The sequence below is a fragment of the Erinaceus europaeus genome, chromosome 7, assembly GCF_950295315.1.
Source record: "Erinaceus europaeus chromosome 7, mEriEur2.1, whole genome shotgun sequence".
In the NCBI taxonomy this organism is placed as follows: Eukaryota; Metazoa; Chordata; class Mammalia; order Eulipotyphla; family Erinaceidae; genus Erinaceus; species Erinaceus europaeus.
In genome coordinates, this window is record NC_080168.1 from 107,063,656 (window position 1) to 107,205,475 (window position 141,820).

At 45.1% G+C, this 141,820-nt stretch overlaps 5 protein-coding genes and 1 pseudogene across 14 annotated transcripts; 5 read left to right on the plus strand and 1 right to left on the minus strand.

Moving 5' to 3' along the window:
* The first annotated feature begins 7,181 nt into the window (after positions 1-7,181).
* MYO1A (myosin IA) lies at positions 7,182-43,999 on the plus strand. Of its 2 annotated transcripts, XM_007534971.2 has the most exons (28): positions 7,182-7,361; positions 8,536-8,669; positions 8,772-8,887; positions 9,121-9,215; positions 9,396-9,500; positions 9,818-9,864; positions 9,995-10,058; positions 10,378-10,476; positions 13,602-13,705; positions 13,826-13,973; positions 14,434-14,552; positions 14,824-14,910; positions 18,322-18,387; positions 18,527-18,631; positions 21,920-21,982; positions 22,174-22,374; positions 22,500-22,726; positions 26,041-26,241; positions 26,489-26,582; positions 26,981-27,130; positions 27,233-27,301; positions 27,858-27,932; positions 33,157-33,291; positions 42,163-42,269; positions 42,610-42,742; positions 42,910-43,062; positions 43,219-43,346; positions 43,710-43,999. In XM_007534971.2, exons 2-28 carry the CDS (start codon positions 8,556-8,558, stop codon positions 43,831-43,833), a joined length of 3,129 nt encoding a protein of 1,042 aa, XP_007535033.1. In that variant the 5' UTR covers positions 7,182-7,361; positions 8,536-8,555; the 3' UTR covers positions 43,834-43,999. The 2 variants fall into 2 exon arrangements, with proteins under 2 accessions (XP_007535033.1, XP_060051100.1); XM_060195117.1 differs by lacking the exons at positions 9,818-9,864; positions 9,995-10,058.
* Positions 44,000-48,832: 4,833 nt separating this feature from the next.
* TAC3 (tachykinin precursor 3) lies at positions 48,833-56,897 on the plus strand. 2 transcript variants are annotated; one of them, XM_007534972.2, is made up of 7 exons: positions 48,833-48,958; positions 49,397-49,515; positions 52,603-52,711; positions 52,895-52,924; positions 53,717-53,770; positions 54,129-54,203; positions 56,618-56,897. In XM_007534972.2, exons 2-6 carry the CDS (start codon positions 49,402-49,404, stop codon positions 54,200-54,202), a joined length of 381 nt encoding a protein of 126 aa, XP_007535034.1. In that variant the 5' UTR covers positions 48,833-48,958; positions 49,397-49,401; the 3' UTR covers position 54,203; positions 56,618-56,897. The 2 variants fall into 2 exon arrangements, with proteins under 2 accessions (XP_007535034.1, XP_016048841.1); XM_016193355.2 differs by having other exon boundaries at positions 52,606-52,711.
* A 4,396-nt stretch (positions 56,898-61,293) lies between these two features.
* On the plus strand, positions 61,294-69,027 carry ZBTB39 (zinc finger and BTB domain containing 39). Its single transcript, XM_060195120.1, has 2 exons — positions 61,294-61,456; positions 62,890-69,027. Exon 2 carries the CDS (start codon positions 62,934-62,936, stop codon positions 65,067-65,069), a length of 2,136 nt encoding a protein of 711 aa, XP_060051103.1. The 5' UTR covers positions 61,294-61,456; positions 62,890-62,933; the 3' UTR covers positions 65,070-69,027.
* GPR182 (G protein-coupled receptor 182) lies at positions 68,978-74,510 on the minus strand. 2 transcript variants are annotated; one of them, XM_060195121.1, is made up of 3 exons: positions 74,400-74,497; positions 72,301-73,618; positions 68,978-69,367 (listed from the first exon to the last, which is right to left on the minus strand). In XM_060195121.1, exon 2 carries the CDS (start codon positions 73,526-73,528, stop codon positions 72,329-72,331), a length of 1,200 nt encoding a protein of 399 aa, XP_060051104.1. In that variant the 5' UTR covers positions 73,529-73,618; positions 74,400-74,497; the 3' UTR covers positions 68,978-69,367; positions 72,301-72,328. The 2 variants fall into 2 exon arrangements, with proteins under 2 accessions (XP_060051104.1, XP_016048839.2); XM_016193353.2 differs by lacking the exon at positions 68,978-69,367 and having other exon boundaries at positions 71,927-73,618; positions 74,400-74,510.
* Positions 74,511-91,824: 17,314 nt separating this feature from the next.
* LOC103124264 (retinol dehydrogenase 16-like) lies at positions 91,825-98,710 on the plus strand (annotated as a pseudogene).
* A 19,605-nt stretch (positions 98,711-118,315) lies between these two features.
* LOC103124258 (retinol dehydrogenase 16-like) lies at positions 118,316-136,593 on the plus strand. Of its 7 annotated transcripts, none has more exons than XM_060195124.1 (5): positions 118,316-119,762; positions 129,388-129,723; positions 132,676-132,934; positions 134,558-134,721; positions 135,753-135,992. In XM_060195124.1, the coding sequence occupies exons 2-5, from the start codon at positions 129,408-129,410 to the stop codon at positions 135,968-135,970; spliced, it is 957 nt and encodes a 318-aa protein (XP_060051107.1). In that variant the 5' UTR covers positions 118,316-119,762; positions 129,388-129,407; the 3' UTR covers positions 135,971-135,992. The 7 variants fall into 7 exon arrangements, with proteins under 7 accessions (XP_060051107.1, XP_016048861.1, XP_016048862.1 ...); XM_016193375.2 differs by lacking the exon at positions 118,316-119,762 and adding an exon at positions 127,726-127,867; XM_016193376.2 differs by lacking the exon at positions 118,316-119,762 and adding an exon at positions 136,110-136,244 and having other exon boundaries at positions 129,037-129,723; positions 135,753-135,981.
* Positions 136,594-141,820: the final 5,227 nt, after the last annotated feature.

The following is a 141,820-nucleotide window of genomic DNA, read 5'->3' on the forward strand; positions in this document are numbered from 1 at the left end:
TTTGGGCTGGGGAGACAGTTATATGGTTATGCAAAAGACTCATGCCTGAGGCTTCTGGTTAACAACAAACATTAACAAAGAATATTTGGTGCCTTATGTGATAGGAGCCAGAACCTGATGAAATTTGACAAAGTAGACTTCACACCACACTTTAGTGGCGATGGGAATGGTTATACTGCCTCCCAAAATGTGGGACTTTGGGGTCCCTTCACCCTCACTCATGGGTCATCTGTCTCCTAACATGCATGACAATAGCTTTTAAATGGCGAAGTGACCTCTGAACTTTCCAATTACAGAGGCAGGCAAAATTCTCATATTAACATAATAGCTTATAATGTGAATAAATAGTATATCAAAGTTTGCCTTAATTTCCTGTTTTTAGGATTGATGACTAATGAGAATAAGGAATACTAGATCACTTTTAGCCTGAAAGTAATGCCTCAGTGTTATTTTAAAAGACCTGTTATATATATTTATAATGAATGTTCATGGATGGTTTTGAAAGGAACAAAATAATCAGGGATGGCTCTGCCATGGGTCTCATTTTCACTCTTTCCTGTATGAAAAAAAACAATGTTTTATATATTTTCTCATTTTTATTGTAGCACTTTGTAAGTATTTCCCATTTTAATAAAGTTTTATAGACTATGGTGGTTTCTCTTAATGAACATGTACTTTTCTAATTTGAATCTCTTATTGCCAGGTAGTCAGCAATTAGCTTTTTGGTTTCATCTTTCTAACATGATATGGTTTCACTCAATGCATACTATCTATTTCCTTAATCACTGTTTCCCATCCCGGGTCTGGCATGGTCTACTTGTATTCCTGGATTGGATGGTTTCCCAGGAAGCTATGGGGTATTCTTACAGGAATAATAGGTTCTAACACTGATATCTTAGGAAGACAATGTATAGATAGGTTCCTGGTCTAGAGAAACTATGCTGGTGGTACTTTTTTAAAATGGCTTAAGCTCTTGTTTACCCATTGAGGTAAGAGGAAGACCTGTGAATCCAGCTTTGAGATGTCCATCAGGAGCTCTGTGTACTGTGGGAGAGGCAGCAGCGGGTTGGGGTGAGCATTGGGGTCCATGGAATAAAAACCCCAGTTTTTTTTATAATTATTCCCTTTTTGTTGCCCTTGTTTTTTTAATTATTGTAGTTATTATTGTTGTTATTGATATCATCGTTCCATAGGACAGAGAAATGGAGAGAGGGGTGGGGAGAGAAAGATAGACACACCTGCAGACCTGCTTCACCGCTTGTGAAGCGACTCCCATGCAGGTGGAGAGCTGGGGCTCCAACAAGGATCCTTACGCGGGTCCTTGCATTTTGTACCACCTGCGCTTAGACCACTGCGCTACTGCCTGACTCTCCAAAACCCCCAGTTTGATCTAGGCCCACCCAGCTTCTATAGTTAGGAGTCTGGTATTTTTCATTTCTTACGTTTTAACTGTTTTCTTTGTTCTAGAATCACAGCACCTGTGCTAACTCTGTACCTCTTTTCTCAGCGTTTTAGACTTCGTGGAAATCCATTGTTCGTTTTTCAAAGATGGTAAAATAGGAGAAACAGAATATAGACCATATGTAAATTTGATCCACATAAGATTTTTTATTTATATTTTTGATATTTATTTACTTATTTTCCCTTTTGTTGCTCCTGTTTTCATTGTTGTTATAGTTATTATTTCTGTTGTTGTTGGATAGGACAGAGAGAAATGAAGAGAGGAAGGGAAGACAGAGAGGGGGAGAGAAAGATAGACGCCTGCAAACCTGCTCCACCGCCTGTGAAGGGACTCTCCTGTAGGTGGGGAGCCAGGGCTGGAACCGGGGTCTTTAAGCGGGTCCTTGCGCTTTGCTGCGCCATGTGCGCTTAACCCACTGTGCTACCGCCAGATTCCTGATTTACATAAGATTAAGGCACTCTAGAGACGTCTTTTGTTGTTACTTTTCCAATAACATACTAGGTATGGAGCATTGATGGTCATCAGTGGCTGAATTAAAAAAGCATAGCTGCTGTATGTGCTATGTCACAAGTTTTTAAGTTTATTTTTATTAGTGATTTAATATTGACTTACAAAATTAAGAGATGATGGTTATCATGCTGCACTGTTCCCACCACCAGAGTTCTGTATCCCCATTCCCTCCATTGGAAACTGCAGTAGTTCTCCCAAGGTCACTACATCATAAGTTTTAATGGGGATGAGAAAAGGTAAAGTATGTAAAGCAATTATTTTCAAACTTCAACATTCATAGGAATCACCAAGGGTGCTTGTTAAAGTGCAGACTTCTGATTCAGTAAATCTGGGTTGGGGCCCAAGAGTCTACATTTCTAAAAAAACAAATTTCCAAGTGATTCAGATGCTACTGGTCTGTGGACCTCACTTTTTTTTTTTAAATCTAATTTACTTATTTTTTAATGTTTATTTTTGTTTTCACCACTCCCATCACCATTGGTCTGTGTCCCCACCCCCACCCCCACCCCCACAGATAACCACTAGAGTTCTCCCACAGTTGTGAAAATAGGTTATTTTGGTTTTATCCCTCACTTATATATTCATTTGTCTATACTGTGTATATGAGTGAAACCATTCTATAGTTGTTCTTCACCTTACTTGCTTCACTGAGCATCATCTCCAGTTCCATCCACTTTATCCCAAAGAACACTATGTTTTTTTATTGCTGCATAATACACTTGAGTATATATCCCATAACTTTTTTATCCAGTCATCTGTCAAAAGGCATTTAGGTTGTTTCCAGGTTTTTGCTGTTGTGAATAAAAAGGAAAAAGAAGAAAATGGGGGTGTCACAATTCCTGACTTCAGCTTATATTACAAAGCAATAGTTAAAACAGTGTGTTATTGGAACAAAAAAGGGACATATGGACTACTGGAATAGGATAGAGGGCCCAGAACTAAACCCACACATATACAGGCACATTTTTTATGATACAGGAGCCAAAACTGCCCAGTATGGAAAAGTTTCTTTAACAAATGGTGTTGGGTGAATAGGACAACCATATGCAGAAAAATGAAACTAGGCAACCATCTAACACAGTGCACCAAAATTAACCCAAAAATGCATCAAAGATAGAGATATTAGACCAGAAACTATAAAATGCATAGATGTATATATTGGTGAAATGCTACAGGACCTCAACGTTAAAGACATATTTGGAGACTCCACCCCATGGGCAAGAGAAAAAAATGAATAAATGAGACTATATCAGTTAAAAGGCTTTTATATATCAAAAGAAAATCCCATAAGGCTAAACAGGAAACCTAGTAAATGGGAGAAGATATTTGCACACTACTTTTCAGACAAGCAGTTTATATCAGACATCTACAAAGAACGAATACAGCTCAAAAAGAAAGAGTGCAATTCAATAAAGTGGGCAAAAAATAGGACTAGATCTCTAAAGAAAAGATATGACTCACAGACATGCAGAAATGTTCTAATTCGCTCATCAGAGAAATACAGATTAAAACCACATAGAAATCCCACGTCACAGCTGTGAAAATGGGCTCCATTAATAAAACAAGGACAAATAAATGCTGGAGAGGGTGTGTAGAGAGAGGAACTCCACTGCATTGCTGGTGGGAATGTAAACTGGCACAACCATCAGCACAGTATAGAGAATCTTTAGACAAATGCAAATGGAAATGCCATATGACCCAGCAATTCTATTGCTAGGCATATACTCAAAAGATTTAATAACACTGATCTGAAGGGATGTATGTACCCCCATGTTTATAGTGGCTTTATTCACAACGCACTTCACTTGGAATAGCAAAGTATATTGATGTACTATGTGTGTTTAACCCGGTGCACTACGGCCTGGCCTCGAAAGTATATTGATGTAAAGTACTTTGCTTGTTGTCTTGTTTAGTAAGTTACTTGGTCAGTGTTATTGCTGGGTGACACCACACAATTTGTGGAAGTAAAGTACTCCCTTAACTATCAAACATCTTACCTACTATATCTGAAAAATGTCTGGTTTTATTCTATGTCTTTTTTTTTTCCTGCCAGTTATCGCTGGAGCTCTCACCTGCATGATTTTACTGCTCCTGGCAGACGCTCCTCCCCCACCACCTCACCCCTCAGATGGAGTGAGAAGGAGACACAGAGGAGAGATACCACATTCTCACTTGTGAAGTTTCCCATATAGTGACTTGCACTTAGTATTATACGTGCTTAACAGGGGTGTGCAACTGCCCAGCCCCCTGGATATGTATTTTGTACCTTGTTGATTTGGGGATTGCCCACTCACCCTAGTTTTCCAGAACTTTCCTAATTTTAGCACTCACAATGTCATGTCCAGACAAACCAGAATGGATGGCCACCTTAACTGGGATGTTCACACCGTTGTTTCTAAGCTTGCAGGTGTCACCTCATGTTATTGTTGCCCCAGTGCCTTGCACATTCTTCATCCCACTGTTCTTTGGCTGACTTTTTTCATTCATTCTATTGCAGAGAAAGAGCTGTGGTACTCTTATCTTTGGCTTCACACATGGCAAAAAGGCATGCAGTCTACTGAGCCCTGCCATCTACTTTTAGGGTACACTTCCAATAAGTGTGTGCCTGGATAGATGTGGAATAACCCAGTTGTAGGTGATGGCAGGTTTCTGCCCCGGAGAGAATCCATCTGTTAGGTCTGTTGTGGTGAGATCCTGGGCAGTAGCTTCTCTAGGCTTGTTTCCTCCACTGTAAAATATGGCTCGTTAGTTACTTTTGCCTTTGACACAGACACTGCTCCACCTATTCATGGGGTTATATTCTGATGTCACTTTCACTCCGTGTTCTAGTTCTTCCATGCCTCCCCCCCTCAAATATATATAGTAGATCAATAAATTATGTAAGGACAGGTTGATCATGGAACTGCTGATAGGCTTGGTTTATGCAGAGTGCTGCTCTGAGAGCAATAGCCTGGACCTTGAACCAAGAAGCTGTGGCAGGGAGTCAGAGGATGAGGTCTCTGTCTTCAACTAAGTGTCTGTAACTACCTGATTTGCTCTTTGTGCATGCCTGTGAAAGAGGGCGGCAGGGAGGGAAATTCTATTGCTAAGGAATTTTCCTGGCTGAATTGGGGGAGGCATGGGGTCTCTGGAAAATAGGATTTAATAAACTTTCTTTTAAAAAAATGTACCTGAGGGTGGTCCGGGAGGTGGTGCGATGGATAAAGCACTGGACTCTCAAGCATGAGGTCTTAACTTCGATCCCTGGCAGCACATGTACCAAAGTGATGTCTGGTTCTTTCTCTCTCTCCTCCTATCTTTCTCATAAATAAATAAAATCTTTAAGAAATATATATCTGAGGTAGCTACTTCCAGTTGAACTGTGTCTAGTAAACAGTCTCAGAGTCCTATTCAGAAACCTAGTACAGAAGTAGAACCTAAAATGGAATTGGCGTATCTCACCAAAGTAAAAGACTCTGGGGTGGGTGGGAGGGGAGAATACAGGTCCAAGAAGGATTCAGAGGACCTAGTGGGGGTTGTGTTGCTATATGGGAATCTGGGGAATGTTATGCATGTACAAACTATTGTACTTAGTGTTGAATGTAAAGCATTAATTCCCAATTAAAAAAATAGTACTTAAAAAAAAAAAAAAACGGGAGTCGGGCTGTAGTGCAGCGGGTTAAGCGCAGGTGGCGCAAAGCACAAGGACAGGCATAAGGATCCCGGTTCGAACCCCGACTCCCCACCTGCTGGGGAGTCGCTTCACAGGCGGTGAAGCAGGTCTACAGGTGTCTATCTTTCTCTCCTCCTCTCTGTCTTCCCCTCCTCTCTCCATTTCTCTCTGTCCTATCCAACAATGACAACAACAATAATAACTACAACAATAAAACAAGAAGGGCAACAAAAGGGAATAAAAAAAAAAAAAAAACCTAGTACCAAAGAAAGATTAAAATTAGAAATAGTCAGGATTTGGGTTGGAACCTAGGACTGGCTTAGGGTTAGAAAACTGTTTCTGTTTCCGTGTCTTCCACACACTGTCTGGGTCTGTGAGCACATTCTACAACCAATGTCTCTGAGCCTAGGTGCTTACCTCTAATTTTCCTTTTTCAGTAGAGTGAGCATTTGTGCTACCTACCTTGCAGTGATTCCGTGAAAGGATACTGGTGAGAGTTAAATGAAACTGATGTCTTAAGACCAGGGAGACAGCACAGCCTGCTAGAGCACCAACTTGCATGCCTAAGGCCCCGGAGGCTGCAGGTTCAGTCCTGGCACTAACTCAGCTGAAGCTGAGTACTGCTCCGGTGCTCTCTCATGCTCCTCTCTCAGTGTCTCTCATCACAAAATTAAATTAATTACAATTAATGAAAACATTGAGAAATATTATGCATGTACAAACTATTGCATTTACTGTTGACTGTAAAACATTAATCCCTCAATAAAGAAATTAAAAATAAATAAATAAATAAGTAAAAAAGATGATAGAGGACCTAGTGGGGGTTGTATTGTTATATGGAAAACTGAGAAATGTTATGCATGTACAAACTATTGTATTTACTGTCAACTGTCAAACATTAATCCCTCAATAAAGAAATTAAAAATAAATAAATAAATAAATTAAAAAACCTGGATGCCTTTACAAATGTCAGGTGTTACTACTAACTGTAGACCTTGAGTCTATATGGTGATTTCTGATTCATGGAGTAGGAAAGCGAAGTGGACTTTGGGGGATTCTGTTCCTCAGTTCTCCAAGTAATACCATTAGTACCTTCTAACTCCAAAAAAATAGGAGAGGCAGGGTGGGGGTATGGTTATGCAAACAGCTTTCACGCCTGAGGCTCCAAAGTCCCAGGTTTAATCCCCTGCACCACCAGTGGTGCTCTGGTAAGAAAAAATAAATACATATATATATATCAAAGCTTCCCTTGCCAAAAAGACAATCCCGTCTATTTTCCTCTTCGAAAAAATTCCCAAGTTTCTGGAAAAAAGCGTTCACTTGGCTATCAATTCCTTCCCTGCTCCGATTTTGGTAGAAGTGGAATAAGAACTCTACTTGAGCCCTCCCGCTAAGCCTCAGTAGATGCCTTTCCTACCTGGAGGAGGATTGCTGATGTGCCAGCATCTCCCTCCAGGCTGTGAAGGGTTAAGGGAGCCACACCCTCAGCAGGAACAGCCTCGGACTTTGTGCTGAGCAGCTATCTCTGGCCTTCCTTGCTTGACTGGCACAGGGAGCCCGGCTAGAGGAGGCAGCACAGTAGGAGGTTAGAAGAGAGGACACTGGCAAGAGAGCAGCCTCCCCCGACACCATGGACAGCTCCCATTAACTCTGGCATCTCTTCACCCTTGTGTACTGGGGCTTCAAACTGTGATTTCAGCAGCCATTCTCCAAGGGATACTGAACTTTCAGTGTTGGGTGAGTCTTGTCTTGACCTGTGACTGCCCCTCTTTCTAAATCTATGGGGCTGCCTCCTTTCTCCTCTCTCCATCTCCAGTTACATCCCCACCCCCCTCAAATCTAACTCTAAAGATGTTTCCTGCCACTGTCCCCCACCCCCCACTCTCTCCATTTCTGTTTCTCACCCTTCCCTGCCAAATAACTTTAAAAATCTGAGAGCTGGGGAGATAACACAATGGTTATGCAAAAAAGCTTCTGTGACTGAGGCTCAAAGCTCCCAGGTTCGACAGAGCTGAGCGGGGCTCTGATTTAAAGGACAAAAAAAGTATAACAGCAACAAAACTCTGAGTAGTTTGAGATAATTATGGTACCTATTTCATGGTGTGATTGCAAGCATCTGGGAATTAGCATATGTAAAGTGCTTAGAGCCCTGCCTGGGCCTCTGCTTGCTAGAGGAGGTGATTCTCAGAACTCTTCTTTCTCAGTTGTGTGCTTGTAGGAAGTGGCAAAGACTGTTTTCCCAGAGCATGGGGATAAAGAGGAGAGGTGCCTGTGTCCCCTTCCTGCCCTTTCTTTCATTCCTGCTCCCCCCTGCCCCCACTCAGGCTCAACAGCACAGGAGGGTAGGCGGTGGTTCTTTTCTTTCTAGCAGGGAGTGGCCTTGACCATTGTACTAATAATTCTGTTCCACCCACTCAGCCTCACTGGAGACTGAGGAGGGCTGGGCTTGCTCAGCTGTACCTGACATGCCCCTACTGTGTGGGGCTGAGCCCCATGCTGCTCCCTGTCCCTTCAACCCTCCTTGCCCTTTCCCACCAGCCCTAAAAAGCTGGGTGTGTCCCTCAGGGGCAAAGTCCATGCCCAGAGCTTATAGGAAGGGGTGTGAAAACTGGAGCTAGAAAATGGGCCAGCCAGGGGTCCTGACAGCTACCTGACAGTCTGTTGGGGGAAATAAACTTCACTTTGATTTTTCTAGGGGGCTATTGTAGTCTTTGAGGGAGTAATTCCCACCTTTGTCCTCTAAGCTTCACCTCACCTGACTCCTGTTTAGAAAAAAAAAAAAAAAAGGATTTCACTGTCATAATGAAAGGGGAGGAGAAATCTTTAGAAGACCTTTTGAAATGGTGTAGATGGCTAGGTGGCTGAGACAGGGACAACGCAGAAATCAGTAAATTGCCAGGCTCCTTCTCAGGATCAGCAGCCCCTCTGAACATGACACTTCTGGAACGGTCTGTGGGAGTGGAGGACCTAGTCCTCCTGGAACCCCTGGAGGAAAAGTCTCTGCTCCAGAACCTCCAGCTGCGCTATCAAAACAAGGAGATCTACGTGAGTGTGGGGGTGTTGCTCCCAGATATGCATGTGAGGTGAGAGTTCACATGTGCGCCCCCAGCTTCTCACTGACCACCTTCACCTTCTTCCCTGCTCCAGACCTACATTGGGAATGTGCTGATCTCAGTGAATCCCTACCAACAGCTGCCTATCTATGGCCCAGAGTTCATTGCCACATACCGGGACTACACGTTCTATGAGCAGAAGCCCCACATGTGAGTGGAGGGATCGAAGGCAAGCTGATGATGGGACCATATCAGTTCCTCTACCTTTTCCCCTGAGGGTGGCCCTCCAGCTTCTCCTTCCTCCTCTGACCCTCTGGAGGCCCTTCCAAGACCTCAATCTCAGTCAACTTGGAAGGGTGGAAGAGTCTAGGGCCTGGGAATTGAGTGAAAGTGGCATTTTGGACTGGCTTGGCTTTGACTCCAACCTGCTTCCTCTCTGCCAGCTATGCATTGGCGAATATGGCGTATCAGTCACTGAGGGACCTGGACCGGGATCAGTGTCTCCTCATTACTGGCGAGAGTGGAGCTGGGAAGACAGGTGAGGCAGGTGGCTGGGAAACTCTACAACTAGCTCTGGCCTCTCTCCAGGCCAGGTTGAGTCATGCCCTCACCCCCAGAAAGGCCCTCTTGGTCTGCCCCCAGTGGGTGTGAAATGCTGGTGTGCGGAGCACTGAGGAAGGTGAAGGGGACTCCTGTGAGGGTTTCTTTTCTGGTGCAGAGGCCAGTAAGCTGGTGATGTCGTATGTGGCGGCTGTCTGCGAGAAAGGAGAGCAGGTAAACTCTGTGAAGGAGCAGCTGCTGCAGTCCAACCCAGTGCTGGAAGGTGAGAATACCTACGTCTACCTTCTCTGGACCCCACCTTATCCCTCAGCCTCCTGATGGCACCAACAGTTCTCCAAACCATATCCTCACTGGACCTGACAATCCTGCACTTGGGCCAGTGAAATAGCTCACTTGAGACAGTGCATTGCTTTGCCATGTGGCTTCTACTACACTGAAGGAAGTTTCAGTGCTGTGATTTCTCGCTCTCTCTCTTAAAAAAAAAAAAAGCAACAAAAACACCTTCATTTGTTGCTAGGACAGGAAGACTTTCCTCCTCTCCATCCTCTCAGCCCCTGACCCCCCCCCTCATCTCTGCAGCTTTTGGCAATGCTAAGACCATTCGAAACAACAACTCCTCTCGATTTGTGAGTGAGCATCTCCTCAGCCCAGGTTTGGGGTGCAGGGGCTTGAGAGGGTTGTGGGGAGCTATATGGCATAGGCCCCTTCCCTCAAAGAGGAGAAAACCAAGACTCTCTTTTTCTCTGGTCTCTGAAGGGAAAATACATGGATGTTGAGTTTGACTTCAAAGGCTCCCCCCTCGGTGGTGTCATCACAAACTGTACGTTTTCCCCATCCTGCTCCCCTCTCCTCCCTTCGCCTGCCCCACTTCACCCCTTTCTGCTAATCTGCTACCTCAGAAAAGGGGATATTACACTATCCGGGAGACTTCCCAGCTGGAGGGAACACGAGGATTGAGGGCAGTGTTAGAGGGAAGCCTCAGTAGCTTCACACCTTCATGACTTTCTTCTTTTATTTTGAGGGTGGTGTTAGTGTGCTGGGGGTCAAACCCAGGACCTCATACATGTGAAGCATATATTACTCTACCATGGAGCTATAGCTTCAATTTCTAAAGACGTTATTTTCTAATTCTTTGCTAGACCTGCTTGAGAAATCCCGAGTTGTGAAGCAGCTAGAAGGAGAGAGGAACTTCCACATCTTCTATCAGCTGCTGGCTGGAGCAGATGCCCAGCTGATGAGTATGTACCTGTCCCGTCACCCCGTTCAGCCCCCAGTACCCCCGGGCCCCACTTTGTCCCACCGCCCCTTTGCCCTAAGCCCTTCTGTCTTCCCTTTCCTCAATTGCATCTATCTATGAAGTGCCCTGACCTTGATTTTTTTCTTTTCTAGAGTTTCATTGCTAGGAATAAGTTTTGTTGTCTCTCCACCACTTTTATTGCCCTGTCTTGCCTGCATGCCTCTGTTCCTGAGTGGGCTTAAAAGCAGAACACTCATTTATATCTACACTATTTTTTTTTTTTTTAGAAAAAAATCATTTGATTGATGGAGGGGTTGATAGTTCTCAGTAAAGTTGTTGACCTGTGGACAGCTTCTCTTCTCCCCATAATAGCTGCCTGCAAAACACTCTTACCCCCAGTGTGGGTCCTTTCCCATCACCTGTAGCAGGACCCAATATCCCCTCTACCCACTCCTTTTCTGTCCTTCCCCAGAGTCCTTTGCTTTGGTGCGACCACACTTCTTTCTTATCTTTACTGTAAGAGGCAGAATTAGAAAGGGTGCTGCAGGGGTTGAGGAAACAGCATAATGGTTATACAAGAAGATTCTCATTCCTCTGAGGTCATTGAGCAGTGCTCTGGTTAAAAAGAAAGGAAGAAAAAAAAAAGGTAGAAAGAAAGAAAGAAAAAAAGGTGCAGCAAGTGCTTACGAATTTTAAATGTTCTCAGTACAGTTGTGAATCTGCCTTCCCTTCTTCCTCCTAGGTAGCCTCTGGCCCAGAGCACTGTGGTGGTCTGCTCCCCCAAGGGCTGGTTCCTTGGGTTTTTGGTTATTGTCTACTCAACTTGTGCCTATCTCATTTTTCCCCCTTTGGGGAGCTCTATCATTCAAGAGGCCACCCTGCAAGTTACATTGTTCCTCTTGGCTTAATAATCCTGGTTGTGCTCAATTTGTCTGAGTCACAGGCACCAGTGTCTTATTCTGGCTGATTCTATTACCCATCAGTTTGAGCTGAGTCTGAGCAGGGCTCCCCTGTTGGTATTATCCCAGGGCCTTCTGACTCACTCTCTGCTCAGACACCCATCTTTCATGCCTGCTTCAAAATGTGTGTCTCAGGGGAAGCTGCCATTAAAGCCTGACTGGAGGGACTCTGTGGTTCTTGGAGCACTTGAGTAACAGATCACGGGTAACCCTCATACTCCGTGATAAGCTCATGCCTGCTCAACTCCGTGGACAGCTGTGATTATCCCCTTGAATCACCTGCCTAAGACGTTTAAAGGTTGAGCCGGGCCCTCACCACAGTGGGAAAAGCTTTGGTGCCCTGTGTCTTTCCCTATCTAAAAAAAGTCAACTCAGAGTGGTGAAACCCTGGCAAAGATAAAAGAGAGAGAGAGAGAGAAAAAAAAGAAAAAGAAAAAAATCTGCATGCCAGCCAGGCACAGAAACTATGAAGATTAAGAAAGAAAAGTCAGGGAGTCGGGCTGTAGCGCAGCGTTAAGCGCAGGTGGCGCAAAGCACAAGGACCGGCCTAAGGATCCCGGTTCAAGCCCTGACTCCCCACCTGCAGGGGAGTCGCTTCACAGGTGGTGAAGCGGGTCTGCAGGTGTCTGTGTTTCTTTTCCCCTCTCTGTCTTCCTCTCCCCTCTCCATTTCTCTCTGTCCTATCCAACAATGAAGACATCAATAACAATAACAAGTACAACAATAAAAAACAACAACAAGGGCAACAAAAAGGGAAAATGAATAAATAAATATTTTTTAAAAATTTTAAAAAAAGAAAGAAAAATCAGGGACCGGGTGGTGGCACACCTGGTTGAGCGCACATGTGACAATGCACAAGGACACAGTTTCAAGCCCCCAGCCCCCACCTTCAGGAAGAAAGCTTTGTAAGCGGTGAAGCAATGCTGCAGGTGTCTCTCTGTCTCTCCCTCTCTATTACCCCCTTCCCTCTAGATTTCTGGCTATCTCTATCCAATAAATAAAATAAAGATAGCAAAAATAAAATTTAAAAAAAGAAAGAAAAATCAGTCTCAGGGGTTGGGTGGCAGGTAGCTCACTGAGTTAAGCACACAGAGTATGAAGCATAAGGACCTGCGCAAGCATCCCAGTTTGATCCCCTAGCTCCCTGCCTGTAGGGGGGGTCACTTCACAAGTGGTGAAGCAGGTCTTCAGATGTCTATCTTTTTCTCTCCCTCCTCCCTCTCTATATTCCTCTCCCTTCTCAATTTCTCTCTGTTCTATCCAAAAAAAAAAAAAAAAAAAAGGCCACAGGAGCAGTGGATTTGTAGTGCAGACATTGAGCCTCAGTGATAACCCTGGAGGAAAACCAAAATCAAACAACAATAACAACAGAAAAACAGTCTCCAGATTCAAGTTTATTTGTGAGAGAGATATAAAAAGTTAGACTCATGACTTGGGCTGGGCTGGTTGAACCTGAGACAGTCACTCAACTCAGTCCCTCATCAGAGTGAACCTTCTAAAGGTGCAAGGGGTGGGGGGTGGCTGGGGAGCACAGGAGTTGCCACTTTGTTGGTGCTTAGTAAACAAATAATGAATGGGGTCAGCCCAGTCTGAAGGTGAGGTGCTGAGGCTGCATGGGTGGGACATGATGCTACCTTCACCTTTGCCCTCCTAGAGGCCCAGAAGCCCAAGCAGACTGAAAGGCTTGCTTGTTTGTAATGTTTAGAATCCCAAGGATGGGGAGAATGAAGCTTTGCTTTTGGAAAATTGGAGAAAACAATCATTATGAATACAAACACCCTTAAGACCATTTGAAAATTGTATTCTAGCAGAGGTCAGAGAAGTAGCTCACTGGATAGGATGCATGCCTTGCTGTATACCTGATCTAGATTCAACTCTAGCATTATGTGGGAGGGCCATGACACTAGGGGAAGCTCCAGTACTGTGGTATCTTTATGTATCTCTGTAGCTGAATGAAAAAAACTGATCCAAGAGTGGTGAAATCATGCTGGCTCTGGGGGAAAAAAGGTTATCATTGTGGGAACTAAGGGTCCCAAAACAGAGAAGGCAGGGAAAGAAAACAATAGTAGAGGTTCTCCTATGTACAAGGACTGTGAAGGTCTAGGCTGGAGGGCTCCCTCCATGGAGGCCCGTAACAACCCTCCACCTCTCCCACTGGCTCTTCCAGAGGCTCTGAAGCTCGAGCCAGATGTGAGCAGCTATGCCTATCTGAACCCCAAAGTGTCCCGAGTGGATGGTATGGATGATGCTTCCAACTTCAAGGCTGTCCAGGTGGGTGCCCAGGTGACATTGGCTTAGCCCTTCAGGGACTCCTCAACCCAGGCTCTGGACTGGAGAGGGAGGCCTTAGACTGGCCCCATGGTCTGGCTTCTGACTCCCTCTCCCTCTCAGAATGCAATGGCTGTGATTGGGTTCTCAGAGGAAGAGATTCGCAGGGTGCTAGAGGTGACGGCCCTGGTGTTGAAGCTGGGGAATGTGAAGCTGAGGGACGAGTTTCAGGCCAGTGGGGTCTCAGCAAGTGGCATCCTCGATGGGAAAGGTCTGTAGTACTCTGATGGAGCCCCCAGCCAGCTCCCTGCATGCTCCTGTAATTCTGTCTCTTCTACCATCTGAGGTGTAATAAATTTCACTCTCAGGCCATCCAGCCCACTCCGGAGCTGTGCCTCAGATGTACTCACTGAGCCTCTTATCCATGAAGTGCCTTGCATTGGTGCTTTGCATGCTGATAGATCCGAACTTTTTTGAGTCTCTGTGGCTCCTGTATGAAATGGGACACTGAGACCTATTTCAGGAGACTCTCTGATTAAAGTGGATAATGCATGTCAAGTTCCCAGAGTTCTCTTTCTTGCCACTAGAGCTTCTTCCATATTCTGAAAAGGCTGTGAGGACATCCCCACCCAGATGTGGACACCCTCCTGATCCAACCCTGCCAGATCTCTCTCAGGTCAGGCCATATTGTATATATATATATATTTTTTTTTTTCTTTTAATCACTCCAGCTCTCCAGGAGATTGGGGAAATGGTGGGCTTGAATTCAAATGATATAGAGAAAGCTCTGTGCTCAAGGACCATGGAAACAGCCAAAGAAAAAGTGGTGACTGCACTGAATGTCATCCAGGTAAGTGTCCCTGGGGGAGGGCTGAGTTTGAACCAACTTTTCTTTTTTTCATCACTGATGCTTCACTGCTCTGGATCAACTTTTTCAGATAGAGATAAAGATGGAGAGACACCACAGCACCAAAGCTTCTTCTAGTGCTGTAGGGGGTAGAGCTTGAGCCTGGGTGGAAGATATGGCAAGGCAGGCAGGCACCCTCTCAGGTGAACGATCTCACCAGCCCTTTGAGTCTCCTCTCCAGCTGCCACACTCATCAACTTGACTCTGCCTGTAGGCTCACTATGCACGGGATGCTCTGGCTAAGAACATCTATAGTCGCCTTTTCAACTGGATAGTGAACCGAATCAATGATAGCATCAAGGTGAGAGTTGCCCTTCTTCAACACTCACTTCCCTGCCTGGGGGAGCTGGGGAGGTGGCTCAATGGGTAGAGCACATGCCTTCCAGATAGGAAGTCCTGGGTTCACTCCCTGGCACCACATGAGAGCACCATGGACAGAGACATATGGAGCTTCATGGATGATGGCGTGGTGTATGGCTTCCCTCCCTTTCTTTCTCCTGCCTTCACACACCTGTCTCTGCTCTCTCATCAAAGCAGAAATAATCAGCTGGGTCATGGATCAGTGGCACAGTGCATGTGTGGAGCCCTTGATTTGATCTCTGACACTACATAAAAAACAAACAAACAAAACCCCCAAACCCTACATTTTCCTGCCTGCCTCATACCGTGGGTCCTGAGATGAACAGTCAGGAGGATGCAGAACAGGGCTTAGTTCCTCCCAGCAATGCATGCTTGTGTAGACATCACTGGGTTTTTAGTTTGACTATCTGAACCCCATGTTTTCTAGCCCAGTAGTCTTGAAAGTTCACAAACATTCCAAACTTCAGTTGGAAAATGGGTCATAGATGCTGACTTGCTTCACAGGGTATAGGGAGAAGATAAAATTATGTACAAAGTCACCATATTATCTGGCAATTCCATGTCTAGGTCTATGCCCAAGAGAACCAAAAACAGATATTCACAAAAACATGCATGTTCAGAGGCATTGTTTGCCATCGTTAAAAAACAGGAGCCACCTGAATGCCATCAACTGGTGAATGCATATGGTGAATCTACACAATGAAATATTAACTTGCCATAAAATAATTGAAGTAGGATGGGGTGGTGGTGCAATGTTAGAGCACATATGCCACCATGTGGGAGGACCTGGGTTTAATCCCCCAGCCTCCATTTGTAAGGAGGAAATTTTAGGAGCATTGCTGTAGTACTGCCTCTTTCTCCTTGTTTATCACCTTTAAGAAGAGAGAGAGAAAGAGAGAAGGGGTAAGAAAGGGAAAAAAATAAAGAAATGACTCCCAGGAACAATGGAGTAATCATACAGGCACCAAAACTCAGAGAACACTCTGGTAGGGAAAAAAAAAAAAAGAATAAATGCTGATACATATTCAGCATATTAACTTTGAATGAAAGAAGGCAGGCATAAAATGTCATATTCTAAAGAATTCCATTTACATGAAATTTCCAGGACAGGAAAATCTATGGAGGGAGATGGGAAGCGATAACTGAGTACAGAGATACAATTTCTCTTTGGGATGATAAAAATGTTCTGGATCTAGGTAATGGTGATGACTGTACACCCTTTGGATATACTAAAAAAATAAAGCCACTGAAAACCTTTAAAGGGCAAATTTTATGATATGTGAATTAGATCAAAATAGAGCTATCATTTTAGAGGTATGTATGTGAAAATGCCACCAATTTAGAACCTATTACTGGAAGACAGCAGGACAAAATGGGATTTGAATCTAGCTTTGGGGAGCCAGGCAGTGATGTATCTGGCTAAGCACTCATATTACAATGTGCAAGGTGTCGGGTTCAAGCCCTTGGTACCCACCCGCAGGGAGAAAACTTCAGAAGTGGTGAAGCAGGGCTTCAGGTCTCTCTCTCTCTCTCCCCTCCTCCTCCTCCTCCTCCTCCTCCTCCTCCTCTTCCTCCCCTCTCAATTTCTCTGTCTCTATCCAATAAACAAACAAACGAATATTTATAAAAACAATCTAGGTTCAGATAAATGCTTGCTCCTTTTCAAATTTGACTTTTTTCCTCCTCTGTAAACTGTGAATAATTGCACCTTATAGATTATTTTAAGGAGTAATGAAATGAGGATATTAAATTCCTGGACTGGGAGACTGCTCAGTGGGTAAAGCATATCCCTTACCTGTGCGAGGCCTTGTGTTCACCCCATGGCACCACACTAGCAGAGAACGTCACATTTCTTGTGAAATGTTCTGTGGCTATTTAAAAAATGTTTATTTATTTATTCCCTTTTGTTGCCCTTGTTGTTTTATTGTTGTAGCTATTATTGTTCTTGATGTCATCGTTGTTGGATAGGACAGAGAGAAATGAAGAGAGGAGGGGAGACAGAGAAGGGAAGAGAAAGACAGACACCTGCACACCTTCTTCACCGCTGTGAAGCAACTCCCCTGCAGTTGGGGAGCTGGTCCTTGTGCTTTGCAACACCTGCGCTTAACCTGCTGCACTACCGCCCTGCTCCCAGAATGGCTATTTTTTTTTCTTCTGGGAAGATCTGAATGCCTTTCTGCCTTATAGCATGGAAGATCCAAAAATAAATAAGTTAATAAATAAAACAGGGAAAAATCCTCTTGGAATCTACTTGCATCCTTCCCTCCCTCTTTGCCTGCCCTCCGGCACTTAGAAGAAGGATGAACATGAAATTTGATGCCACTATAGTGCATGAGAACCTGCCTGGGTTCATGTTCGAGCCCCTGGTCCCCAGCTGCAGGGGGAAAGTTTTACGAGTGGTGAAGCAGGGCAGCAGGTGTTTTTCTGTCTCTCCCCCCTTCCCTCTCAGTTTCTCTGATTTAAATAATAAATAAATAAAATAAATAAAACTTTAAATATATATATATATATATATATATATATATATGAAACATCATGATACATACATTCTTTCCATCGGCGTCAATTTTCCCATAGTTCTGCTTGCCCCCTGATCCCAAATGGCCTCTCCTGTCTGCACTTACCTTATTATTTTTTTATAATTTTTTTATTTATTCCGTTTTGTTGCCCTTGTTGTTTTATTGTTGTAGAGAGAGATGGGGAAGACAGAGAGCGGGAGAGAAAGATAGACACCTGCAGACTTGCTTCACTGCCTGTGAAGCGACTCCCCTGCAGGTGGGGAGCCGGGGGCTCGAACTGGAATCCTTATGCCTGTCCTTGCATGTTGCGTCACATGCACTTAACCCACTGCGCTACCACCCGACTCCCACTTACCTTATATATTTTTTATATTTATTTTCCCTTTTGTTGCCCTTGTTGTTTTTCATTGTTGTTGTAGTTGTTATTTGTTGTTGTTGATGTCGTCGTTGCTAGATAGGACAAAGAGAAATGGAGAGAGGAAGGGAAGACAGAGAGGGGGAGAGAAAGCCAGACACCTGCACACCTGCTTCACCACCTGTGAAGCGACTCCCCTGAAGGTGGGGAGCCGGGGGTTGGAACCAGAATCCTTATGCAGGTCCTTGTGCTTTGCGCCACGCCACGTGCGCTTAACCTGCTGTGCTACCACCCGACTCCCCACTTACCTTATTTTTAAAAATTCATTTATTAGTGAGAGATAGTGGAGAAAACTAAAGGATCAGTCTGGCACAGGCAGTGCCAGGGATCGAACTAAGGACCCCATTCCTGTAAGTCCAGTGTTCCAATCACTACACAACTTCCCAGCCACCCTCCTTTATTTCCTCCCCTTCTTCAGGTCAACACTAAGGAAGAGAAGAAGGTGATGGGAGTCCTGGATATCTATGGCTTTGAGATATTGGAGGTGAGGAAATGTCACACAAACTCTACACCCTGCTTCCCTAGGCTCTGAGGGCCAGTGGGAGAGAGGAAAGGAAGGGTTGAGGGAGGGAGAGGAAGGGCCTTGGGAGGAACTGGTTTCTTTAATATTTGCCCTCCCTCAGGACAACAGCTTTGAGCAATTTGTGATCAACTACTGTAACGAGAAGCTGCAGCAAGTGTTCATAGAAATGACACTGAAGGAAGAACAGGAAGAGTACAAAAGAGAGGTGAGCTCAACCCTGCCAGACTTTCTTGCTTAGTGGCTTCCAGGCTCGTGCTAGATCTTTTCTTCTTCCTGTCACAACATCCTCTTGGTTTTCCCTAGGTGGGAATTCAAAGGGGAAGCACAAAAAGCAGAACTTGGACTGGGTTTGGTGTATTGCACCAAAATAAAGGACTTGGGATAGGGCTTTTAGGTCTTGACACATGATGGAGGAGGAGGACCTAGGCTGGGGGTGAATGTTTTGCAGAAAACTGAGAAATTTTTTACACTCATGTCAAAAACTGTATTTACTTGAAACCATTACCCCCCTCATTAAAAAGAGGGGCAGGTGGTGGTGTACCTGGCTGAGTGCCTGTGTTACAATGTGCAAGGGCCCGGGTTTAAGCCCCCAGTTCCCACTTGCAGGGGAAAAGCTTTGCTAGTGGTGAAGCTAGGCTGCAGGTGTCTTCTGTCTCTCTTCCTGTCTGTCTCTCGCTGCCTTAACAGTTTTTGTCTGCCTCTATCCAATAAATAAAGATAACAAAAATAAAAAATAAAGAAAGTTTCCTTCACATGGCTGAACATTCCAGCTTCCCAAGAAGCCCTAGTTTTTTCCTCTCTATCCTCCAGCTCCCACTCCAGGGTGACGGGAGGGTGACGCACAGAGAGTCCTGACAAGGCTGAAGTGACAGCTGTGTTTGGCCTAGAGCAGACTGCGAGCCAGATTTAGAAGGGACATTTCTCCTGGGCCTGCTAGTATCCTACCATTTCCCTCCCTGTGCCCTTCCTCACACCTCCCCCGGGTTCTGACTGATGTCTCCCCGACCCCTCTTGTAGCACCTGCCTTCCTCGGAAGTGCCCTATGGCTCAGAATTTTCACAGTCCTTCCCTTAGTCAGTGAAAACCCCTGTCTGTGGCTCTGTGCTAGCAAAGCTCTGATGGAGCTAACCCGCCCCAAAGTGTGAACTGCTAAGTCTCACTTGTCACAGCCCGAGGTGGGTCTCTGTTGTGGCAGAATCTCCCAGTGTGCTCACAATGTATGGGGATGTTTTTCCAATAGTTTTTTTTTTAATCTTTTGACTTTAAAAAGTTAAGTGAGCCAATAGATAATACATTCCTATGCTTCAGAATTCAAAAGCTTTAAAAGGTTTTGATAGATCTCTTGGGATGGCTAGAGCACACTGGCATGCCCCAAGCCTGAAGCCCTCGAGGCCACAGGATGCTAGAACTAAGTTGTTCTCTGCTGTTCTCCTCTCTCCTAAGTAAATAAATAATTTTTCCCCACTATGACTCCATTTGTTTAGTTCTTTTCCTCCCATCTAGAAGTTATCAAATTGAATCGCCTTCCAGAAGCCTTCTATGCATAATCAAGAAATTTTGTAAATGTAGTTTTCCACAAAAATGTATTCAAATGGCAGTGAATACATTCTGTCCTACACTTGGCTTTCATCAGCTAGTAAGAGACCATTTTTATATCAGTATGTAAAGGTGACTTTTTACAGCTCTGTGGAATTATAAAGATGTAATTTTTTACCCAGTAGGGGAGGACATTTTGGGAATGAAATGGTGGAGACTACTTTACTCAGTTCCACTTTACCTTCCTTAAAAATGTGAGGGGGGTGGCCTGGGAGGTGGTGCAGTGGATAAAGAATTGGACTATCAAGCATGAGGTCCTGAGTTCGATTCTCAGCAGCACATGTACCAGAGTGATGTCTGGTTCTTTCTCTTTCTCCTCCTATCCCTCTCAATAATAAATAAATATTTTTAAAATGTGAGGGAGAAGGGGAAAAATGCTTGCATCCCTCAGTCACTACTGGGAGTGACATGAATCTGACTGGTCTGGCCCTGGGGTGGAAGCCATCCTATCTGTAGATGTGACGGCCAGAACTCTCTGCCATGTCATTCTTTTTCTTGCTTTTAATTAAAACATTTAACACACTTACTTATTGGTTAGAGATATAAACTGAAAAAGAAGGAGAGGTAGAGGAGGCGAGAGAAAGAGACACCTGTAGCACTGCTTCACTCTCATGAAGCTTCCCCCTGAAGGTGGAGAACATAAAATGTTTTTATTAAATTTATTTATTTAAAATAGTTTTTATTAAATTTATTTATTTATTTGGATAGAGACAGCTAGAAATCTAGAGGGAAGAGGGTGATAGAGAGGAAGAGAGACTTGCAAAGCTTTCCCCTGCAGGTGGGGACCAGGGGCTCAAGTCCAGGTCCTTGCACATTGTAAGATGCGTGCTAAACCAGGTGCACCACCAACCAACCCCGCTGGACCCAGGTTCTTGCTCGTGGTAACATGTGTGCTCACCCATATGTGGCCCTGCGAAGCCCCTGCCATGCTTCTAAAAAGATTTTATTTATTTGTGAGCATAAAGTAGAATGGGGGAGAGAGAGAGATAGAGAGAAAGAGTGAGAGAATGAGTTAGCATGTCACTCTGGATTATGTGATGCTGGAGACTGAACGTGGGGCCTTAGGCATGAAAGTCCAGAATCCTATGAATCAGACTATGGCTACGAGACCCAGCAATCTGTGTTGTAACAAGACTTCCTGTAACTGTGATGTACACTCAAGGTGAGTCAATGACATAGGTCTTTGAAGGTATATTAGATTAGCTTTGCTCTTTGCAGACACACATACGCTGGTTCTGTGTGCATTGCCAGAGCAATGTGGCCATTGCTCTTCTATATACTCAAGGGTCCTTCCCCACTCCAACAGTGGGGTGATCGCAGTGTCAGTCTTTACATATTATACCAATCTTCATCCCACCCAGAGCGCCCATAGGGCTCTCTGTAACAGCTGCTCTGGATTCTCCTGGTTGCCTGTCACCCATCCCATAAATTTCCTACAACTTTGGGAGAACAGAGACATAGGCAGAAACCCCACCAATGACTCCTCTAAATGGTACAACTTCCTGATGGCCCTTTGCAGGGTGGGTGAAAGAGGACTTTATCAGGAGTCCGGCAGTAGCGCAGCAGGTTAAGTGCAGGTGGCGCAAAGTGCAAGGACAGGTAAGGATCCTTGTTCGAGCCCCCGGCTCCCCACCTGCAGGGAAGTCACTTCACAGGTGGTGAAGCAGGTCTGTAGGTCTCTATCTTTTTCTCCCCCTCTTTGTCTTCCCCATCTCTCTCCATTTCTTTGTCCTGTCCAACAACAATGACACCAATAACGACAACAATAAAACAACGAGCACAACAAAAGGGAATAAATATTTAAAATAAATAAATAAAAGAGGACTTTATCCAGTGAGGTCTTAAGACACTTGTCTTACACCAGCTCCCCATAATTGGTCCTCTCTCCCTCTTCCAGGGTATTCCGTGGACCAAGGTGGACTACTTTGATAATGGCATCATCTGTAATCTCATTGAACATGTAAGTCCTCTTTCTCTTTTCTTTGGGACATCCCCCCTCTAAACTACCCAGAAGTATAGACCTTACCTCTTTCCTCACTTGCTAAGAGTGGTAAAAATAGCTGTGGAGGAGGGGACAGAGGGGCAGCAGTAAGGTGGTACACAGATTGAAAGGCTAGCTAGGTCTAGGTTCTGACCCTGTCTCCCTGTCAGAATCAGCGAGGCATTCTGGCCATGCTGGACGAGGAGTGCCTGCGGCCTGGAGTGGTCAGTGACTCCACCTTTCTGGCGAAGCTCAACCAGCTCTTCTCCAAGCACAGCCATTATGAGAGTAAGGTCACCCAGAATGCCCAGCGCCAGTATGACCACACCATGGGACTCAGCTGCTTCCGCATCTGCCACTACGCAGGCAAGGTGATGTGGCTATGAAAAGGATCTGAGGGGAGAAGAGAGGCAGGAATGTTTCACCATGAAAATGGGAGGTCCAGTACTCTGACTAGGTGGTGGGTCCCCCCAAACCAGCAATTGTTCCTCTATAGGTGACATATAGTGTGACCAGCTTCATTGACAAAAACAATGACCTACTCTTCCGGGACTTGTCTCAAGTCATGTGGAAGGCGCAGCACCCCCTCCTTCGGTCCTTGTTCCCTGAGGGGGATCCCAAACAGGCATCTCTCAAGCGTCCACCCACTGCTGGTACCCAGTTCAAGAATTCTGTGTCCATCCTTATGAAGAACCTGTATGCCAAGAACCCCAACTACATCAGGTGAACACACAGGGACCATGCCACATGTCTGATGGCAGTGTGTCCATGGCTGGGTGTCTCTGTAATAAAGAGATCAGAGGCTTTTTCCTTATAGAAAATGGAACCAGATAAAGCACTAGAATTCTGGGGAGTCAGGCGGTGGCACAGCGGGTTAAGTGCACATGGCGCAAAGTGCAAGGACTGCGTAAGGATCCCGGTTCGAGCCCCCAGCTCCCTACCTGCAGGGGAGTCGCTACACAGGCAGTGAAGCAGGTCTGCAGGTGTCTATCTTTCTCTCCCCCTCTCTGTCTTCCCTTTCTCTCTCCATTTCTGTCTGTCCTATCCGACAACAACGACATTAATAACAACAGTAATAACTACAACAATAAAACAAGGGCAACAAAAAGGAATAAATAAATAAATATTTAAATAATAAAAGCACTAGAATTCTGGAGTGGGGGAAAGTACAGGATTTTGATAGAGACTGTGTTGCAGTGAAACTGGAAAAACTAGTGTGTCTACTTCCTCTAAAGAATTTTTCTTTTTTAACCAGAGCACTGCTCAGCTCTGGCTGGTGGTGGTGTGGGGGATTGAACCTGGGACTTCAGAGACTCAGGCTTGAGAATTTCTCTGCATAACCATTATGCTATCTACCTACAGCCCCTCTAAAGATTTTTTTCTCCTCCCTTTACCCCTCCTCTTCTTTTTCCTCTTTTCTTCCCCTCACCCTCTTCTTTCCCCCTCTTCCTATTGGCACCAATGTTATTGCTGGGACTTGATGTCTGCACTACAAACCCACTATTCCTGGTACCCCCTCCATTTTATTGATGAGGACAGAGAAAAACTGAGAGGGCAGGGGAGACAGAGAGGAAGAGAGAATGATACCTGCAGACCTACTTCACTGCTCATGAAGTCCCCCCCCCCCGACTACAGGTAGGTAGCAGGGGCTCAAACCCAGGTCCTTGCACATGAAATTGTGTGTGTTCAGCCAGGTGCACTGCCCAGCTCCACAGTTTTTCTTTTTAAGATTTATTTAGGGCTGGAGAGATATCTCACTGGTAGGGCACATGTTATGCCATATGGCAGCCCAGGTTTGAACCCTGGCACCACATGGAAGGTGTTATGATGTAAGAGGAGACTACTGCTGTGGTCTCTCTCTCTCTCTCCCTATCTCCACTCTGTGTGTGTCTCTCTACTGAATGAAAAAGCAACCGGCAGCAGTAAAAATCACAGATGTATGAAGCCTCTGCTGTAAGCAACAAAAATGTATTTGTTTATTTTTATTTTTAGTAATTTTTTTCCTTTATTAGGGTATTAATGTTTTACATTCAACAATAAATACAATAGTTTTACATGCATAACAGTTCTCAGTTTTCCACATAACAATACAACCCCACTAGGTCCTCTGCCATCCTTTTCTAGGACCTGTATGCTCTTATTTTTTGTAATTAATAGTTGTCTACTAGATTATAAGATTATGGGGTCATAGTTCTGCACTCTGTCCCACCACCAAAGTTCTGTTCCTCACCTCCACCACTCCACCAGTACCCACATAACCTCTACAGTCCTCACAGAATCTTAGGAGGCAGTTTGGTGGTCCTTTTTTTCTTTTTCTTTTTACACATTTGTGTGCAGCAGCTATCCATAGTCTACAAAAGACTGAATCTATACAGTCGTTGCCTTTCATCTCCTTCCTTCCTCCAGTTAGCATTATCACTTCAAGTTCTATCCATTTTGACCATAAGGATACAGTATTGTCTTTCTCAATTGTGTTGACTCATATTCCTACTTGTTTATTTTGCTTGCTTATGTATTTTAATTATTTTACTTTATTTTAAGGAGAGAGGGGGAGGGAGGGAGAAAGAGAGAAACCAGAGCACTACTTAACTAGGTTTATGGGGGTGCTGAGGATTGAACATGGGGTATCAGAGCCTCAGGCATGAAGATCTTTTGCATAACCATTATGCTGTCTCCCCATTCCCATTTGTTTAATTTTTTTTAAAAAAACATATTTATTTATAAAATGGAAGCATTGACAAGACCATAGGATCAGAGGGGTACAATTCCCATGACTAGAGTTCCGTATCCCCTCCCCTCCCCTGATAGCTTTCCTATTCTTTAACCCTCTGGGAGTATGGAGCCAGGGTTATTATGGGGTACAGAAGGTGGGAGGTCTGGCTTCTGTAATTGCTTCCCCGCTGAATGTGGGCATTGGCAGGTTGACTCATACTCCCAGCCTGTCTCTCTCCCTAATGGGGCAGGGTTCTGAGGAAGCAGAGCTCCAGGACACATTAGTGGGGTCATCTGCTTGGCATCATGGTAGCAGCTGGAACCTGGTGGCTGAAAAAGAGTTAACATATAAAACCATACAAACTGTTGATTAATCATGAACTTAAAGGCTAGAATATTGCAGATGAAGATTTGGAGGTCTCCATTTTGGAAATAGGTAGTAGGTCTATTTTAGTTATATTCCAAAGGGCCTACTGACTTTATTAGTTTTTGCCTGAGCCTGACATCTGATATGCAGGTGGATCCAAGTTATTGTCTGGGAAGATGATGTCATGGCTGGAAAAAGGGCTGGAAAGTTGGATAGGGGAAGAGAGTAGCTCCCAAATATGGGAAAAGTGTATAAATATTGTTGACTGTAAATCCCATCGATTTGATCTTATCTGGGGCCCATATTTAGCTTAGGAGCCTATGTAATGTCTGTATCCCTGTAGTAAGAGCTTGCATTCTGTGGTCATGAGTAGGAACATTCCAAGTTGCACCAATTTCAGGACCCATCTTCTTTAGGTGATAGATAGAGTATGTTATCCAACCCCCCTTCAGAGTATGGAACATTCTCTACCATTGTTGTTCCACATTGAAGGCAAGGTCATAGCCCCCCCCCCCCAAGGGGTCCATTATGTTGTTCCTGATGGAGATATTTGTTTAATTTTTATGAGATATAATTTTTTTGTGAGGGAATGAGAGAGAGAAACCAGGCCACTCCTTTGTTCTGATATATGGTGGTGCCACGGATTCAACCTGGAGCCTCTGGGGTCTGAGGTATGCAAGCTGTATGCTCTAATGTTGAATTTTCCCCCATCCCACTAAAACGTGTGTGTGTGTGTGTGTGTGTGTGTGTGTGTGTGTGTGTGTGTTGACCAGAGCACCACTTAGCTCTGGCTGGTGCTGGTGCTAGGGACTGAATGTGGGAACTTTCTCACATACGTGTCCTGTGAGCTGCCACTCCATATCTCTCCTGCTGTGTGGTGGTGGGGTTGTAGACACCTGGAATGGACTAGACTGCAAAGGCTCAGGCCTGAAGCCCGTGCTTGCCTTCCCTCTGACAGGTGTATAAAACCCAATGAGCAGCAGCAGCGAGGCCTGTTCTCATCAGAGCTGGTTGCAGTCCAGGCTCGGTACCTGGGCTTGCTGGAGAACGTGAGGGTGCGGCGGGCAGGCTACGCTTTCCGCCAGGGCTATGGGCCATTTCTGGAAAGGTACCGGCTGCTGAGCAAGAGCACGTGGCCTCACTGGAATGGGGGAGACCGGTAAGACTCAGTGGGGTGACTGGGGAGCAGGGAATGGCAGTGGGAGGAACATCGGTTGGGGGAACTGTACACACCTCTTGAAGCTCAGTGAGTGGGTGCTTGAGGACCCGGCTTAACTGGTCACTTTGCAGAGGTCCCACAGGCTGTTAGAACTCTTCCTTGGGGTAAGGGAGAAGTAGGTGTAGGGGGATGGAGTAGGAGCCTCCCCTGGGGTGCCTGTCAGCAACTTTCCCCACTGTTCCTGTAGGGAGGGAGTGGAGAAGCTCCTGGGGGAGCTGAGCTTGTCCCCAGAGGAGATGACCTACGGGAAGACGAAGATCTTCATCCGAAGCCCCAAGACCGTGAGTCTCATCTCATGGGGTGGCAAGTGGAAGAGTTGGAGAGCCCACCCGAGTGGGAGGTTGGAGGGCTGTGGAGGAGCAGCTATGACCCAGAATGGACAGCGGAGAAGGAGGTTTCCCCCTCACGTCTTTATCCCAAGCGGCTGAATCCTTGGGTCCCCGGTACTGATCCGGGTTTTGGGTGTTTGCCTGACCTGCACTGATTCTAAGGTCAGGGGCACATATAGTGTGTCAGCTGCAGAATTAGCACTCCGTGGCTGCTTGCATGGGTGAGTACACTAAGAAGACAAAAGGATGATCAAATCAGACTCAGGCTGGGAAACTTCTGGTATTGAGGGTGACCCAGAGACAGCACTTTCTCCTGGGCATGACCTGCCCATGTGTTTACCCCCCTGCAGCTTTTCTTCTTGGAGGAGCAGAGACGCTTGCGGCTTCAGCAGCTGGCTACACTCATACAGAAGATCTACCGGGGCTGGCGCTGCCGCACCCACTACCAGCAGATGCGCAAGAGCCAGATCCTCATTTCCTCTTGGTTTCGGGGCAACATGGTACTGGTCGCCCCTCACAGCCCACAACCCCCTTCCCCCACCTCTGCAATGGTACAGTGGGATGTGGGAGAGGTGCCTCAAGAAGTGTGTTATTTCCTGCAGCAAAAGAAGCGCTATGGGAAGATGAAGGCGTCAGCATTGCTGATCCAGGCATTTGTGAGAGGGTGGAAGGTAATGATGGAGAAACGAGAGGGGTTATCCCCCAAGTGAGGTTCCCTCTGGATCATATCAGATACCAGTGGGAAGGAGTAGAGAGAGCAAGAGCTGCAGGGTCCCAGCATGCCTCTATATGAAGATACATAGGCGTCTGGTATGTCTCTAGGCCTCCCTGTGTGTGTGGGTATGTGTGTGAGTGCCCCTGGGGGAGAGCTGTGTGTACTTCTGGATGGGTCTGTGTGTGCTCCTTCTAGCTATATACTTGGCAGCAGAGCTCTGCCTTCTGCCTTGAGTATCTGTTTCATTCTAACTCCTCTGATTTTACTTCTTTTCACCAGTTATAGTCTTAGCTCTTTATCTCACTCTGTTATTCATGTGGTTGAATCTTTTCTATCTATAGATAGCAGCAATTGATTTATTTTTATGAGATAGACTATGGTGCTGCTCACACTATCACTGATGATGTTCTGTGTGAATTTTGTCTCTCACTCATGCAAGGCATGCATTCTATTGCTGAGCCATCTCTCTGGCCCTAACTTTCTGTCTTAACTTTGTTGTATATCTTTGCCAGGCCCGCAAGGATTATCGTAAATACTTCCGGTCAGGGGCTGCCCTCACCTTGGCAAATTTCATCTACAAGAGCATTGTAAGTGGTGGTGGTGAAGGGGTAAATTGGGGGAATGAAGGAAGGAGGGACATGTTTGGGAGAAGAAGCTGTGGGGTGAAGAGGAGGGGACTCAAAGCTTTTCCCCTCAAGTTCCTTCTAACTATATACTCAAGTCCTTGGGGAAGGAGAAATGGGGGAGCAGATTTCAGTGCCTGGAACCCAAAGGCAGAGCCAGAGAAGATTTTCACCTGAGTGGAAACTAAACTGCAGACTGCCTCATGGCAGGAAGGGGTCCAGCACCTCTAAGTGACTAGGCCTGAAGAGAGATGAGCTGCAGGGGAAATAGCTGAACAGCTGAGCCTCAGTGAAAAGCAGCATGAGGACACATATAATGTTAGCCTCCTCTTCCAAGTGTCATTGCAGGGCTGGTGTAAAGGTGAGGGAGTCATATCTTCCTTCTATCTCTTTTAAAGTTTTAGCGGGAAAGCCAGAAATTAAATTTCAGGAAGGACTTATCTGAATTCTGGAGAACTTAGGTCCGAGTGAGCAGGACCAAGCCTGGACATTCTAAGCAGAGGCAGTTTCCAATAAGAGAAAAGCAAAGACAGGTGGGGGTAGATAGTATAATGGTTATGCAAAGAGAGTCTCGTGTCTGAGGCTCCATACTCCTAAATTCAATCCCCCACACCACCATAAGCCAGAACTGAGCAGTGCTTTGGTAAACAAAAAATATTTAAAAAAGTAAAACAATAATACAAATTAAAAAAAGAGAAAAACAAGGACAAAGAAGGTTAATTTCAGAGACATCCATCTGATACTTCTAAAGGAAAGAAACCAAACAGGGAGAGAGCAGCACTTCCACTGGGCCCCCTGGGGAGATCAGTGGGAGGGAGAGACCTTGGACAGAGGGCTGGGTAAATTAGAACAGGTCAGCACTGAGTTGATTTTTGAGTTAGAATTCTTACTGACTGTGCACATTCAGACACAAAGTACATTCCCTTGGAGCTCCTCTTGATCACTGGGGAGGCAGGGTCTCTCTGCCGAGTCAGGGAATGGGCCTCTTCATGGATTCCCTGAAGCCCTGTCCTCTTCCTTGCTCCCTCCATCTTCCATCAGGTGTTCCTTCTCCCCCCAGGGAAAGTCCATCTTCTTAGGCCTCTTCCTCACCTGCTGTCTCCTGGTGCTGGCTCCAGGCTGTCTGCCTCTGCGCACAGTACGTGCTTTCTTGCATACCTGAGACCTGTAATCTGGTCTTGCTGTCACTTCTTGACTGACCCTCTTTCACCTTTGCCTTCACCTGCATTTTCAGGCATCTGCTCAATCTCAACCCAGTGTCTGTTGGGTTTACACTACTATTTTAATAAATCACACCCCCCATCCTCCAGAAGCATTCAAGCAGGAATCTTTGGCCATTAATTCTCCCCAGTGTTTTTCACTAGTTTATATTTTGTTATTGCCTTGGCTATGGCTAATGCTGATGTTTACTATTTTTTTATTTTAAAATAAATTTTATGATTAATAAAGGGTTACAAAATTGGAAGGTTACAGGGTATATAGTTCCACAACTGCACTCACCTCCAAGGTTCTGTGTCCCCACCTTCCCACTTCTCAAAGATAACAATAACCACCCTAAATTCTCACAGAGTCTTAGAAACAGTTTCTATTTTTTTGCATGTTCCTGTGTTTCAGTTCACCATTTGATAGTTGTCTTTCATCTCTTTACTTATTCGCTTAGCATATCCACCAACAGTTCCATCCATTTTGTCCTAAAGGCCACAATGTCATCTTTTGGATTGCAGAGTAGTATCCATGGAGTATATATACCATAACTTCTTCAGCTAGTCATCGGATGATGGGCATGTTGGCTGCTTTCACTCTCTGGTTATTGTGAATAATGCAGCTGTGAACATCGGGATGCATATGTCCCTACATATTAGTGATTGCATATCTTTTGGATAAAAGCCTAAGAGTGATATTGCTGGGTTATAAGGTAATTCTGTTTTTATTTAAGGATTCTTCATACAGTCTTCCAAAGAGGCTGCACCAGTTTGCATTCCCACCAGAAGTGTCTTTTAAAAAAAACAAAACAAAAACCAGAGGACTGCTTAACTCTGGCTTATGGTGGTGTGGGGCATTGAACCTGAGACCTTGAAACCTCAGGCATGAGAATCTGTTTGTTTGCACAACCACTATGCCTTCTCCTCTGTCCTCTACTATTTTTTTTTTTTTTACACTTGCTATGTACAAAGCCATTTATATAGATTCGTTCTCATGCTTTCGGCAATCCTATAAGGTCAGGCTATTTATTTTCCCCATTTTATAAGTAAAAAAAAAAAAAAAATCCAAGACTCAGGGAAGTTGAGTAGCTTTCTGGAATCCCACAGATGGTAAGTGGTGGAGCTGAGACAAACTCTTTCCCTACAAAGGTTTAACCAATGTCTGAGATGATTTCTCACCCCAGCTTCCTCATGCAACCTGCACATGGCATATCTGGTGGATCTGGGATAAGAAGACTGACTAGCAAAAGGCAGAACTTTCTAGATCTAGAAAATCTAGCAACTAAAAAAACAAACAAAAAACAAACAAACAAACAAAAACTAAGGCTTTCAGAAGGCCCACATTAACTGGGACATGGAGGATTATTAGAAATGCTTAGGAATACTTATTGAATTAAAGAAAACCAAACCAAGATGCTGTAGACCAAGACCACTCAGTATGTAGAAGCTATAAAGAGCTTGGTTAGTTTCTGGAGAGTAATAGCAATGTACAGAGTATAATGCCTTCTTTTTTTTTTTTTTTTTTAATTTACCAGAGCACTGCTCAGCTCTGGTTTATGTAGGGGAATTGAATCTGGGACTTTGGAGCCTCAGGCATGAGAGTTTCTTTGCTTAACCATTATACTATCTACCCTTCCCACCTTAATGTCTTAATAAAAACATTTTCATAAAAATTTAGGAGTGCTCAAGATTAAGTCATTTTCTATACCTACGATGATTCTATCCCATAAACAAGAAAGGTGCTAGGTGTTCCCTGGAGGTATAAGACTGAAGAGACCTTGTTCTAGTTTGGGGGAGATTAAAAAGTTAGATGTCACAAGTGAAACTTGATTAGATTCCTGTAACAGGAGAAATAAAAACAAAACTGAAAAGGATACTAAAAGGTTAAAGGGCAAGTGGAGAAATTTGTTTTATGTTTTGTCAACAGGTGAATGTGTCTACTTAATGTTGATTTTCTTAGGTGTGGTGATAGAATTATGATTGTGGAGGAGACTGCCCCAGTTCTTTGGAAATACATGCTTAAATTTTAGGGGGAAATGCCATGATAGTTTCTTTAGGAGGATGTGTCAGCAGACTTTGTGTGTATTTATACATTTTCACACTATGTGTGTATAGGTGGTACATTAGAGGGGGTTTGCAAATAGGATACATTGTTGACATCATCTGACATGAGTTCAGGTGAGGGGTATACAGTCTATAAATGTCCATTACTATGTTTTCAACTTTTATGCAAGTTAAAAAAAATTTTTTTCTGCCACCAGGGCTTGGTACCAGCACTATGAAACCTCTGCTCCCAGTGGCCATTTCCTTCCTTCTTCCTTCCTTCCTTCCTTCCTTCCTTCCTTCCTTCCTTCCTTCCTTTTTTCTTTCTCTCTCTTTCTATTTTATTTGATTGGACAAAAAGAAATTGAGAGAGGTGGAATAAATAGAAAGGGAGAGAGACAGAGTGACACCTACAAACTTGCTTCACCACTTACGAAGCAGCCCTCTATGCCCTCCTCGCCACCCCTGCAGGTGGGGAGTGAGGGCTCAAACCCAGGTCCTTGGACCGGTAACACTTGTGCTCAACCAGGTGCACCACCACCCACCCGGCCCCCTAGGAAATTTTAAATGAGAAAATAAACAATGTTAAATTATAAAAGTCAGACGATGTTCTTTGCTTTAAAACCTCTTCATTGTGATCATTTTACTCATAATAAGAACCTATGCCTTTCTCACAGGCTCCAAGAGGCCCTAATGGTCTGTCCTTGACCAAACCACTTTCCAGTCTCTCTTCTCTGTTCAGTTCACCCCAGTAATACTAATTTCCCCCATTTCTGGAATATATCACCCCCTTGCTACTGTCTCAGGACCTGTTTTTTTGAGTCATAGTGAATATAGTTATCTGACATTACAGTCTGTTTATTTGCTTGTCGGCTTCCTTGCTCCACACTCCTAGAAGAATGTAAACTCATATGTTTCATATGTTCCATTCACTATTGCCCATACTTACACAGAACCATGCACAGAGCAGACACTCAACAAGTTCTTGAATGGTGAGACTCTAAAGACTTGGGTTCCTGACTCCCAAGGACTCCCTGTCTAGATGAGGGAGCAGATTCCATGAAATGATAGTTTGAAAACAGAGGGTTAGACAAAACATTTTGTGGTTCCAAAGAAAGGAAAGGCAGTCCCTGAGCCAGAATACTAGAGGGCTTTGAGTGACTCTCAAGGTTGGGGAGCACTTGAGTTGGCAGAGTAGAGTGGAGAACAATATGAGTGAAGAAGGCTGAGTGACTGGGCAGAGGGTATGACGAGGAGTCCTGTCTGGCTGGTGTGACAGGGATATGCAGGGATTCTGTGACAAGGACTCTCAGTCTGAAGCACTGGGTTGACAGACCTGTCAGCCTGACTACCTGGCTAGTTAGTAACACAGACAGTGGTGTGAGTTGAGAGTATGAGAAGCCATAGAAACACAAATTAGAGACTAGTGTTCATATCATTTACTTCCATCTCCCTGGGCAGCAGGTCTTTGTTTGGAACTAATTCTTTCTCTCTCTTTTTTTTCTTCTTTTAAAATTTTTTTATTATCTTTATTTATTTATTGAATAGAGATAGCCAGACATTGAGAGAGGAAGGGGGAGATGCAGAGGGAGAAAGACAGACCCTTGCATCCCTGCTTTACCACTCACAAATCTTCCCCCTGCAGGTGGGGGCTGGAGGCTTGAACCCAGGTCCTTGTGAATTGTAACCTGTGTGCTCAACCAGGTGTGCCACTACCCAGCCTCGGAACTAATTCTCTCTTCCTTTACTTTCCTAGTCATGCTTTTACTGTTGAACCTGAAACTAGCCTTCATACTGATAGAGATCCCAGGAGGTAGCTCAGTTAAACGCCTCACTATGGAAGGCCTCTCCCTCCATTTTTCCCCCCCTTTTAAGTGACAGGATCTGGGTGTGAATTTTCATGCTGGGCTATGTTTCTTCTCATCCTTCCTTTCCTAATCCAGGCACAGAAATTTCTACTGGGGTTGAAGAACAATTTGCCACCCCACAATGTTTTGGACAAAACATGGCCAGCTGCCCCTTACAAGTACTTCAACACAGCTAATCGGGAGCTACGAAAGCTCTTCCACCAATGGAAGGTGAGTGGGGTCATGTATTCTTTGTCTTTTGACTTCTTCTCTTCCAGTCTGTATCCTTTTACTTCCTTGCTCCTGCCTGATTGCTATGGCAAGAACTTCCAACACTATGCTGAATAGTAATGGTGATAGTGGGCAGCCCTGTCTAGTACCTGATCTAATACCTGATCTGAGAGGAAATGCTTCCAGTTTTTCACCATTGAGTATGATGTTGGCTGTAGGTTTGCTATATATAGACTCCACTATCTTGAGGAATTTTCCATCTATTTCCATTTTTGTAGTGTTTTTTTATCATAAAGGGATGTTGTATTTTGTCAAAGGCTTTCTCTGTATCTATTGATATGACCATGTGGTTTTTGGTCTTGCTTTTGTTGATGTGGTGGATCATGTTAATTGATTTATGCATATTAAACCAACCTTGCATGCCTGGGATAAACCCCACGAGGTCAATCTTTTCAATATACTGCTGTATCCGGTTGGCTAGAATTCTGTTCAGTATTTTCGCATCTATGTTCATCAGAGATATTGGTCTGTAGTTTTCTTTTTTGGTTGTGTCCCTGTCTGCTTTTGGTATCAGAGTGATGTTGGCTTCATAGAAGTTGAAAGGGAGTATTCTGGTGTCTTCAGTCTTCTGGAAGACTTTTAAAAGTAGAGGTATTAGTTCTTCTTTGAAAGTTTTGTAGAATTTATTTGTAAAACCATCTGGTCCAGGACTTTTATTCTTGGGAAGGTTTTTGATAACTCAAGCTTTTCTTCTCAAGTCCACATGGGTCATTCTCAAGGACAGACCATATGTCAGGTGCAAAGACAGCATCAGCAAATTCAAGAGCATTGAAATCATCCCAAGCATCTTTTCAGACCACAGTGGAATTGAAAATTCTTTGTCTTTTTTTCCTTCTTTCCCCATCACTTTCCTCTCATCATTCTGGCTCATGCAATGCTGGGGATTGAACCTGGTACCTCATTCTCTTAGGTCCATAACTCTAGCCACTGTGCCATCTCCCCTCCTTTAAAACATCTTTTTTTTTTTTTTTTTGGTGGTAAAGCATACATAGCAAACTTCACAAGGCCAGAGAATGAGGTCAAGCTGGTAGAGCACAAAACTTGCTTACCTCAAGCTCCCAGTTGTATCTCTGGACCTTCATATACAGGAATGGTACTCTGACTCCTCTCTCTCTTTCAGTCAAACAAAAGCTTAAAAACTTATCATTTTAATATTTATGTTTTTCAAGTTCTAATTTTTTATTGAGGTAGTTAGTGTTGATTTATAAGGTTGCATGTTTTAGGCTAAAATCTTATTCGCCTTCCTGATGTGTACTCCCATGCCCTACCTACTGCCATACTGTACCTAGCACCAAAATTATCAGTCACCCCCCCACCAATGTTTAGTGGGCCACCTTCCCTTCCACACCCCCTTAATCCTCCCCTTTTTGTGACCTCAGCTCTGCCCACAGGGTTGTAAGACCTGTTTTCCTTGGACTCTGTTTGGTTCCTTGCTTCATTTCTGTATATCCCACATATAAGTGAAAGCATCCAGTATTCGCCTTTCTATTTTTTGACTTATTTCACTTAGAATAATCATCTCGAGTTCCATCCATGTTGTAGCAAATGATGAGGTTTCATCTTTTATCATAACTGAGCAGTATTGCATAGTGTGTGTGAACTGCAGCATCTTCATCTGCTCACCTATCTCTGGGGACTTGGTTTGGTTTTTCATGTTGGCTCTTGTAAATGAACATAGGTGTGTCTATATCTTTTTCATTTAAGATTGTGTTCTTCAGATAGATGCTGAGGAGTGGAAAGTCTGGCTCATATGGTAGTTCTATTTTTATTTTTATCCATACTCTTCTCCATAGGGGTTGAACCAATTTACTTCCCTACTAATAGTGTACAAGTTTTCTTTTTTTTTTTTTTTTTTTCATATCCACCAGCAATGTTGTTTCTGGCCTTTTAGATATATAGGATATTCTCATGGGTATAAGATGATACCCCATTCTTGTTATGATTTGCATTTCCCTGGTAATAAGTGATGATGAGTCCCCACCAACGGGGAAGCTTCATGAGTGAGGAAGCAGTGCTGCAGGTGTCTCCCTTTCTCCCTCCCTCTCTCTCTCCCTCTTTATTTTTTCCTTCCCTCCCAGTTTCTCTCCATCTCTACCCAATAAATGGGAAAAATATTTTTTAAAAAATTGATGATGGGAGTTGGGTGATAGCACAGAGGGTTAAGTACAGGTGGCGCAAAGAGCAAGGATCAACTTAACGGTCCTGGTTTGAGGCCCCAGCTCCCCACCTGCAGGGGAGTCGCTTCACAGGTGGTGAAGCAGGTCTGCAGGTGTCTATCTTTCTCTCCCCTTCTCTGTCTTCCCCTCCTCTCTCTATTTCTCTCTGTCCTATCCAACAATGATGACAACAACAACAACAATAATAACTATAATAAAACAACAAGGGCAACAAAAGGGAATAAATAAATAAATAAATAAATATTTTTTAAAATTGAGGATGAGCATTTTTTCATGTGCCTGTCACCCACCTGTATGTCTTTTTGGTGGAGTGTTTCTTCTTTTTTAACAATATTTTATATGTTTTTAATATTCATTTTATTTATTTATTCCCTTTTGTTGCCTTTATTGTTTTTTATTGTTGTAGTTATTATTGTTGTCATTGTTGTTGGATAGGACAGAGAGAAATGGAGAGAGGAAGGGAAGACAGAGGGGGAGAGAAAGATAGACACCTGCAGACCTGCTTCACCGCTTGTGAAGTAACTCCCCTGCAGGTGGGAGCCAGGGCTCGAACCAGGATCCTTACGCCGGTCCTTGCGATTTGCGCCACTTGCGCTTAACCCACTGCGCTACAGTCCGACTCCTGGTGGAGTGTTTCTTTAGTTGTTCTCTTCGTATCTCTCTCTCTCTCCGTCTCTTTGAGATCTGCATACATGAGAGAGTTTCTTTTTTTTTTTTTTTTTACTTTGCTTATTTATTTTTTACTGCTGGACAAATTCACAGAATACTTATATTATTTCCAATTACAATCAGTGTTAAAGATTATGATATAAATTAAATTTTTTCTGATTTGTTTTCTTAGAGTGTACACTTTCAAGACAGAAAAAGAGCATCATTCATTATTTTAACATTAAAAATAATACCATCAGATTTATTTCCAGAGAGATAAAATAATTTATCTTTTTTTTTTTTTTTATGGATGTGTAGTTTCTTTTTGTTGTTGTTGTTGCATCTTTGTCAGCTTTTGGCATTAGGATGATGTGAATTCCATTAAAAAAGTGTTGAGTATTCCTCTATCATCAGTTTTTTAGAAGAGTATTAAAAAGATTAGTAAAAGGTCTTCCATGGGGGATCAGGCTGTAGCACAGCAGGTTAAGCGCACCTGGCACAAAACTCAAGGACCAGCGTTAGGATCCCCACCTGCAGGGGAGGTCGCTTCACAAGCAATGAAGCAGGTCTGCAGGTGTCTATCTTTCTCTCCCCTTCTCTGTCTTCCCCTCCTTTCTCCATTTCTCTCTGTCCTATCTGACAACAACAATAACAACAATAATAATAACCACAACAATGATAAAAACAACAAGGGCAACAAAAAGGGACAATAAATAAATAAAATATTTTTTAAAAAGATCTTCAATAAAAGTTTTATAATACTCATTATTAGAACTATCTAATCCTGGAAGTCGAGCAGTAGCACAGAGGGTTAAGCGTAGGTGGCGTGAAGCGCAAGGATTGGCATAAGGATCCCGGTTCAAGCCCCCGGCTCTCCACCTGCAGGGGAGTCGCTTCACAGGCGGTGAAGCAGGTCTGCAAGTGTCTATCTTTCTCTCCCCCTCTCTGTCTTCTCCTCCTCTCTCCATTTCTCTCTGTCCTATCCAACAACAACGACATCAATAATAACTACAACAATAAAACAACAAGAGCAACAAAAGGGAATAAATAAATAAATATTTAAAAAAAAACTAATCCTGAGTTTCCATTTCTTTCATTGTAGTTGACTGGGTTGTTTTTTTCCCTGTGGATTTTCTAAATTTTATTTTTATTAGTGATTTACAAAATAACGGGTACAGTTCCACACTATTCCCACCACCAGAGTTCTGTGTCCCCATTCCCTTCATTGGAAACTGTAGTGGCTCTCCCAAGGTCACAGATATAGGTTAACTATTATTTCTTTTTTTTTTGTTTGTTTAATATTTTATTCTTTTTTTTTTTTTTTTAAGAAAGGATTAATTAACAAAACCATAGGGTAGGAGGGGTACAACTCCACACAATTCCCACCGCCCAATCTCCATATCCCACCCCCTCCCCCAATAGCTTTCCCATTCTCTATCCCTCTGGGAGCATGGACCCAGGGTCATTGAGGGTTGCAGAAGGTAGAAGGTCTGGCTTCTGTAATTGCTTCCTCGCTGAACATGGGCGTTGACTGGTCGGTCCATACTCCCAGTCTGCCTCTCTCTTTCCCTAGTAGGATGGGTCTCTGGGGAAGCTGAGCTCCAGGACACATTGGTGGTGTCTTCAATCCAGGGAAGTCTGGCCGGCATCCTGATGATACCTGGAACCTGGTGACTGAAAAGAGAGTTAACATACAAAGCCAAACAAATTGTTGAGCAATCATGGACCCAAAGCTTGGAAAAGTGGAGAGGAAGTATTAGGGAGGTACTCACTACAAACTCTAGTATACTTCTGCTTTCTTACTTTGGTGCCATACTCCAAACTCAGTCAATTTCTGCTTTGCGTTTCTACTTCTTTTTTTTTTTTTTTTACATGCATAACATTCCCCAGATTCCCATTTAGCAATAAAACCCCCACTATTTCATTCATCATTTTTCATGGACCTGTATTCTCCCTACCCGCCCACCCACCCCAGAGTCTTTTGCTTTGGTGTAATACTCCAATTCCATTTCAGGTTCGACTTGTGTTTTCTTTTCTAATCTTGTTTTTCAACTTCGGCCTGAGAGTGAGATCATCCCATATTCATCCTTCTGTTTCTGACTTATTTCACTCAACATGATTTTTTCAAGGTCCATCCAAGATCGGCTGAAAACGGTGAAGTCACCATTTTTTACAGCTGAGTAGTATTCCATTGTGTATATATACCACAACTTGCTCTGAATGACTCTGAAAATGTCCAATAGTTCTAGGTTATCTATCTCTTCATTTAGCTCCCTTATGTCTTTACTGATTTTCTTCCTGGATGATCTGTCAAGTTGAGATAGTGGGGTGTTGAAGTCCCCTACTATGATTGTGTTACTGTTAATATATTGCTGTAGCTCTTTCAGTAGAAGTTTGATGTATTTAGATGGCTTCTCATTGGGTGCATAGATATTAATAATTGTTAAGTCCTCTTGATTGACTGATCCTCTGAGCATTAAGTAGTGTCCATTCCTATCTTTTTTAATCTTATGTATTTTAAAGTCTATCATGTCAGATATGAGAATAGCTGTTCCTGCCCTTTTTTTGTGGGCCATTGGCTTGAATGATAGTTTTCCATCCTTTCACTTTAAGTCTGTGTTTGTCTTGTTGCATTAGGTGAGTTTCCTGTAGACAACATATTGTTGGGTTGTGTTTTCTGATCCATCTTCCTACTCTGTGTCTTTTAATAGGTGAATTCAGGCCATTGACATTTATTGATATCAAAGATTGAAGATATTTTAACGCCATTCTTGTAGAGTTTTAGAGTGTTTTGATATATGTTCTATTTGTGGTGGTCTGGTTGTTTATAGGAAACCTTTCAGAACTTCTTTCAAGGCAGGCTTGGTGATGGTTGCTTCCTTCAACTGTTGCTTGTCTGAGAAGGTTTTGATGCTTCCATCTAGTCTGAATGACAGTCTAGCAGGATATAGTATTCTTGGGTGAAAGCCTTTCTCATTGAGCACTCGATAGATATCTTGCCATTCTCTTCTGGCCTGTAGTGTTTGTATGGAGAAGTCTGCTGCTAATCTTATGGGTTTTCCTTTGTAGGTGACTCTTTGTTTTTCTCTTGCAGCCTTGAGGATCCTTTCTTTATCCTTATTCCTTTCCAATCTAAGTATGACATGTCTTGGTGTCTTTAGGTCTGGGTTAATTCTGTTTGGGACCCTCTGGGCTTCTTGAATCTTTATGTCTTTGGTGTTGTCTAGACTAGAGAAATTTTCAGCTATTATGGCCTGGAGAACGCTTTCTTCCTCCCCTTCTCTTTCTTCCTCTGGTAAGCCAATAATGCGTATATTGTTTCTTTTGAAGTCATCCCATAGGACTCTGTTGTTGTTTTCAGCATCTCTTAATCTCTTTTTGAGATCTCTTACTTCTTCTTTAGTTGTCTCTAATTCATCCTCAATCTTGCTAATTCTGTCTTCAGCCTCATTGATTCTATTCTCTCTGCCCTCTACTGCTTTCTGGAGTTCATCTATTTTGTTGCCCTGCTCTGATACTGTTTTAGCTTGTTCAGCTAGTTGCCTTCTTAGCTCAGCAATTTCAGCTTTCAGCTCTCTAATAACCATGAGATAATTAGAATTTTCTTCCATATTCTCATTTGTTGTTCCTGCAGTTCTGATTACAATTTTTTCAAATTCTTTACTCACTCCTGTTATTATTTCCTTAGCTAATGTTTGGATGTTGAACTCGTTGTTTTGTGCTTTGCCCTCTGGAGGACTTTTAGCTGGACTCTTGTCCTGGTTCGAGTCTCCATTATTTTTTCTTGTTGTTTTAACCATTTTATATAAGTTAAGAGGTTTTTCAATCCCTGAGTTGGAGTTCAGTGGTGTAAAAGCCTTTTTTTTTTTTTCCCCTGTAGGCTATGGTAGCCTGAGGGCTTTTAAACTATCAATAGGCTTCTTGGCTTAATCAATGACTCCTGACCAAGAGATAAAGCAGGGTGTGGCAGAGATAATCCAGTGGTTATGCAAAGAGACTTTCACAGCCCTTCAGCTATGCCACCGAGGTATAGGTCTTCTCCTGAGTTTCCTGGTTAGATCTCTGTGCCCTGGTGTCCCTCCCTGTTGCTGCTCCAGATTCTGAGGGTAGTAGCAATGGAGACTCAGAGTTGTACTTGGTGAGTCTCTGGGGAGTCCTTTCCTCCCTTCAGCTGTCCCCTTGTTGGTGGAGCAGACTGGAGGTGTTGTCTCCACTGACAAACTGTCGAACTGTTAGCAGTCACTTAATCTCTCCTTAGGCCCCTCTCTCCTCTCTGTCACCAGCCACGCGTGTTTGTACTCACGGGTGATTTACTGGGTTTCTGTGGTCATTCTAGTCCTGTCTTGTTTCGGTCCGGGTGGTCTCCTTTGGTATTCCTAGTTGATCCGGGAGAGGAGAGGAGAGGAGAGGAGAGAAAGAGATCTGCTGCTCGTACAATTTATCTTATTTAAATGTATTAGTATTTTTTTTTCATTTGTAAAACCATCTGGTCCACGACTTTTATTTTTTTTATTTATTTTATTTTATTTATTTTTTTTATTTAAGAAAGGATTGGGAGTCGGGCTGTAGCGCAGTGGGTTAAGTGCAGGTGGCGCAAAGCACAAGGACCGGCATAAGGATCCCGGTTCGAACCCCGGCTCCCCACCTGCAGGGGAGTCGCTTCACAGGTGGTGAAGCAGGTCTGCAGGTGTCTATCTTTCTCTCCTCCTCTCTGTCTTCCCCTCCTCTCTCCATTTCTCTCTGTCCTATCCAACAACGACAACAACAATAATAACTACAACAATAAAACAACAAGGGCAACAAAAGGGAATAAATAAATAAAATAAATATTAAAAAAAAAAAAGAAAGGATTAATTAACAAAACTATAGGGTAGGAGGGGTACAACTCCACACAATTCCCACCGCCCAATCTCCATATCCCACCCCCTCCCCCAATAGCTTTCCCATTCTCTATCCCTCTGGGAGCATGGACCCAGGGTCATTGTGGGTTGCAGAAGGTAGAAGGTCTGGCTTCTGTAATTGCTTCCCCGCTGAACATGGGCATTGACTGGTCGGTCCATACTCCCAGTCTGCCTCTCACATGAGAGAGTTTCACATGAGGCAGGGGCAGAGGAAGAGCCAGATCACCACTCTGGAGCTTGAGGCACTAAGGGTCAAACTGGACACCTCAGGCATGCAAGTCCTATGCTCTACCATTTAAGCCATTTTACCAGCCTTTTCTTATTTATTTATTTATTTATTTTTAAGGTTTTATTTATTAATGAGAAAGCTAGAAGGAGAGAGAGAACCAGACATCATTGTGGTACATGTGCTGCTGGGGATTGAACTTGGGATCTCATGCTTGAGAATCCAATGTTTTATCAACTGTGCCACCTCCAGCCTTTTCTCTATACTTTTTGATGGCATTATTTTGCTGTTGAGTTTTGTGAGTTCTTTATGTATGTTGGATATTAGCCCCTTGTTGGATGCTTGTGGCTTGAGTATTTCTTCCATTCAGTAGGATATCTTTTAGTTTTACTGGCAGTTTCTTTGACCATGCATAACCTTTCTAGTTTGATGAAAGCCGTTTGTTTATTCTTACTTTCATTTCTCTTGCTGTTGGAGTCAAGTCACTGAAGATATTTTGGGGGCTACTGTTTGGGAGTGTTTTATCTACACTTTCTTCAGTGTTCATTTTCTAAGTACGCAGTTTAGTGGCATTAAGCACATTCATATTGTTGTGTAACTGTCACTACCAACCATCACTATACTTTTCCCCATCATTCAAACTGAAACTCTGAACAAAATTTAGCAATAGCTCCCCATTCCCCACACTTCCAGCCCTTCCATCCTCCTTGGTGTTCCTCCAGACTTTGCCCTTTCTTGGGAGGACCTAGAGCCTGTCCTATTCCCTGGAGGTCTCTCTTCTTCAGTCTCTGCTCTTCTCCTCCCTCATCTTGATGTCTCCTCACCTCCGTGGTCTTAGTTCCTGTTCTCCCCCTCACAGTGCAAGAAGTTCCGGGACCGGCTGTCCCCAAAGCAAGTAGAGAGCCTGAGGGAGAAGGTCTGTGCCAGTGAACTGTTCAAGGACAAGAAGGCTTCATATCCACAGAGGTGAGGGCCTGCAGTCTCTAAGCAGTCAGCTTCCTCTTCACCAGCGAAGAGCAGATTTTCAGTAGGGGCTGTGTTCAGTGTCATGGTAAAGTAGTAGTTCTCAAACTTGGTGGCATCCGAATTACCTGGCAGGCTTGGTAACTCAGGTCACAGTGCTCTAAGAGTATGCCATCCTGAGGCATTCTCAGTGATGCTGCTGTTGCTCATCCTAAACCTGGAACCCCTAAGACAGAGGCTACAGTGGATGGACAAGGATGGGGGCATGGGAGGGAGGGCTCAGGGCCTGGGGATCAGTGGTAAGGACTTTGTCTTCACTGCATCCCTCCTGTGTGTGTTTCAGTGTCCCTGTGCCATTCCAAGGAGACTACATTGGGCTGCAAAGAAACCCCAAGCTACAGAAGCTAAAGGGTGGGGAGGAAGGGCCTGTTCTGCTGGCAGACACCGTGAAGAAGGTTAATCGTGGCAACGGCAAGGTGAGGCCTGAGCACCGAGCTTTACCCTGGGTCTGGACCCAGGGCCAACTCCAGCTGGGACAGCAGGTAGCAGAGGGCCTGTGTACTCTGCCTTCTCCTCTGCTGAGACCTGGGGCTGAAAGCAGTGACATCCATCTCTCCTCACCCTTTTCCCACCCTTTCCCTAGACTTCTTCTCGGATTCTCCTCCTGACCAAGAGGCATGTGATTCTCACAGACACTAAGAAGTCTCAAACCAAAACTGTCATTGGACTGGACAGTGTGGCTGGGGTGTCAGTCACCAGCCTCAGGGATGGGCTCTTCGGCTTGCATCTGACTGAGGTATCTGAGCTGGGTGGGGGGTGTAGGCCATGGGCTCATGGGGCTGGACTGGAGATGATGGGGGCAGACCTCTCTCAGGGCCTTTGATGTATGCCAGGTTTCTCCTGAGATGAAAAACATGAACCCCTTCCCTGCTATTCCTCCCCCTCTCCTAAGCTATCATCAGTGGGCTCCAAGGGGGACTTCCTGCTGATCAGCGAGCATGTGGTTGAACTGCTGACCAAAATGTACCAGGCCATTCTGGAGACCACACAGAAGCAGCTTCCAATCACTGTGACTGAGAAGTAAGACTCTGGGCGTGTGTGTGTGTGTGTGTGTGTGTGTGTGTGTGTGTGAGAGAGAGAGAGAGAGAGAGAGAGAGAGAGAAAGTAGAAGAAGAAGAAGAAGAGGAGGAGGAAGAGGAGGAGGAAGAGTTAGAGAAGAAGGAGGAGGAGGGAGGGGAGCCATTAAAATGTGTGGGAGCATGACCTGGGGGAGTGGCACAAGCATGAGATCCTGAGTTTGATTCCTGGCATCTCATATGCCAGAGCAATGCCTTGGTTTTCTCTCTAATTAATAAATAAGTAAATCTTAAGTAAAAATGTGAATGGAGGGGTGAGAGATTTAGGGTACTAGCTTTTTTTCATTTCTGCCTGTTTGCCTTCCAGGTTCTCAGTCAAGTTCAAGGATGGCAGTGTGTCTGTCAAGGTCATCCAGGGCCCTGGGGATGGTGAAAAAGGCAAGCTGAACTGCAAGAAGAAGGGAAGTCAGGGCCTGGAAGTGACTGTGTAGTGAGGAAGTGGAGGGCCACTCACAGACAGCATCCTCCCCACTACCAACTGGAGGACCTGATGTGTCACCCCTCTGCAGTGAGGCCTGGAGATGGGACAGCCCTTGAAGACAACCTTTCTCTAGCAAACCTTTCCAGTCCTTGCCTCTAAACTTTTCTCTCCCAGTTTCTGCCTACTAATAAAACAAGTAACTTCTCAAATGTCTGGATGGTGTGTTTCCAGTCTTCTCTTTAGATCCCTTTCCCATGCCTGCTCCCCTCCTTCAGGCTCCTTGGAGCCAGCTAAGGCAGATAATAAGGAAGGAGAGAGAAGGGAAATTATCTCTGGCTCCTTGACCGGCTGAGCTCTGGAAGGTCCCGGGCAGTCAGGGATGGGGCCCGGGTCGCAGGTGGCCAGCGGGCTGACTCATTAACTGTGTCCCTGACAGAAGTGAGGATCCCTGTCTTGGCGGAAACTGAGATCCTTTGGAGGTTTGACCTGAAAATAGAGGCCTATGACTGGAGGGTTCATGAGCACCAAGGTCTAGAGAAGTAGGGTCCCCTGCACCCAGAGCACCAAACCCCCCTCTGCCCCCACGCTTAGTGCTAGGCTTCATCATGCCTGCCTGCCCCCCTCCCCGCCCCAATCTGCCTGCCTTTGGAGACTGTTGCCAATTGCATCTGCTCATCACTATTCCCCAGCTGGGACCTGCAGCTGGTGGCATCATCAGGGGGACTCCTGCCCCCACCAGACTGGCTGCTTCCCTCCTCTTGTCTTTGTTTATTTTTCCTGGGTTATTCTCACTGTTTTTTTTTTCTTTCCCCTTCTCAGTTTCCAACTGTCTCAACACATCTCATTGTCCTAATTTTCTGTGGGCTTTGACTTATGTTAATATGCAATTTGTTTAGTGCTTTACATATAATAATTTGTCTAGTGCTTTACATATTGTTCTGCCACCCCTTTCATATCTCTTCCCTCACAGGCTCTGTTTCAGCCTCCCTCCCTAGTCTTTACCATGAGGGCCAGATAGCACTGATATTTGCTCTCACATTCAGATCTGATCAGTGGCTTCCTTTGTTTCTATCTTGGGGTTTCCCCTCACCATTTCTGACTTTTCTGTCTCTCCCCTGTCTCCTCTATTGAGCTCCCTGCACCTTGAGGCTGAGGTCTCCCTCCACCTCATCAGCTGGCAGCTCATGCTTCAGGTAACTCTCAGATAATCATTCTGGCAGGAGACCTGATTAACTTTCTCTTCTCGTCTGCAGATTAATCTTGCTCTTAGAGTACAAGCCCTAAGCTCTGGCATACCCCATTCCCCACTAAGATAAGAGCCAGGCAGCCAGCTCTTCCCAGGTGGGGAGGGCTTACAGCTGTTTTGTTGGGGACTCTGTCCTGAGTTGGGGGTGTAGGGGTTCAAGTTCTGGCTAGCTTTCCCTGACACAGGCTGCTACCACCTTTGACTTCTCAGAATTAGGCTCCTGACTGATGGAGTGGGGGTGCTGACCAGACCCTGGCGGCCCCCGCTCTCCTCTGCCTCATCTTCCTGCTCCCAGGGCCCAAATTGTCGTCACTTTCCCAGTGAAGTGTCTGGTCATTTTCAGAAGCAATTTCAGGAGAATACGCAGCTGCTCTCTCTAGCCTGCACTTCCTTTCCCAGGGCTGAGGCACTGTCAGCGCTCTGGGCTGTGGGAGGAGGGAGGGCTGGGCCCCTAGTCCCCCTCCTGTGCTCCTCCAGCAGGCCTGTGACAGATGCTGGCTTGATTCTCTCAATCACTCTCTCTCTCTCTCTCTCTTCCTCCCACCCTCCCTCCTTCCCTCCTCTTTCCAGTCTCTCTCTCTGCCTGTCACTTTTTTTGAAGTCCAGTTGTGTGTCTTCATACCCTTCCCCCACACCCCCAAGCCTACAGCCTTCAGTTTCCACATTTGTGTTAGGAGGACTTGAATCAGTTCCATGACCATGGAAGACACTGGGGTTCTTCTGCCTGACCCTTACCCCAGCCCAACATTCTCAGGGGCTCTCACCCTCTTCAAAAGGCCATTCCAGCATCTGACAGCTCACTCCATCTCCATGAAGTCCACCTGGCGCATCCTATCTTCTGTCCAGGTCCTGACTGACAGGCACTTGCTCTTTGGGTGGCCTCCAGCCTCTCCTGGTGGCTGGTCTTGCTCTTCACTGGACTTCAGGACACCCAGGGTCACCTAGGATCTTCCCATCCCTCCAGGACCCCGAGAAGGCCCTCAAGTTGTACCCCAGTATGCACACAGTAGACATTTTCCCCTCATTCTGTGTGTACCTCTTCCTGATTCACCCTCAATCCACCCCCATGTATAGAGGAGGAGCTGGGCATTGGGGAGCACTTGTAGAGGACCTGCACTCCTGGGCCCCACCTTTTTATGCAGATCTTGCTCAACTACAAAGTGTTCAAGGGAAGAAACTCTTGAGTGCTCAGTGACTGAAACACCTCTTTTACATACTATTTGCATAGCACATGTGGGCAAAAGGAAGCCCAACCTATGCTAGCTCTCCAGAGCATCTGTATTTCCCCTCTAATTTAGGTTAGCACCAGCTCTTTCAAGTCTTTGCTAATCTCAGAGATTAAGGGGCAATAGGTTCTCCTGCCATTCCCATGCGCCCTCATCCCTGGCTCCTGCTGTCCTCTGTGAGCCATTTCATTATCAAAGAACATTATTCATGCTGGACCTTTGCAGAATCCTACTCTCCTGCTGCTGGGGGATGGGGGAACTGGTGCTTGGGCTGGAGGCAGCAGACCTGATGCAGAAATGAGACTCAAGAGACTTTAGGTCTCAGCCTTCAATCTGATACATTCCCCACTTCTGTATCCCAGACTCCCTCTCGTCTGTGGAGCTCAGACTTCCTTTTTTGGATTGGTGAGAATGGAAGAAGCAGGTGAGCAGTTTCAAAGTCAGAAACCCAAAGCAATTGAGCCTCCCAAAGGTGTGGACTAGTCATACTACCCACATGACTCCCACTTCTACCCACCAGATGTTCCCAAACCTGGGTCCTGGCCCATTCTGGCCCATGCGACTTGAACTCTAAGGTAAGTCACTAGGTAATGGGAAGCTTTATCAAGGTCTATCATACAATAGAGGGGACTTGAGAGCCAGCAGCTGTCTTCACCCAGGGAAAGAATAAGGGGGCCCTGGACAGCTGGAGTGACTTGTCTCAGTGTGGCCCATGCCCTGGGTGGGTGGGTGGTGGTGTGGACCGGGGGACAAACATTTCAGTAGCCCTGGAGAGGCTCCCTCTGTGGAGGATCCACGCTAGGTTCAGATTTCCCTTTCATGTTTTACAATCATTTATCATTTAAAAATATTTTATTTATGTATTGGATAGAGACAGAGAGAAATTGAGAGGGGCAGGGGAGACAGGGAGAGAGAATGAAAGACACCTGCAGCCCTGTTTTACTACTTGTGAAGCTTTTCCCCTGCAGGTAGGGACCAGGGCCTTGAACTTGGGTTCTTGAGCACTGTAATGTGTGTGCCTAACCAGGTGCACTACCACCTGGTCCCTACATTTATTTATTTATTTATTTATTTATTTATTTTACCAGAGCACTGCTCAGCTCTGGCTTACGGTGGTGTCATCTAGGACCTCAGAGCCTCAGGTATGCAAGTCTTTTAAATTAACCACTTGCTATGCTATCCCCTTGGCCCTATAAATAAATTTTTGTTGAGCACCTATTACATGCCAGAAAAGACTATGATCCAGCAGCAAACAAAACAGATAGAAGTTTTTGTCCTTGTGCTATTTACACACTGGTGGAGGTGGGGTAGGGCAGCCAGACTACAGGTTGAATATTAAGTATTTTAGATGTAATAAGTGTGCATAGAAAAGAAACAGGAGAAGGGTTGTGGAGTAAGACGTGGTAGTGATTGGGTGTAGAGGGTCTGTGGAGCAAGTGTGCAAAGTGTTGCAGCACCCCCTCCACTCTCCAGATGTAGAAGATACAAGACTCCAAACCTCCACTTGGAGGAGAGAGTGCCCCCTCCAAGCTGTTTCCTTACTGAAAAAAACCCACACCAGTGCAGTGAAAAGAGAGATATCAGGACAGAGGGGGGATGTTGTTTTTGACGCTATTCTCTAGGAACTGTATGTCTTAGAGTCTAGTGACCGAGCTGTTCAAGCTTCAAGCTTCCTCATAAAGAAAATATTCTATTTCCTACTCACATCTAGTAGGGGTGAAAAGCTAATGGACTGTTCAGTGGTGAAGCAACTTGCAAATGTGCCAAGCCTGTACCCAGTATGCTTTTTTTTTCTAGTGTGGCACCAGGGAATGGGTAGAGGGCCTTTTGCATGTGCTATACAGCTTAAGCAATCTTCCTGGTCCAATATGTATTTTTACTTCATAGGCTTATAAGCTGGGCAGGGCAGGAGAGAGGAAGAGACACTATAGCACCATCTGTGGTACTTCCCTGGTGCTTCATGACATGCCCATGTTGTGCTGGGGCTCACACCCAGGATTTGTGCAAGGCAAAGTGAACGTCTGAGCAAGGAGCAAGGATCAAGAAGCTCTGTGTCAGCATCACACTGACTGGTGTGGAAATTATATGATGGATCATATAAAACATCATTCTTTCAGCTTAGGATGTGGTGCAGTTGGCCAGAGTTATGTTCTGGGTCTCTCTCTCTCTTCTCTACTCTCCCCATCTTGTGTAAATTAATAAATAATAATAAAAACCAAAACAGTGTTCTTTTAGCAAGCCAGGATCCGGGCTGTTGGAAAGTGTACTAGATAACTCCAGCTTACTGCCGTGTGTGTGTGTGTGTGTGTGTGTGTGTGTGTGTGTGTGTGTGTGTGTGTGTGATATAGAGATAGATAGATAGATAGATAGATAGATAGATAGATAGATAGGTAGATAGATAGATAGATAGAGAGAGATCTTCAGTCTGTTTCCTCCCTCCCCCACCCCTCCAGCCACCCTGGGATTGGTGACTCTCAGTCCCTCCCCTTGGCTCCCCCAGACCCTCCCAGAGCCTTTATCAAGGAGCTGGGCTGGGAGTTGCAGCCACATTCCCAGTCCCCTCCACTTCCCTTTCTCTCCTCACAGCAGCACCTGGAGTGTGAGGAGTGGGCAGAGCCCCAGCCAGACCAGACACTCCCTCTAGACACAGAGCTGCTCCACAGGTAGGCTGGACTGGTGCTGCCACCAGAGGACAGGGGATAAAGGAGGTGACAGCCTTCCATGGATGCTGGGAGGGGAAGTGGGGGGGCAGCAGGTGGCACAGCATGAGTTGAGAGCTGCCAGTGCTTGGCACCTGTGTGGGTGATGACTAATTTTTCTGTGCTAGAAAGTTTCTGTCTAAGTCTTGGGGTTACACAGAGCTGGGAAATAGTATTAGGATCCCTGCTTCAGTCAAGGGAGGGAGGGAGGGAGGACCTGTGTGTGTCCTGTGGAGCTAGCACCTTTCATGGGAATTCCTGGCATTGTTATCCCCCTTGGTGGGTATCTGACATGGAGCAGGGGAATTGAGCCTTAGGGACAGAGAAGGAGCTCTCTCAGGGTGGAGCCAGACTCCTGGGCTTGATCCTTGTGGCTCCTGGATCCCCTCCCCTCCCTCCCAGGCACGATGCGGAGCGCCCTGCTGCTGGCAGTCCTCCTGGCCTTCTGTCTGGTGTGGAGCTTCGGGGCTGTCTGTGAGGAGACACTGGAGCAGGTGGTGCCCAGCAGGGACCACAGCAAGGTGAGGTACCCCTGCTGGCTAGAGGCCAGCTGCCTGTCCCAACAGCTGGATGAGGAAGGCAGGGCAGGCAGATCAGGAAATACCTGGGCTCTCCATCAGAGAGGTGGAGTTCTAGCCTCTCTGTCTCACCTACTGGATCAGTCCATTTGCTCATGAAAACCTGTTCTTTGATTGACTGGTGACTGGAGGTTCCCAAGGGGATAGGGTTAGATGGGAGGGTGGGGTTCTCTGAGGTCCAGGTCAGGCCTGTCCTTTGCAGGAGCAGAGCCTCTCTACTCCCTAGACAGTGGAAATTGCAGTTCGCACATCTCTCCCGATGGCTGTTGTGTGCTAATGTGTGTGTGTGTTCTGTTCTCAAATTTCATATAATTTTCCTCATGCTCTGCCCATCTACCCTGCAGGAACCTCAGGCATCCCTCAGATGGCACCCCTTTTCCTTCTTTCCTCTCCCTTGACACACTTTGCTTAGTCAGGAGCGGAGAAAAAAACATACAAACACAAAACAGGTTGGGCCCCACCTTCCAGAGTTCCTCTTCAAGAAGCTATAGGAGTTGTCAGGATAGGAGTGCAGGGAGGAAGTCTTTTCAAGGGTTTGAAATGACAGCAATTACACTGGCATAAATGCTTTTAAGATGATTATAGGTGGAACGTGTTATAAATTCAGTATGTGAAGTCTAACTGCCTCTTTGGCTCAGATCTGTTTAGCATTTCACTCCAGGAGGTGGGCAAGATATTTGAACAATAGGGAGCACGGCTGCCAGGAACGCTGTGCGCTGGGTGGGGAGAGAGGCCCAGTCTCTGTCCATGGTGAGGTGGCCCAGAGCACCATAAGCAGCAGGTGCAGATCCAAAAGGCCAGAACCAGCTCAAAAAAGCACATGGTGGAGGGGGGGGGGGTATCGGAAATAGCTCACCTGATAGAGTGCACACTTCATCATGCTCAGGGATCTGGGTTTGAGCCCCTTGTTACCATATAGGAGCACCTGCATGGCAGGGGCAGGGGGTGGAGGTAAGCTTCACCAGTGGTGGAACACTGTATGGTGTCTTTCCTTCTCTTACTGTCTCTCTCCTTCTGTCTTTAAAAAAAAAAAAATTACATTGGAAATAGTAGGAACATGCTGATTCAGAGCTCCAGCAATAACCCTGAAGGCAAAAATCAATGAATGAATGAAACAATCAGTCAGTCATAGAGTGAGTGCCAAGTATCCGCTGGATCATGCTGGGACTCCAAAGTTCCAGCCTAGGATATTCAAAGAGACCTGACAATCTGTTCTTTTGAGACAAACTTATTTCAAGACCCTGCCCCTTTCTGGGTTAATGAAAGAGAAAGAGGGCCATCTTACTCCTGCTCCTCATAGATTTGCTAGGAAGAGGGCCAAGTGGGTGGGGAGAGACCAGGAGAGATGTGTGTATGGGCAGCTGGGTGGGAGTGTGTGTGTGTGTGTGTGTGTGTGTGTGTGTGTGTGTGTGTGTGTGTGTGTGTGTGTGTTGCATCCCGTGTGAAGGAGCTATTGTGTTCACGGTGGTCAGGATATTTGAGCAATGGAGAGAGGGGTGCTGCTGACAGTCAAAGGGGGACTCCCCACCCGTGATCCTTGTTGTTGTCTTTGAAACAGGAGCTCACTGGGTTTGTGGTGTGTGTGCGTGTATGCCCACCAACTGGCCTCAGTACTCAAGTTGTTAGTAAAAAAAAATCACCAAGGGGGCCTAGTGGTGGCACACGTGGTAGAGCACACATGTTACAGTGCACAAAGACCCGGGTTTGAGCCTCCAGTCCCCACCTGCAAGGGGAGTGCTTTGCAACTGGTGAAGCAGTGTTGCAGGTGTCTCTCTGTCTCTCCCTGTCACCCTTTCCCTCTCGATTTCTGGCTTTCTCTATCCAGTAAATAAAATAAAGATAATTTTTAAAAAATCACCAAGATAATATGAGCTCTGTCTTAGAACCAGGCCCCAAATCTGGGATTCAGTTGTGGGAGGAGAGATCTAAATCCAGTATAGAAAAGGGAGAGGGAGGGAAAACCAGAGCTTTTTCTTCCTTGGGGAGGAAAAAGAAAGAGTCAGAAGCAATGGGAAACATAGGATGAATAATAGTAATTGAGTCATGGGGGGGGTAGGAAGGGTCCTCAAGGCTGCAGGGGTACCCCTCCTGCCTAGTCCCACCTGGACCCAAGACTCATAACACACTTCTAACTCAGTCACAGAGTGCAGGCAGAAGACACTTGCTGTTTGATGGGCCCTTCTTGGGAAGGGAGAGTCCATGACTCACTGAGGGGGCAAGCAGTTCCTTGGGCAGTCTGGCTCCTATGTGCCCGTGGGGAAACGAACCCATATTCCTCACTGAGTGGTGGCAGGGGCAGGAGAGGGCCCTGAGGGGCAGTTTCCTTTGAGTCATGAGATTATGTGACTCATTGTCCCACTGTTTCTGGGATCATCTGAGCTTGAGCATTGACAGTCCCAGGTCCCAGGAGGGTGCTTGGTCTGGGTGAACCAGGACAGTTGGCCAGTCTACAGGGAGGCCCAGAATACTTCTTTACTGGCTCTCAAGCCTTGCTGTGATGGTAACCACCCAGGGCCTAGCCAAGATGTGGATTCTGTCACAGTGAGTCTGGGGTCAGTTGTTCTTTCTTTCTTTCTCTTTCTCTTTCTCTTTCTCTTTCTCATTCTCTCTCTCTTTCTTTCTCTCTCTCTCTCTATGTCTATTTCTCTCTCTCTCTTTCTTTCTCTCTCTCTCATTTTTCATTTAAAGATTTATTTATGAGTGAGAGGGAGGAAGAGACCCAAAGCATCACTGTACAAACACAGCGTGAGGGACAGAACTCAGGACCTCACACTTAGGAGTCCAATGTTTTACCCACTGCATCACCTCCAAGCCTTCAAGATAATGTATTTCTAACAGCGCCAGTAGTGGCACTGCTGGTCCACAGGCCACACTTTGAGAGCCCACATCTCTTTCCCATCAGAGAAATCCTGAAAATAGTATGATGTCAGGTTCAGTTGTGATGGCCTCCAGAAGAGGTTGTTTCTTGATGTGAAGAGAGCTGGTGGTGCTGATAGCCTGCTGCCCCACACCTCTTTGCTTCTCCCTTAGAAGGACTTGGATCTCTACCATCTGCCTCCGTCATTGCTCCGAAGACTCTACGAGGGCCGCTCAGCGTCTCTGGATGGATTGCTCAAAGTACTGAGCAAGGCCAGCATGGGTAGGAAGCAGCCCCGGGGAGAGAAGGGTTGGGGGGCTGAGTTCTGAAAACTAAACAGGCCCAAGAGATCCCTTCAGGCAGGAGGGAGATCTCTCTTAGTGACCCACTTACAGGTGTGGTCTGAACCCCCTGTAGGCTTCTTAGATTCTCTGCCAATTTACAGACTTGCTCCTGCTTTCACAGGTGCTAAGGAACCCTCACTCCCCCAGAAGCGTGAGTAGCCTCTTCTTCCACCGTTTCTGATGCTCACTTGCCCAGAGTAACCGGGGTAGAGGACACAGGGGCTATTTAGCTGACCCTATCCCAGCTGGTGCAAACCATGTGCCCATCCCAGCCATTCAGCCAGCCTTTCCTAGGAGCAAGAGGCCACTAGGAATGTGGAGGAAAGAAGTGGAAGGGCTGTGGCAGAGACCAACTGGGCACGGGGAACTGGAAGCAGCTCCTGGTGATTCTAAGTCAGGCATCTGCTGGGGCAGAGAAATCTTGGACTAACTCAGGAGGGTGGGGGAAATATGTGTGGAGAGGTTTAGGTGGTACCCGCTTGTTACCTTCGGGGAGCTAAGTTGTAGCAAGATAAAAACACAGACCTGGGGCAGGACAGTGGTGCACCTGGTAGAACAAACATGCTAACATGCGTAAGGCCCCAGATTCAAGCCCCTGGTCCACCCACTATAGGGCAGCAGCTTCATGAATGGTCATGTAGTGCTACAGGGGTCTCTCTTTCTCTCTCCACCTCTATCTTCCCCGTCCCTTTCAATTTCCTTCAGTATTCTTCCAAATGACAGACCCAAATCCCAATTTCATTTTACATTTATTTGAATGCTCAGTTCTAGCTTGTGGTGGTGCCAGGGATTGAAGCTGGGACCTCAGAGTCTCAGGCATGAAAGTCTTTTGCATAACCATTACACTATCTCCCCAATCCTGAAACTAATCTCCACTTGAAATAATAGGGGGATGTGCACCACCTCTCCCTCACTGTTGACAATGGTGACCTTTTTCCTACAGGTGACATGCATGACTTCTTTGTGGGACTCATGGGCAAGAGGACTCTTCAGCCAGGTAGGCGTGTGTGGAGGGGCAAGGAAAAGGTTTAGAATTCTGGCAAAGGTATGATGAAGTCAAGCACCTCAGACTTGTCACCAGAGGGGAACACAGGGCTTTTTCCTTAGATGTAGTGAGGAGCCCTCAGCCCGTCTATTCCAGTTCAACCACCCGTGGAGGCAGAGTAGGGAGCCTGTTAGAAGACAGTCCTCCTGGAGCTGGGAGAAGGCAGGTCACCTACTTCCTCCCCAGCTCCCAAATTAAATGTGTCACTTCTTTCCAGCTCCCTTCCCAGTGCTGCTCTTCACAGTCAGCCCTTCTCTGGTGGATTACATAAAGGACACACCCCCTAACCTCTCTGTTTAATTTATCTCAGACACTCCTGTGGGTGTGAACCAGGAGAATGTCCCCAGCTTTGGGAACCTCAAGTATCCCCCCAATGCGGAATGAGGTAAGGATTTTTGGCTAGAGAGAAAAGTGTGTGTGTGTGTGTGTGTGTGTGTGTGTATGTGTTTTTTCTGGACAAGCATTTCTTCTATAAATTTGTCTTAAATGCACTGCCAGTGCCCAGGATTCAAATGGCCAAACACACTGACAGAGGTGCAGTCATCCTGAATCCCAGTTGACTACTGAGCAGGAACGAGTGATAGAAAATGAAGAAGTAGAGATTTCCCCTGGGGCTTCTCTGAAGAGCAACTTCTGTTGTTTTTACTCTGTTGTCTCATGTTCCCTGTGCAAAAGACACAGGGGTCATTCAGTTCAGAGACGAAGTGTTTTGCTTCTGGGACAGGCTGAACTATTCAGATTATTCTGAAATTTAGATTACTGGGTCCAGTGTTTAGTTCTACCTAAGGGTGATTCAGGAAGAAATTCAAGGAACTTGGAATCTCATGGTAAAGAACTGCAGGCTGTAGTTTAGCCCTCTGTGTGGGGGGACAAACATGACCATGGCCAGCCTTTGAATTACAGATCTTCTGCTCACTATCTGTGCCCCATTGATCAGATTATATAACCCCTCTGCAGCTCAGTTTCCTCATCAGGAAAATGGAGGTGAGGACATTATCTCACAGGGCTGTGGTTTTGAGAAGTGAGTGAAAGTAAAGTGTTAGAAGCAGAGCCTGACACAAAGCAGTCATGTCAGCTCTGTGGTGACTGCAGCAGTCTAAGAGGTATGAGGGATGTTTTAGTATTCTCCTGGTTTTTTCAGAGATGTTGGGGCTGGACTTCTGGTCTCGGTAGGCTAATGGCTCTCACACAGGGTGTGTGAATGTCAGACACCCCAGAGAAATGTCTAGTCAGAACACAACACCTGCCGTCAGAACCTATCTTCCCACGCACAATAGCCATCCAGCTAATGGTTTTCTTTGCACTGGCTTCCAAAGAAAGGTGTGTGTGTAGGTGGGGGTGAGGGAGTTGGGGGATGATGAAGATGGATGGGGGAGCCTCCATGACCACCAGGAGGTTCCTGGCCCTCCCGATGTCACTGCTATCCCATACTCATTGGTCTCAATGGAGACCCAAGGCCAAGAGCTAGCTCTCAATGAAACCGTCTGTGCTCAGCTCCAGGGGCCCCTAGCTAAGGTCTGGCCCCCCATTCAGTGTTGGGTGAGAGGGCATAAAGAGCCATAATAACCGTAACTCGCTGATTACATGGTACTCACCGTATCATTTTGCTCCCATTAGGTGGTTATTTCAGTGCTGCCGACCGCCAGATAATTATATAGGCAGCTATATCTGGATGACATCTTCTCCCCCAGAGTTATGCATTGGCCATAAAGATAATTACAGTGCAATTTTGCCATAGTATTTTATACAAGTAGCAGAAGCAACTGCATTGTGGAAATCTACTTTTAATGCTTGCTGGTGAATCTAGGCTCTTCCAGAGGGACCAGGCCCATTATTACAGCCTTTATAATCTCACCGCTGATAGAGCATTTTCAATTCGTTAGGTGCCCAGAAGAATAGGACATAAGGTCCCTGGGGGCTGGCATTTAATGGCAATCAGACGAGATGGATCAACACAAATTCTTGTGTCATTATTTCATTCATGTGAAATTGCTGCTGAAGAAGGAAGTGATTCCTGGGTCTGGTCTTCTCTGGGAATTTTCTGGAAAAAAGGGGGAGCAACTGCATGAGCCTGGGGAGGTGGGCTCCAGAGTACACTGGGCAGTGTGTATACCTGGCTCAGGGGATACCTGAATGATGTGAATTTTGTTGCTATAGCTTTCTGTGCATACAGGTGTTTTTTCTCTTTTTTCTTTCTTTTTTAGATTTATTTGTACTTTCTGCATCTAACCCACTGCACAACCACCTGGCCCAATCAATTTATTTGATAATGAGAAAGAGAGAAAGGCCACTATATCATTCTGGCTTATGTGGTGCTGGGGATTGATCTTAGGACCTCAGGCTTTCAAGTGCAATGATGTACCTACCCACTGTGTCACCTCCCAGGCCTAGCAAACAAGTGTCTATAAGAAACACAGCTGAGAAGGTCTGAGCACCTGCAGCTAGTAGAGTGCAGTTCTCTGGTTCAAAGATTCAGAAGAGTGTGGTCCAGGAGGTGGTACAGTGGATAAAGCATTGGATTTTCAAGCATGAGGTCCCGAGTTCAATCCCTGGCAGCACACGTACCAGAGTAATGTGTGGCTATTTCTTTCTCTCCTTCTGTTTTCATGAATAAATAAATAAAATCTTTTAAAAACAAACAAACAAACAGAAAAAAAACAACAAAGGTTCAGAAAAGCTAACAGTTAAGATTTTGTCATTCTCTCGGATAGATTCCCGCCCCTACACCCCTCACTTCCCCAGTGGGTGGTTGGTGGGCCTCTAAAGACAGCAACATGACTTTATGTTCTTGGTTCTCAGCACTCTGTCAGGACACCTGGGCTGCACCATGAAGACACCTGCTGCTCTACCCAACCGTGGCACATGCGCCCCATTCACCCCTTCTGCGTTCTCATAACTCTGAGCGCTGTGATGCCGCCCTATCTCTCTACCCTACCCTGATGTAGAAACTGCACATCCAGAAACTCCAACTCCAACTGGCACTCACTACAGATCACCATCGCGTTTCTGTATTGTCTTAAATAAAAAATACAAGGTCTCACTCTGCTATGCCTCAACAATAAAGGACTTTTATCTATGACCTAGAATGTTGTTTTTGCTTGGTTGATGTTGGGTTTTTCTCATCCTTGACCCTTCCAATTACATCATACACACAAGGATAAAACACATACATGTGTCATGTGTGAACAAGAGTATCTTTATCTGTATATTTATAAATTTCATGGTCCCTTAGGAAATTAGTATCAGAAGCTATAGTGATTAAGAGGATAGTTAATGAATTTGAAAGATAATTTCTATCACTCAAAGATATCGCAGACCCACTTCACATAAAGAATAAAAAGATACCCTGAATATTTCTCACATGGGACTGGGAGACCTCAATTCCCAAGCAATGGAGAAGGAATCTGGGCACCAAGGCCATGTAAAGATGCAGGCAGAGAAGAGGGTTTGTCTATAGCACTGGACCATTTTTATAGAACATGGATCCTGTGACTAGCCCTGGGGTTGCTTGGTGATGCCTCTATAATAGGGGACAGTCCATCTGGACTGGGTTTCAACCAGTAGCACTAGATCCTGCTAGAAGGAGGCACAGATAGGAGCATCCCTACAAAAACTAAGAAAGGAGGAAGCAGGTATCTTCTGGTGTTAATTCAATCACTGTAATTATACAGGGATGACATTTGTCTTGGATTCTTCTCCAATACAACTGTTACCAGACTCTGTAGCACTGATCTAGAAGTATATGTTAGTCACTTAAGGGAGGTGTGTGTGTGTGTATGTGTGTGTGTGTGTGTGTGTGTGTACGTATCTTTGGTGAATCTGACATGACATGAGGGGGAGTTCTGTACCTCTAATGGAACAACCCGGAAACCCTTGGACTCTCCATCTTAACTTGGTGCAGAGTCCATAGTCATGCCCTTGAACCGCCCTCATACAAAGTCATAGGCAAGGCAGGATTTTGGCTACAGACCCAGAAGCCACTTCCTACAGCTCCTCCACTCAGTGAAAATTCTCTTCCCAGAAGGCAATGGGGTGACTTTGGACTTGCTTTAAGGTGGGACTAGGAGTCCTAAGTGTCAAAGAATGCCACCACCTCACATTTAAAATCTTTCTCCAGTGAGTCATCCCCTTTCTCTATATGGTTTTATTTATTTTTACTTTTAGGATTTAAAAAATATTTTTGATGACAGAAAACCCAGAGAAAGCACTGCTCCTTCACATATGGTACCAAAGACCCAAACTGGAGCATCTACTCACCAAATCATTTCCCCACCCCTCTGAGGTTTGCAAGTGGGGTAGCTTTTATACAGTCTGGGCAATGTATTTACAGAATCTAGAGCAGCTTCTGCTCAGACTCCAAGGCCACCACTGGTCTCACATGAAAATAATCCACATTCTGGGGCTGAGTGTGTATGCTGAGAGGACTTGGTGTTTTGCCAAGTGGAAGCATAAATGCAGAAAGGTTGCTCTCTGGTGGGACTGATAAAAATTGCAATACTGGGGTTAAGGAAAGATGAATACAATTTTAAGATCCAATTCCTGTGTTTGTACTTGGGGAACAGGCGATACAATCTTGGCCCTCTCCTTCCTGTTGTAAAGAGGCTGATGCCAAGGAGACTTCGTTAACAAAACTTTGAATTACTGGCCTTTCCTTCTCCATTTAATGCTCTGCCCTGTGCTCCCTGTGTTTGCCTGAGAGAGAGATTTAGAGACTTCAGTATAAATGGCATAAACTTAAAAAAAATTCATTAGACCTCTACCTGCGGGTGGGGGGGGGGACGGGGGAGAATCTTCACTAGTGGTAAAATGATGCTACACATGTCTCTCTCCCTGTCCTTCCCCTCTCAATTTCTCTCTGTTGTATAAAATAAATAAATAAATATAAAAAGTGTTGACGTTAAAAAAAAAAAAAAGCTTGATTAGACCTGAGAGTTCCACTTGAAACAGAGAGTTAGATATCAAAGCATCACGCCATTATATACGGTGCAAGGGGTCAAATCTGAAGCCCCAGCTTCCAGTGTGTAAGTCCAGCGCTCTACTAGTTTAGCCCTCTCCCCAACTGCAATAGCATAAACTTTAACCTATGCCCTAGGAGTGTTGTCAGCATTTGAAACAATTTATTGCAGTCAATACTCCAAAGATGGCTAAGGCAGCTGGTTAGAAAGAGTAAACAGACCCACGAAGCTTCATAACTCTAGAGAAAGTGCTGGAGGTTTGCTCTATTGGTCATGTGGGAGTTCAAGAGGAAATAAATCCCCTTTCCCACTGGGCTGTCAGGTCAGGTGAGTAATCATAATAGCATTAGATAAGTTACAAAAGGAAAACTCAATGTGATAACACATGTATGAAACATTCAGATAGCTGTAAAACCTAAGGCAAATGGGTAGGCCAGGGATATAACCACAGATCCTGTGTTAGGAGACCTGGAGCATCAAGGACAGAGAAGGCGACTTCAGGTGACAAGAAGGTGTGAGTCAGCTTTTACTCACAGCAGAGATGAATTTCTCAGATAGGGAAGACATGTCTACTGGTAAACTTTTGCCTATATTGACCCCCAAACTGTATTCTTCTAAGTAACAGATGGGGGGGGGGGGGCAATGATTGCTTGTTCAATTAGGAAAAGGGCAAAAGACTAAGAGAAGGACTAGAGATTCTGCTCAGCCTCCAGGGCCATCACTGCTCTCACATTAAAATAATCCACATTCTAGGGCTGGTGGCGGTGCACCCAGTAGAGAATACTTGTTACAATGTGCAAGACCCAGGGCTCAAGCCCCCAACTCCGACCTGCAGGAGGAAGCTTCATGAATATTGAAGTAGGGTTTCTTCTCTCTCTACCTTCTCCACCCTTCTTGATTTCTCTCTGTATCCAATAAGCAAATAAATAAATAAACACCCCCCCAAAAAAAGTCTGAATTATTTAAGGTAACAGATCTTCCAAGGCTATTGAGCTTAGTTTTTGCATACCAAGGTGACACTTACTGGAAGAGGTCTGCTCTGACTCTTTTGAGGAGACCAATTTCACATTGTATAATATTCCACTCCGGGACAGTCTGACCAGCTTTCCCCAAGCTGTGGACTTGGGCCTGCCATTTGTGAAAGGCCGTCTGCCATTCGGGGCACAGAGAAGTGAATTTGCAGAGGTCTTGAGTCAGCCACAGAAATAAAATAAATGGCCCCTTCCCTTTCAGCTATAAAGGACCTTGCCCATCCACACTTAGCTCTCTTCCAAAACAACAGGAGTTGGCCCAGCTGGACAAATCAAGAGCCAAACAAGAATCCCCTCTCCATCCCCTCCCTCCCTTTTCTTTTTTCTTTCACCACCTCACCTCTCCAGACTGACTTTCTCACTAAAAAAGTGCACTGGGGCCCAGGCTGGAACCCGGGTGATGCACACAAGCATGACAAAGCAGGTGTACTATCCAGCACAGCTATCTTGCCTGTTTGGGATGATTATTTTGGTGAGGCTACAGACATAAAAGACGCTCTGAAAATCAGGCAGAAGTAACCCTTTTGTAAGGCACATTTTAATTTACAAGGAAAAAAGAAATCTTTATTTATTCCTTACAAAAGATAGCTGCTGGATAGTACGCCTGCTTTGATGTCTAGAGAATTAGTCATTCTCTTCCTGCTGCATCTTATCAAAGAAGGCAAAGCCATGTCTGCATAGCAACCTTACCCTTGTTTACTGTGCTGGGCTTGGGAACCTCCATAAACTGCCCCCTCCCTCTGACCCCCAACATCTTTCCTTTTTAGTTCGATATGGTACTGAAGGTGGCCCTTTGGGGCATTTAGAATGGCTACTGGGTTTTTCTGGATCTCCCGCTCGTAGAGGAGGTATACCTACTACAGAACTTCTATTATGGGGGTGTTGGGAGCAGAGGTCTCAACCAATAATCTGGGAGGGTGGTGGGGGGTGATTTTGCGTTCCCTGCAGAATTTGGTTTGACAAGTTGACAAGATGCTGGGGGGGGGGGGTGAGGAGGGGCAGCAGAGCCAGATTCCTCCTGCCTTCCGGAAGCTCACAACCTGGCGGAGACTGAAGTTAATGAGATCATCTTACAACTTTTGACAAAACACCGCTAGCGGATTTTTGAAGAGAAAAGAGACTTTGGGACCATGAGCCGTGGAATAGGGGCGGCAGTGTGAAATTAATGAAGAGTGGGAGAGGCTTTTCGCTTGCAGGCACCAGGACCGTGGTGGGGGAGGGGTGTCCTCTCTGTGGGCCGCTGGAAGCTCTCCTGCAGCTGGTAGCGAGAGTAGGGGGTGCGGCCCCCCGGTAGCGTGGACAGTAGAGGAAGGCGGGACCAGAGTGGGGGGTTCCCGGAGCCACTGTGCGGCCCACTGTCGTAGGGGACCGGGCTGGTGGCGGGAGGATGGCCCGAGGCTGGGAGGCTCCACCGGGCGGGGGCGCTGCGGCCGAGCGGCGGGGGGCGCTGCCTCCTCCGGGACGGCGGGGGGCGCTGCGGGCCGGGTGGCGGGGGGTGGCCCGGACCCGCGCGGCGAGCGGCGCGGCGGATGGAGAGTCTGGCCGCGGCCGGCGGCGCCGCCTTCTTGTCGGGCCGGGCACGGCGGGCCGGGGCCTTTGTGTGAGGCGGCGGCGGTGGCGGCGGCGATGCTGCTCGGGCCCCGCGCAGCCGGGTAAGCACTGCCGCGCCCAGGGCGCCCCGGGTCGAGGCCCGACCCCCGGCCCGGCCTTGCTCGCTGTCGCCCGGCTCCCTCCTGCTCGCTCCCCGCGGCCGACCCGCCCTCCGCGGCCACCCGGGGGCCTCCCGCGGCGCCCCGGCCGCCGGACCCAGCGCGCCCGCGCCTCTCGGCTTCCACCTCCGCGGGGACTGCGGCCCGGGGGCGTTGGGGCGCCAGCTCGCAAGTTCCGCGCCAGCCTCGGCGGACTCCCCGGTGCCCCAGGCTGCCGTGTGGCCCCCAGGGCCCGGGAGCTGCTCGGCTGGTGCCCAGCGATGTGCTGCAGCTTCTGGGCCGCAAAGTTGGGACTTCGAGAATGTGGGGGCGGAGAAAGGGGGTTGTGCGAGGGCTGGATGGGCAGGACCCGGGAAGGGGAAGAGTGGTGTTGAGAGAGTGGTAAGACCCCTACATGCAGCAGGTGAATTTGATAGTGCTGGTCTACGCGGCAGATATCCTGAAAGGTGTGTGTGTGTCTGTCTGTCTGTCTGTCAATAGGCCATTTGAGTATTGCTGAGTACCACAGTTCTGTTTTACTTTGCTTGACTTTTGGGGCTGTAAGTGTTCCATCACCCACAGCATTTGGAGAGAGAGCAGGGGATGGCTCTGGGTTAGGGAATGAAAGGCCAGAAGGTGGGCATGTAGATAGCAGGGGGAGAGGGAGAGGGAGAGGAGAGAGAGAGAGAGAAACTCCAGAGTAAGCAAGTTGTTTATTGAGGGACAGAAAGACCACAGTAATGACAACAGATCAAAAGGTGGAGTGGCCTTACCTTTTCCTCAGCAGTGGATGGAACTTTGATAGTTGTGTGTTCACATAAGGGAAGTATCCTCAGTGAGATAAGAAAGCTTATATTCGGGCGAGAATGAAGGGAAAACATTTGAGCCAGCTGCTCTAGTACTGAAGCATGAGATTGTCTCTGAGTTGATCTGGCTGACCTAGATCCTTCCCAAGCAGGGCTACAGCCTCTCTTACAGACTCTTCAAGGCCAAGGGATCATTGTCTTCATGTACATTTCTAAAATATTTGTCTGTTTGTTATACATATGAGAGAATTTCACATGAGAGAGACAGACAAGCCAGAACACCACAGGCCAAACCAGGAACCCCAGGCAAGCAAGGCTGCTGTTCGACCATTTGAGCCATTTGCCTCGCCATGTTTCTCAGTGTTTTTGGCTTTTGCCGTGATGATTCTGGATATATGCATATCTGTGGAGAGAGAGTGTATGTTCATGCATTGTCCTAGCATTTTTGCTTGTCCTTGCCTCCTGCAGAACAGAGCAGCTCTCCCTTTCCACTCGCTCCCACCTTCCTTGTGCTTTGGGCGTGTCCAGACTGCAGTGCTCGTCCCTTGCAGGGCTATGTTGCCATTCATCTCTCCCTTTCACATTCTACAGAATAACCGTGCTAATCAGGAAGCAACTTCACAGGAGCTGCTAAGATGGGCATGAGGATCAAACTGCAAAGCACCAACCACCCCAACAATCTGCTGAAGGAACTCAACAAGTGCCGGCTCTCGGAGACCATGTGCGATGTCACCATAGTGGTGGGGAGTCACTCCTTTCCAGCCCATAAAGCCGTGCTGGCCTGTGCGGCTGGCTACTTCCAGAACCTCTTCCTGAACACAGGGCTGGATGCCGCCAGGACCTATGTGGTGGACTTCATCACCCCTGCCAACTTTGAGAAGATCCTGAGCTTTGTGTACACATCAGAGCTCTTCACAGACCTCATCAATGTTGGGGTCATCTATGAGGTGGCTGAGCGCCTGGGGATGGAAGACCTCCTCCAGGCCTGCCATTCCACCTTCCCTGACCTGGAGAGCACTGATGTGACCAAGCCCCTGACCAGTGTCAGTGAGAGTCACTCCAGTACTCTGAGTTGTAGCTCAGCAGAGCCTGCCCACCCCCTGGGGGAGCTTCGGGGTGCTGGAGAACACTTTGGCTCTGCTAGAAGCTACGTGTTACCTGGTGATGCTGGTGGAAGCTATAAAGAGGAAGAGAGAAATGCCAACAGTGACACTAACCATAGCTTGCCTCTGCCACAGCAGACACTGCCACCAAAGACAGAAGATCATGATACCCCTGCTCCTTTCACATCCATTCCAGGTGTGGGGACCCAGCCAATTCTTGGCACAGCCAGCATGGACATCCAAACCAGCACAAGCTCCTGCCAGCCATACAAAGTTCAGAGCAATGGAGACTTCAGTAAAAGCAACTTCTTCGCTTCTGATAATGCAATAGATATCACCACTGGGACCAACTCATGTCTGAGCAATAGTGAGCACTCCAAAGATCCAGGCTTTGGGCAGATGGATGAGCTGCAGCTGGAAGACCTGGACGATGATGACTTGCAGTTCGAAGATCCCACTGAGGAGATGGGCGCAACTGAGGAGGTGATTGAGTTGAGTGATGACAGTGAAGATGAGCTGGTTTTTGGAGAGAATGACAACCAAGAGAATAAAGCTATGCCCTGTCAGGTGTGCAAGAAAGTTCTGGAGCCCAACATCCAGCTGATCCGACAGCATGCACAGGATCATGTAGACCTGCTGACTGGCAACTGCAAAGTCTGTGAAACCCACTTTCAGGACCGAAATTCCCGAGTAACCCATGTTCTATCCCACATTGGCATTTTCCTCTTCTCCTGTGACATGTGTGAAACCAAGTTCTTTACTCAGTGGCAGCTGACCCTCCATCGATGCGATGGAATTTTCGAGAACAACATCGTTGTCCACCCTAATGACCCCCTCCCTGGGAAGCTGGGTCTGTTTTCTGGGGCAGCCTCCTCAGAGCTGAAATGTGCTGCCTGTGGGAAAGTATTGGCCAAAGATTTCCATGTAGTCCGGGGCCACATTCTTGACCATCTGAACTTGAAAGGCCAGGCCTGCAGCATCTGTGACCAGCGCCACCTCAGTCTCTGCAGTCTCATGTGGCATACCCTGTCACACCTCGGCATTTCAGTCTTCTCCTGCTCTGTCTGCGCCAACAGCTTTGTGGACTGGCACCTTCTAGAGAAGCACATGGCTGTGCACCAAAGTCTAGAAGAGGTCCTCTTTCGCTGCCACCTGTGCAGTCAGAGCTTCAAGTCAGAGGCTGCCTACCGCTACCACGTTAGCCAGCACAAGTGCAGCAGTGTCCTTGATGCGCGACCTGGGTTCGGGCTCCAGCACCCAGCTCTCCAGAAGCGGAAGCTGCCTGCAGAGGAGTTCCTGAGTGAAGAGCTGGCTCTGCAGGGCCAACCTGGGAATAGTAAATATAGCTGTAAAGTCTGTGGCAAGAGGTTTGCTCATACAAGTGAGTTCAACTACCACCAGCGGATCCACACAGGTGAGAAGCCATACCAGTGTAAAGTGTGCCACAAGTTCTTCCGAGGCCGCTCAACCATCAAGTGCCACCTGAAGACGCACTCCGGGGCACTCATGTACCGCTGCACGGTCTGCGGCCACTACAGCTCAACTCTTAACCTCATGAGCAAGCACGTCGGTGTGCACAAAGGCAGCCTCCCACCTGACTTCACCATTGAGCAGACCTTTATGTACATTATTCACTCCAAAGAGGCGGAAAAGAACCCAGACAGCTGACTGGGCCCCAGCATAGCTAGGGGGTGTCCCCCGGCAGCAGCCGAGACATTGGATTTCTAGTGGTGGTTGGTCCTGCTCCAGCCGAAGTTACAGTTTTGCCTTGCCAGGAGTTCTGTTTTGTCTTTGTTTCAAGAAGGAAGAAGAAATAGCACAGAAGCTGTTACTGGTTTTGAGAAGCAACAGCCTGATCCTGTTTACCTCCACATCTCTTCTTGCCCGTGAAGGACTGTGGTTTTGATTCTTTTGAGGCCGGTTGTGTTCTGACAGGCATTTGGTGTCAACTAGATGCCCTATCCTGGCCTCTTGAATTTTAGTTTACTGACAGGTTTTATGCTGCTAAGATTCCAGCCAACAGCTTCACTAAAGCGAAGAGATGGAGAGGTGTTCACTGTGGGTATTACAACCAGCTGTGGGAGATGTTGGGAGCGTGGCCATCCAGAAAAGACTCATCATCTAGGCAGTTCGTCTCGGATTCCTGTCTTTGGAGGTGCCTGCCTGCTCCCCAGCTTTCATCTGCTAGTTAAACAGTTCCATTGCTTGGCAGCTGGATTCAAACTGGGGACAAAGCTTTCTGTTTAGGTCACAAAAACCTAGGGATGAGTCCTTACCAGCCAGAAGTGGCAGTCTGCATGGACAGGAAGGGAGGTTTCTTTTTTCTACTTAGTTCCAAAGAAATGTGATTTTATGAAGTGATGGCCCAGGACATCAGGCCTTCCTGGTGGGGCAGAGAGGACAGGGAGCCACTTTGATCTCATCATCTGTTAACTCTGGCCACCTCCATCGACCTGGAGTTTCCTGATGTGAGGTGGGACATCTGACAGCAGCAGCCTTGCCTTAATTCATTGACAGTCTCTCATCTAGAAATGTGTTTGGCTAAGAGTAGCTGAGAAGACCCCAGGAGCTGGTGGACTGGTGGACTGGTGGACTGCTGAGCCCTTCAGGATTAAAGGGACCCAAATGATTGGTGGTGTGTAGCAGGCTGTGCATTCTGTCCCAGTGGGGAAACTTGTTTACTTTGTGCTAAATGGGCAGAGCTTTGGCAGCTCACTTTTGACCTGCTGGCATTTATCCTGGTTTGTCACTGCATCTTCACTAGGGGGTGCTGTTGGCTCATGCTTTCCCTAAGTTACTAGGGAACATAGCTCAGCCTACTGGGCTGGATGACTCCATTCTTAGTAGGCTTTTGAGGAGGTCTTGCCCAAAGAAGGCTTGAGGGAGAGGGCCCTCAGATCTCAAGTTCTTACAAGGTGGCACCTCAGTACCTCATACTACCTCACCTTGCTCAGGCGAGCTCTGGGAGTCCCAGGTCTCAGCCCTGATGCTGCCTTGGTGGGACTCAGTAGCACCGGGGCTGTGGTTTTAATGAACTCACAAAGCCTTTTTGGACATTAATATTTTATTTATTTTTGCTTTTGCATACATACTACTCAGCATCTCTTTTGAAAAAGAAGCTTCAGGAAAATGGGTTTCTCCCCAGCAAGTAGTCATTCATATACCAGGGGACAGTCCTGGCTAGAGATTTAGGAAACTAGAGAGAGGGAGAGTGTGTCAACAAACATACTCCCCCCCTTTTTCTGTTTTTTGTTGTTATCTCCAAGAAAAGTCTCTTGCAGAATGTACCCAGGGAATCCTTCAGGGAAATCGATGTGAACCCTAGAAAGTTGGGGCTTGTTAAATTTCTGGACCTTTCATCCCTATTCCACTTGTGATGGAATCAATTTGGAGACTGGACTGAAGCAATCAAGTCGCACGAAAGACCTTTTTGTACATGTTCTCATCCTTTCTAAATTTGGGAAACTGTCATAACAAACCAAAACTCCATTTTTGTTAGTCCTGCTATTCTGCCCCCGCCTACCCACCCCCCCCCCCCCCCGTTCTGAGTTGGGTGCATGGCTCTCTAGTGGGGAGCCATCATATAAATGGCCACTCGATGTGTGGCATGCTTCCTTGAGGCAGTCTTGTCTTGAAGCCGGGAAGGCTTTCCTTCTCCAACTTGCTGCTCCCTTCCCCACAATGACCATTAGGAATTTAAGAATGAAAACATGTGACAGAGTACAATCAAGTGTGCTAAGCTTTTCATACTATGTGTGCTTAACCAGTCCTCCAGCTAAGCTTTTCAAAGCTGAGTGACCCTCCCAGATTTGAAGAGGACTGGTTTTTGAGTGGCTGGGTTTGAGAAAAGTTAGGCCAGAAGCCAGCCAGGTAGCTGTGACTGGATCATTTTGCTAGAGAGACCCTTTTCTCTTGGGTGCTGGGTAATATGTGTGTTTAACCAGAAACTGTGAAGTTTTCCCCTTTTGCCAGTAAACCAAAAAGCAATTCTTGAAACTTTTCCCTTGGAATACTAAACTGAAAACAACACTTTCTCATCTTTAAGAGGTCAAGTGGTTGGGGCCCAGCTGGCCAGAGTCAGACATGTAGCAAGGTCAGCTGCACGTGAAGCTCACTGACCAAACCCTGTGCTTTTACATGATCCCACACTCTAGCTTGGCCCTGGAGTCACCACTGCCTCTGCTTCCAACTCACCCTTTTGTAAACTGCTTTATTTGAAACACATGTTGAAACTCTATTGCGGCAAAGGATACTGTAGGATACCCAGTGGAAGGTATTCAGTTTAGTTCTTTCAAACTATCCCTTTGATTTTTGTTGCCCTTTCTGCCCTGGAGTCTGGCCTCCTGCTATACTGTTCTGAGGTTCCATTTGACTCTTGAGTGTCTTGTTCCCCCTCCTTCCTCTTTTCTTACTCCGTACTCAGGACCAGCTACTTAATTTGCAGAGCCTCTTGTTGAACAATTATTAAGCATTTCAAGATGGCAACTGTAGAGCATGAAACCAAGCATGAGGCAGTTAGTTCCCAACCTGTTTCTTTTTCTTTTCTTTTTTCTTTCTTTCTTTCTTTTTTATTTTATTTTATTTTTTTCTTTAGCAGAGCACTGTTTAGCTCTGGCTTATGGTAGTGGAGGGGTGGGGGGCATCGAACCTGAGATTTTGGAGCCTCAGGTATGGGAGTCTCTGCATAACCATTATACTGTCTAGCCCCTGCCCCTGCCCCTGTCCAACTCCCACCCCCAGCCTGTTTCTTAAAGGGAAAGGACAGCTCTTTTTTGGTACACTGGGGCAAACAGAAGCTGTTTGTGGCTACAGAAGGGGAGCATTGTCTTGGTGCACCAAGGTCCTAGGTCACTGCTGCCACAGTCCCTAGGGAACTACCAAACTCTAGTGTTTGGTCCTGAATTAAAAACCACCCAGAAATTTGTTGACAGCTGGGGAGAAGGTAGGTGGGGGTGAGAGTTGCGTCCAGGTGACCACCAAGAACCAGAAAGTTCTTTTTGACTCTTCTCTTAGTGCCCATTTATCACTAGGACAAATCTATGGGCTAGAATTCCCACCCCCCCAACACACACACACATACTGCCAATCAGGTTTTTGCTACTGATGAATTTTCCCCCATCTTCTGGCCTCTGTGCCCTCTTTCCCAGATGATTCCACTGTGGAAGTGCATTCAACCCCCTTTGAGGATGGATACTGATTTGTTGGCATGGGATCGTGGTGAAGTCTGCCCAGCTAGGATTTGCCAACTTTCTCTGCCCTACAGAATCAGGAACAGGGCACACAGCAGGCATCCCAGTGAGATAGGTTATGAAACTGTTTTCAATCCCAGTGTCTCTGCCCCCGTCCCTACACCAGCCCACCCTCCCCTCCTGCCTCTACTAGCTAAGTCTTAACAAAACCAAGAAGAGTTGTTGACGTCTAACTCCTTCCATTAAATTAATAAGTACTGACCTCCTAATATTTAAGTGTTTACTATCTATTGCTGTAAAGTTTTGTATATTTTGTAAACTTCCCCTCTCTCGCCCAATAGTAGATGTCTAAGATCGTTGTACATCTGATTCTTTTATATTCCATTGTTCGGCACAAAGTGTGTTTTTTATTTAGAATAAAAAAGAACATTTGAAAATGGGTTAGTTTCCTCTTTACCATGAACACATTCACCATTTGAGTTCAGAGTAGGTGGCCTGCCAGCCTCAGCTGCACAGTTCTTTCAAGCAGCTTATCTGCCTTTCTGGTAGCTGGAAATCGCCAGGGTTTAACTTGTTAACCCTGCTTTTTTTTTTTTGTATGAAACTAAGTCAATGAACCCACCTTTTTAGGGGGAAGCATCCCTCGTTTTCCCAGAGAGCAGTAGGCCTCTGTGAATGTCTAGTTGAACTAGTTATCCCCAAGTGAGACTTGGCCAAACAGTCTTGCCTCAGGATCTTGACACATTGTTGTTTCATTCACTGTGATGAGGTGTGTCCCTGTGGAGAGAGGCAGATTCCAAACAGGTTTGGCACAGTTGTGTAGTGATAACAGATGTATCCCCAGAGGGGAGCTAGACCTCAAAGTTAGGGTGTCATGTGGCCTGTTTGATCTCAGGACACATGACTGTAGCCTGGGCCCAGTAAGTGCTGAGCAAGGATGGCCTTGCCACAGTAAGCAGGGTCAGTTCCCTCCAAAGGAAGTACTCGTGCTCCTGAGGTGATAACCAGCTGCCAAAGTGAAATCTGAGAGGAAATCAGGATCTTGGGGAAGTGACCTCGAGGTAAGTTGGGACATGGCAACTGGGCTTCCTTTAAGAAGCTTCTGGAGCTCAAGGAGAGAGATGTGAGATGGGCATCAGGTCTTAGTTTGGTGTTTATATGGGTACAAGGACAGACAGTCTTTTTGTTTGTTTGTTAACCAGAGCACTGCTTAGCTCAGGCTTGTGGTGGTATGGGGAACTGAACTTGGGATGTTGGAGCCTCAAGCAGGAGGGTCTCTTTGCATAATCTTTTTTTTTTTCCTGGTAAAGCTTGCTTTGTCTGCACAGTTAGTTTAAGCCCTACTTCATCTCAGTCATAACCCAGACTCTCCCATTTTAAGAAGCCTTCAGCTACTGGGGGTCGGGCGGTAGTGCAGTGGGTTAAGTGCACATGGCACCAAGTGCAAAGACTGGTGTAAGGATCCCAGTTTGAGCCTCCAGTTCCCCATCTGCAGAAGGGGTCTCTTCACAGGTGATGATGCAGGTCTGCAGGTATCTATCTTTCCCCTCTCTGTCTTCCCCTCCTCTCTTGATTTTTCTCTGTCCTATCCAACAATGACAGCAATAACAACAACGATAAACAATAAGGGCAACAAAAGGGGGAAAATAGCCTCCAGGAGCAGTAGATTCATAGTGCAGGCACCAAGCTCCAGCAATAACCCTGGAGACAAAAAAAAAAAAAGAAAAGGAAGAAGCCTTCAGTTTGGTGCCACCTAACAACTGTTTGTAGATGAAAAATTTTCAGATCTGAACCTTGTAAACAAGGGACTCCTAGATGCGGCTCTCCATATCCCTGACTATCAGGCACATACTCTGTCAGAAAACATGTTTTTTGCATCTGGTAGAGGGGCTCAGATTTCTGAGAGCTGCAGAGGCTGCACTACAGGCCAGAGAGCAGCTATTCCAAGTTAAACACTGCAGGCATGGAGTGCTGGGGCAGCACAGGTTCAGTGGTTACATCTATAAGCCCTTCATCCTCCAGGGGCTCAGAGCCTTGGAACTGGCAGCCTGTGTGTGTGTGTGTGTGTGTGTGTGTGGTGTGTCTGTGTTGTTTTTTTCCAGCCTGGGAGCCATTCTCAGGCTTCCAATCTACTTCAGGGATGTGTGTGTGTGTGTGTGTGTGTGTGTGTGTTGTTTTTTTCCCAGAGCACTGCTCAACTGGCTTATGGTGGTTCTGGGAGTTGAACCTGGGGCCTTCGGTGCCTCAGGCAAGAAAGTATTTTTGCATAACCACTATGCTGTCTTCCCAGTTCTTCTACTCTGCTTTTTAGAAACACAAACACAGTCCCAGTCTCCTAAATGGACAAATGAACCTTTCCCAGAAGACCTACTTATTAAGCAAGAAATTTATTTACTTATTTGAATGTTATTAATTAGCATTAAGAGAGGACAGAGAGAACCAGAGCATTTACTTGGACCTATGCAATGCTGAGGAACAAACTTGAGACCTCATGCTTGCAAGTTTAACACTATCTCTGCACTACCTCCCTGGCTGCAATAAGACTTCTTTCTTATCTACAGGACAGGTGTTACTAGAAGCAGGATGCTTCACAGGAAGTACCTGAAAAGATTTGGCTTGAGAGAAAGAAGAATATGACTGGACTGACTGAGAAGGCTGCTAACACTTAGCCTTGTGACCGAATTAAAAGATTTGCACTAACTCAGCAGAGTAAGTCGAGGGGACAAGAGCTGAGATCAGAGCATCCCTCAGTGCTTGCCGCTGGCTGTCCCAAGGTCCCTTCCCAGTGTGGACAGCCCTGGATGTCTCTTCTGATGGGGAGAGAAAGGAAAGGCTGGGGGTGGGTTTCATAGAGTATTTCCTCCCAGAGGTCTGGAATGGTTCTAGGTCCAAAGCCCAGGGGAGTGGGCTCTGAGGAGCATGGACTCTGGGACTGAGCCTCTGCCATGGGGGAAGGGAGCCAGAGGGATGTGGACATGCCAGCAAGGAAGAGAAGCAGCTTCCTGGCTGGCTGGTGGGGCTCCCAGCTTGTCCTGCATCCCCAGCTGCAGGGAGCTTGTCTGAGCTCCACCCTCCATTTACCACAGCACTGAGGATGCACCGCTGAGAAGCATCCTGCTGAGGCCTCCGGCTTCCTTGGCCTTTGGCCTCTTGGCCCCACAGCCTACATGGTGTGCACACAGAGCAACAAGCACAAAAGGAAAGTTCTGTGAGGTTCCTGCTGAACTCACTCTGCCCATGCTGATTTCTGAAACCAGCTCATCTAGTTTCTGTAGAATCTCTTTAGCCTGCATTCCTGCCCTATTTCCACTGGAAGTGGACATTTCAGACACCCACTCACAGCTTTCTCGGTTATTTATTCATTAAAGTATTTTTATTTATTCATTTTGATGAGATAGATACAGAGAGAGAGAGAAACCAGAGCACTGCTCAGCTCTAGCTTATGGTGGTGGTGGGGGTTGGACCTGGGACCTTTGAAAGTCTTTTTGCATAACCATTATGCTGTCTCCTCATCCCTGATTTAATTTTTTATTTTGTCTTTCCCCAGTGTGCCCCCTTAGATGCAGAGACAAAAATAAAGTAATACCAAGGGCCCATTCGCCTCTGTTCCCACTGCCCCTTCTCCCTCTCTGCACTTTAATATGTTAGGGTATACTCAGAATCCACCATACATTCTCTGACCCTCCATCCCACTCTCTTCCACCTCTCACCTTCAACTCCAGCTTCCTGGACTCAGGCTCAGCTGGCTGTAAGAAATGGAACGGTGGAGACGGGTGAGGTTTCTGGTGCCTGGACGTTCAGGCTTGGTGGTTGGGGACCTGCTGCAGTGGGCTGGGCACCCTCCTTGATGATAATGATGGAGTGCTGCGTGGAGGAGGAAGAAGAGGAAGCATGCCTGCCCGCCCTGGCCTGGACCTTGGGAAGGTAATGAACCACAGCACTCATCAGCCGGCCCCGGAAGCTCTGGCTGAGAAAGTTGTAAAGAATGGGGTTGACTACGCAGTGGAGCATGGAGAAGCAATCTGCAATGTCATAGAAGAAGTAGAGCACGTTGACCAGGTAGCAGTGGAGGGTGATGTGGGTGGCATTCAGGGTGAGCAGCAGCAGCGTCAGGTGATAGGGCAGCCAGCAGACAACAAAGACCACCACGTAGGCGCCCACCAGCAGTGAGTGGCGTCGACTCTCAGGCTGTTCTGTCTGGTGGAGTCGCCAGGCTGTGAGCACGTTGAAGATGGCAATAAGGAAGAAGGGCAGCAGGAAGCCAAAGATGCTGGCGGACAGGGTGACCGCCAGGATCCATTTGTCGTGTGTCTCAAAAGGTGCCAGGAACAGGCACACAGGCTCCAAGGTTCCCATCAGCCGGATGTGCACCACCTCAGGCAGTGGGAGGATGGCAGAGAGGACCCAGACGCTGGCACACACAACCCTCCGAACCTGGTGCTGCCGGCGCTGCCAGGAGGCTGAGGTGCCGGTGAGGGTGACATAACGGTCGATGCTGAGGCACACTAGGAAGAAGATGCTGCTGTACATGTTGACGAAGTAGAAGTAATGAATGAAGCGGCAGGAGAAGTCACCCCAGAGCCAGGTATAGTCCAGCGTGACCTCCAGCATCCACACTGGCAGGGACAGGACAATGCCCAGGTCGGCAAATGCCATGTGGAGCACGTAGAAGTTCAGCAGCCCGGCCTGGCCTGCACGGCGCCAGTTGACCCAGATCACCAGGAAGTTCTCCACCAGCCCCATCACAAAGATGGCCAGGTAGAGGACGAAGAGGGCTACACGCCTGACATCATCACTGAGCTCTATCTGACACTCGGGCAATGTGTTGTTGAGGAAGTAAAGCAGTTCTGTCCAGTTGTGGCTGTCGCCAGAGCTGATGGTAGGCCTCAAGGTGGGCCCACTGGAGGGACTAGGTCCCAGATTGGCCTTGTCTGACATTAGTGTAGGGAGTGGTGGCAAAAGGGGTTGGAAGAGAAACAGTCTTGAGAATGCCACAGGAACCACAGGCTCTGGGGAAAGATTCAGGATCTGAAGAGGCAAGAAAAGTAACTTAAACAAAGTGTGGGTAATACACAACTCACCTGCCAATTTCGACTTCAGAAAAGAGTCCACAGTGACCTCAGGTAAGGACTCTCAGTTAAGGGTTCTTAGTGCTGGCAGGGGTCAAAACTGTGCCCAATATAATTTATTTTACTTTAGATAGAACTAGACATGACTCTAGCACCCATGATGAGTTTTCAGGGCCTCATCCTTGCAAGTCGGGCCGTGGTACTTCCCAGTCTGCCTAGTGAGACTCGCCGCCCTTTCAGTTCCTCCATTCTCCGGGCCAAGTGGTCTCCATCCTCCCCTTCCACCCTGCCACTTCACTCCTTGGCTCATTCTCTTCTGTCCTTTCTTCATTCCTTTCCCTCCCACCCTCCCTTCTTCCCTCTCTTCCTTCCTTTCTACCTCCCTTCCTCCCTCTATTCCTCTCTCTCTCTCTTTCTCTTTCTGAGACTGAAGGAGACCACAGCATTGAAGCTTCTTTCAATGTGTGTGTATGTGTGTGGTGACGGTTGGGGCAGGGGGTGAAGGGAAGGCTTGAACCTGAGTCTCACAGCAAAGCAGAGCACTATCAAAGTGAGCTATTTCACCAGTCCTCTTTAACCCTTCCACGTCACACACACACACACACACACACACACACACACACACACACACACGCACGCACTCATCTGATTTGTCCCTGAGAACACCTGTAGCTCATACACAAAAATCAACTGCCTCTAAGCCCCGGTTCCCTTCTTCCCTGAGAGAGGGTGATACCCACCTGGATTTTTGTTGGGAGCACCTGGTCCTGGAGGTCAGTGGGTCTGACCAGCTGAGGAGCTGTGGGGAAGCTGTAAGGACTGTGAAGGTGGGGCTGGCTTTGCTGCAGGCTTCAGGGCCAGCCCTCTTATCTGGAAGCTCATCACTGGCTGAGGCTCTGTGGGAGAGGGTCAGGGTTTGTCCTGCCTTCTCCCAATCTAGTCAGAGAGGAAGTTATAGCAAAATGCCTGGCGTGCCAGTGGCAGGAAGGAGTTGCCACAAACTTTAAAACACTCTCTCAGCCTAGTACATAGTTCAGCTGCAGAATATAGGAGTGCCTTGAGTGTGTAAGATCCCAGGTTCGATCCCAGTACAACATAGAAACAAGAAAGACAAAATAGAACATCATAAAAGGCAGGAAAGTGTCTTGGTATCTCTTAATAAAGATAAAAACACCCCCCAACACTCACTAGTTATGTGATCTCATCTCTTTAAGCATTTATTAAGTTCTCTGCAAAATGATGACAGCTGTATTTACTAACGGAGTGTTATGAGAATTAACTGAGTCATAGAACACAAGGCTGACCGACTGTAAATGCCCCATATATGTAAGTGCACTTTCCCCTCTTTAATCCAGCTTGGAGTTCCATGCTCCCCTATCTATCTTGATTCTTACTAAAGCAAACTTGGAGGGGAGGACTCAAATAAAACTATTACTGAGCTGTTAAAAATGGTGAATTCACATTCTTCCCCTCATCTTGGATGGAGCTTGAAGGAATCGTGTTAAGTGAGATAAACCAGAAAGAGAAGGATGAATATGGGATGATCTCATTCACAGATGGCAGTTGAGAAATAAGAACAGAAAGGGAGACACAAAGCAGAACTTGGAGTGGGTTTAGTGTATTGCACCGAAGTAAAAGACTTAGTGGGTGTGTGGGTGAGGGGAACTTTCAGGTCCTGGCACACAATGGTGGAGGAGGATCTGTGCAGGGGTTCAGAGTGTTTTGCAGAAAACTGAAAAAATTTATACATGACCGATAGCTATTTACTGTAACTATTAATCCCACCAAAGAAAAAGTCTAAAAAATAAAAAGATAGGAAGGAAAACAGGATTTCTGAAATCTTCAGGAGGTCAGCAAGTCGTAGCCTATCCGGTGCCGCTACAGGCTCTCTTCACAGCTGATCTCACTGTCCTCAGTGTACCAAAAAGGATCAGCATTTAAACAAGATATTTTAAATCTTTTTCTTTTTTGCCTTCAGGGTTATTTCTAGGGCTCTGTGCCTTCACTCCAAATCCACTGTGTTTTCTTTTTCTTTCTTTCTTTTTTTTTTTTTTTTTTTGCTTATTGATTAGGACAGAAAGAAAGTGAGTGAGAGCAGAGGAGACAGAGAAAGATAAACACCTGCAAACTTGCTTCACCACTTGTGGAGCGTCCTCCCTGTAGGTGAGAGTCAGGGGCTTAAACCTGGATCCTTGTGCGGGTCCTTAGTACTATATGAACTTAACTGGGTGTCCCACCATCTGGCACCAAACAAGATTTTTTAGAAGGTGTTGACACACTAGCATGACCTGTAAAGTAGCACGGGTCAGAATGGAGGCAGATCTGTGTTTCCAAGAACTGTTGCTGCAGTTTTCAGATGCACACTAGCTATGTGACAAGGAGGCCACAAACATCCATTCCACCTTGGTATGAGTTCCACTGATATTTAAGAGGGTAAATAAAGGCTGGGAACTAAGGACACAGGACAACCAGAGTCTCTTACCTGCGTACAGCTGGGCCTTCTTCCAGGCTGAAAAGGAGCACACCCTGGAGAGAGCTCAGAACAAACCTGCAACACATGAATCTACTGACCCTAGCTCCCCATGTTCTGCAATGAGATTATTTACTCAGAGAACAGTGGGAAGAGGTCAGAAGAAAGTGACCTACAATAGCAGATGTTGTGAGAAAAATCCCTGGGCACAAGTCAGGAAGCCTGTACCACAGACTGATTTCAGTAATATCCCCCAGCTGCCATGTGATTTGAGAAAGTTACTTAGTTGCTCTGTTCCTCAGAACTCTCAGAATTCCTATTCTATCTTCATTCAGTTTTGCTCTAAGGAACTGAAAGTATTCTTTTTTTTAAGTTTTTAAAAATATTCATTTATTTATTCCCTTTTGTTGTCCTTGTTGTTTTATTATTGTTGTTGCTGATGTTGTTGTTGTTGGACAGGACAGAGAGAAATGGAGAGAGGAGGGGAAGACAGAGAGGGGGAGAGAAAGACAGACACCTGCAGACCTGCATCACCGCCTGTGAAGGGACTCCCCTGGAGGTGGGGAGCCAGGAGCTCGAATCGGGATCCTATGCTGGTCCTTATGCTTAACCTGCTGCGCTACATAGACCCCGACTCCCAGAACAAAAAGTATTCTATGTATGAATATATTTCTGGAAATAAATTATTCATAATTGTAAAAAATAAAGTGCAAATCAAGCCATATTTTAATGCCACTGACACTTACTTGCCCTGTTGGCTCACGGTGCCCCCTGCCATTCTCCACAGCCTTCGCCCTGTGATCTGAAGTGAGTCTCTGGGGAGAGAGCAAAGACCCATGTGGGTGGGAAGGGGGATGTCCTGTGTGTGTGTCTGTGTGTGTGTGTGTGTGTGTGTGTGTGTGTGTGTGTGTGAGAGAGAGAGAGAGAGAGAGAGAATGTCACCACCTTCTCTCTTCCAGACTGAAGGGCAAAGCTCGGTGCTGTGGATTTATGTTTTTGGTGGGCATCTTGTGCCAGCAGAACTTCCTGCTTCTCAGAGCACTTTCACCTCAGTTAGTTATATGATCCATGGCAAACCATTGTGGGGAGGAAGGACGGCCTTCCTTATCTCTGTAGGGATAGGAAGGCAGCCTGTCTCACATAAGTCACTGTGAGCAGAGCCACCTGGAGCTGGACCTTTGTTTTGGAGGATGTAAGACTGAGTGTGTGCTAGCCGGAAGACATTAAGTTTATATATTTAATCCCCAGGGGAAGCGAAATTCCTATAGTAAAATTCAGAGCAAGACTAATAATTTTTGGGGGTGGGGGCAGGAGTTACTTCCCCCAGTGTACTACGTACTACCATGAGCAAAGACCCTGGTTTGAGCCCCTTGCCACCATATGGAAGTACGTGCATGCAAGAAGCTTCAAGGGGTCATTGCAGCAGTGCTATGGTGTCTTTCCTTCTCTGTCTTCCAGGAGCAGAGGAACTGTGCTGCAAATCAGTGACATTTCATACATTCATGTTGTGCAGCCACCACTTCTATCTACTTCCAAGGCATTTTCATCACCCGAAAATAAACCATCTAACTACTCACTCCCTTTCCCTTCTTCCCTTCCCTCAGTCCCTGGCAATGATCATTCTGTTTATTGTCTATGTGGGTTTACCAATTATGGACATTTAATCAAAATGGAGCCTTAGGGAAATGCATAGTGGTCATGCAAAAATACTTTGATGTCTAAGGTTCTGAGGTTTAGTCCCTGGCGTCATCATAAGCCAGAGATGAGAAATGCTCTAATAGAAAAAAAATAAAAGGAATGATATAGGACTGGGGAAATAGCATAGTGTTTATCCAAAAATCTTTCTTGCCTGAGGTTACAGGTTTGATCCCTATAAGCCAGAGTTGAGCAATGGTCTCTGGTAGCTCTGTCTCTTTCTTTCTCTCTGTATTTTTCACTAAAGTTAATAAATGAAATGTTAAAAATAATGATATAGATGGAGTCATATAGCACATAGCTCTTGTGTCTGGTTTTCACTTTTACTGAGCATATTACTGAGGCTCACTCACATTGTAATGTGTAGTTAAATATTATTCCCTCTTACGGCAGACTAATATTCCATGGTTTGGCTAAACAACATTTTGTTTCTCCATCTAATGAGGGGATTTAATTTTTTTTTCTTCCAGTTCGAGCCCCCAGCTCCCCACCTGCAGGGGAGTCGCTTCACGGGCAGTGAAGCAGGTCTGCAGGTGTCTATCTTTCTCTCCCCCTCTCTGTCTTCCCCTCCTCTTTCCATTTCTCTCTGTCCTATCTAACAACATCATCATAACAACAACAACAAAACAACAATAAAAAAACAATAAGGGCAACAAAAGGGAAAAATAAATAATTTTTTTTCTAATTACATCATTAATGTGGTAAAAATAAAGCTAGTGTTAAATGAGTTAGTCATTATACAGTGTATAACCAGGGGACATTAACACACTCAAATTGTGCAGTCCTCAGTACTGAACATCTCCATGGAAGGAGTCATCTTTAGCTTTGCAGTTTTCTTGAGGCCTCCTATAGAAAAATGACTTCTCCACTCCGAACACATTCAGCACCAAGGGTGTAGTGTTCTTCCTTTACCTCCTACACTAACCAATTTTCCAACTCTGCAAACACCAATTGGGTGGCCTGCAATTTAATTCAGTTCTGGAGCTAAGCACTCTGAGTTAGTACCAGACTCCACCTGTTTAATGGCCCAGCTACACTTTAGTTGCTCATTGCGTTGCATAGCTCTTTGGGGTCCCATGCTTCTTCTAATATGGCTACAAAGTTGGGGGTTCCCATATGCCTTCCTTTTTTAAAATTATATTATTTATTTATTTATTTATTTATTACTGGATAGAGACAGAACTTGAGAGGGGAGGAGGTAGTAGAGGGAAGCAGACACAGAAACACCTGCAGCCCTGTTCTACCACTCATGAAGCTTTCCAAAGGCAGGTGGGAACTGGGGACTTAAACCTGGGTCCTTGTTGGGTCTTTGTGTACTGTTATGTGTGCACTTAACCAGGTGCACTACCGCCTCACCCCAACCTTCCTTGGTCTAGGTAATTGGCAGAAATGGCTCACAAAACTCAGGGAATCGTGTTTATATTTGCAGGTTCATGATAAAGCTACAGGTGGACGGCTAAGTGAAGAGGTACAGGAGCCAAAGTCAGGGGCAGGGGGATGTTCGAAGCTATTGTGTTACTCCTAGCATGTGGATGCCTTCACCAACCCAGATGTTTTCCTGTCTCTGGAGCTTTGTGTGGTGGTTTCATCAGCTGGTGTGACTGACTACTAATTCATTCTCCAGTGCCTCTACTCTCCCTGGAGGCTGAGTGTTGAGGTTGAAAGTTATAAACTTCTTCTTATATAAAAATTTCTTCCTTTAGTTTTTGAGAGAGAGAGAGAGAGAGTAGAGTATGTTTTAGCTCTGGCAAATGGTGGTGCTGTGGATTGAACCTGAGAGCCTTGGGACCTCAGGCATGCAAGATCATTGTGCTATAGTTCCACAGCCTAGAAAGTGCCAGACTTTTAATCATGGCCTGGTCTTTCTGGTTATAAGGCCAATTCTGAAGCTTTCAGGAGCCCAACTAGAGTCACCTCATTAGAACAAAAGGTGAATTTACCACCTGGGAAATGCCAAGGTATTTAGGAACTCTGTGTAAGAGGCTCTCCTCATCCCTAGCAGACAGGAAATGCCAAGGGTCTTAGGAGCTCTGTGCCAGGGACTGGGGGCAGAGATCAGACTTGCATATTTTGTTATGCCACACTCCCACTTACTCAGTAGACCAAGAAGTCTATTTGGTGATGAGCTCTGATGACATTGAATGTGTGTCACTTTGATTGTTCAGACAGTTTAGCCCTCTCTTCCCCAACCCCTTCCCTATCTCTGTTGGTTCCTATCTACCTTTCCCCAGTAAAGAGCCTTCTGAAAGTCCTGCCTTCTCTCGCCTTTGACTTATGAAGGTCAAGCAACTCCATAGAAGTCCCTGATTTGGGCAGAGGGTAGACAATGTAATGGTTATGCAAAGAAACTCTCACAGGAACCTGAGGCTCCAAGTCCTAGGTTCAATCCCCTACACCACCCTAAACCAGAGCTGAACAATGTTCTGGTTGAAGGAAAAGAAAAAAAAAAAAAAGACTATAGAAGTCCTTAATTCTACTGTGTTCTCCTGTCCCTGCTCATTCTCTTTCCTTTAAAGCCTACGTACTTATTATTATTGTTGTTGTTGTTGTTATTATTATCTCCCCAATCCTCAAGCACATTATTTTCAGGGTATCTCCTAAGTCTCTGAATCTTTCACCCCAGGACTTTTGACCTCCCTCTGGAGGCTTCAGCCTCATCCTCACCTGCTCCCCAGCCCCCCACACCCTTCACCATTTTTGAGAGGAAGTGCTGATCTCTTGGCAGGGCCACAGGGGGAAAATGTTGCTCCTGCAGGAAAAAGTAGTGATGGCTCTGCAGTTTCCACAGAGTTGTTTTCTTCGCTGAGGGATGGGGTTGGGGGTGGGGAGGTGGGAATCTGGAGAGAGAGAAAGGCTGGAAGGAAGGGAGAGGAAGGGAAAGGAGCCCAGGCCAGCAGAAAGGAGGCAAATAGTTTCTCCCCAAACAACTGCAGCAGCAGCAGTAGTGAAACAATTCCTGGAAATTTGCTCTTTCTCCTTCCTCTCCACAACCATCTTCCCCCCAAAGCACAGACAAGATGCTGTAATCAACAATCAGAAGAGAGGAAGGAAGGTACCAGGGAGGAGGTATTGGGAGGCACAGATAAAGGCGAGCAGCTTCCCAGGGTGTGTCTGTGTTGGGGGTGGAGGGACACTAGGGCTTGTGCCCGGATCTGGGAGAAAGGGTGGAACAGCCTATCCCAGGAACTCCCTTGCTCTTCTGGCCTGTTTGGCTGAGGGCCCTGCTTCATATGGTGCTAGCAGGTAGATTGCGGATGGGTCAGGGCTGAGGAATTTGGCAATGACTACACTCACTATATCAGCCTGAGCTTCCGGTAGATCATCTAATGCAGAAGCTACATCTGACTGGAGAAACCTCTGAGTCCTCCAGTCATGATTTCCACACATCAGGGACAGCGGCTTTGAATGTCCAGCACATCAAGTGAGGGATTCCCTGGGCTCCCAAAGAGGGATCTGATTTAATAACCCTGTTCTTGGCTCTCCACTCTGCCTTTTCCCCCTCTCTCACTCTCTACAGAAACACAATGACTATATCACCAGTTTGAAGACATAATACTACTCTGTCCCATCACTTATTAGCTGTGTGACTTTGGGAACATCACTTTAACCTTTTAAGCCTCATTTTCTTTATGCACAAAGCAAGGATGATGATGTCTTAGGAATACTGGCTGGGATGCAGAAGATAACGGGGAAGTTTTTGGTACAAGAGGTCACTGTCCTATTCCTTGGGTATTACAATTAAAAAATAAAAGATTTCAAAGGGGTGCGACTTGGCATGGGTTTAAAACAATCAATGGTTTATTACATGGTGGTACAGCAGTATGGAATGATATATTTTAGGTACAGCAAAATAAGTAGAATAAGCAGAGATAAGAATAGGCCAGGCCCATGAGATAAGTTAATTACCAAAGTTCAGCAAGTCCCAGGAGAGTGACCGTGGTGGGGCCGCAAAAATGTAGGAAAGCAGGGAGCTCCGACAGTGGAGTGCAAGAACAAAGGGAGCCAGGACAGAAGCCACCTGGAAGTTAAATAACTTGGTTTATGTAAGTCTGTCAGCCTGATGTCAACCATATACTAATTACATTCTCAAAGTTCATCCTCAGCTGTATACCAATGAAGTCCCAAAGTCCTGTTCCCTTGGGGGACGGGGAAGAGGTCCTTTCTTGTAAAACTGACCTTGAGATACCTCTTCCAAGTCCCACCACCAGCTTTTTTTTTTAAATTGAATTAACACCAGATTCATCTTTCACTTAGTTATCTGGGAATTATACTTTTTGAAAGTCATTTTTTTATTGAGGGATTAATGATTTATAATGGTGTTGATACATGGGTAGTTTCTCATCTTCTTGTGAATGTTCTTTTCAGAGCACTCTCACCCATAACTTAGGTTCCTTTATACCATCATGCAATAGGACCCCAAGGTTCTCTTCACCTCTTCCCCCTCCTTTCCCAGAACCCTTTGCTTTGGCACAATACACCACACCCAGTCCAAGTTTCACTCTGTGTTTTTTCCTTTCTGTTCCTATTTCTGGTAACTTGTGTGCTCAGCCAGGTGCACCACCACCCAGGCCCTCCTATTTCTCTTCCACTTATAAGATTATTCAGTATCTGTCTTTTTTTTTTTGGCTTATCTCACTTAACATGTCTTCAAATTCCATCCAGGATAAGGCAAAGGAGATGACTTCATAATTTTTAAAAGCTGATATATATCACAACACACACACACATCTTGGGGCTGGATGCACCTGGTTAAGTGCACACACTACAATGTGCAAGGACTCAGGTTCAAGCTTCTGCCCCACCTCTGCAGGGGAGGAAGCTTCACAAGCAGTGAAGCAGGGCTGCAGGTGTCATTGTGTCTCTCTTCCTCTCTATCACATCCTTCCCTCTCAGTTTCTGGCTGTTTCTATCCAATAAATAAATAAAGATAATAAAAATATATATATATATATATCTCACATTTTGTTATTCACTCATTTGCCATTGGATGAAGCCATTGCTTCCAAGTTTTGACTATTATGAATTATGCTGCCATGAACATAGTTGTACGTAGATATCTTCTGATAGGTGTTTTGTTTCCTTTGGGTATATCCTCAGGAGAGAAATTACTGGGTCATGGGGTAGGTACATTTCTAGAGCCCTGAGAAATATCTCACCTGTTTTTCACAAAGGTTGAAGCAATTTGGGAATTGTACTTTTTTATTTCTTTATTGGGGAATTAATATTTTACATTTGACAGTATATACTTGTTGTGTTGTGATATTTTTTCTTCTTTCTAATATGAATGTGAAGCTGTCTATTGTCTCTAAGCTCTGTGTTAGTGATATCCACAAAATTTGAAGTTAATTTATTCTTATTATTTATTTGTTCATGAGAAAGATAAGAGAAGAGAGAGAGAAAGAACCAGACATCACTTTGGTACATATGCTGCTGGACCACAGTATTATATGATTTTTTGTGGGGCTTACCAATTGCCTTAGATTCCCAGAGTGGCCTATGACATCCTGAAGGGTAAAAACACAGCTTGCCTAGAGGAACTTCTCATAGGGTTAAGAGGTGGAGTCATGGGAGTCGGGTGGTAGTGCAGCAGGTTAAATGCAGGTGGCGCAAAGCACAAGGACCGGCGTAAAGATCCCGGTTCAAGTCCCTGGCTCCCCATCTGCAGGGGAGTCGCTTCACAGGTGGTGAAGCAGGTCTGTAGGTGTCTATCTTTCTCTCCCCCTCTCTGTCTTCCCCTCCTTTCTCGATTTCTCTCTGTCCTATCCAACAATAATGACAGCAATAACAGCAATAATAATAACAACAATAATGATAAACAAGGGCAACAAAAGAGAATAAATAAATAAATAAATAAATAAGTAAATAAATATTTTTTAAAAAGAGGTGGAGTCATTATGGGATGATCTCACTCATAGACAGAAGTTGAAAAATAAGAACAGTGCAGCTATCAAGAACAATGAACCCACCTTCTCTGACCCATCTTGGACAGAGCTAGAAGGAATTATGTTAAGTGAGCTAAGTCAGAAAGATAAAGATGAGTATGGGATGATCCCACTCATCAACAGAAGTTGAGTAAGAAGATCTGAAAGGGAAACTAAAAGCAGGACCTGACCAAATTGTAAGTAGGGCACCAAAGTAAAAACCCTGTGGTGAGGGGTAGGCATGCAGCTTACTGGGCCAGTGGGGGGTGGGAGTGGGTGGGAGGGATGGGTCACAGTCTTTTGGTGGTGGGAATGGTGTTTATGTACACTCCTAATAAAATGTAGTCATATAAATCACTAGTTAATTAATATGAGAGGGGGGAAATTAATTGTATGTCTCGAAGTTTTTAAAACACAGACTGAGTCTTTTTAATATATAGGATGTGTATTTGGTGTGCGGACTCTCTCAAAAGCCTAGACCAAGTAGATCAGAAGTAACCAATAGCATAGCTATATACAAGATACTGGGTACTGTACAGCAAACCCTAACAAAAGGACTTTTCAAAGTTAACCCAATTACCAAATAATGTGATGATAACATTAACTATCGATTGTCCTAAGACAGCAGGAACCTCACATCTCCACTATAGAGCCTGTATTTCCCCCAGTCCTGAAACCTTTGGATAGGGCCCACTTTCCCATATGCCTCTCCCAATCCATATCAAATATTGCATCTGCCGATCGCAACCTAATCAACACAACGATTGCCACCTCAACATGCTTCACCTCAGACTGTGTCCAGAGACTTCACGTGTGGAATGACAACCCTTCAGCTTCATTACTCGGATGAGACCTTTCCTTTCCTAGTATTCTCTAATTCCATCCCAGGTAGTTCACTTTCTAACAAAGTCCCAAAACCTAGATATACACCAGTTTCTATAAGAGAGAGCATATGTTCACACGTATCCATAAACTACTGCAAAATATATACCTGAAAGCAGAAGTACACTAGAGTTTGCCATGAGTACCCCCCCCCCCAACACTTCCTCTCCACTATTCCAATCTTTGGGTCCATGATTGCTCAACAATTTGTTTGGCTTTGTATGTTAACTCTCTTTTCAGTCACCAGGTTCCAGATGCCATCAGGATGCCGGCCAGGCTTCCCTGGACTGAAGACCCCACCAATGTGTCCTGGAGCTCTGCTTCCCCAGAGACCCACCCTACTAGGGAAAGAGAGAGGCAGACTGGCAGTATGGACCAACCAGTCAACGTCCATGTTCAGTGGGGAAGCAATTACAGAAACCAGACCTTCTACCTTCTGCAATCCTCAATGACCCTGGGTCCATGCTCCCAGAGGGATAGAGAGTGGGAAAGCTATCAGGGGAGGGGGTGGGATATGGAGATTGGGTGGTGGGAATTGTATGGAGTTGTACCCCTCCTACCCTATGGTTTTGTTGATTTATCTTTTCTTAAATAAAAAAATAAATTAAAATAAATTAAAAAAAGAAAAAGAAAAAATAAGAACAGAAGGGAAGACACAAAGCAAAACTTGAACTGGAGTTGGTGTATTGCACCAAAGTAAATAACTCTGAGGTGGGAGGGAGGGTTCAGGTCCTGGAACATGATGGCAGAGGAGGACCTAGAGGGGGCTGAATTGTTATGTGGAAAACTGAGAAATGTTACACATGTACAGACTATTATATTTTATTGTTGATTGTAAACCATTAATCCCTCCAATAAAGAATAAAATTTTTATTTATTTTTTTATTTTTACTTATTTTTTTAAATTTTTTATTAAGAAAGGATTAATGAACAAAAACATAGGGTAGGAGGGGTACAACTCCACACAATTCCTGCCACCCAATCCCTATAACCCACCCCCTCCCATGATAGCTTTCCCATTCTCTAGCCCTCTGGGAGCATGGACCCAGGGTCGTTGAGGGTTGCAGAAGGTAGAAGGTCTGGCTTCTGTAATTGCTTCCCCGCTGAACATGGGCGTTGACTGGTCGGTCCATACTCCCAGTCTGCCTCTCTCTTTCCCTAGTAGGGTGTGCCTCTGGGGAAGCTGAGCTCCAGGACACATTGGTGGGGTCTTCAATCCAGGGAAGCCTGGCCGGCATCCTGGTGGCATCTGGAACCTGGTGATTGAAAAGAGAGTTAACATATGAAGCCAAACAATTTGTTGAGCAATCATGGATCCCAAGCTTGGAATAGTGGAGAGGAAGTGTTAGGGGGATACTCACTGCAAACTCTAGTGTACTTCTGCTTTCAGGTATATATTTTGCAGTAGTTTATGGATACGTGTGCACATAAGCTCTCTCTCACAGAAACTGGTGTATATCTAGGTTATGGGACTTTGTTAGAAAGTGAACCTGAGATGAAATTAGAGTGTACTATAAAAGGAAAGGTCTCACCCGAGTAATGAAGCTGAAGGGTTGTCATTCCACACGTGAAGTCTCTGGATACAGTCTGAGGTGAAGCATGTTGAGGTGGCAAACATCTCCACTATAGAGCCCCTACTTCCCCCAGTCCTGGAACCCTTGGATAGGGGCCACTTTCCCGTATGCATCTCCCAATCCAAACCAAATAATATTGCATCTGCCGATCACAACCTAACCAACACAAGAATAAAATTTTTTAAAGAACTGGGGTCATGTGTCTTGGGAGATGGTACAGTGGATAAAGTGTTGAACTCTCAAGCATGACATCTAGAGTTTGATCCCTGATGCTGCATATGCTAGAGTGATGTTCTGACTCTCTCTCAATCCTATTATTAATAAAATTATTATTTATTAATAAATAAGATATTTATCTTTTAAAAAGTGGGGTCAGGTAAGTTCCTCATGACTCAGCCCTGGGAATCCTAAGAAGTTTCTTGAGGGAAGCAGAAGAGAAGCCCCCCCTTGTGGTGTCTGAACAAATCTGAAACCAGCAAGAAACTGTCAGCACTTCTACAGAGACTGGGAGAGGCCCTGGGACTCTGGAGTTGGGGTAGGGGAAGAAGGGGACAGAAGCCAGGGGATGGACAGGAAGCTAAAGGAGACTGGGAGCAGTTGAAGATTTCTGAGATTTTTCAGTGTCTCTTGGTCTTTATTATTGTTTTTTTTTTTTTAGTTTTAGATTTCTTTCTACACTGGGGCTTCATTCTAAGCTAACCCCCCTTTTTTTAAGATTTTATCTATTTATTAATGAGAAAGATAAGAGTGAGAGAAAGAACCAGACATCACTCAGGTACATGAGCTTCCAGGGATTGAACTCAGGACCTCATGCTTGAAAGTCTAGTGCCTTAGCCACTGAGATACCTGCTGGACCATGCTTAGCTAACTCTTTAACAGATAAAAAGACAGAATCAGAGAGAAAGACATGACAACATCAAAGCTTCCTCTAATGAGACAGGAGCAGGGCTGGAAGCTGGTCACTCACATGGCAAAGCAAGGACACTATCCAGGTGAACAGTTCTACCAGCCTTCTGTCAGTCTTTGTAAACACACACACACACACACACACACACACACACACCATTTATCCATCCTTGTGGAAGGTTATCTTGTGGGAGGACAAGAGGTGGTGCACAGACAGTTCACTCTCCCTTTCTCAACTCCCTCTCCAGATGATTCCATGCTTCTCAGTCTCTACAAGAGGGCTTCTCTCCCGCTTCCATCAAGAAAGGATCTAGGTCAGCAGTGCTCCAGCCTCCACACTCAGACAGCCTACACGGTCATCAACAGGAGGCCATTGCTTCAGACTTTACCTGAAGCTTATGGATTCTTATTTTTTCCTCAGCAATGATCACTACTCTACTTCATAATCCTTGGAAAAGGTGTTCAAGAGGTTTAACATATATTTTTTAAATTATCTTTATTTATTTATTTAAAATTTTTATTTATAAAAAGGCAACATTGACAATACCATAGGATAAGAGAGGTACAGCTTCGCACAATTCCCACCACCAGACCTCCGTGTACCAGCCCCTCCCCTGATAGCTTTCCTACTCTTTAAGCCTCTGGGAATATGGACCCAAGATCATTGTGGGATGCAGAAGGTGGAAGGTCTGGCTTCTGTAATTGCTTCCCCACTAAACATGGGCGTTGACAGGTCGATCCATACTCCCAGCATGTCTCTCACTTTCCCTAGTGGGGAAGGGCTCTGGGGAATCGGAGTTCCAGGACACATTGGTAGGGCTGTCTGTCCAGGGAAGTCTGGCTGGCATCTTGCTAGCATCTGGAACCCGGTGGCTAAAAAGAGAGTTAATATACAAAGCCAAACAAACTGTTGGACAATTATGAACATAAAGGCTGGAATAGTGCAGGTGAAGCATTGGGGGGGGTCCTCCATTTTTGTAGATAGCTAGCAGACATATTTTAGTTATATTTCAAAGGGCCTGTAGCTATACTAGTGTTTATTTATTTATTTATTTATTTATTTATTTATTTTGCCTGAGCCTGAAATCTGATACGCAGGTGAATCCTAATTATTGTCTGGGAGATGATGTCATGGCTGGGAAAAGGACCAGAAAGCTGGATCAGGGAAGAGAGTAGCTATCTCTAATCACAATCCTGTCCTATATATCTCCTGAGGTGGAAGTGTCAGGTTAGAAGAGGATGTACGTAGGATAGGGGGTGGGGAGAAGGAAAAAGAGCTGGAACCAGTGAGATTAAACCAGTGCCCTGCAGGCAGGGCGGTTCTTAGGCAACAGTGGTTATGTAAATAGACTACAATGCCAAGCAATGCAACAGAAGGGGTCTTAGAAACAGAATTTAGAAGCAAACCAACAATAGGCCAGGTCCTGTAAGATAGAGCATATGTTCACATGTATCTATAAATTAGGGCAAAATGTATACCTGAAAGCAAAAATACACAATAGTCTTTAGTGAGTCAGTGTCAAGTTCATAATGAAATAGTGTCCACTTAGACTTAGATACCCTCCTCACCTACTTCCTATGACAGTTCTCTCACTCACTCCAAAGCTAACCTTAGCAAAGCAAGGACTGCAAAAGCTGAATAAGGGCAAGAGACTGGCATACTTTAACAATGACTCTTTAGTCACTATCAGGCCATTCCACCAGCTGGGACCCTAATCGGGGAGTCCTGAGTCTCCCAAACAGACATGATGGGCCTAGACCTCAAATAAATCCCTCTCTCCATTGACACTGGTCATTTCTATCAGGAAAAACAAAATAGACCCCTTTGTGGGCTCCCATAGGACCTTGTCCTCAGCTTGGATCGACAACGGTAGAGAATGTTCCATCCTCTGAAGGGAGGATGGACAACATACTCTATGCTACACCTGAGGAAGATGGATCGATATTGGGGAAGCATGGAATGTTCCTACTCATGACCACAGAATGTGAGCTCAGATCTAGAGGGATGTAGAGGTCACACAGGCTCCTAAGCTAATTAGGGGCCCCAGATCACATAAAAATGATGGGGTTTACAGTAATATTTATACCCCTTTCCCATATTTGGGAGCATTCCTCATCAATAAAGATCGAACTGCGTCCCAGCTCAACCATGAGTCCCTGGTCGTCTCTCTCCCGCCCTCGAAGCTAGCCCGGCAGCCTATATCTAGGCTTTGGCACTTTGTTAGGAAGTGAACCTCCTAGAATGGAATTAGAGACTACCATGAAAGGACAGGTCTCACCCTAGTGATGAGGGTGAAGAGTTGGCAATCCTTGCCTGATGTCTCTGTACACAGTCTGAGGTGAAGCATGCTGAGATGGTACTCGTTGCACTGATTAGGTTGGAATCAGCAGATGCAATATCATTTGGTATGGCTTGAGAGAAGCATGCAGGGAAGTGAGCCCCACTCCAGAGGTTCCAGGACTGGGAGAAACATAGGCTCTATAGATGAAGCGGGAGATTCCTGTTGTCTTAGGGTTTAAGAAGACAATAGATAGTTATTGAAATAATCACATTGTTTGGCAATTGGGTTAACTTTGAAGAATCCCTTTGTTAGGATTTGCTGTATCATACACACCCTCACCATATTTCATGTCCTTTGACATTGTTTGCATATAGCTATGCCACCGGTTGCTTTTGTTCTCCCTGGACTAAGCTTTTAAGAGAGTCAACATATCAAAGACTCAGCCTATGTATTAAAAAGATTCAGTCTGTGCTTTAAAAAGTTTGAGATATTCAATCAATTTTCCCCTCTCATATTAATTAAATAGTGATTTATATGACTGCAAATTGATAGGAGTGTACATAAACACCATTCCCACCACCAAAAGACTGTGTCCCATCCCCACCCCCCATGAAGCTGAACATCCACCCTCACCCTCCAACCAGGGTTTTTTCTTTGGTGCCCATCTTTATTTATTTATTGGATAGAGACAGCCAGAAATCTAGAGTGTAGGAGGAGATAGAAAGGGAGAGAGACAGAGAGACACCTGCAACACTGCTTCACCACTCGCAAAGCTTTCCCCCTGCAGGTGGGGACTGGGGGCTCATAGCCTGGTCCTTGCACATTGTAACATGTGCACTCAACCAGGTGCACCACCACCTGGCCCCCGAGGTTTAAATTCTTATCCAGGAATCCTCTTCAGAGAGTCAGGGGGATGTAGATTCTAGTTTTTGCAAGAATTTCCTGAAGGACCAACTCACAGAGGGCCCCTCTAGAGGTGCAACTCCTCCAAATAACAGAGATTCATTACCCAGCATCAAAATCCCCCACAGATTCAGCTACTTCTTTTCCTGAGGAAGAGGCCTGTGGGGAGCTGAGCAGGGACTGGAGGCCATTCCCATTACAGGTGATCAAGGAACCCTTTTTGTCTTTTGTTGTTGTTGTTTCTGAAGCACAAGGTCAGTGACCTCAGGATCCCCTTCTCCCTCCCAAGTAAGGCCTGGGCTTTCCGTCAGAGGCTTAGCTGAGTGTTATGCACTGTGGAGAGCTAGGGTTATAGTTATGTCTGTGGAAGGGGCAAATTGCCCTGAGCTACAGCTTAGTATTGTGGGGCTGCTCCAAAACACCTGATAGTGGCCATCCCAGAGCCATACCCAGGGTGAACCTGCAGTGGCAGAGAATGACCACCAGAGGGAGAGACCAGCCAGTCTCTGGTTTCAGCCTGGAAACCTCTCTACCTAGTCACTTTGCTCACTTTTTGTCAATTAAAGAACAGATTTATTAAAAATAGACTATGAAGAAGACACATGGGATAGTGAAAGTATCTTCTTCTGAACACACCAAATTGCCAGAATCTATTGACCACTCATCTTCTTTGAAATGTTTCTCACCTGTTAACAGCAATGCACAGGTGTTCTGAGGTCCAGGCCCTCATGTTCTCTGTCTCCTGGGGGGCAGTTCCCCTCCTCTCTGCCATCACCTTGACAGAACAGAACTGCTGTCCTTCTCCTTGGGTTAGTCTCTTCTCTCACAGTCAGGTTCAAGTCAGTCTTTTTTTCCTGGAGAATTAGTCTGTGACGTCTGTGTGTGGAGGTGAGGTTGGCAGGAGAGGGCTAGCACAGAGGAAGTGAGCATGGAGGGAGCCACTGTGAGACCTGCTGGGTGTTAGTCTTTTCAGAAATCTCCCAGGCAATCAGAGAAGCTTTTCTGTAGCCTGTGGCTCCCATGTCCTTCCCTTCCCTTTACTGCCCATGATGGGAGATGCCCATGGTATCCTCAGACTCTCCTCCTCAGAAGTGCTTTCAGGAGAGACCTTACACCCTGTGCCTTCTCCTGTCATCCCTTAGGGAAGCACTGACTGGGTCTTCTCAGAGAGGGTTGCTTTGCTGGACAAATTTTTACCTTGACTCGGGGATTTATAGACTAGAAAAAGTTATGTAACTCCCACTGCTTCTGGAGGGCAGAAAGTCTGAGGTCAAGGGTGTTTGCAAACAACAATGTAAAAGAAGCTCTGACCAGTGTGACTCAGGTGGTGGTGTCAGCTGTGGGGTCAGGTAGTAGATAGTAGAAGTGAGAGAGTGAGCACAGGTAACGGTGATGACCTCATCTTAGGACAGGAAATTGTATGGCCTCATGCAGAAGTAGTTCAAGAAACAGAAAGAGAACAGAAAAAAAAGTTCCAGAAAGATTTATAAGGACGAAAATTGAAAACGGAGTGCCAAGACCATGAGGACAGACTGCAGGTGCAGAGCTCCTGGCTGAGGTACTGAGTCTGTTTTCTGACCGCAGGCTGTCATCTCCCGTGAAGCATGTGGCTGCTGTGCATGGTGGCCCTGGTGGGCCTGTACCACCTCGTGCGCTGGCACTGAGAGAGGCAGGTGGTGAGCCAGCTGCGAGACAAGTACGTCTTCATCACGGGCTGTGACTTGGGCTTCGGCAACCTGCTGGCCAGGCAGCCGGACCTGCAAGGCTTGAGGGTGCTGGCGGCATGTCTGACGGAGAAGGGGGCTGAGCAGCTGAGGGACCAGACTTCAGACAGGCTGGAGATGGTCATCCTGGATGTCACCAAGTCAGAGAGCATCGCTGAGGCCACCCAGTGGGTGAAGGAACAGCCTTCTCCAGTCTGTTTCTCCCTCTGAGGGTGAAATGGGCTGAGGGTAAGGGACTCTGCATGTGTGCTCTATCTTGGGGAGATTCCCATGTGTTTCAAGACTTGAACAGACACTGGCTTTCCTCTCCTCCCCTTCTCACCAGCCTGAGTCTCTTCTCTTTGTTCTGCCTTTTTGGGGCTCTATGTTTAGGAGTGTTTATCTGAGGAAAGTTCCCCTTCCAGAATTCTCTCTGTACTGTTACCTGGTCTCTCAATTAACTTCTGGATGTCAGATGCCTGTGTCTCATGGGGTGAGCCCCTCTGCATGATGGTGGTTCAAGGTTTGTTCTAAAAGCTCCATGGGTTCTGGGAGTATCTATGTGATGGGTGAATTGGATCTGGGCTGCTCTTCTCAGCATATTTTTCCCCTGCTGACCCAGGTATTCCTACAATATGTCTATCCTCTACTGCCAGACCACAACACTGAGCTCTTGTTCTCATTGAATAAGAACAGTACTCTCTAGGGAGTATTTTTAAATTTATTTATAAAATAAAATTAAAAATTAATTTATAAAATAAAAAATATTTTATTTCCTATCATTGCCTTTCTCTCCCTCTCCTCCTCTCTCATCCTCCTTCACTCCCTCTAGCCTGTTACCCACTGCCTAGCTGCCAAATACTCAGGACAGCAGGTATCCAGGGACTCTGAAATGTAGGGGACATTTATTTATTTATTTGTTAATGTTGCTGAGTCATGTTTACTCCAAGCCCTGCCCACCCCCAGAAGCTTTGGAATATTTTTCCTTTTTTTATTTCTTAAATATTTTTATTTATTTATTGGATAGAGACAGAGAGAAATTGAGAGGAGTGGAGAAGATAGACACCTGCAGCCCTGCTTCACCACTCATGAAGCTTTTCCCTACAGGTGGGGACCAGGGGCTTGAACCTGGGTCCTTGCACACTGTAATGTGTGTGCTTAACCAGGTGCATCTCTGCCTGGCCCCATTTTCTTTTTTCTTCATTGGGAGAATTAATGGTTTACACTCAACAGTAAAATACAGTAGTCTGTACATGTGTAACATCTCTCAGTTTTCCACATAACAATTCAATCCCCGCTAGGTCCTCCTCTGCCATCATGTTCCAGGACCTAAACCCTCCCCTCCCACCCCAGAGTCTTTTACTTTGGTGCAACACACCAGTTCTGGGACATTTATAACACCATCTCGAAACTTTACATCAGGCTCAACCTGACGCTGTTGACTGGCTACGGAAGAAGGGCAAACGCTAGAAGAAGAAGAAGGGGAACAGGCTGCGTGAAAGCCCCAGACACCAGGTCTCTGTGTGTCTGCAGCAGCTCCAGGGACTGCAACACCCTGGGGCAGTGTACCAAGGCTGTAACCTCTCTCAGGACATAGCACCCCCCCTGTTTCCAGGACTGTGGGGCCTAGTTAGTAATGCTGCTATCACTGCACCCTCAGTAACCAGTGAGTGGCTGACCACACGGCACTTCATGAAGATACTGGATGTCAACCTGTTGGGGTTGACTGAGGTGACCCTGAGCCTGCTGCCCCTGCTGAGGAAGGTGAAGGGCTGTGTGGTCAATGTCTCCAGCATCTTGGGCAGAATATCCCTCTTTGGTGGAAGCTACTGCATCTCCAAGTATGGTGTGGAGGCCTTCTCAGACTCTCTCAGGTACTTGCCTCAACAGAGGCTATGCTTCGGGGCATCCATTTCTCTCCCTCTCCCTCTCCCTCTCCCTCTCCCTCTCCCTCTCCCTCTCCCTCTCCCTCTCCCTCTCCCTCTCCCTCTCTCTCTCCCTCTGTCTCTCTCCCCCTCTCCATCTCTCTCTTTCTCTCCCTTCCTTCCTTTCTTTTTTCAAACAACAAAATGAGTTTATTTAGAAACAAATAGAAAAGAAACACAGATTGGAAAATGCTTGTATCATAATAAGACTAATGTGTTCCCTGTTTGGCTTATGGAGAATCAGCATCACTTCCCATTAGGCACGGGGAACATTCTAGGTCCTGTGGTTGCACACATGCGTGCTATTTTAGCCTCCCAGCGTCATTTAAATAGGACTGCTCTGTTATTTTTTCTACAGTTAAATCTCTCCTTACCTTCCACTTGCAAGAATACTTGTGATTAGATTTAAAGCCTGTCTAGAAAATCCAGGATAATCTTCATGTCTCAAGATCTTGAATTTAATCATATCACTGTAGCCCCTTTTGCCGTATAAGTTACAATTCATAAGTTCTGGGTGTAAATACATCAATATCTTTGGAATCTTTTTTATCTGTTTACCATTAGTCTTCCTTGAATTCTCCTTTTCTACTACATTACACATGCAGTCTGTCGCAAGTTCCATGGATTGTCTAGCCCATTAGCTCTCAATTATAAATGATTTTTAGAACTACCTAGAGAGCTTAAAAAATAGTCCCATGATTCTAACTCCATTTCAAGACAAAAGGAATTAGTTTGAGGGAGTTAGATCTGGGCATGACTTTTCTTAAAAAGAAAAAAAAATCATTTTGACTAAACTACAAATTTTCAGAAAAGAAATAACATTCAAATAATTCACCCTTGGTCCCCAGTTATTATTTTTTTTAGTCATTTAGTAATGATTGAAAACACTGTGGGATAAGAGGGGTATAATTCCATACAATTCCCACCACCAGAGTTCTGTATCCTGTCCCTTCCATTGGAAGTCAGGCATCCTTTTCTAGGATACTTTTTATCACATCCGAAGTTCTTCCTTTTGGACCTCTCTCTCTTCCTTCATGTACGTCATGAGGCACCTTTCTCAACGTTAGGGTCAGATAATGCCCCAGGTATCTCGACTTAGACTCATCACATCAGCACCCAGGCAGAGGGTCAAAGACAGAAAGCTAGGTAGCAGAATGGATTGGGATGTTTAGTGGTGTATCCACACACATGATCCACAATATTCAGCCTCTGGGAGCCCTAGACATGGCCATAGAGATTTTAGTCTATTCACAACTTTAGGCAAATGTGAAGTCGTCATTAATAAATCTGTAGGGGAATCTACTTGTTCCCCAATGTAAAGCTCTGAGACAGCTCTGTAAAGCTGAGAGAGACAGATGGAGAGATGGTTTGGCCATATCTCATGATGTTTGTGACCCTGGAAGCCATGGGCCATGGAAGCCAGGTGAATTAGGAGAGATTGTTTCAAATGGGGTCAGAGTGAGGAGTGGAGACAGAATGTGTGAAGCAGACAACTTGACAGAGTAGGGTGGCAAGGACTTCACAGTGTCTATTGTCACTGGAGCTGAGATAGTGCTGTAGACCTAGATGGACTAAGGCCCTTTAAGCTGTTGGTGGTGTGACTGAAGGAAGGCAGTTCATCAGGGGGGTTGCTATGGAAATGAGCCTTAGACCCTGTTGACTGGGAAGCAGGAGATGGCTGTGAATGTGGGTGATGAGATGCAGGTGAGAAGGAACAGTTATAGTACACATGACACAGAGGTGACAGAGCAAGAGATGGATTTATGAAATATAAATTGACAGAGCAGAATGGAGGTAAGGCCTGGGGAGGTAGAGAGAGCAGTCAGTTTTGCCTGAAGTGGAAGAGGCACAAATGGGAATGCTCGTGTGAGCGTGCGTGCATGCGTGCGTGTGAGCATGCGTGTATGTGTGTGTGAGCATGCGTGTATATGTGTGTGTGTTTGCGCGTGTTATTTTGAACAAAGTGCCATCCTGGCTCAGAGACCAATAATCGGAATCTTCCCCCAGGGCTCTATAATCTGATGACACTCAGTAAATTCAAGTTTAATCTCTTAGTTTGTTTCTTTAATGGGTTTTCTCTGCCATGTCACTGGTAACAGCCCTCTCTGTCTGTGTGTTTGCAGGAGGGAACTTTCCTTCTTTGGAGTGAAGGTGGCTGCGGTTGAACTGGGTTCCTTCAAGACTGTTACAAACAGTTCTGAGAATCACTGTCAACTCTTGATGAATGCATGAGAACAGGTGTCCCCAGAAGTCAAGGATATCTATGGAGAGAAAGATCTGGTTTCCTGTGTGTAACCTTTGGTGGGCAAGGTGGCGGGGGGGGGGGGGGTAGAGTAAAGCAGACCTTTGTCGCAAGCCTGGCTGTACTGTGAGTGCTCACTACTGTCTCAGCTCCATGTGTCCCTCACTAACTACAGTTAGCCTCACGTCCATGTCTATATGTCGAGGGTGACATGAGATAAGAATATAGGATTATGATCTGGGGCCCATATTCAGCTTAGAAGCTTATGTGACCTCTGCATCCATGTAGATCTGAGATCACATTCTATGGTCATGAGTAGGAATGTTCCAAGATGTTCCAATATCAGGACCCATCTTCCTCAGGTGTAGCATAGCGTATGTTGTCCATCCTTCCTTTGGAGGATGGAACATTCTCTACCATTGTTGATCCAAATTGAGGACAAGGTCCTATGGGGGCCCACAAAGGGGTCTATTGTGTTGTTCCTGATAGAGATGACCGATGACAATGGAGAGAGGGATTTATTTGAGGTCTAGACCCATCATGTCTTTTAGGAATCTCAGGACTCCCCAAATAGGGTCCCAGATCACATCAAATTGATGGGATTTACAGTCAACAATATTAATACCCCTTTCCCATATTTGGGAGCTACTCTCTTCCCTGACCCAGATTTCTGGTCCTTTTTACAGCCATGACATCATCTCCCCAGACAATAACCTGTATCCACCTGCATATCAGATTTCAGGCTCAGGGGGAAAAAAAACTAGTATAGCCACAGACCCTTTGGAATATAACTAAAATATGCCTACTAGCTATCTACAAAATGGAACCCCCCCCCCCCCAACTCTTCATCTGCACTATTCCAGCCTTTAGGTTCATGATTGGTCAACAATTTGTTTGGCTTTGCATGTTAACTCTCTTTTCAGCCACCAGGTTCCAGATGCTAGCAGGATGCCAACCAGACTTCCCTGGACAGACAACCCCACCAATGTATCCTGGAGCTCCACTTCCCCAGAACCCCGCCCCACTAGGGAAAGAGAGAGGCAGGCTGAGAGTATGGATCAACCTGTCAACACCCATGTTCAATGAGGAAGCAATTACAGAAGCCAGACCTTCCACCTTCTGCATCCCACAATGACCTTGGTTCCACACTCCCAGAGGGATAAAGAATAGGAAAGCTATTAAGGAAGGGGATGGGATATGGAGTTCTAGTGGTGGGAACTGTGTGGAGTTGTACCCCTCTTATCCTATGGTTTTGTCAGTGTCTCCTGTTTATAAATAAAATTTAAAAAGGAATCACATAATTAAATAAATATGGTTAAATAAAAAAAGAAGAATATAGGATTTTTTGGAGTAGGGCACCAAAGTAAAAATCTCTGAGTAGAGGGTGAGAGTAGATGTTCAGCTTCACTGGGGGCGGGGAGGGGGGATGGGGACGCAGTCCATTGGTCATGGGAATGGTGTTGATGTACACTCCAATTAACTTGTAGTCTAATGAATCAATAATATATTTATGATTGTAATACTATACCACAATCTCTATATTCCCATCATTTGACAAAAAAAAATCATAGTTTTGTTGTTTATGAGTAAACCTGGTTTACAAAACTATGAAGATTCAGAGCACTATTCCCATAGCTTCAGAATGTGCTGCCACGCCTCTCCCTCCCTCCAGCAAGCTCTGAGGACAGCCCTTTGATTTTTCCACCCACTTAGCTGCACCTTGAGTGCAGGAGTCCTACTTTGACCTATTTTCTCTTGCTTTGCTTCCTTATTCCCACACATGGGTTAGAAAAGTCAGGCTGTTTTTTTCAAAGATTTAATTTACTTATTTAATGAGAAAGATAAGAGGACAGAGAAAGAACCAGAGATTACTCTGGCACATATGCTGCCGGAGATTGAATCCGGGACCCCATGCTTGACAGTCCAATGTGCCACCTTGTGGACCACAAGTCAGACTGCTTTTTACATAATCCAGTTAGAATTACTTGCAGAGGCCATCATTTTGGGAGGAGCAGACAGTAGCCAGAGAAGGTCACTGGCCCTGTTCTCAGGAAAGGCTTTACTAGAGCAGCTTTTTCAGGTGATTAGATTTATAATGTTTACCCCTCTGCATCCCCATTCATGTAGGGCATGTGCTCCCTGACATTGGCCAGAGGGAAGCAGTGTGAAGTTTTTCCTGGAACATCACCAGGAAAAGCTCCAGTATAATCCATAGAGTTTATTTGCATTGGTTTAGGGGTGGATTACGGATTTATATAAATGTTTGATTTCAGTTATTCCAGCTGAAGATTATTTACTAATATTTTTGGGGGGTGATTTTTCTTTCTCAGGCACAAATACACTGGATCTAATGTTGAAAAAGTCATGTGAAGATCTGTCCTTGGTGACAGACTGCATGGAGCATGCCCTGACTTCCTGTCACCTCCGCACCCGATATTCAGCTGGTTGGGATGCCAGGTTCATTGGCATCCCCATGAGCTACGTTCCCTCCTTTCTGGTGGGTTCCATCATCTCTTGGAGCCCCTTTAGGCCTGAAAAGGTCCTGTAATAAAAAAAATAAGGTGTATACTGGGGGAGGTGAGTACTGGTAGAGTGGGTATTATGCCAGCAGAAGTCTTCTAAGGGAAGGGAGACAAAGAATAGAATGTATCTAGGGATACCTTGTCACCTTCATTCTCTCCTTCTCTGGTTCCTTCAGGAAAAAATAGCACTAGATTCTGCATATCATAACAATGAAATTTTGTGACTGAGGACCAGCGACCCAAGAGCGCATCTGTGCACATTCTTTGAGCAGCCACACTAGTTTCCGAGCCCCATAATCCTTCTGCCACCCTGAGGATCCCCATGTGAAGGGTCTGAATGAGAGAGGGGTCAGCCCTCCTGCTCTGCAGCACCCCCACCCCCCCACTCCCAGCCAATGTCTGCCTCTGAGCAGTCTCCTCCTCCACATGGTGAAAGGCTTATGGGAATTAGGCCCCTCCTGATGAACATGCCTGTGGTGTCGGGGAGGTGAGGGGCCATCTGCCTGCGCATCAGTCTCCAGAGCCACCTCAGCTGATGGGGACTGGAGTCCCCATCTCCTCACTGGGAGCCTGTCAGAAGACACTATAACTGATTTTGATTTGTATGGAAATCATGCATGTTGATGATTCTTTTGCTTTGAAATAAAAGATGCACAGACTGCACTTGAAATGATGGCATTGGGGAGTGGTGGGATGTGGCTCAAAAGAGAAAGGATCCGGTTCTTTCAGAGACAGGAATGAGTGAAGTGACTGAGGAGAGATGGGCAGAGAGAATAAGGTCACCAAATTCTACCATAAAGTGAGAGTTAAGTGTTTCCTTTGCAGCATTTATCCAGAGACTACAGATTTAATCAAGGATGAACTCAAAGGTGTGGCCTCTCAGGGACAGGCAAGGCCCCAGAATGTCACTGGAGATATCAGCGTCTCCTCCTTAGCTGACCTCTGTGTCACAGACCTCTCTCTTTCTATTCCTTCAGTGTCTCTACCTGCCACCCTTGAGCTGACAGGAAGCCCATGCACCATGCTTCACCTGTAGAGTAGACACCAGGAGCACATTGCATATAATAATAACTTTTCTTTAAGAGAAAACATGAAGTCAGATGTGGTGGTGTCATCCATTCTCAAATCCACAGTGAGCAGGTGATCCAGACACAGATCCCTGCAGGCTGCCAAGGTGACCAGCATTTCTGAAGGTGCCCTTTGTCCTTGGTGTCAATCACCCAAGCCAGTGTATGTTCTCCCACTGGAGTGAACACAGGAGCCTCATGCTTAGTGTAAGGGTTCCTGGATTTCATAATGCCATTTGTATATGTACACAGGTGCAAATGTCCCAAACCAATCTTCCCATTAAAGATGTATTTGGATACTCAACCCCAGGAGGATGGGAACTGACAACAAGAGTAAACAAATAAGATTGCATGAAGCTAAAAGTTTCCACACACTGAAAGCGAATCACACAAAAACAACCAGGCAATGGGAGAAGATATTTTCACATCATATATCTGACAAGTGACTGATATCAAACATCTATACATAACTGGTATAGATTTACACAAGAAATAAAAATAATCCAATAAAAAGGTGGGCCAAAGAACTAAACAGGTAGTTTTCTTTTTTTTTTTTTCTAGTGATTTAATATAGACTTACAAAATTTTGAGATAACAGAAATGTAATTCCACACCATTCCCACCACCAGAGCTCTGTGTCCCCATTCCCTCCATGGGAAACTGCAGTAGTTCTTGCAAAGTCACAAATACGGTGTAACTATTATTTCTATGACTGTCTGTATTTATATATGTTTTCCCTTTTTTTCTGTGGCCCTGCCTTCTCTTCCTTTCTAAGTCCCATCTCCACGTATGAATGTCCTTCCTTTTTCCTCTTCTATCTCTGGGTCCTGATGGAATTAGAGTTCAGAGCCCTCTGGTTATTTCCCCTAACATCTTTCTCCCTCTGGGAGTATGGACCAAAAATTCTTCCAAAATCAGATGAGATAGGGTGTGTTCAGGGTGGTATGGCCGTAGACCCAAAAATTCTCTATAGGATGCAGAAGGTATAAGGTCTGGCTTCTGTAATTGCTTCTCCATTGGAACTTAGACATTGGCAGGTCGATCCATACCCCCCGCCTGTTTCTGGTGGGGTAGGGCTCTGGAGAAGTGAGGTTTTGGGACACATTGGTGAGGTCACCTTCCCAGGGAAATCAGGATGGAATCATAGTAGCATCTGCAATTTGGTGGATGAAAGACTAAGATATAAAGCAGAACAAAATGTTTAATAAACAATAACCAAAAAGAAGGGAGAGAGCAGATGAGAATAGAAATCCTAGAATGGGAAGAAACTAGAAAGTCTATTTTAGGTTTGTTCCTAGGAGCCCATGACTTTAGTAATTTTTGCTTGAGTTTGATAGCAAACCTGCAGGTGAACCAAAAATATTGTCTGGGAAGATGGTATCAGAGTTGAGAATAGGACCAGGAAGCTAGGTTAGGGCAGAGAGTAGCTCCAAACCTTGAACAAATTATATAAATCAATTAACTATTTACCCCATCAATCTGACCAATGGGCAGTTTTGTAAAGAAGAGATATGCATGGCCCCCAGATACATGAAGAAATGCTCCACCATCACTGGTCACTTTCATTAGGAATATCAACATAAGACCTCTTGTGGGCCTCTCCAGAACCTTGCCCTCACTATAAGACTAACAATGGTAGGGAATGCCCCACTCTCCAAAAGGAGGCTGGGTCAGCCTACTCTGCCACTCAAGGAAGACTGGTCATGAAAGAGTGCAGCCTAGCATGTTCCCAGCTATGACCATGGACTGCGAGCTCAGTCTGCCAGGACTCAGAGATTATACAGGATCCTGTGCTAAATATGAATATATATGGGCCCTCGGTCAGATTGATGGGGTAAATAGTTAATTGTATTTATATATTCAAGTTTAGGAGATATTCTAGTCCAGCTTTCTAGCCCTATTCTCAACTCTGACACCATCTTCCCAGACAATATTTTTAGTCCACTTGCAGATACGCTACCAAGCTCAGGCAAGAGTTTAGTCCCTTCCATTTATTTCTCTTCTCCTCTTCAGAAGACCTAAATTGGGAGCAGAGGGAAGGAAGATAACTAGAGTTGCAGGATCTTTGTGATTCTATTGAGGAATCTCAGCACACCACCAGAGGGCACCCTGATCTCTTTAATGTAACAGTGGCTCATTTTCTTTTTAAGACTTTTATTTTTTCATTATATTTATTTATTTATTCCCTTTTGTTGCCCTTGTTTTATTGTTGTCGTTGTTGTTGGATAGGACAGAGAGAAATGGAGAGAGGAGGGAAAGACAGAGAAGGGGAGAGAAAGACACCTACAGACCTGCTTCACCGCTTGTGAAGCGACTCCCCTGACAGTGGGGAGCCAGGGGCTCGAATTGGGATCCTTATGCCTGTCCTTGCGTTTTGCACCACCTGTGCAAGATTTTTTATTTTTATTAATGAGAAAAATAGGAGGAGAGAGAGAAAGAACAAGACATCATACTGGTACATGTGCTGCTGGGGATTGAACTTGGGACCTCATGCTTGAGAGTCCAGTGCTTTATCCATTGTACCACCTTCCAGACCACAGGTTTATGTGTTCTATCTGTTTATTTGGGAGAGTTCCATCCAGGACTAAGATGAGAGGTCATTGTCTGGTAGTTATGTTAGAACTTGGCTGAAACAGGTCCATTTTGGGGCTCCTCTGGAGTATCTTAAATTTTTTCTTGTTTTTTTGTTAGTGTTTTCAAATATTTTATTGGGGAATTAATGGTCTATAGTGAATACAGTTGTTGATACACATATAGAATTTCTCAGTTTTCTGTAAAACACTCATCTAAAGTCTAGGTCCTCCTTCACCATAGTGCACCAGGACATAAAAGACACCACTCCCACCCCCCACACACACCACATACACACACAGTCCTTTACTTTGATGTAATACACCAAACCCAGTCTAAGTTATACTTTGTGCTTTCCTTTTCTGTTCTTATTTCTCAACTTTTGTTCATGGATGAGATCATTCCATTTTTATCCTTCTCTTTCTGGCTTATCTCACTTAACATGATTCTTTTGAGCTCCATCCAAGATAAGGTGAAGAAAGTGAATTTGCCATTTTTTTTTAAGTCTATAAGATGGAAATATTGGGAGGCGGGGCCATGGAGCAGCAGCAGCTATGTTTCCCTCCTCTCCTCTCCAGGGTCAACTAGGAATACCAAAGGAGACCACCTGGGACCACAACAAGACAGGACTAGAATGACTTTAAGAACTCAACAAATCACCGGTGAGTCCAAACACGTGTGGCTCATGGACAGAGAGGAGCCTAGGGAGAGATTAAGTGGCTGGTAACAGCCTGGAAGTTTACCAGTTGAGACACCACCTCCAGTCTCTTTCACAAACAAAAAATATGGCTGAAAGGAGGAGAGGACTCCCCTAAGACTCACTGAATGCAACTGTGAGTCTCCATTGCTACAGCCCTCAGAAGCTGGAGCAGCGGAGGGGAAGCCCTGTGCTAACACCAGAGGACAGAGAACTAATGAGGAAATTCAGGAGAAGATCTCTAACCTAGTGGCCTAGTGATGGGGCTGTGAGAATCTTTTTGCATAACCACTGGATTCTCTCTGCCCCAACCTGCTTTATCTTTTATTTATGTTGGTCAGGAGTCAGTGAAAGCTAAGAAGCCTACTTATAGTTTAAAACCCCTCAGGTTCCCGTTACCTACAGGGAGGAAAAAGAACAAAAGAGGCTTTTAAGGCACTGTGCTCCAACTCAGGGATTAAAATAATATTGAAACAACTGTCAATTTCCACAACTGTGAACCCTTTAACTATCTTACTTAGACACAAGTTAATCCAGACAAGAGTGATCAGTAATTTGAAAAGTACTGAGAGAGGGAACTCATAACGTACTATAGAAAATGGTTAAACCGACAAGAGGAAATACTGGAGAAATGACCCAGGACAAGAATCCAGCTAAAAGCCCCCCAAAGGTTGAAGCACAAAATAATGACGTCAACATCCAAAAACTAGTTAAGGAAATAATCACAGGAGTGAGTAAAGAGTTTGAAACAATTGTCATCAGAAATGCAGAAACAACAAGTGAGACTCTGGAAGAAAACACTAATTATCTCAAGGTTATTAAAGAGCTGAAAGCTGAAATAGCTGAGCTAAGAACACAACTAGCTGAACAAGCTAAAACAGTATCAGAACAGGGTAACAAAATAGATGAACTCCAAAAAGCAGTAGAGTGCAGAGAGAATAGAATAAATGAGGCTGAAGACAGAATAAGCAAGTTCAAGGATGAATTAGAGACAACTAAAAAAAGAAGTAAGAGATCTCAAAAAGAGATTAAGAAATACTGAAAACAACAACAAATACGTATGGGATGACTTCAAAAGAAATAATATACACATTATTGTCTTAGCAGAGGAAGAAAGAGAGGGAGGGGAAGAAAGCATTCTACAGGACATAATAGCTGAGAACTTCTCTAGTCTAGACAACATCAAAGACATAAAGGTTCAAGAAGCCCAGAGGGTCCCAAACAGAATTAACCCAGACTTAAAGACACCAAGACACATCTTATTTAGAATGGAAAGGAATAAGGATAAAGAAAAGATCCTGAAAGCTGCAAGAGAAAAACAAAGAGTCACCTACAGAGGATAACCCATAAGAGTAGCAGCAGACTTCTCCACAGAAATGCTACAGGCCAGAAGAGAATGGCAAGATATCTATCGAGTGTTCAATGAGAAAGGCTTTCAACCAAGACTACTGTATCCTGCTAGATGGTCATTCAGACTAGATGGAAGCATAAAAACCTTCTCAGATACACAACAGTTGAAAGAATCAACTATAACCAAGCCTGACCTGAAAGAAGTTCTCAAAGGCCTCCTATAAACAGTCAGACCATCATAAATAGGCCGTCTATCAGAATACTCTAAAAATCTACAATAATGGCATTAAAATATTTTCAGTCTTTGATATCAATAAATGTCAGTGGCCTGAATTCACCTATTAAAAGGCACAGGGTAGGAAGATGGATCAGAAAACACAACCCAACAATATACTGTCTACAGGAAACCCACCTAACTCAACAAGACAAACACAAACTTAAAGTGAAAGGATGGAAAACTATCATACAAGCCAATGACCCACAAAAAAAGGGCAGGAACAGATATTCTCATATCTGACACAATAAACTATAAAATAAATAAAATTTTAAAAGTTAGGGATGGACACTACTTAATGCTCAGTGGATCAGTCAATCAAGAGGACTTAACAATTATTAACATCTATGCACCCAATGAAAAGCCATCTAAATACATAAAACATCTACTGGAAGAGCTACAGCAATATATTAACAGCAACACAGTCATAGTAGGGGACTTCAACACCCCACTCTCTCAACTTGACAGATCTTCCAGGCAGAAAATCAATAAAAACATTAGGCAGCTAAATAAGGAGATAGATGAACTAGAACTATTGGACATTTTCAGAGTCATTCATCCCAAGAAACTGGAATACACATTTAACTCAAGTCCACATGGGTCATTCTCAAGGACAGACCATATTTTAGGCCACAAAGACAGCATCAGCAAATTCAAGAGCATTGAAATAACCCCAACCATCTTCTCAGACCACAGTGGAATTAAACTAACACTTAACAATCTGTTGTTGTGGTGGTGGTCAGGTGTCAGGCTGCACCGCGGAGAAGACAGAGGAAGTCCAGAGCGAGTGGGGTACACAAATCTTTATTATAGGATGGGGGGGTGGCTCAGGCCACGTGGAGTCAGCCGACAATGGCCGTCCCCACTACCTGACCACGGGGCGAGAGAAGGGAGAGAGATCTGAGAGAGAGCTGAAGGAGCTGAGAGAGAGGGGGGAGAGCCGAGAGCCCAGAGAGAGCGAGGGGGGGAGGGGGCTTTTATTGGGCGACAACCAGGGGTGACGTGTGGGGCCAGGATTGGTTGAAGGGGGCACTGCTAGGATTTCGCGGGGTGTGGTAAAACCTGGGGGTGGAGACTGCATCAGAATAATTCCTCAGCGTCATCTCCTCCTTTCCCTTTATATCTAAATGGACACAATAAAAAAAAAATGGAATGGAGCAGGCTTAAATGTTATTAAAGAGTGCCGTGCTCAGGTGGGAAGATGTAGGACTTTCTGTGGAGGAGGGAAGGCTTAAATGGCTGCCAACCTTATGAGATTTATGCGTCCTCCTGTGCTCAACCCCTCTTTAGAGAGAGAGACTTACCTGGAGGGACTCATCTCATAGGTTTAAGCGCAGCCTGCTCAACCATCTCTTCACAATATCTCTACATCTTTTCTATCTTTCTACCTAGTAATAGCATAAGATGGTTCAAAGTCTGTAAAAGACTATCATGGAGCAGAAACCTTTTGGGCATAAACCTAAATGATATAACAAAACAGGAAGAGACAAGTAGGGGAGTAGTAAAAGCCAGTGTGAAGTAAAGGGAAGGATTGGTGTGTAAAGGGACGTTCCCTGCTTGGGGGAGAGTAGGGGCAAGTGTACATAATGAGGGGGAGGTGGGAGGGCATGACCCACCAAACAGAGGGGCTATTTGGCATTATATAGTCCTCAAGGCAATAGTCTGTAAAGTCTATGAACTACTCAGGATCAGTCTATGAAAAACCAGCAGCATGAAAGGAAATAAGCTGCTTTAAAATTGTGTAAAATGTCTATAGGGTATGCCAGAAAGTCCGATACAAGTCTCAGTCCAAAGTAGATGGCTAGGGGAAGAATTGGCAGGGGATGAGACGCTGCATGAGGGAGGTCAGCCGCTGGAATTCTGCTTTTCTGTAGATAGCCAGCTGGAACGGCCAACACGTGACAGGCAAATCAGAAGCAGGAAAGGCAAGCAGGCATTAAGAAAGTTCTGTCCTTGGAGTCTGTGTGTCAGGTTCTTCAGATCATGTTAAGTGACATCTAGGGTTCGGGAGGTGTGCCACTGTAGTCGTGCCATCTAGTGGGTGACGTCTGGGTGTGCAGGGGTTCAGATGGTTTTTCCGGGATTCCTGTGAAAGAAACACAAACAATCTGCTTCTCATGGTTAATTTGAACTTGTAACAAGTTATAGGTTTGTTATAGTTGATACCTCGATGATTGTAATTGGTTTAAATCTCTTTATGATTTTATTTAAAGGTCTTCTAATGTGACCTCCTGTAGCAGTCTCTACCGCAGGATCTTGAGACCAATTTTAGCTAAAATATGTATTTTAAACAGACTCAAATTGCTTAGAGAGTTAACGCATTTTCGTGACAATGATTTTAATGTTTACAGTGCCAGATTGATGCCAGATCTGTTGTGGATTAATTTCCACAAGATACTTTACAGGGCACCTTTGGGGGCCCTCCAAGGGTGTCCTGTATATAAAATTTATATACTTTATTTTTGGGGATGTATAGTCACGTTAAACATTTAGACTTTTACCTTAAATAGTTACCTTAGCAAATTAATTTTTACCTTGTCTGGTAATAATGTAGCTGTAGGGTTACACTTTTGAGTGTTACCAAACTTGAGACATACCCATAAACATTAGTTATAACACAATGGAGGAAAAAGAACTTTTGTTATAAAAACATATCATTTTAAAAACAAATTTATATCTGTCATTAGTCACACAGTTTAAGACTAAACACTTACATATATACCAAAAACTATATATAAAAATCAAAAGAGGGAGAAAAACAAAAATTTTGGAATGTTTCTGGACGTCTCCAGAAACTTTGGCTGCGTCCAGCATTTTTATATAAAGCCAATTACCTTTTAGAGTACTCCGAGCAGATGGGTCATGCAAAAAAAATTTTTTGTCATTCAACACACTCCCTCACAAAACACAACTGGCCAGTTATAACATAAGACATTCAGGGAAAGGGTAGGAGAGAGGTCTCTGTGAGCCAGATATTGTGGGTACTGCCATGTTGTATTACGGGTCCTGGGGATGTATCCTGCATCTGGTCCTCTTGTAGTATTTCTTGTTCTTCAGGGATAACAGCGCCATCCTGCGGGTATTGTCGGACATGGCGGGCAGGAACCCAGACAGGTTTAGAGAAATTTTGAGGGAAAACACGTGCAAAGCCCCTTCCCATGGTCAATAGTGGGTCAGGCCCTTTCCAAATTTTATCGAGTGGGTCTCTCCATTTGACCTTAATGGATGGGAGGGTAGACGGTGTTTGCCAGTGAAGAATGATAGGAGGTATGTCCGAGTTATTGTAAATATTAAAGAGATTTAATGTAGTTAAGGCTTTTGCTAGCTGGATATTCGGGGGGGGACATTCCTCCTTTAATTTTATTTAATTGAGCCTTAAGGGTTTGATGGGCCCTCTTGACAATGCCTTGTCCCTGTGGATTATAGGGAATGCCTGTGGTATGAGTAATGTTCCAAAGGGAACAAAAATCTTTCAATTGTTTGCTGGTAAACGCCGGTCCACGGTCAGTTTTCAATTGAAGCCCATCACAGCAAAACAGGAGAGCATATGACTTTTAAGATTTTTTATAGCTTTCTCCTGTCTGAGCTGTAACCCACATAAATTTAGAAAAGGTATCAATTGAGACAAACACATACTTTTGTTTGCCAAGGTTTGGTATGTGGGTGACATCAATTTGCCAAATAGCATTAGCTTTTAAACCTCGGGGGTTAACCGCAAGGGTCTGGATAGCAGGTGTCTTTATGAGACTTGCACAAGAAGAGCATGTAGCGAGGATATGTTTTAACTGTGGTACAGGAACATCAGGAAATCGAGCTTGAAGGCCTTTAAGATTAACATGGGTTAGAGAATGAAAATTAGCAGGATCAGAGACAGAGACTGGGAAAGATCCTGTGGAGGCAAGGCGATCAACTGTGGCATTCCCTTCGAAGAGGGCTATGGGAACGAAGGTGTTGAATATACAGTGGTTGGGTTTGAGAACAGCATAGAGGCGATTTGAATCAAGAGAGGGGAAAGTGGGTTGTCATCAGTTTTCACATAAGAACGAGCAAGCCATGGGAGTAAGTTAACAGTATACGTGCTGTCAGAAAAAAGGTTGAAGGATTCTGGTACAGCTTTTAATGCAAGGAAAACAGCATAAAGTTCTTTGTACTGAGGGGAATTCTCAGGAAGCTCAGTAAAGAGAGGTTTAGGAGATTGTTTGTCTGGATAATATATAAGGGCAGCAGCTCCCCTTTTTCCGCCATCAGTAAAGATAGTAGGAGCATAGGGAGTGGGATCCCGAGAGAAATGTTTAGGTGCTAGTAGAGGCAGAAGAGGTAAAGAAGCTATCAATTTATTAGAAGGAAAATGGTTATCTATTTGTCCTGGAAACCCCATGAAGCTTATGGCAAAGCAGGAATGATGGCATATAAGCCACTCTATCTGTGAGAGAAAAGGGAAGAATAATTAAATCTGGTTATTTCCCTAAGACCTGCACAGACCTATTTCTCCCTTGGCAAACCATGAATGCTAATGTGTCTATCTCAGTGAGGAGTCTTGGAGCTCCTCCTACTGGCATGTGAAGCCACATGAGAACCCCATGGTCTTGCCACAATGCCCCTACTACTGTGGGGGTGGAGTTGAAGATTAGAAGGTTTACCGGAGAGGAGGGGGAGAATCGAACAAGGTGCATGTCCTGGAGGGCCTGGTTAACCCTTTCCAGTGCCGAGGAGGCCTCGGGAGTTAACTTACATTTTGAGGAGGGCTGTTTGTTTCCTTTCAATAGGTCAAACAGTGGTTGGAGGCAGCTTGTAGGCAGATAGAGATACTGCCTAAGCCAATTTAAATTTCCTAGAAAACTTTGTAAAGAAGCAAGAGTAAGGTTAGAAGGAAAGATGGCATTAGGTTTTAAGGGACGAATTTGCGTTAAAGAAATCTCTGAACCTAAGAAAGAAATTGGAGGAATTAGCTGTATCTTCTCAGGAGCTACATTAAGGCCCTTATGAATATATGGGACAAGGGCAGATTTAACAGCCTCCTGAAAAATTGTAAGACTATTGGCCACACCCTGGGGTAGCACCACCCATTCAAATCTATCAGCAGGGCTGGCGTTATTAATAGACGGAACAGAGAAGACAAAACGTTTACAATCTTGCAGATGCAAGGGAATAGAGAAAAAACAATCTTGTATATCAATAGCTATGATTGGAATTCCCATGGGAATTGCAGAAGCAAGAGGCAAGCCCCTTTGGGGGAAGTCCCAGACGTGCATGGTTTTATTTACCACACGGAGATCTTGAAGGAGGCGCCATTTTCCCGAGCACTTTTTAATCACAAAGACAGGAGTATTCCATGGGCTTCGAGAATGACTTATGTGTCCCAAGGACAACTGCTCTCAGATGAGCTCTTTTAAAGTTTCTAGCTTATCCCTAGGTAAAGGCCACTGTTCCACCCAGACAGGCTCATTAGAAAGCCAGCTTAAGCAGGGTGTTTGGCTACGAACAGTGGCATTTAGTATTGGGGGTGCTGATTAGATCTGGTCTCACGGGAGCGAGTGTTACGCTCTGCAGAGGCATCTGTGGATATCCTAACATCAAGACATTCCAGAATATCCCTGCCCAGTAGGTTGGTGGTAATATCAGCTACCAAAGGGTGGAAGTGTCCGGTAGAACCTTCCAGGTCTTCCCACATGAGCAAGTCTCATGTGCGAAATGATTGGGTCACCCCTCCTACTGCATGTATACTGGGTCCAGGGATAAGTTCCCAATCTTGGGGAACCTCTTCTTGCCTTAAAATCGTCTTTGCTGCCCCCGTGTCAATCAAAAATTTAAAAGGAATATTGCCAATCTTTACTGTCATAGAAGGGTGACCACATTCTAAAACAGGAGTGGTCCACAAAATCTCAATCCCCGAATTTGTACCATTCAGGGGCGTGCCATCTTTGTGAATATTTGACCAACAATCTCTCTTCCAGTGAAACCCTTTATGACATCTTGGACAGATCGTACGTGGCTTCTGGCTCCCTGACTGAAGGCGGGGTTGTCCTGACTGGAGGCATGGTAGCTCTAGCTGGAGGCGGGGCTTCCCTGACTGGAGGCGTGGTCGCAGCTTATCAGGACATTGGTTACGCCAATGTCCTTGGTGACTGCACTGAAAGCAGGCCCCGTTTTGATTACGTGGGGTAACTGCATAAACCTGTGTTGTAGCGGATGCCCCATAATTGCCTGATGTAAGTTCCTGTGTCACTAAAATCCAATTATCTGGGTGTAGGTGTTAAGATTAAGGCATGCCTGACGGAATTGTGGTATCATGCCTTCCCAGACAATAGAGCGCAGGAGTAGTGAGCGGACGTCAGGATTATAAACCTTTCTCTCTAAGCTTGTCTTCACCCTTGAGATGAAGCTCGCTAATGATTCATCAGTGCCTTGGCGAAGAGAGTTAATGGGAACTGACGAATCTACATTGGGTGGGGTCACCCTTTTCCATGCTTGTGTTGCACAGATGCGTACCTGTTCAAAATAACCGGTTGGAAACATGGCTTCTGCCTGCTGAGCTCCAGATTCATAAGCTCCTGCTCCAAAGCATCAAAATTCCATTCTACCTGTTTGTTACTATTTTCCTGTGATTGTCTAGAGCACTCATCGCGGAAGCATGCTGTCCACTGTAGGTAGAGGGCGTCTGGGAGTGCAGCACAAGCCAGGTCTTTCCAGTCCTGGGGGATGTTAAGGGGCTGGTAAAAACTCCTTAAAGTGGACTTAGTCCATGGCGCATGAATCTCGCCCTCCCTGACCACTTGTCTGAGTTGTCCGAGCTCTTTAGAGGTGTATGGCTGCCATGGCTGAGGGTTTTGTTTAGAGGGGGCCACGTTTACCGGGAAGGTGTGGATTTGGTTCGATGGCATGGGAGAGGGAGCTATAGAAGTGGAAGGTGCCGTGGAAACTGCTGTAGTGGCCTCAGGGGAAACTGAACACGTATCTACAGGGACGGGGCTCTCGGGGCAGACTGCACATAGTTTAAGGTCCTTAAATGCTGAAAAAATATCCTTTAACTCTCATATCTCAGCCACTAGGTCTCTTAATGAAGACGTATCAGCAGGAGGTGGGGTCAGAGAACCGGAAGCCTCAGGAGAAGCTGAACCCAGGGTGGCAGGGGGTGGGGTCAGAGGAGAGGAAGCCTCAGGAGAAGCTGAACCCAGGGCGGCAGGGGGTGGGGTCAGAGGAGGAGCTTCCGAACACGTGTACGTGTCTGTGGGAATGGAATTTTTGGGTCTAGCTGCTGATCGCTTTGAGTGTCTAAGTCTTAAGCACATGTGCTTTAACTCATGTATCTCCACCTCAAGGTCACGTATCCTCAAGGCAGACCACGTTGTACATATCTTGTAAGTCGCGATTATAGCTGTGAGAACCCACGGTGTAGCGAAAATTAAACCATCTCTGAGAGCATGAATCTGTCCCAGGAGAGAAGGAGATAATGACTGGGATACCTCCTCATAAAACGAAAAATTTCCCATGGTGGAGGGAAACGCGGGGCCACAGAGGTGGGCAGATGCCACTTACCTGTGTCTGGACGGCTTTCAGGGGCCTCAGGCCAGGCTACCCAGCGGGGCGTGGGTGCGGAACACGATGGGCACCAGATGTTGTTGTGGTGGTCAGGTGTTGGGCTGCACCGCGGAGAAGACAGAGGAAGTCCAGAGTGAGTGGGGTACACAAATCTTTATTATAGGATTGGGGGGTGGCTCAGGCCACGTGGAGTCAGCCGACAGTGGCCGTCCCCACTACCTGACCACGGGGCGAGGGAAGCAAGAGAGATCTGAGAAAGAGCCGAAGGAGCCGAGAGAGAGAGAGAGAGAGAGAGAGAGAGAGAGAGGGGGGAGCCGAGAACCCAGAGAGGGGGGTGAGGGGGCTTTTATTGGGCGACAACCAGGGGTGACATGTGGGGCCAGGATTGGTTGAAGGGGGCACTGCTAGGATTTCGCGGGTGTGGTAAAACCTGGGGGCGGAGACTGCATCAGAATAATTCCTCAGCGTCAACAATCAACAAAAGATTAGTAAGAGTCCCAAAATGTGGAAGCTCAACAATACACTCCTTAACAACTACTGGGTCAAAGAGGAAATTAAGGAAGAAATCAAAATGTTTCATGAGTTCAATGAAAATGAAGACACAAGCTATCAAAATATTTGGAACACATTTAAGGCAGTACTGATAGGGAAGTTCATAGCCATACAAGCACACATTAGAAAACAAGAAAAAGCACAAATAAACAACCTGATTGCACATCTTAAAGACCTACAAGAACAAAGGAACCCTAAAGCAACCAGAAGGACAGAAATCACTAAAGTTAGGGCAGAAATCAATAACATTGAAAATAAGAAAACCATACAAAAGATCAATGAAAGTAAATGTTGGTTCTTCGAAAGAGTGAACAAAATCGACAAACCATTAGCCAGACTCACAAAACAAAAAAGGGGAAAGATCCAAATAAATTGAATCATAAATGAAAGAGAAGATATCACAACAGACACCACAGAAATTCAACACATTATGTGAGGCTTCTATGAACAACTATATGCCACCAAGCTAGAGAACCAGGAAGAAATTGATGATTTCCTAGATACCTACCAACTTCCAAAATTAAGTAAAGAGGAGCTAGATAACATGAACAGGCCCATCACAGCTAATGAAATTGAAACAGTTATCAAAAACCTCCCCAAAAATAAAAGTCCTGGACCAGATGGTTTTACAAATGAATTCTACAAAACCTTCAAAGAAGAACTAATACCTCTACTTTTAAAAGTCTTCCAGAAGATTGAAGACATTGGAATACTCCCTGCCAGCTTCAATGAAGCCAATATCACTCTGATACCAAAAGCAGACAGGGACACAACCAAAAAAGAAAACTACAGACCAATATCTCTGATGAACATAGATGCGAAAATACTGAACAAAATTCTAGCCAACCAGATACAGCAGTATATTAAAATGATTGTTCATCATGACCAAGTGGGGTTTATCCCACTTATGCAAGGTTGGTTTAATATATGTAAATCAATCAACATGATCCACCACATCAATAAAAGCAAGATCAGGTAGTCAGGCAGTAGCGCAGCGGGTTAATTGCATGTGGCGCAGAGCACAAGGACCGGCGTAAGGATCCCAGTTCGAGCCCCCTGGCTTTCCACCTGCAGGGGAGTCGCTTCACAAGCAGTGAAGCAGGTCTGCAGGTGTCTTTCTTTCTCTCCCCCTCTCTGTCTTCCCCTCCTCTCTCCATTTCTCTCTGTCCTATCCAACAACGACAACAATAAGAATAACTACAACAATAAAACAAGGACAACAAAAGGGAAGAAATGAATAAATATTTTTAAAGATTTTTTTAAAGTTTTTTTTTAAAAAGCAAGACCAAAAAACCACATGGTCATATCAATAGATGCAGAGAAGGCCTTTGACAAAATCCAACATCCCTTCATGATCAAACACTACAAAAAATGGGAATAGATGGAAAATTCCTCAAGATAGTGAAGTCTATATATAGCAAACCTACAGCCAACATCATACTCTGCTGGACATGGGTGTTGGCAGGTTGATCCATAGATTTGATACTTAAGTATAGGATCAGAAAAAGTGTTGCAGAAAGTTGGATGAATGTTGCTTAGGGACACATTTATAATAATTGTCATGAAAGTACAAAGTAATGTGTTCTTTCTTTCCCCATCAGTTAAACATTGAAGATTATGGGGTCTATAAGGACACTTTGCTGAGTATAATACCTGTACTCTTGAAGAAAGAGACTACACTAATGAGATGCTGTCATCAGCTCTCAAATCCACAGTGAGCAGGTGAACAAAAGACAGTTCCCTGCAGACATTCAAGGTGACAGGAGCTCCTGAAGGCAGTCTCAGATCTTGGCATCAGCCACAGAGGCCAGTCCTTGATGTATGACTGAAGTGAACACAAAGTCTTCAGCTTAGTGTTAGGGCTCCTGTATTTCATAATACCATGTTCAAAAGCACACAAACAATCTAGGTGGCATGGGGGAAGATCAACAAACACAAGGTTTATGATTTACAGCCTGTGTGTCTTCAAAATGTCTGGACTCAGCCCAAGCTTCCTCTCCAACCAATTAATAAGACAGCTCTCAAACCCTTGGCTTCTGGCAGGGTACACTCTGAATGAACCTGGACTTGAAATGGAATCTATGATCCATTTCAGGTTGCCTAGGTACATTTTTTTCAAAGGAACATATAATGGCATTATGCTATTGAAAGAAGTTCATTGTAAACCTGGTTTAGTTCTTACCTGGATTCTTCTGAGCCACTCTCCACCTCCTTCCATATTTCTTCCCTGATTCAGGGAGGCAGGTCCAGTGGTGGAGCAGAGCAGGGCAGAGAGCGCTTACATTGGAGCCCAAGTGGCACTCCAGGGCAGCTGTCCTCATTCCTTTGCTGTCCTGTCCCTTCTGAGGATCACATAGTCACTGACTCCCTCTTCTAAACAATCATGCCCTCAACACTGGACCTTGGGAACCTAAGAAAGTTGTGTCTCACCTTATTTTGTTTTTTTTTTATATTTTTTTAATTTCAAAATTGTTATTTTTTATTACTAGTGATATAATAATAATTGACAAGATTGTGGGATAAGAGGAATACAATTCAATTATTCTCATTAGCAGAATTCCATATCCCCCAATCCTCTTAAGAAGTTTGCCTATTCTTTATCCCTCTGGGAATATGAACCAAAGAACTTTATGGGGAATAGTAGGTGGGAGGTTTGACTTCTATAATTCCTTCTATGTATCAACCACTGGACATGGTCATTGACAGGTCAGTCAATACCCCAACCCATCTCTATCTTTCCCTAGTGGCATAGGGCTTTGTGGAGGTGGGGTTCCAGGACACATTGGTGAGGTCATCTGCCCAGGGAAGTCAGGTTGACATCATGGTAGCATCTACAACTTGGTGGCTGAAAAAATTAAAATATAAAGCATAACAATTTGTTTAATAATCAGGAACCTAACAGCAAGGGTATAACAAATGAATTTTGGGGTTTTCATGTTGGAAGAAGCTAGGGAATCTATTTTAGGTATATTCCAAGTGACCCATGACTTTTCTTATTTTTGCCTGGGCTTGACAGCTAACATGCAGGTGGGCTTATAATATTGTTTGGGAAGATGGTGTCAGAGTTGAGAATAGGATTAGAAAGCTGGATCAGGGCAGAGAGAAACCCCCAAATATGAGAAAGGTATATAAATCCGCCAACTATATACCCTATCAAGCTGATCTGGGACCCATATTCAGCACAGGATCCTGTGTAATCTCTGCATCCCTATATGTCTGAGCTCACTATTCCATGGTCATAGATAGGAATATTCTAGGCTGCACTCATTTCAGGACCTGCCTTCTTTAGTAGTAGAATATTTTGACCCAGCCTCCCCTCAAAGAGTGGAGCAGACCCTACCATTGTCGTTCTACATTGAGGGCTTATGATGTTGTTCTTGATGGAGATAACCAGTGATGGTGGAAGGAGGGATCTGTTAGAGGTCTGAGCCCTTCATATCTATAATGGAAATCCCAGGATTCCCTGACTAGGGCCAGAACTGTAGGAGTTAAGGCCCCTCTATATGAACATGCCTCTGACCACCAGGAAGTGAGGGGCCACTTGCTGGGCCAACAGCCTCAGGAGCCCAAATGTGGGTTCTTGTCCTCACTGGGAACTGTTCAGAAGACACTACAACTGATCTGATCTGTCTGGAAATCATGCATTATGGCAATTCTTTTACTTTCAAATAAAAGTGTAATTATCCACACTGTGCTTGGAATAGCAGTCATTTGGAGTCGTGGCAAGTGGCTCATCAGAAAAAGCATCTGGTAACTTCAGAAACCAAGAGAAGTGAGTGGAGTGACTGAGGAGGAAAGGTGCAGGGAATGAGATCACAAATTCTGCTATGAAGTGGGAGTCAAGTGTTTCCTTTGCATCCTTTATTCAATGACCAGAGGTCACAGATTTAGTCAAGGATGGACTCACAGGTGAGGCCTCTCAGGGACAGGAAGGGTCCCAGAATGTCCCTGGGAACACTTCCCTCTATTCCACAGCCACCTCTGTGTCACCCTTTCTCTGGCCATTCCTTCAACATCTTCACCTGCCACACTGTGTCTGGCCCCATTTCCCCAGCCAAAGTTCTCTCTGTGAGCATCATGAGTGAAAACCACAGTCTTTTCTTTTTATGGAATACCAGTGTGCACTTACTGTGTGCTCCCCTAAAATTCCCTTTCTCACCAGTTCTTCCTACAGTCCTGAAGATATGTCTTCTTATTGTATAGATACTTACTTCAAGAACATAGGGGAATCACAGAGGAAGCCATGCAGATAGTAGACTGATTCCTGAGTGGGACCACATTTAATAGAGTGCAGAGACATGTCTCTGTGTCTTTTCTTTCAACCGTCAATTAGAAGAATAAGGATTATAGGCTCTTTATGAGTACACTGCATAAAAATAATATCATTGTTTTTGAAGAGAAAGCCTGAGATCAGATATGGTGATGCCATCCATTCTCAAACCCACAGTGAGCTGATGATCAGACACAGATCTCTACAGGCTGCCTAAGTGACCAGCTTTCCTGATAGGGCATATGATCTCACTGCAGTGCACATGGGAATTTCACCTTTAATAAAAGAGCTCCTGGATTTCATATCTTTTGCAATGTGTACAAGGTGCAGATGTATTAAATTAACTACAAAAAATAAAGAATTGACAAACAGATGGTTTATAATTTACAGGTCTATGTGTCTTCAGGAGGTTTGGACTGGGCCCAAGTGTCATCTCACCCCAGCATATTTTGCAACTATCAGTACTTGGGGTCCAGGCAAAGTTCATTCTGGATGGGTCCTGACTTCAAATGGGATCTAAGACCCATTTCAGCTTGACAGCATGCCCACTTTCTAAAGACTAGCATCCAAGCCACTGAAAGAAGTCCATTGTAATCCTAGTCAAGGCCTCAACTGGATTTTTTAAAATTTTTATTTATAAAAAAGAAACATTGACAAAAAGCATAGGATAAGAAAGGCACAACTCCACACAATTCCAATTCAGCTTTCTGGTCCTTTTTCTAGCCATGACATCATTTCCCCAGACAATAACTTAGACCCACCTGCATATCAGATGTCAGAATCAGGAAAAAGGGAGAAAGAAAGAAAGAAAGAGAGAAAAGAAGAAAGAAAGAAAGAAAGAAAGAAAGAAAGAAAGAAAGAAAGAAAGAAAGAACTAGTATAGTCATAGGCTCTTTGGAATATAACTAAAATAGGACTACTAATTATCAACCATTTTGTTTTGTTTTGTTTTGTTTTGTTTTGTTTGCCTCCAGGGTTATCACTGGGGCTTGGTGCCTGCACTACAAATCCACTGTTCCTGGAGATTATTTCTTCCCCTTTTGTTGCCCTTGTTGTTTATCATTGCTGTTATCATTATTGTTGGTAGTAGTATTGTTGTTATTGTTGTTGAATAGGGCAGACAGAAATGGAGAGGATAGGAAGACAGAAGTGGAGAGAAAGATAGACACCTAGAGACCTGTTTCACTGCCTGTGAAGTGACCCCCCCCTGCAGGTGGGGAGCCAGGATCTTGAATCGGGATCCTTACGCTGGTCCTAGCGTGTTTGCTTAACCTGCTGTGCCACTGCCTGTCGCCTTGGTTTTTTTTTTAAAAAAAAACTCTCCTCCACTCTCCACTTCCTTCCATATTTCTCCCCTGATTCAGGGAAGCAGGTTCAGTGGTGGAGCAGAACAGGGCTGAGAGCACATACATGGGAGTATAACTGTCCTCACTCCTTTGCTGTTCTGTCCCTTCCGAAGATCACACAGTCACTGACTCCTGTTGGTCATCATTTCTCCTTTGGCTAATTGTGCTCCTGTTTGTATCTGTGTCATCACGCCAGGTTCCCCAGCATTGCTTAATGCTGTGGTCTATTTTCATAATCATTGTTTTGTCTGAGACCTGCCCTGCCTGCAGGGCATTGGTTTAATCCCCATTGGTTTAATCTCCACTGGTTTAATCCCCACTGGTTCGCACTCTTTTTCCACTCCTCCCCCTTATCCTACGTACTTCCTTTTCCACCCTACCACTTCCTTCCTGGAAAGTATAAATGCAGATTCTTTTCTCAATAAACATCGGATTGTTTTCCCGCTCAGCCATGAGTTCCTAGTCGTCTCTCTCCAGCCTGCAAAGCTAGTCCAGCAGACTCCCTCTTCCAAATAATCATTCCCTCAACACTAGACCTTGGGACCCTAAATACAGTTGTGTCTCACTATCTTGGGAGCCCCACAACATGAAGTGGCAGCTGCATAGTGGAGGACTGGAAACCTATTGCACAATTAACCCACACTCCCTGAGTTGACAGCTCCCACTTTCTGTTTCATCTGCCTTCTCCTCCACTGAGTCCACCCTGAGTAGAGGTGGGTATGGTTGGGGAGATGGCAGAGCACTGACTGGGATTCTATGAAGAAACTTCAGGATTTCACAAAAGGAAGAATGATCTGATCTGATGGTGCATGACTTTACCTCCCATATGCAGCCCTGGTGCTTTGGAGAGGCTCCTCCCAAAACAAGTGGGAAGGTCAGTATCTAAAAGTAAATAGAGATTTAAAGGCATATCCACCAAGGACTCTACTGGAGCATGATTTGCTGGGGCTTTCACGCTTCCAGGTGAGTTAGTGCCAGCTCAGGCTCTGTGCCCTAAGCCCCTGACAGCCCCACTCACACCCCAGGCCTTCATATGCATCCTAGAATCACAAAAGTGAAGCTCAGGTCTGGGAACTTGGAGATTCAGCTGCAGCACCTGTCTTTTAGGATTCAGGAGTTGTGGGTACTGAGGAAGACTTTACACCTGCATCTGGTAGAGAAACTCTAACTACCTCAGCAGGTTTGGTGACTGGATGGATATATGTTGCATGTCTTCTTGTCCCAACATGTTGCCAAGACTTCTCTGACTCCCTCTGCTGTTAGCAGATGCAGGTAGGAGGTGCCAGGAGTGGCACAGTGAACAGGTACACTTTGAATATCAGGACCATCTTTGCTACAAGCTGAGGCTTCCACCGGCAGGCCAGCAGGAGTGGTGGTAGTTCCTGATCTGTGTTCAGCTCCTGCAGAGAAAGGTACAGTACAGGATGGGTTGTGCTTCTGTTTATGTGTCTGTCTCTGGGAAGTTGCAGTCTGGTGTCTTGAGTCTGGTGTCTGGTGGAGGAGCTCAACTTCTCCAGAACTTCTCCTTAGTCCCTGTAATCAGTGAACAAGTGGACATGAGGGTGATACCAGAGATGGGAAATAAATTCTGGATCTTCCCCCCTTTTTCTCCCCCCCATTTTGAAATGGTCCCTTTTCACATGAGTCACTTATGTGCACTTAGGTGTTCTCAGGTTATTTCCTCATGTACTCAGTCTTCTGGAGGTGTGGGGGTAGACCTCCTCCTCCCTACAATCATCAGAAGAACAGAACTGTTGGAGTGCTATGAAGTCCAACTTTATAGGACCCAGAGAGAAAAGAGGAAAAAGGACGGGGCATTTGAATGTAGTAATAGATGTATGTGTGATTTGGAAAGGAAAAGAAGATCAGACCATAGGAAAAAAATGGGCAAATTTATTTAAAAATACACAGTTATAAAAATAATAGGCAACCCACACCAACCCTGGATCCATACTCCCAGAGAGCTATAGAATGGGAAGGCTATCAGGGGAGGGGATGGGATATGGAGATTGGATTATGGGAATTATGCAGAATTGTACCCCTCTTATCCTATGGTTTTGTTAATGTCTCCTTTCTTAAATAAAAATAAATAAATAGATAAAAATGAAAAAATAATAATAGATAAGATGTATCTGCAACTTTGCAAGAAGTAATGTAGCTTACATTGAAGGGAATAGAGATACAGAACTCTGGTGTTAATGATGTGGAATAGTACTCCTATTATCCAGTAATCTTATGAATCAATATTAAATCATTAAGGAGAGAGAGAAAACAGAACTGTTGTTCTTCTCCTAAATCCATTCTTGCTTTCACAGTGTAAACAGTAATAGGATGGAATAGTATAGACACTACTAAGCATGTAGCTGCTGTGCATGGTGGCCCTGGTGGGCCTGTACCACCTCGTGCGCTGGCACCGACAGAGGCAGGTAGTGAGCCAGCTGTGAGACAAGTACGTCTTCATCACGGGCTGTGACTCGGGCTTCGGCAACCTGCTGGCCAGGCAGCTGGACCTGCGAGGCTTGAGGGTGCTGGCGGCATGTCTGACAGAGAAGGGGGCTGAGCAGCTGAGGGACCAGACTTCAGACAGGCTGGAGACGGTCATCCTGGATGTCACCAAGTCAGAGAGCATTGCTGAGGCCACCCAGTGGGTAACAGAATGCACAGGGGACAGAGGAAACACCCGGCCTTCTCAATCCTGTTTCTTTCTGAGAGAAGACCCCATATCTGCTGTCCTGAGGAGATTCTTATTTATTTCAGGACTTGAACTCACACTAGATTTCCTCACTTCACCAGCTCACCAGCCTGGGCTTCTTTGCTCTGCCTTATGGAGCTACATGTTTGATAGCATTTGCCTTGTTAGAGTCCCTTCTCTGCTGTGACCTATTCTTTCAGTTAACCTCTGTGTGGCCAATTCCTATGTCTGATGAGGTAGGACACCCCTGCATGAGAGCCTGGAGGCTATTGGGTACCCATGGGCAGAAAGAACTGCAAATGTCTGCTCTCTTCAGCACTTTCCTTATCTACTAATGTAGAATATAGACACACATATGTCTGTTCTCTGCTGTCATATCACAACACTGTTTATTCAGTTAGCACTGAATAATAATAGCCTCTCAGAGAAACAGGCTGGGAGTATGGATCAACCTATCAACGCCCATGTTCAGCAGGGAAGCAATTACAGAAGCCAGACCTTCCATCTTTTACACCCCATAGTGACCCTGGGTCCATACTCACAGAGGGCTAAAGAATAGGAAAGCTATCAGGGGAGGGGATGGGATATGGAGTTCTGGTGGTGGGAATTGTACCCCTCTTATCCTATGGCCTTGTCAGTATTTCCATTTTATAAATAAGTAAATAAATAAATGCTTCTCAGGACTTTTTACGTTCTATCATTCCTTTTCTCTACTCCTCTTCCTCTCCCCCTCCTCCTCTTCTTTCTCCTTCTCCTCATCATCCTTTTCTCCCTTCTCCTCCTTGATTCAACATAAGCATGTCCAGGCCAAGGGCTAAACAGAAAGACAATAAGCAGAACTAGAAGTAGAATAGTTAAATGACAAAGCTACATCCATTATATTTAGTCTCAAGGAGCCCTGGATGAAGGCTAAGAGATACCACTCTACTCCAGTTACTCCTTTTCCTCCTCCTTCCTTCATAGCTCCCTCTCATCCTGTTACCCACTGCTGAACTGCTGAGCACTCAAGATTGCAAGTGTCCAGTGACTCTTGAAATGTAGAGACATTTGTAACACCACAGGAGGACAGGGCTGTATGACAGCCCCAGACATCAGCCTGCTGTGTGGCAGCAGCAGCCCCAGGGCCTGTACCCCCTTCCCTGTGTTCTCCCCATGCCTCCAGGCAACCTCTACTTCACTTTCACTAGGCAGAGTGGGGATCATAGTTATCACTCTCTCAGTACTTACCACTGTGTTGCTTTCTTGTCTCCATTGTGCCCGGGACCATGGGGCCTGGTAAAGAACACTACCATTTCAATGCCTTCAGCACCCAATGAGTGGCTGAGCAGGCAGGATTTCATGAGGATGACTGAGGTGACCCTAGTCTGCTGCCCCTGGTGAGGAAAACAAAAGTCTGTGTGATCAGTGTCTCCAGAATTAGGGACAGACTGTCTCTCTTTGGTGGAGGCTACAGAATCTCAATAGATGCAGAGAAAGCCTTTGACAAAGTCCAGTACCCATTCATGCTCAAAACACTATAAAAAATGGAAATAAATGGAAAATTACTCAAAATAGTGGAGTCCATATACAGCAAACTTACAGCCAACATCATATTCAATGGACAGAAGTTGAAAGCATTCCCCCTAAGATCAGGGATTGTTGGTATGCTTCTAATTCTGCTTCTAAAAACCCCTTCTGTTTCATTTGGTTTAATCCCCCCTGCTTAACACTGTATTCTATTTACATAACCATTGTTAACTAAGCACCACCCTCCCTCCAGGGCATTGGTGGTTCAGTGGTAGAATTCTCGCCTGCTCTGCCCCCTCTTCTTGTCACACCCTGATTTTCACCAGTCACTTTTCTCTCCACCCTCTCTACATCACATCCTGTTTGCACTCTACTTGGCAAGTATATTAGTTTTAGTTTAGCTTAGCTTGGCTTAGATTGTGCTGCGTTCTACATGAATAAAGAAATACTGCGTACAGAACCAGAAAAGACCTAGAATTGCCAAAACAATCTTGAGAAAAAAGAACAGAACCGGAGGCATCACACTCCCAGATTTCAAACTGTATTATAGGGCCATTGTCATCAAAACTGCTTGGTACTGGAACATGAACAGACACACTGACCAGTGGAATAGAATTGAGAACCCAGAAATGAGGCCCCATACCTATGGACATCTAATCTTTGACAAAGGGGCCCCAGACTATTACATGGGGAAAGCAGAGTCTCTTCAACAAATGGTGTTGGAAACAATGGGTTGAAACATGCAGAAGAATGAAACTGAATCACTGTATTTCACCAAATACAAAAGTAAATTCCAAATGGATCAAGGACTTGGATGTTAGACCACAAACTATCAGATACTTAGAGGAAAATATTGGCAGAACTTTTTTCAGCATAAATTTTAAAGACATTTTCAATGAAACGAATCCAATTACAAGGAAGACTAAGGCAAGTATAAACCTATGGGACTACATCAAATTAAAAAGCTTCTTCACAGCAAAAGAAACCACTACCCAAACCAAGAGACCCCTCACAGAATGGGAGAAGATCTTTACATGCCATACATCAGATAAGAGTTTAATAATCAACATATATAAAGAGCTTGCCAGACTCAACAACAAGACAACAAATAACCCCATCCAAAAATGGGGGGAGGACTTGGACAGAATATTCACCACAGAAGAGATCCAAAAGGCCGAGAAACACATGAAAAAATGCTCCAAGTCTCTGATTGTCAGAGAAATGCAAATCAAGACAACAATGAGATATCACTTCACTCCTGTGAGAATGTCATACATCAGAAAAGGTAACAGCAGCAAATGTTGGAGAGGGTGTGGGGTCAAAGGAACCCTCCTGCACTGCTGGTGGGAATGTCAATTGGTCCAACCTCTGTGGAGAACAGTCTGGAGAACTCTCAGAAGGCTAGAAATGGACCTACCCTATGACCCTGCAATTCCCCTCCTGGGGATATATCCTAAGGAACTCAACACATCCATCCAAAAAGATCTGTGTACACATATGTTCTTGGCAGCACAATTTGTAATAGCCAAAACCTAGAAGCAACCCAGGTGTCCAACAACAGATGAGTGGCTGAGCAAGTTGTGGTATATATACACAATGGAATACTACTCAGCTGTAAAAAATGGTGACTTCATTGTTTTCAGCCAATCTTGGATGGACCTTGAAAAAATCATGTTGAGTGAAATAAGTCAGAAACAGAAGGATGAATATGGGATGATCTCACTCTCAGGCCGAAGTTGAAAAACAAGATTAGAAAAGAAAACACAAGTCGAACCTGAAATGAAATTGGAGTATTACACCAAAGTAAAAGACTCTGGGGTGGGTGGGTGGGGAGAATACAGGTCCATGATAGATGATGAATGACATAGTGGGGGTTGTATTGTTAAGTGGGAATCTGGGGAATGTTATGTATGTACAAACTATTGTATTTACTGTTGAATGTAAAACATTAATTCCCCAATAAAGAAATAAATTATTAAAAAAAGAAAGAAAGAAAGAAAGAAAGAAAGAAAGAAAGAAAGAAAGAAAGAGAGAAAGAAATGCTGCGTACAGCTCAACCATGAGTCCCGGGTCGTCTGTCTCCGCTCGAGAAGCCAGCCCAACAAGGGACTAGACAGTGCTATCCATTATCACCATTACTTTCAACATAGTATTGGAAGTTCTTGCCATAGCAATCAGGCAAGAAAAAAAGAATCAAAGGAATACAGATCGGAAGGGAAGAAGTTAAACTCTCACTATTTGCAGATGATATGATAGTATACAAAGAAAGACCTAAAGAGGGAGTCGGGCTGTAGTGCAGCGGGCTAAGCGCAGGTGGCGCAAAGCACAAAGACCGGCATAAGGATCCCGGTTCGAACCCCAGCTCCCCACCTGCAGGGGAGTCGCTTCACAGGCGGTGAAGCAGGTCTGCAGGTGTCTGTCTTTCTCTCCTCCTCTCTGTCTTCCCCTCCCTCTCTCCATTTCTCTCTGTCCTATCCAACAATGACAACAACAATAATAACTACAACAATAAAACAATAAAGGCAACAAAAGGGAATAAATAAAATTTAAAAAAAAAGAAAGACCTAAAGAATCCAGCAGAAAGCTACTGAAAATCATTAGGCAATAAAGCAAGATAACAGGCTACAAAATCAATGTACAAAAATTAATGGCATTTCTGTATGCAAACACTAAGTTCAAAAAAGAGGTTATCCAGAAATCACTCCCATTCACAGTGACAACAAAATCAATAAAATATCTAAGAACTAAACCTGACCAAAGAAGTGAAAGACTTGTATACTAAAAACTATGAGTCACTATTCAATAGAAAATGATACCAAGAAATGGAAAGACATCCCATGCTCATGGATTGGAAGAATTAATATCATCAAAATGAGTATTCTCCCCAGAGCCATATACAAATTTAATGTGATATCCATCGAAGTTCCACCAAGCTTCTTTAAGAGAATAGAATAAAAATTACAATCATTTATCTGGAACCAGAAAACACCTAGAATCACCAAAAAAATCTTGAGGAAAAGAAACAAAACTGGAGGCATTACACTCCCAGATCTCAAACTATATTATAAGTCCATCATCATCAAAACAGCCTTGTACTAAAACAAAAATAGGTACACAGACCAGTGGAATAGAAACTAAACCCCCACATCTGTGAACATCTAATTTTTTATAAAAGGGTCCAAATATTAAATGAAAGAAGGAGACTCTCTTCAATAAATGGTTCTGGGAAAACTGGGTTGAAAAATGCAGAAGAATGAAACTGAACCACTTTAGCTCACCAGAAACAAAAGTCAACTCCAAATGGATCAAAGACCTGGATGTTAGAGCAGAAACTATCAAATACTTCGAGGAAAACATTGGTGGAACACTTTCCCACCTAATCCTCAAGGACCTCTTTGATGAGACAAATTATTTTGTGTTCCCATTATGTGATTTTCTGTGAAAGCACTAAGGCAGTAGGTAATAGAGCCCTAACCAGAACCAGATGGCAGCCACAGAAGTAGGAGGCTTGCTGGAACCAGACAAACTGTATACAAGTTAACTGAAGCAGGCACAAACTAAACTGAAAACTGCTTGAACCTGACGTGGGCAGAACTGCCATAGGCTGAGCCAGGAGTGGGATGAACCTGACAGTCACCACAGATGCTGCTGGCCTACAGCTGATGACTATGGCAGAATAGTGACCACAGAGGCAGTATTAGCAGAAGGAGCCAAAAATACAGATGACCATAGTATGTGACCTTGGCCAATTGGTCTGGATCAAGGCAAGCAACAAATTTTACCTTGGTTATAACTCTTTCTGTATTCTCCCTACCTGGATTCTGGGCTTTTTTGTTGTTAGTTTGTGTGAGTTCAAAACTAGTTTCCATGACAGTTTTTTGAGGTATTCTGTAGTTTTTGTTGTGGTGGTGGCACTATAAGTAGCAAACAGAGGCTGCTAATCTGTCACCACCTTGGCCAGAAGTCCCTAACAGGATTCCTACTGAGAAGTTCAGAGCACTTCCTAGGAACACTCTGATCTACTCCAGTGGAAAGGTGTCTTACTTTTGCTCCTCAGGGTTTCTGCAGAGGCCATTATCAAGACTGAATGGAGGGGAGTCGGGCTGTAGAGCAGCGGGTTAAGCGCAGGTGGCGCAAAGCACAAGGACCGGCATAAGGATCCGGGTTCGAACCCCAGCTCCCCACCTGCAGGGGAGTCGCTTCACAGGCGGTGAAGCAGGTCTGCAGGTGTCTATCTTTCTCTCCTCCTCTCTTTCTTCCCCTCCTCTCTCCATTTCTCTCTGTCCTATCCAACAACGACAACAACAATAATAGCTACAACAATAAAACAACAAGGGCAACAAAAGGGAATAAATAAATAAAATAATTATTTTTTTTAAAAAAATTTTTTAAAAAAAGACTGAATGGATTGCACCAAAGTAAAAGTCTCTGGTGGGGGAGGTTCAAGTCCCGGAACTTGATGGAGGAAGACCTAGTGGGGGTTGAATTGTTACATAGAAAACTGGAAAATGTTACACATGTACAAACTATTGTATTTTACTGTTGACTGTAAACCATTAATCCTCCAATAAAGAAATTTAAAAAATAAAAAAGACTGAATGGGAGATTAACCTTCATCTATAGAGACTGGCCAAGAGGGCAGGTGTAGATAGCATAATGGTTATGCAAAGAGACTGTCATGCCTGAGACTCTGAAGTCCCAGTTTCAATTCCCTGCACCACCATTAGCCAGAGCTGAGCAGTGCTCTGATAGAGAGAGAGAGGAGGTGGGATTGGCCAAGACAGGTCCACCCCAGTTCCTCTGGAGAATGTGTTGTTGTGGCCCTTGAGTTTCCAAGTAAGTGAGTGTCAGCCCAGGCTCTATGATAGCTTCTGTCTTCTGGGTCCCTGTCACTGTTCCCCTACTCAGTGCTCTGAGCTCCTCGAAGTCCCACTCACACACCCAGATTCACATATATGAATTTTAGGCGTTGGAGTTGAGAGAAACCTAACAACAGGTCCCTGTAATTTATGATTCAAGAAATTTATAGTCAATGAGAAAAATTCTACACTTTCTTTGCTGAAGAAATTCTGACTAACCTTTAACAGGGTGCGTTTCCTTCTCTCCTAGTTCCCAGGAGTTTCCAGGGCTCCCCGTCTCCCCTCCCTCCCTCCCTCCCTCCTTCCCTCTGCTCAGCTGTTAAGAGGAGGAAATGTTGGCAGCCACACATCAGAGATATCTGGATTCTCAAGCCCAGATGTGCCCTTTGTCGAGGCCTCCACAATGAGGGCATACTTCCAGGGTGCAATCAGCTAGTAGAGATCATGTACACAACCACAGGTAGAGTCTGCACTACTTCATTTTATAGTCTGCTTGAATAAATCCAGGCTCAGGGTTAGGCGGTGGAACACCCAGTTAAGTGCATATAGTACTCTGCACAAGGAGTCATGCAAGGACCTAGGTTTGAGCCCCAGCTCCCCACCTGCAGTGAAGCAGGTCTGCAGGTGTCTATCTTTCTCTTTCCCTACATCCTCTTCCCCTCTCATTTTCTCTGTCCTGTTAAATAAAATGAAAGAGAGAGAAAAAGAAAAACAGCCACTAGGAGCAGTGGATTCGTAGTGCCAACACTGAGCCCCAGTGACTAGAGGCAAAAATAAATAAATAAATAAATCCAGGTAACTTTGAACTCTGGAGTATGTGAGGAAAGCTCACTTTGACCTGGGGCATCTCGTGTACTCCAGTCCCTGTAATGAGTAAGGTGACAGTGAGGGTGACTTTAGACCTAGGAAATGATTCTCTGTCACTGCCTTACTCTCCATGCCCTGCCCCCCACCCCTTTCTGAAATAGTTCCCTCTCACATGAAGGCCCCAACGAAAAGGTGCTTTGAGGTCTAGGCCCTTACGTTCTCTGTCTCCTAAGAGGGCCACTCTTCCTCCTTTGCATCATCACCCTGACAGAACAGACCTACTGTCTTGTCCTTCCCCTTGGGTTTATCCCTCCCCCTCACATTCAGATTCAAGTCATTCTTTTCTGCCTGGTGTATCAGTCTGTGAGATCTGCGTGTAGAGGTGTGGTTGGCAGGGGAAGCTTCAGTACAGAGCAAAGACCTTGGAGGTATGTCATGTGACTGGGGACAGGCTCCCTACATGGAGAAAACCACTGTGAAACCTGCTGCGTGAGAGTCCTAGTAGCCTCCCAACCACTCAAAGAAACGTCTAGATTGCCTGTGACTCCCCGTCTTTCCCTTCCCTTTAGTGCCTGTAATTTTACTTCCTCCTCTTCCTGCACTTCCTCTTCCTCTTCAGACATTTCTGTCTTCAAACCCTCCTCCCCAGAACTACTGTCACAGGAGAAACTTCACACACAATGCCTTCTCTTTCTAATCACTGAAGGGTGAAAATAACATGGTTGTCTCAGGGGAAGTTTGTGTGCTGGCCAGACATTGGCCTCAGCTCAAGGAGTCAGTTTGTAAATTTGTTTTATAATTCCCCACAGATTGCTTGAGGGCAGGAAGACCATAGTCCAAGATGTTGGCACAAACTCTTGCAGGTGCAGTTTGACCTGGAATTAGAGCATAAATTATATGTGTTCATCTTGGTGAGTCAGCTATGTAGTTAGATTGCAGAGATTGCACAGAATAAGAGGAGCAAGGATATTTGACAGTAATTATTTTCCTCCTAAGACTAGGGGTTATTTGGACTCTTGCAAGTAGTTAGAGAAGTAAACTGGGAAGAGGAGAAAGAAAGCTCCAGGAAGACTGATAAAGAGGGACATTGACAACTGTGCACCAAGGAGCCTTGAGAAAGACTGCAGGTGCAGAGCTCCTGGTTGAGGTACTGAGTCTGTTTTCTGACCGCAGGCTGTCATCTCCTGTGAAGCATGTGGCTGCTGTGCATGGTGGCCCTGGTGGGCCTGTACCACCTCGTGCGCTGGCACCGAGAGAGGCAGGTGGTGAGCCAGCTGCGAGACAAGTACGTCTTCATCACGGGCTGTGACTCGGGCTTCGGCAACCTGCTGGCCAGGCAGCTGGACCTGCGAGGCTTGAGGGTGCTGGCGGCATGTCTGACGGAGAAGGGGGCTGAGCAGCTGAGGGACCAGACTTCAGACAGGCTGGAGACGGTCATCCTGGATGTCACCAAGTCAGAGAGCATCGCTGAGGCCACCCAGTGGGTGAAGGAGCTTGTAGGGGACAGAGGTAACACCTGGCCTTCTCCAGCCTGTTTCTCTTAGGGTGGGAGTTGGGGTGGGGGCTTCTGTGTCTTATATCATGAAGAGATTCTCATGTGTTTTAGGATTTGAAGTCATTCTAGCCTTCCTCAACTCTCCATCTCACCAGCCTGAGTCTCTTCTTTTTCCATTGTCCCCACCTCTAAACACAGGATTCTGTAGTGTAGGGGAGCATTGACTCTGATGAAAGTCCTTTTTCCAGAATTCCTATTTCTCCATTAACTCATGAATGTCAAATGTTTATACCTTGTGGAGCTGCCTTCTGCATATGGGTACAGGAGATTTAGTAGATTATGTGGATGGCCCTGGGGATAGGGAAGAACTAGGTTTGGGCTGTTGTTCCAGCATGTTCTGTGCCTGCTAATGATTCAAAATTATGTCACCAGGTAATGAATATCCTCATTTTCCTCCTTTTCTATTTTCTTTAGTGGGACTAGGGCTTCTTGCTTGCACTCCTTCTGGCCACTATTTATATTTTTAATCTTTTTAAATTTATTTTTATTAATTATTTAATAGGATGAATAGAAATATAAATTAACATAGTTCCCACCATCATAGGTGTATGTCCCTACACCCACTCCCCTACAAATGAGCTAAAAATCTATCCCCCACCCACCCACAGAGTCGTACTTTCATGCAATATTCCGAAGCCATTATAGTGGGTTATTACTATAGTGGGTCACATGATTGTAAGCTTACAGTGTATAGTTCCCCACCAGACTCACCACCAAAGTTCATGTCCCCACCCTTCCACCTCCCAAAGATAACCACCATATTCTTCATACGTCTTAGACAGTTTGCATGCTTCTGGGGTTTTGTTTGCTTGCTTATTTGTTTGTTTGCTTGCTTGCAAGGTCGTATGTATCAGTTCTCTAGATTCCACATATGAATGAATCCACCTGATAGTTGCCTTTCATCTCTATACTTATTTCACTAAGACTAATCACCCTCCAGATCCAGCATTTTGCCCCAAAGGACACAATATCATCTTACTTACTGCATAATAGTATTCCATGGAATATATATCCCGTAACTATTTAGCCATTCATCTGTTGATGGCCATTTAGGCTGCTTCCAGTCTTTAGCCACTCTGAATAATGCATCTATGAACACGAGAGTACATATGTTCTTTTAGATAAGTGTTTGTGTGTCCTTTGAGTAAATGCCTAAGAATGATATTGCCAAGTCATAAGGTAAATCCACTATTTTGTTGACTGTCCATACTGTCTTCTAAAGGGGTTGAACCAGTTTGCATTCCCACCAGCAGTGCAGAAGGGCCCATTTTTCTCCACAACCTCGCCAACACCTGTCGTTTCCTATTTTGTTAATGGTTGGCCATTCTCACAGGTACAAAATGGAATCTCATATGGTTTAGATTTTCATTTCTCTAATGGCAAGTGAAGTGGAACATTTCATGTGTCTATGGGTCATGTGTATCTCTTCTTTCAAAAACTGCCCACCAATGTGTCCTGGAGCTCCGCTTCCCCAGAACCCTTCCCCACTAGGGAAAGAGAGAGATAGGCTGGGAGTATGGATGGACCTGTCAGTACCCATGTTCAATGAGGAAGCAATTACAGAAACAAGACCTTCCACCTTCTGCATCCCTCAGTGACCTTGGGTCCATACTCCCAGAGGGTTAAAGAATAGGAAAGCTGTCAGGGGAGGGGATGGGATACAGAGTTCTGGTGGTGGGAATTGTGTGGAGTTGTACCCCTCTTATCCTATGGCTTAGTCAATGTTTCCTTTTTATAAATAAAAAATTTAATGAAAAGTAAGAAAGAAAAGAAGAAAGAAAGAAAGAAAGAAAGGAAGGAAGGAAGGAAGGAAGGAAGGAAGAAAGAAAGAAAGAAAGAAAGAAAGAAAGAAAGAAAGAAAGAAAGAAAGGGAAGGAGTCAGACCATAGTGCAGCAGGTTAAGCGCACATGTCGCAAAGCGCAAGGACCAGTATAAGGATCCTGGTTCCAGCCCCCAGCTCCCCACCTTAGGGGGGTTGCTTCACAAAGGGTGAAGCAGGTCTGCAGGTGTCTATCTTTCTCTCCCCTCTCTGTCTTCCCCACCTCTCTCCATTTCTCTCTGTCCTATCTAACAATAACAACAATAATAATAACCACAACAAGAGCAACAAAAGGGAAAAAATAGCCTCCAGGAACAGTGGATTCATGGTGCAGGCACGAGCCCCAGCAATAACCCTGGAGGGAAAGAAAGAAAGAAAGAAAGAAAGAAAGAAAGAAAGAAAGAAAGGAAGAAAACTGCTTAATCAGTTCTTTTGGCCACTTTTCAAAAGAAAGACAGACAGACACCATAGATAAAAACTGTCAATAAATAAATTTTTAAAAAGATATAGCAAAAAAAAAGAAAGGAATGGAGTAAGAAAGAAAGAAAGAAAGAAAGAAAGAAAGAAAGAAAGAAAGAAAGAAAGAAAGAAAGTTATCTCTGATAACATAGAATTTCCCCCCTGGAACCTAGGTCACTCTCGGGGCAAAGCACTTTCTGTACAATGTGGGCTATCTCTCTGGCCCTGATAGCACCCATTTTTTAAAATGACAACACTGAAATATCAGGGGTAGAGTAAAGGAGCTTACACCCTACACTCTTCAAAGAGCCTTTTTTTTCCCAACTACCATTTATCTCTCCCTCCCCATCTCCTTCTCTCCCTCAAAGCCTGCCTACTACCCACTGCCTAGCTGCTGAGCATTTAGTGTAGCAGATGTCCAGGGACTCTGAAATGTAGGGACATTTATAAAGCACAGGAAGACCAGGCTGTGTGTCTGTAGCAGCTCCAGGGCCTGACCCTCTTCCTATGCTCTCCCCACACCCCAGGCGACATCAGCGTCATCCTCACTAGGGAGGGTATTTGGGACCATTGGCTGTGACCTCTCTCAGAACACACACTGTCTTGCTCTCACCTCCATGTACCCAGGATTGTGGGGCCTGGTGAACAACGCTGGCGTCTCAATGCCCACAGCACCCAATGAGTGGCTGGCCAGACAGGACTTCATGAAGATTATCGACGTAAACCTGTTGGGGGTGATTGAGGTGACCCTGAGCCTGCTGCCCCTGCTGAGGAAGGCTAAGGGCCGTGTGGTCAATGTCTCCAGTGTCTTGGGCAGAATAGCCATCTTTGGTGGAGGCTACAGCATCTCCAAGTACGGAGTGGAGGCCTTCTCAGACACACTCAGGTATGGCCTTAACGGAAACCACCAGATCTTCATGTGTCTCTACTTCCAGAGATTGTTTACCAAGGGAGCATTACACTATACCCACATTTCTTCCTTCTGGACCCCTCTCTCACTTCGTGTTATAAACACTGAGAGGTAAACTTCTCATTTCTGGGAGTTAGACAATGCCCCAGATATACAGAGTTTAATTCATCACACTCATGCCCAGGCTAAGGGTCAAACTGAGATAGCAAGGAAACAGAAGGGATTGGGATGCCCATGATGATATTCTCAGACATGATCCCCATGATATTCTGCCTCAGGAAGCCCTGGATAAGGGCATAGAGATTCTACTCTACTCCGCTCAAACTCAAGGCACATTGAGGGCACCATTAGTAAATGTGGAAGCAATCTGTTTGTTCCCTGGCCTAAAGCTCTGACAACTGAGAGGGGTTGATGCATAAATGGTGTGGCCATCCTTCACAAAGTTTGTGGCCATGTGAACCATGGGACATCACAGCCAGATGAATTAGGAGAGGTTCAAAGAGACTACAGAGCTGAGGACAAGGGTCAGAACCTGGGGACTAGACAACTTGACAGAATAGAGTAGAAAGCACTTCACAGAGTCCATTGTCAGTGGAGTAAAGGTAATGCTTGGTGGCCTATGCTTACTGGATAACTGGGGTAAAGATTAGCTCTGACCTGCTGGTGATAGGCCATGGCCTTGGTTGGTGGGCTCCGGAGGCTGCAACACCAGATGGACTAAAGCCTTTAAAGCTGTTGGTGGTGGGACTGAGCAAAGACAGTTCAGCAGGGGAGCTGCTGGAAATGAGCCTTAGACTCTGTTGATTGGGAGGCAGGAGATGGCTGTGAATGTGGGTCATGAGATTCAGATGAGCACTCCTTAGGAGACAGTTACAATGACACAGGTGACAGATGACCATAGAGATGACCTATACAGGAGAAAGTGGGGAGGAAATGAGGCACAGAAATTAAATGGACAGGGGAGTCGAGCAGTAGCACAGCGGGTTAAGCGCAGGTGGCACGAAGCGCAAGGACCAGAGTAAGGATCCCGATTTGAGCCCCTGGCTCCCCACCTGCAGGGGAGTCACTTCACAAGCGGTGAAGCAGGTCTGCAGGTGTCTATCTTTCTCTCCCCCTGTCTGTCTTCCCCTCCTCTCTCCATTTCTCTCTGTCCTATCCAACAACAACGACATCAATAACAACAATAACTACAACAATAAAACAATAAGGGCAACAAAGGGAATAAATAAATATAAAAAAGAAGTAAGCTAGGAGAAGAAAAAATAAGAAAGAAAATAAATGGACAGATCAAGGTGGGGGTAAGACACGGGGAGGAGGAGAGAGCAGTCAGTGTTGCCTGCAGCAGAAGAGGCAGAGTTCAGGGTGTGTGTGTGTGAGTGTGTGTGAGTGTGTGTGAGTGTGTGTGTTATTTTGAAAAATGTGCCGTGCTGGTCATATTCACAGTCTTCTCCCCAAGACTCTGCACTTTGATGCCCCTTACTTTCTAGTGTAATCCGCTTCGATCTTGCTTTAGTATTTTATAGTTTTCATTAATTCGTTTCCTATATGTGTTTTTCCCTACCATGTCTCCTGTCACGGACCCCTTTGTCTTGTTTGCAGGAGGGAGATATCCACCTTTGGAGTGAAGGTGACTATGATTGAGCCTGGTTACTTCAAGACTCCTTTGACCAGTTCTGAGAATCTATCTGAGAACTTCAGGAAGGCCTGGGAAAAGGCCCGACCAGAGGTCAAGGATGTCTATGGGGAGAAGTTCTTAAATTCTTGTAAGTGATAGCGGGCTGGTGGAGGGAAGCAAAGCACTTTCTGAAAGTCTGTGTCCATCATTACTGCTTTGTGCTGTCTCAGGTCCATGTGCAGGTCTGACTCAGCGCACAGGATAAGGTGGAAGGACAGTCAGATACATATCCGTATGTCCTGGACCTGGACCACTGTCTCATCTGAGACCATTTTGTAGGAACACAGGGTAACCAGAGATGCTTACCAGGGGGGTAAGCAGACCCCCCTGTCTTGTGACAAGCTAGAGCTAGGACAGCTGCTTTCTTTTTTCTCTCCTTCTTTCTCTTATCAAATATATCTGTTCATTTTTTCATTTTAATTGAGACCAAAAAAATTGAGAGAAAAGGAGAGAGAAAGAGAGACATCTGTAACACCGCTTCAACATTCATGAAGCTCCCCCCCTGCAGGTGGGAACCAGGGGCTTGAACCCTAGTCCTTGTGCGGTGATGTGTGCTCGACCCGGCGCGAGCAGCTGCTTTCAAGTGCTTAGGCTGGTGCAGTTTTGAAGTACCCAGTTAGTAAAGAGAAGAAATAAAACTACCAGATGATTTCCCTCATATGAGGAATCTAGAGATCTGATTTACATGAACTTGCCAAAAGAAATCCTAACTAAACAAATGCAAACAAACTCTTTCTAAGACTTTGGAGAACTATAGTGGCTATCTTTGAGACGTGGTAGGGTGGGGATCCAGAACTTTGTTGGTGGGTGTGGTGTGGAACTATACATTGTAATTTTAAAATCTTGTAACCAATTATTAATGACAAATAAAATTTTAAAAATAAAATAAAAATAAAGCACCCCGTTTATACAGTGCACATGCTCCCAGAAATAGTCAGAAATTCTTATTGTGCTGTTTATGCTGAGTAATATTTGGGACACACTCAACTGTAACTCATGGCAGTGCTATGGATTGATTTTGGGTGGGCTCAGGAAATCACAGAAATGTGTTACTTTGCGTTGATCCTGGGTGAAGATTGACAACTGAGGCTATATTGGATGGTTTGTCTCTTTGAACAGGCATAAAGACCATTAATCAGCAGGCAAAATATTATAATGAGGATCTGTCCTTGGTGACAGACTGCATGGAACATGCCCTGACCTCCTGTTACCCCCGCACACGATACTCAGCTGGCTGGGACGCCAAGTTCATATACCTGCCCCTGAGTTATATGCCCACCTTTCTGGTGGATACCATGGCCTCCTGGAGATACCCAAGGCCTGCCAAGGCCCTGTAACCAAAGTCAAGGTGCAGTATAAGGTAATATGGGTGCTGTGTGAGGGAGGGTATATGCCACAAGCGGAGAGAAATAGGTGGAAGGAGGTGTGGCCATGTGTCTACGAGAACCCATATATTTTCCCATCTTCCTTCCTCAGGTTCTTCTGGGACATTTCATGGGATTCTAGAAGTATTAAGAACAATGAAACAAATTTCAGTACTGAAGAAGAGGGATCCTCCACATACCTATCCTGATTTAGAGCACACTAAAGGATTTGACTTCAAGACCCTGCCTCCCTAGGGAATCTCACTGTGGAGGGTGTGAGCTGCTGGAGGGGCTCAGCTCTACTTGCGCTATTATGTTCACCTCCTCCTCTGTTATATTCCCTGGAATCTTTTTCCTTTTTACAAGAGGGAAATGACCTGAGATACTTAAATCCCCTCCCTGGGATCAGGTGCCTTTGAGAGTTTTGGTGGGTAGAAGCTACCATCCACCTGACTATCAGCCTCCAGTGACAAGCTGAGCTTGGCTATATGGGTTGTCCTAGAGGGTCATTGGCTGTGGACACAGCAGCCAGTGTTTAATTTTAAATCATGGGTTTCTATAATTGTTTTTGTCTGAAATAAAATTGATAACATCAACTTGGACAATTGATGGTGACCATGACTTTGAGGAATGGAGTTAGCTGTGGGTCTATGAGAGGAAGAATGAGATACCTACACAAAGGTGAAGGGAAGAATCACATGATATGGAGAGGGAGTTGGCTGGGGGGTATTGATTAGGGATGTCACCTCCTCCTCTCCCACAGATACAAAAACAGTCTTTCCTTCCCAGAATTAGCCATCACCTAGGGTCAAAGAGTCAAATCAAGGATGAACACACAAGACAAGAAGCTGAGGACTTAGAGACAGAGGCCCTTCCCTAGGGCCTCATCTTCTCCCACCAACAAACTTTCTGTCCCTCTCTTTAGAATTCCCACCCTCCATACTCTGCACCTCCAGCACCTTAGCCCACATAGCTTCCTCAGATTCTACCATTGTAGACCCAAATCTTTCACTTTCTATTAACATTAACTGAGCATCTCCTGTCTGGTGTTTGGATTTCTTTAATCCCGTGTTACCTGAGGCCCTGACTCACTGTTTCCATGTTCTGGTGATGTTTTGAGTATAAATTCCACAGGGGAAGGATTGTCAGTAAGTGACTCATATTCCCAGCTAGTTAAGTTGAATTGGCGTGTGCCTTACCAGGCATGCAAGTTTTTCTTCCTCGGTGTAAAATTGAGCTGTGGAGATTTTAGTGGAAGCACACAGACAGTAATATTGGCCTTCTTCATGACACAGAAAGCCAGACTAGACATTGTGTGTGGTGTTAATCATTCTCAAACCTATGCCCTTGTTGAAAGGCAAAGGGCTATGTTAGAATTACAAAAGTTTCCAGTTATGACATCATCTCCCCAGACAATAACTAGGATCCACCTGCATATCAGATTTCAGGCTCAGGGGAAAAAGAAAAAAAAACTAGTATAGCCACAAGCCCTTTGGAACATAACTAAAATATGCCTACTAACTATCTACAAAATGGAGGCCCCCCCAACGCTTCATCTACACTATTCCAGCCTCTAGGTTTGTGACTAATCAACTATTTGTTTGGCTTTGTATGTTAACTCTCTTTTTAGCCACCAGGTTCCAGATGCTAGCCTGATGCCAACCAGACTTCCCTGGACTGACAACCCCACCAATGTGTCATGGAGCTCCACTTCCCCAGAGCCCCACCCCACTAGGGAAAGAAAGAGACAGGCTGGGAGTATGGATCGACCTATCAACGCCCATGTTTATCGAGGAAGCAATTACAGAAGCCATACCTTCAACCTTCTGCATCCCACAATGACCCTGGGTCCATACTCTCAGAGGGGTAAAGAATAGGAAAGCTGTGGTCTGGGAGGTGGCACAGTGGCTAAAGTATTAGACTCTCAAACATGAGGTCCTGAGTTCAATCCCCAGCAGCACGTGTACCAGAGTGATGCCTGGTTCTTTCTCTCTCTCTCTCTTATCTTTCTCATTAATAAATTAATAAAATCTGAAAAAAAAATTTTTTTTAAGACTAGGAAAGCTATCAGTGGAGGGGATGGTATACAGAGTTCTGGTGGTGGGAATTGTGTGGACTTGTACCCCTCTTATCCTATGGTTTTGTCAATGTTTCCTTTTATAAATAAAAAAAGAAAGAAAAAGACTAGATAGTTGTGTTGAAATCAGCTTATACCTGTGAGATCCAATTATTAAATATTCAGTATTCTTTTTTCAAAAAAAAAAAAAGAATTACAGAAGTTATAGGGTCGGGTGAGAGTTAAGTGCACATGGCGCAAAGCTCAAGGACCGGTGTAAGGATCTCGGTTCTGTTAGAGGTAGTAGTTTTTAAAGTTCTTTTTATACAATAGTTTTAGAAGCTCTTTTTTAGTTTAGTTTCTTATAGTGTGAGATGGGAAATTCCTTGCCCTTTCCCCCTGACCACAGGACTTAATCAGTAAACCACAAGCTGTTTACCAAGACCCTGCATGCAGGCGAGGCTTATCAGGACCTTTGCACAAGGAAACTGTTTACCAGAAGGTTACAGCGGATGACAGGGGGATGTGGTGACCATACTCTGGCTAAGTTTTATTGGTTGTGTGATTTTGCAGTGTTTAAAATTAGCCCGCGCTTTGCTTTGAATGGACCCCGCTTCCTGCCTGGTTTGAAATGATTGGATTCCGCGTTTTCTATAGCATATTATTGGATATAGGTTGATAAGGTGATGTGTTCCCCCCTCCCTGAGTGTATTCTGAAATCCTATAAATTGTGTGGTTTGAGCCTTGTTCAGGGTCGAGCCTGGTGGACTGCTGTCAGTCACCTCTCGACCCGGATTCGAATTCGTGAATAAACATCTTTGCTTTCTTGCAGTGGATGGTGGTTTGATTTTTGCTCGCTAACAGGTTCAAGCCCCCAGCTCTCCACCTTCAGGGGGGTCACTTCACAGGCAGTGAAGCAGGTCTTCAGGTGCCTATATTTCTCTCCTTCTCACTGTCTTCCGCTCCTCTCTCAATTTCTCTCTGTCCTATCCAACAACAATAAACAAGGGTAACAAAAGGGAAAAAACAGCCTCCAGGAGCAGTGGATTTGTAGTGAGGCACCATGCCCCAACAATAACCCTGGAGGCAAAAATAAATAAATAAATAAAATTTTAAAAATTAAATTTAAAAAGTGCAGAAGTTACCAGGAAGAGTCTCAAAGTGCTCAGACTCCTTCAAAGCTTTGATGTCAACAACTCAGATCAATCTACCTTCTCCCAGGAAAATGTTAACTAAAAGCTTCAAGCTTAGTCTGTCTCTATATAGTTACATTTTATACACACAGAGATCCAGGCATAACAAATGAACAGAAACAAACTAAAGAATCGATGCAGTTGGGGACTGGGTAGTGGTGCACCCAGTTAAGTATACATAATACTAAGCCTAGGGACTCAAGCAAGGATCTGGGTGTAAGCCCCCTCTCCCCACCTGCAAGGGGCCCATTTTATGAGCAGTAAAGTAGGTCTGCAAGTGTCTCTGTCTCTTTCCCTACCTATCCCTCCTCTCTCAATTTCTCTCTGTCCTATCCAAAAAAATGGGGTTGGAGGGAATGGCCATCAGGAGCAGTGGATTCATAGCGCTGGCACCAAACCCTAACAATTACCTAGGAGGCAATAAAATAAAATAAGAATCAATGCAGTGGTTCTCCCAAGGTTACAGATATGGGTTGACTTATTTCTATATCTATCTGTATATATATCTCACTTTTCTGTGGTCCTGCCTTCTCTTCCTATATATTTCTTTAATTTAATTTTATTTATTTATTTAACCAGAGCAGTGTTCAGCTCTGGTTTATGGTGATGCAGGGGATTGAATCTGAGACTTTGAAGCCTCAGGAGTAAGAGTCTGTTTGCATAACCATTATGCTATGTACCCCTGTCCTTCCTTTTTAAGTAACACCTAAACCTACACCTATTACTATTTCCAAATGTCTTTCCTTTTTCCTCTTCTCTCTCCTGGTCCTGATGGAATTGGAATTCAGAGCCCTCTGGCTCTAACATTTCTCCCTCTCTGGGAGTATGGACCAAAATTCTTTGTGGGATGCAGAAGCTGGGAGTTCTAGCTTCTATAATTGCTTCTCCACTGGACATGGATGTTGAAAGGTTGATCCAGACACCCAGCCTGTTTCTATTTTTCCCTAGTGGATAGGGCTCTGGAGAGGTGAAGTTTCCATCATCCCCATGCCCAGTGCTCACTTAGTTGGGATGCCAAGCTCATCTACCTGCCCATGAGCCATATACCCACCTTTCTGGTGGATGTCATCACTTCCTATAGCTTCTCTAGGCCTTCCAAGGCTCTATAGCCCAGGAATGAGGTGCATATAGCAGGAAGGGTGGGCACTGCGAGGGATGGGAGGTCTGGGGCAAGAAAGTAGAGTAGAGGGAGGGGCTCTCATACAACCAGAGGAACTCATATACCCGTCTTCCTCACCTTCTCCTGAGACATTGCACAGGATTCTGGGGAAATCAGGAATAATTTATCAGATTTATGGCTCAGCAGCAAGCATCCAAGAGCACACATTTGTGCCCTATTTCTTGAGTAATTTCATGGCCCTCCTGCTTCCCCAAGCACCCCTACATGGAGGATGTGAGCAGCTGCTTCCCTCACCTCCCAGCCTATGCTTTGGTTCTGGGAAGGATTAGAAATGGATAAAAGTGCTTGGTGGGAGTGATGTCCCCACTGCACTGTGGACAGAGACAAAGGAGAGAAGGTGATGACCCACTGTGACCCAGCAGCCTCAGTTGCTGTGTCACAGGAAGCTCTCCTCTGAGAGTGTTCTACATTCCTGGCCCTGCAGGATGTACCTAATAAGGGGTCTACAGGAAGTCAGTGGACACACTAAACAATTGTGTGTGAAATGTATTATTATAATATTAATGCAGTTGTGGCCGAGTGGTTAAGGTGATGGACTAGAAATGTGTTATTAAGGCATCTAAAATATAAAGAAGGCTTTGTTGTCTGAGACAAGACACCTGAGGCAAAAAAAAAAAAAGTCATCTCTCTTCCCATGGAGAAGGCCACCAAAGCATAAATGTTTGGTGACCAGAAGAAAGAAGAAAAAGGCTAAAAAATGAAAAGTTATATAGTCCACCTGACAAATAGAAAAAATAAGAATTTTTTTAGAAGAATTTATTTATTCATGAGATAGATAGGAGGAGAGAGAGAGACCCAGACATCACTGGTACATGTGCTGCCAGTAATTAAACTTGGGAGCTCATGGTTAAGAATCCAGTGTAATATCTACTGTGCCACCTCCCAGACCATAAGAATAAAAATTCTTCTAAAAATCCATGTGAAAAAAATCCAAAACAAAGTATAAGATCTCAAGAAAGTCTCAAGAAGCTTGCTGTTCATTTTATACATTGCTACAATTGTATTAAATTATTCAGATAAACCCCTACCCTGAAAAAATTAGAACATAATTTTTTTTCAGGGAGGAGATCATGGGTCATAGCTGAGAATAGTCACAATTATTAGTAGTTTTTATAACATTTATTAGTTGCATAACATTTATTAGTTTTATAACATTTATTTTTTATAACATATATAACAATTATTAGTAGTTTTTTTTTTTTTCTTTATTGCTGGGCTGGGTGCCTGCACCATGAATCCACCGCTCCTGGAGGCCATTTTTTTTTCCCCCTTTTGTTGCCCTTGTTGTAGCTTCGTTGTGGCTATTATTATTGCCCTTGTTGACGTAATTCGTTGTTGGATAGGACAGAGAGAAATGGAGAGAGGAGGGGAAGACAAAGAAGGGGAGAGAAAGA

Excerpts from the sequence above, each read along its gene's own strand:
- MYO1A (XM_007534971.2), top strand. The coding sequence starts at position 8,556 with ATGACACTTCTGGAACGGTCTGTGGGAGTGGAGGACCTAGTCCTCCTG. Across the intron at positions 14,911-18,321 it reads GAATCAATGATAGCATCAAG|GTCAACACTAAGGAAGAGAA; the intron begins GTGAGAGTTGCC and ends CCCCTTCTTCAG. Across the intron at positions 22,375-22,499 it reads TCTGCCACTACGCAGGCAAG|GTGACATATAGTGTGACCAG; the intron begins GTGATGTGGCTA and ends GTTCCTCTATAG.
- TAC3 (XM_007534972.2), top strand. The coding sequence starts at position 49,402 with ATGCGGAGCGCCCTGCTGCTGGCAGTCCTCCTGGCCTTCTGTCTGGTG. Across the intron at positions 49,516-52,602 it reads CCAGCAGGGACCACAGCAAG|AAGGACTTGGATCTCTACCA; the intron begins GTGAGGTACCCC and ends CTTCTCCCTTAG. Across the intron at positions 52,925-53,716 it reads ACCCTCACTCCCCCAGAAGC|GTGACATGCATGACTTCTTT; the intron begins GTGAGTAGCCTC and ends TTTTTCCTACAG.
- ZBTB39 (XM_060195120.1), top strand. The coding sequence starts at position 62,934 with ATGGGCATGAGGATCAAACTGCAAAGCACCAACCACCCCAACAATCTG.
- GPR182 (XM_060195121.1), bottom strand. The coding sequence starts at position 73,528 with ATGTCAGACAAGGCCAATCTGGGACCTAGTCCCTCCAGTGGGCCCACC.
- LOC103124258 (XM_060195124.1), top strand. The coding sequence starts at position 129,408 with ATGTGGCTGCTGTGCATGGTGGCCCTGGTGGGCCTGTACCACCTCGTG. Across the intron at positions 129,724-132,675 it reads GGAGCTTGTAGGGGACAGAG|GATTGTGGGGCCTGGTGAAC; the intron begins GTAACACCTGGC and ends CCATGTACCCAG. Across the intron at positions 132,935-134,557 it reads GCCTTCTCAGACACACTCAG|GAGGGAGATATCCACCTTTG; the intron begins GTATGGCCTTAA and ends TCTTGTTTGCAG.